Genomic DNA, 144,179 nt, shown 5'->3' with positions numbered 1-144,179 from the left:
CATTCCCACCAGCAGTGTAGGGGGGTTCCCCTTTCTCCACATCCTTGTCAGCATTTGTTGTTGTTTGTCTTATGGATGTTGGCCATCTTAACTGGTGTGAGGTGATATCTCATTGTGGTTGTAATTTGCATATCTCTGATGATTAGCGACGTGGAGTATGTTTTCATGTGCCTGTTGGCCATCTGAGTTTCCTCTTTGGAGAAGTGTCTGTTCAGCTCCTCTGCCCATTTTTTAATTGGCTTATTTGCTTTTTGTTGAGGTGTGTGAGCTCTTTATATAATTTGGATGTCAACCCCTTATCAGATATGTCATTTATAAGTATATTCTCCCATACTGTTGAATGTGTTTTTGTTCTTCTGATGGTGTGCTTTGCTGTACAGAAGTTTTATAGTTTGATATAGTCCCACTTGCTCGTTTTTGCTTTTGTTTCCCTTGCCCGGGGAGATATGTTGATGAAGAAGTTGCTCGTGTTTATGTCCAAGAGATTTTTGCCTATGTTTTCTTCTAAGGGTTTTATGGTTTCATAACTTACATTCCAGTCTTTGACCCATTTCAAATTTACTTTTGTGTATGGGGTTAGACAATGATCTACTTTCATTCTCTTACATGTAGCTGTCCAGTTTTGCCAACAGCAGCTGTTGAAGAGGCTGTCATTTCCCCATTGTGTATCCATGACTCCTTTATCGTATATTAATTGAGAATATATGTTTGGGTTAATATCTGGCCTCTCAATTCCATTCCACTGGTCTTTGGGTCTGTTCTTGTGCCAGTACCAAATTGTCTTGATTACTGTGGCTTTGTAGTAGAGCTTGAAGTTGGGAAGCAAGATCCCCACTGTTTTATTCTTCCTTCTCAGGATTGCTTTGGCTATTTGGGGGTCTTTGGTGGTTTCATATGAATTTTAGAACTATTAGTTCCAGTTCATTGAAGAATGCTTTTGGTATTTTGATAGGGATAGCATTGAATCTGTACATTGCTTTAGGCAGTATGGCCATTTTGACAATATTAATTCTTCCTATTCATAAGCACCATGCGTCTTTCCATTTATTGGTATCTTTAATTTCTCTAATGAGTGTCTTGTAGTTTCATGGTATATGTCTTTCACTTCCTTGGTTAGGCTTATTCCTAGGTATTTTATTCTTTTTGATTCAATTGTGAATGGAATTGATTTCCTGATTTCTTTCTCCTAATTCATCATTATTGTATATGAATTCAAGATTTCAATGTATTAATTTTGTCTCCTGCAACTTTGCTGAATTCAGATATTAGATCTCGTAGTTTTGTTGTGGATTCTTTTTGTATTTTTTATGTACCATATCATGTCATCTGCAAACAGTCAGAGTTTAACTTCTTCATTACCAGTCTGGATGCCTTTTATTTCTTTGTGTTGTCTGATTGCCATGGCTAGGAACTCCAGAACTATGTTGAATAAAAGGGGGAAGAGGGGGCATCCTTCTCTTATTCCCAATCTTAAAGGAAAAGCTTTCAGCTTCTCTCTGTTAAGTATGATGTTGGCTGTGTGTTTGTCATATATAGCCTTGATTATGTTGAGGTACTTGCCCTCTATACCCATTTTGTTGGGAGTTTTTATCACAAATGGATGTTAAATTTTGTTGAATAGTTTTTCAGCATCTATGGAGATGATCATGTGGTTTTTACCCTTTTTGTTGATGTGGTGGATGATGATGATAGGTTTTCAAATGTTGTACCCTCCTTGCAATTCTGAAATAAATCCTACTTGATCATGATGGATGATCTTTCTGATGTAGTTTTGTATTTGGTTTGGAGTATTTTGTTGAGTATTTTGCATCTATATTCATCAGGGATGTTGGACTGTGATTTTCCTTTTTTGTGGTGTCTTTGCCTGGTTTTGGCATTAGAGTGATGCTGGCCTCATAGAATGAGTGTAAGTCCCTCTTCTTCTAATTTTTGGAAAACTTTAAGCAGGATGGGTATTAGTTCTTCACTAAATGTTTGATAAAATTCAGCATTGAAGCCATGTGGTCCAGGGATTTTGTTCTTAGGTAGTTTGTTGATTACGAATTAAATTTCGTTGCTGGTAATTGGTCTGTTCAGATTTTCTGTTTCTCCCTGGGTCAGCCTTGCTAGGTTGTATTTTTATAGAAAGTTGTCCATTTCTTCTAGTGTATGCAGTTTGTTAGCATATAATTTTTCATAGTATTCTCTAATAATTTTTTTTCCTGTGGCATCTGTAGTGATTTCTCATTTCTCATTTCTGATTTTGTTTATGCGTGTAGACTCTCTTTTTCTTAATAAGTGTGGCTAGGGGTTTATTTATTTCAGTTTTTCAATGAACCAGCTCCTGCTTTCATAGATTTCTATTGTTTTATTTTTCTCGGTTTTACTTTATTCTGCTCAAATCTTTATTAGGTCCTTCCTCCTTCTGAGTTTGGGCCTCAATTAACCTTCTTTTCTAGTTTCATTAATTGTGAGTTCAGACTGTTCATATGGTATTGTTGTTCTTTCCTGAGATAGGCCTGTATTGCAATATACTTCCCTCTTAGCACGGCCTTTGCTGCACCCCACAGATATCGCAGTGTTGAATTATTGTTGTCATTTGTTTCCATATAATGCTTGTTCTCTGTTTTTATTTGGTCATTGATCCATTGGTTTTTTAGGAGCATGTTGTTAAGCCTCCATGTGTTTGTGGGGTTTTTCGTTTTCTTTGCATAATATATTTCTCATTTCATACCTTTGTGGTCTGAGGAGCTGGTTGGTACAATTTCCATCTTTTTTAATTTACTGAGGCTCTTTTTGTGGCCTAGTATATGATCTATTCTTGAAAATATTCCATGTGCACTTGAGAAGAATGTATATCCTGCCGTTTTGGGTATAGGATTCTGTAGATGTCTCTTAGGTCCATCTGTTCTAGGGTGTCATTCACGGCCTCTGTGTCCTTACTTATTTTCTGTCTGGTGGATTTGTCCTTTGAGTGGTGTGTTGAAGTCTCCTAAAATGAATGCATTGCATTCTATTTCCCCCTTTAATTCTGTTTGTATTTGTTTCACATATGTTGGTGCTCCTGTGTTGGGTGCATAGATATTTATAATGGTTATATCCTCTCTTTGGACTGACCCCTTTATCATTATGTTGTGTTCTTCTTTGTCTCTTGTTACTTTCTTTGTTTTTAAGTCTATTTTGTCTGATATAGGTACTGCAACACCTGTGTTTTTCTCCCTATTGTTTGCATGAAATATATTTTTCCATCCCTTCACTTTTGGTCTATGTATGTCTTTGGGTGTGAAGTTGAGTCTCTTGTAGGCAGCATATAGATGGGTCTTGCTTTTTCACCCACTGTATAATTCTGTGTCTTTTGGTTGGTGCATTCAGTCCATTTAGATTTAGGGTAATTATTGATAGATACGTACTTACTGCCATTGCAGGCTTTGGATTTGTGGTTACCAAAGGTTCAAGGGCAGGAGGGCCTGCTGCACATCCCTAGGGGGCGATGCGTGCGGCAAGCCACTCGGGCTTGCCGATCTGTGCGAAATTCCAAGCAGGCAGGCTGACGAGTTAGAAAACACATGAGGGTGTGGGGAGGCTCACGGGGCCCATCAGGCATGTCCCTTCGGCCAGTCAGCAGCTGCGGCAGGTGCCTGTGGGGGCGTACTTTCTCCCCTGCGCTGGGCGGGGAGAACAACGAAAGTGGCATCTCCTCAGCTGCAGCTGGACTCCTCGGGAGGCGCGGCGCGGCCTGGGTGGTCTTGCTGCAGGGCGGCTGAAGGTGGTCTGATGGGAATTGCCATGCTGACAACTTTGCCGTCTCCACCGTGTCCCTCGAAGCCCGCCGCCCCCTGTTAACAGGCCGTTCTGCGAGCGTTTGAAGGCCCTAGGCCTTGGGTAGGTGGCAGCCCCTCAGTATGGCCCATGGGGGTCCCTGCCCCGCCCTGAGCGGCAGCTGTGGTGGCTGCACTGCGGAACCCGCGCGGTGCCTGAGAGCCCCGGCAGGACATGGGGTGGCGCCGCAGGCGGCCGACTCCAAAGTTGAGGGCAGGCTGGCAGTGCAGGTAGTGGCCGCTCATGGCGGTCCAGCTGCACTTGCTCCAAGCACTGGTTCAAGGTAGGCGGGGTGTGAGTGCGGGGCCCCCTGAGGTGCAGGCCCCTGGGCTGTGTAGTGGGACGTGGCCCCCAGGCGGCAGGTTCTGTGACTCTGCTGCTGTTTTGTTCCTTCAGTTTTTCTTTGTTGTTATACTTCACAAATGAGGGAAATCATTTGGTACTTGTCTGTCTCTGCCTGGCTTGTTTCACTGAGCATAATACCATCTAGCTCCATCCATGTTGTCGCTAATGATAGGATTTGTTTATTTCTTATGGCTGAATAGTATTCCATTGTGTATATGTACCACCTCTTCTTTATCCATTCATCTCCTGATGGACACTTAGGTTGCTTCCATATCTCGGCTCCTGTAAATAGTGCTGCAGTACACACAGGGGTGCACGTCTTTTTGAATCTGAGAAGTTGTTTTCTTTGGGCAGATTCCTGGGAGTGGAATTCCCGGGTCAAATGGTATTTCTCTTTTGAGTTTTTTGAGGAACCTCCATACTGCTTTCCACAGTAGTTGAACTACTTTACATTCCCCCCAGCAGTGTAGGAGGGTTGCCTTTTCTCCGCATCCTCGCCAGCATTTGTTGTTCCTAGTCTTTTGGATGTTGATCATCCATCCTAACTGGTGTGAGGTGGTATCTCATTGTGGTTTTAATTTGAATTTCCCTGATAATTATAGACGTGGAGCATCTTTTCATATGCCTGTTGACCATCTGAATTTCTTCTTTGGAGAAGTGACTGTTCAGATACTGTGCCCAATTTTTAATTGGATAATTTGCTTTTTGTTTGTTGAGGTGCATGAGCTCTTCATATGTTTTGGATGTCAATCCCTCATCGGATATAAGTATATTCTCCCATACTGTAGGATGTCTTTTTGTTCTTCTGATGGTATCCTTTGCTGAACAGAAGCTTCTTAGTTTGATATAGTCCGACTTGTTCATTTTATCTTTTATTTCCTTTGCCTGGGGAGTTATGTTCATGAAGAAATTGCTCATATTTATGTCTAAGAGATTTTAGCCTGTGTTTTTTCGTGAGAGTTTTATGGTTTCTTGACTTACATTCAGGTCTTTTCTTAATCCATTTTGAATTTACTTTTGTATATGGGGTTAGACAAAAACCAGTTTCATTCTCTTACATGTAGCTCTCCCGTTTTGCCAACACCAGCTGTTGAAGAGGCTGTCATTTCCCCATTGTGTATCCATGGCTCCTTTATCATATATTAATTGACCATATATGCTTGGGTTAATATCTGGAATCTCAGTTCTGTGCCCCTGGTCTGTGGGTCTGTTCTTGTGCCAGTACTAAATTGTCTTGATTACTGAGGCTTTCTAGTAGAGCTTGAAGTTGGGAAGGGAGATTCCCCCCTGATTTTTTCATCCTTCTCAGGATTGCTTTGGCTAGTTTGGGTCTTTGTGGTTCCACATGAATTGTTGAACTATTTGTTCCAGTTCGTTAGGAATGCTGTTGGTATTTTGAAAGCGATTACATTGAATCTATAGATTGTTTCACTTGGGATGGCCATTTTGACAATATTAATTCTTCCTACCTGAGAGTGTGGGATGAGTTCCTATTTATTAGTGTCCTCTTTAATTTCTCTGAAGATGGTCTTGTAGTTTTCAGGGTACCAGTCTTTCACTTCCTTGGTTAGGTTTATTCGTAGGTGTTTTATTATTTTTCATGCAATTGTGAACAGAATTGTTTTCCTGATTTCTCTTTCTGTTAGTTCATCGTTAGTGTATAGGAAAGCAACAGATTTCTGTGTATTAATTTTGTCTCCTGCAACTTTGCTGAATTCAGATATTAGTTCTAGTAGTTTTGGAGTGGATACTTTAGGGTTTTTTATGTACAATCACATGTCATCTGTAAACAGGGAGAGTTTGACTTCTTACTTGCCAGTCTGGATGCTTTGTATTTCATTGTTTTGTCCGAATGCCGTGTCTAGGACCTCCATTATAGTATATTGCATAACAGTGGGGAGAATGGGCATCCCTGTCTTGTTCCTGATCTTAGAAGAAAGCTTTCAGCTTCTCACTGTTAAGTATGATGTTGGCTGTGGGTTTGTCATATATGGCCTTGATTATGTTGAGGTACTTGCCCTCTATACCCATTTTGTTGGGAGTTTTTATCACGAATGGATGTTGAATTTATTGAATGCTTTATCAGCATCTATTGAGATGATTGTGGGGTTTTTGTCCTTTTTGTTGATGTGGTGGATGGTGTTGATGGATTTTCAAATGTTGTACCATCCTTGCATCCCTGAGATGAATCTCACTTGATCATGGTGTATGATCCTCTTGATGTACTTCTGAATTCGGTTTCCTAATACATTCTTTTTTAATTTTTTTTTATTTTGGTATCATTAATCTACAATTACATGAAGAACATTATGTTTACTAAGCTCCCTCCTTCACCAAGTCCCCCCCCACATACCCCCTCACAGTCACTGTTCATCTGTGAAGTAAGATCCTGTAAAATCACTACTTGTCTTCTCTGTGTTGCACAGCCCACCCCCGTGCCCCCCCCACACACTATACATGCTAATCGTAATGCCCTCTTTCTTTTTCCCCGCCTTTATCCCTCCCTTCCCACCCATGCTCCCAAGTCCCTTTCCCTTTGGTAACTGTTAGTCCATTCTTGAGTTCTGTGATTCTGCTGCTGTTTTGTTCCTTCAGTTTACCTTTGTTCTTATACTCCACATATGAGTGAAATCATTTGCTACTTGTCTTTCTCCGCCTGGCTTATTTCACTGAGCATAATACCCTCTACCTCCATCCATGTTGTTGCGAATAGTAGGATCTGTTTTTTTCTTATGGATGAGTAATATTCCATTGTATATATGTACCACATCTTTATCCATTCATCTACTGATGGAAATTTAGGTTGCTTCCATATCTTGACTATTGTAAATAGTGCAGCAATAAACATAGGGGTGCATCTGTGTTTTTCAAACTGGAGTGCTGCATTCTTAGAGTAAATTCCTAGAAGTGGAATTCCTGGGTCAAATGGTATTTCTGTTTTGAGCATTTTGAGAAACCTCCATACTGTTCTCCACAGTGGTTGAACTCATTTACATACCCACCAGCAGTGTAGGAGGGTTCCCCTTTCCTCCACAACCTTGCCAACATTTGTTGTTGTTTGTCTTTTCGATGATGGCGATCCTTACTGGTGTGAGGTTCTCATTGTGGTTTTAATTTGCATTTCTCTGATGATTAGCGATGTGAAGCATCTTTTCATGTGTCTGTTGGCCATCTGAATTTCTTCTTTAGAGAACTGTCTATTCAGCTCCTCTGCCCATTTTTTAATTGGATTATTTGCTTTTTGTTTGTTGAGGTGTGTGAGCTCTTTATGTATTTTGGATGTCAATCTTTTATCGGATCTGTCATTTATGAATATATTCTCCCATACTGTAGGATGCCTTTTTGTTCTATTCATGGTGTCCTTTGCTGTACAGAAGCTTTTTAGCTTGATATAGTCCCACTTGTTCATTTTTGCCTTTGTTTCCCTTGCCCGGGGAGATATGTTCATGAAGAAGTCACTCATGTTTATGTCCATGGATTTTTGCCTATGTTTTTTTCTAAGAGTTTTACAGTTTCATGACTTACACTCAGGTCTTTGATCCATTTTGAATTTACTTCTGTGTATGGGGTTAGAGAATGATCCAGTTTTGCCAGCACCATCTGTTGAAGAGACTGTCATTTCCCCATTGTATGTCCATGGCTCCTTTATCATGTATTAATCATCCATATATGTTTGGGTGAATGTCTGGAGTCTCTATTCTGTTCCACTGGTCTGTGGCTCTGTTCTTGTGCCAGTACCAAATTGTCTTAATTACTGTGGCTTTGTAGTAGAGCTTGAAGTTGGGGAGTGAAATCCCCCCCACTTTGTTCTTCCTTCTCAGGATTGCTTTGGCTGTTCGGGGTCTTTGGCGGTTCCATATGAATTTTTGAACTATTTGTTCCAGTTCATTGAAGAATACTGTTAGTAATTTGATAGGGATTGCATCGAATCTGTATATTGCTTTGGGAAGGATGGCCATTTTGTCAATATTAATTCTTCCTAGCCAGGAGCATGGGATGAGTTTCCATTTGTTAGTCACCTCTTCAATTTCTCTTAAGAGTGTCTTGTAGTTTTCAGGAGATAGATCTTTCACTTCCTTGGTTAGGTTTATTCCTAGGTATTTTATGCTTTTTGATGCTATTGTGAATGGAATTGTTTTCCTGATTTCTCTTTCTATTAGTTCATTGTTAGTGTATAGGAAAACTACAGATTTCTGTGTGTTAATTTTGTATCCTGCAACTTTGCTGAATTCCGATATTAGTTCTAGTAGTTTTGCAGTGGAATCTTAGGGTTTTTTATGTACAATATCATGTCATCTGCAAATAGTGATAGTTTGACTTCTTTACCAATCTGGATTCCTTGTATTTCTTTGTTTTGTCTGATTGCTGTGGCTAGGACCTCCAGTACTGTGTTGAAAAACAGTGGGGAGAGTGGGCATCCCTGTCTTGTTCCCGATCTCAGAGGAAAAGCTTTCAGCCTCTCACTGTTCAGTATGATGTTAGCTGTGTGTTTACCATATATGGCCTTTATTATGTTGAGGTACTTGCACTCTATGCCCATTTTGTTGAGAGTTTTTATCATGAATGGATGTTGAATTTTATCGAATGCTTTTTCAGCATCTATGGAGATGATCATGTGGTTTCTGTCTTTCTTTTTGTTGATGTGGTGGATGATGTTGATGGATTTTCGAATGTTGTACCATCCTTGCATCCCTGAGATGAATCACACTTGATCATGGTGTATGATCCTCTTGATGTATTTTTGAATTTGTTTGCTAATATATTCTTGATTATTTTTGCATCTATGTTCGTCAGGGATATTGGTCTGTAGTTTTGTTTTTTTTGTGGGGTCTTTCCTGGTGTTGGTATTAGAGTGATGCTGGCCTCATAGAATGAGTTTGGAAGTATTCTGTCCTCTTCTGTTTTTTTGGACAGCTTTAAGTATAACGGATATTATGTCTTGTCTATATGTCTGTTAGAATTCAGCCTTCAATCCCTCTGGGCCAGGGATTTTGTTCTTGGGTAGTTTTTTGATTACCAATTCAATTTCGTTTGCCTGTAATTGGTCTGTTTAGGTTTTCTCTTTCTTCCTGGGTCAGTCTTGGAACATTGTATTTTTTTAGGAAGTTGTCCACTTCTTCTTGGTTATCCAGTTTATTAGCATATAGATTTTCATAATATTCTCTAATAATGCTTTGTATTTCTATGGGGTCCATCGTAATTTTTCTTTTATCATTTCTGATTCTGGTTATGTGTGTAGATTCTCTTTTTCTCGTATTAAGTCTGGCTAGGGATTTATCTATTTTGTTTGTTTTCACAAAGAACCAGCTCTCAGTTTCTTTTATTTTTTCCTGTTGTTTTATTCTTCTCAATCTTATTTATTTCTTCTGTAATCTTCACTGTGTCCCTCCTTGTGCTGACTTTGGGCCTCATTTGTTCTTCCTTTCCCAGTTTCAATAGTTGTGACTTTAGAGTATTCATTTGGGGTTGTTCTTCCTTCTTTAAATAGGCCTGGATTGCTTTATACTTTGCTTTTAGAACTGCCATCACTGTGCCCCACAGAAGTTGGGGCTTTGTGCTGTTGTTGTCATTTGTCTCCGTAGATTGCTTGATCTCTGTTTTAATTTGGTCATTGATCCACTGATTATTTAGCAGCATGTTGTTAAGCCTCCATGTGTATGTGAGCCTTTTTGTTTTCTTTGTACAATTTATTTCTCGTTTTATACCTTTGTAATCTGAGTAGTTGGTTGATAGAATTTCAGTCTTTTTGAATTTGCTGAGGCTCCTTTTGTGACCTAGTAATGTGGTCTGTTCTGGAAAATGTTTGGGGTGTACTTGAGAAGAATGTGTATCCTGCTGCTTTTGGGTGTAGAGTTCTGTAGATGTCTGTTAGGTCCATCTGTTCCCAGTGTGTTGTTCAGTGCCTCTGTGTCCTTACTTATTTTCTGTCTGGTTGATACGTCCTTTGGAGTGAGTGGTGTGTTGAAGTCTCCTATAATGAATGCACTGCATTCTATTTACTCCTTTAATTGTTAGTATTTGTTTCACATATGTTGTTGCTCCTGTGTTGGGAGCATATATATTTATAATGGTTATATCCTCTTGTTGGACTGCCTTGGTTACCATTCTGTAATGCCCTTCTTTATTTCTTGTTACTTTCTTTGTTTTGAAGTCTATTTTGTCTGATACAAGTACTGCAACACCTGATTTTTTCTCCCTGTTGTTTGCATGAGATATCTTTTTCCATCCCTTCACTGTTAGTCTGTGTGTGTCTTTGGGTTTGAGGTGAGTCTCTTGTAAGCAGCATGTAGATGGGTCTTGCTTTTTTATCCATTCTCTTACTCTGTGTCTTCTGGTTTGTGCATTCAGTCCATTTACATTTAGAGTGATTATCAAAAGATACGTGCTTATTGCCATTGCAGGCTTTGGATTCGTGGTTACCAAAGGTTCACGGGTAGCTTCCTTACTGTCTGGCTGTCTAACTTAACTCCCGTATTAGGCTATTATAAACGCAGTCTGATGATTCTTTATTTCTCTCCCTTCTTATTCTTCCTCCTCCATTCTTTATATGTTATGTGTTCTATTCTGTACCCCTTTGTGTTTCCTTTGACTGCTTTTGGGGATAGTTGATTTTATTTTTTTGCATTTAGTTAGTATTTGGTTGGTCTTCTTTCCTTGCTGTGATTTTATTTACTCTGGTGACATCTATTTAGTCTTAGACTTGCTTCCATCTATAGCAGTCCATTTAAAATATCCTTTAGGGGTTGTTTGTGGGAGGCAAATTCCCTCAACTTTTGCTTGTCTGGGAATTGTTTAATCCCTCCTTCAAATTTAAATGATAGTCGTGCTGGATACAGTATTCTTGAGTCAAGGCCCTTCTGTTTCATTGCATTAAATATATCATGCCATTCTCTTCTGGCCTGTAAGGTTTCTGCTGAGAAGTCTGATGATAGCCTGATGGGTTTTTGTTTGTACATGGTCTTATTTCTCTCTGTGGCTGCTTTTAATATTCTGTCCTCATTCCTTGATCTTTGCCATTTTAATTGTTATATGTCTTGGTGTTGTCCTCCTTGGGTCCCTTGTGTTGGGAGATATGTACACCTCCATGGCCTGAGAGACTCTCTCCTTCCCCAGATTGGGTTAGTGTTCAGCAATTACTTCCTCAGAGACACTTTCTATCCCTTTCTCTCTCTCTCCTTCTTCTGGCACCCCTGTAATACGAATATTGTTCCATTTGAATTGGTCACACAGTTCTCTCTGTATTCTTTCATTCCTAAAGATCCTTTTTTCTCTCTGTGCCTCAGCTTCTTTGTATTCCTCCTCCCTAGTTTCTATTTTCACTTATCGTCTCCTCCACCGAATCTAAACTGCTTTTAATACCCTCCATTGTGCTCTTCAGTGATTGGATCTCCGTCCTAAATTCTTTCCTGAGTTCTTGAATATTTTTCTGTACCTCCATGAGTATGTTTATGATTTTTATTTTGAAATCTCTTTCAGGAAGATTTATTAATTTAGTCTCATCCTTTCTCTGGTGTTGAGATTTTGCTTTGAACCAGGTTCCTTGGACGTTTCATACTTGTATCTGGCACCCTCTAGTGCCCAGAAGTTCTCCTCTCTGGAGCTGCTCAGCCACGGGAGCTATGTCCAGGTTCACAGGGGAGTGGTGCTGGTGCCCTGTTCCATGAGGTCTGCTCTTTTCTTCAGGTGTGTGCAGTCTGGTGCAGCCCTCTTTCCTGGTGGTCTTTCAGGACTAGTTGTGTTAACTGTATTTTCATATTATATGCGGTTTTAGGAGGGGGTCTCTGTCTCATCTCTCACGCCGCTGTCTTTAATCCAGTCTGAGTTGTTTTGATGCTCCACCCAGAACTTGGAGTTCTGACTTGTCAAATCTGTATGGCTCTGTTGGTTTCAGTTAATTTACTGTCAGGAGAGGAGCTACTGTGATATCTGGGATTTACCTTTCTGCTTCAGAATGAAGAAGTGGTAAGATTCTTAACTTATTCTTTAGCAGACAGACAATAACTCTGCCCACCTTGCGGACTGGACAGGCGGCCTTGTCTAATATGCTCCCCAACCAAGACACCAGTATCACAGGGAAAAATCAGAGCAGTAAATTTCATATGTTTAGTTAATTTTAAATATTCAGGGAGTACTTAAGAAGTCTGCACCATTAAGCCTTTATCCGGTACCCAAAAATCCTCAACTGCCTATAAAACCCCTAGAAAATGCACAAATATGGGCTCTCTTGTCCCCTCCTGGCATGGCGAGACAGGAGTTCTGTACTATCACTGTATGTCTCACTAAAAACCTCTCCTATCTTAGGTGTTTGCTAAGTTCATTCTTTGACTCCGCAGACAAGAAGAACCCCAGCATCATTTCGGGGGGCTTGTCCGGTATAACTTCGAAAGTGAGTATCAGCATACAAGCCTGCCTTTTCTTTTACTGTGCTTATAGAAGGAAGCCGTCTGTGGCACACAACATCGGGCACTTGTCAGCCACTTAAATGGGACTAGCCCAGCTGCTGATCTCAAAGTCTCGAGTGACAGGTTCCCCGGCGTCTCCCTCAGTGGATCCCCCTTCTCCCTTGGGAGCCGGAAAGTCACCTGAGTGGAGGCCAGGATTCCCCTTCAGAGGCATCTCCCTGGATGCGAGGGACTGAGGAGGGCTGTGGGCAACTGCGAGAGCCTAGGCTGAGGCTACACTTCAGCAGCTTCTCAAAGGCCCGCGTGTCTGGAATCAGACCCCGACAGCCCGACTGGGTATCCATGAGGAGTGTCTCTCTTTCTGTCTCTCTTTGACTTCCAGCCTGCTTCTTCAGGCCACCCTGGCCTCCGAGTGAGGCAGGCGGCGTCCCTCACTCTCTTCTAATTTCATCAACGTCACAGAACCCGATGCTCACCACCGCAAGGTAGGAGATGTATGCTTCGCTCTCATTCCTGACAAAATGCTGTACTTTTTATCTGATAAAAATGTGTCTGGTTCGTTGAAGAATGCTGTTGGTATTTTGATGGGGATTGCATTGAATCTGTAGATTGCTGTAGGCAGGATGGCCATTTTGACAATATTAATTCTTCCTAGCCAAGAGCATGAGATGAGTTTCCATTTGTTAGTGTCCTCTTTAATTTCTCTAAAGAGTGTCTTGTAGTTTTCAGGGGATAGTAGGTCTTTCACTTCCGTGGTTAGGTTTATTCCTAGGTATTTTATTCTTGTTGATGCAATTGTGAATATAATTGTTTTCCTGATTTCTCTTTCTGCTAGTTCATCGTTAGTGTATAGGAAAGCAACAGATTTCTGTGTATTAGTTTTGTCTCCTGCAGCTCTACTGAATGCAGATATTAGTTCTAGTGGTTATGGAGTGGAGTCCTTAGGGTGTTTTATGTACAATATCATGTCATCTGCAAATAGTGACAGTTTTACTTCTTCTTTACCAATCTGGATGCCTTGTATTTCTTTGTTTTGTCCGATTGCCGTAGCTAGGACCTCCAGTATCCTATGTTGCGTAACAGTGGGGAGAGTGGGCATCCCTGTCTTGTTCCTGATCTTAGAGGAAAAGCTTTCAGCTTCTCACTGTTAAGTATGATGTTGGCTGTGGGCTTGTCATATATGGCCTTTATTATGTTATATTCCAGGTTTCCTGATTCTCTCCATATCCACATCTTTTGAAAAACTGAATGGTATCATCCACTTTCCAAGTGTTGTGGCGAGTATTTTGACACACTTTTTCCCCCAGTGGTTGAGTTATATGCTTGCCAGGAGACAGTTGCATTTGCTCCCAAGTATGATTATGTCAGTTGTGCTTATGCTTGTAATTACATAATTTAATTAAATGTTACATGAGCTAATGAACTAAGAAAAAGAGAACTAAGACTCAAGTATGAGTCTGTTGCTTTTACATTGAATGCTTTGAAGACTTAACAAAGCAAGTCACTAAAAAATTAGTATGAACATACATGAGAGCATAATAACTATAAATGATTGCGAGAAGAATAGTTTTCCAACCTAGTTTCTTACCTGACATTAATGTGCAGTTCGCTTAAAGTTCTTAATTCAGTTCAAACTGGCAATCATGAACACATCAGTTGTTGTTTATGTGACTCAAGTTGAACTGCACTTTTTCTTTTAGCACAGAATCACTAATTTCTGTTTTATATGGTAAAGAGGCCTGTATTATACTTGGTATTCTGTCCTTAAGGCTATAGAGAACATTTGTATATCATTCATTCATTTATTTATTCAACCAACAAATATTGACCATATGGTGTGTTTTAGGATCTATCCTAGGCATGGAATTTAGGATCACTGCTCTTTAGTGCCTTATACCTAGCAGGGAGAGAAAGATAGTTAAATAGATGGTGGCAATATTGCTGTAGCTTTGCAGACATGTCTGATTTAGCCAGCTGAAATCACTATTTGAAAAGACAGAAAAACTAAATAATGCCCTGTTTCAGAGGACCACTTAGACTAGCAAAGCTAGAGTTAGCAAGGTTGGCCCTGGACATGTAGTTATGGGTCTATGTGCTGAACTCTGAAGTATTAACTTTATCCTGAAAGCTGTGAAGAGTTGCTGAAGGGTTTTCAACCAGAGTTATAAGACCAAATTCTGTTTTAAAATAATTACTCTAGCATCAGTTTAGTTTATTAAAGACAGTGAAAACCAGTTAGGAGGATATTGTCCGATAAAGAAATGATCAATATTGGAACATCATTTCTGAACTAAGACATTCTTAACAGTGAAGTTGTATTTGGGAGGAGAGGGAGAGGGAAAGAAACAGAGACAATATGAGTGATTGGTTCCATTTCTGAAGTTTCATCCCATCAGGGTTTAATTCAGACCAATTATAAGCTTGCTACTACATATATAACATAATATTGTTTTTTATTAAAATGCTCAACTGAGATTTGATTTTCAAGAACATTATACTTGGATTTTAGAATATTATGGTAAGGAACAATTAATAAGATTATTCCAGTAATATTTCTAATCAGTAAATTATAAACATAGCAATAGCACTTCAAATTTAGAGAACTGTTAGGGTCTTAAAATCTGTTTCTTCTGATTTGTTGCCCACTAGTCAGTAGTGTAACACATGTAGCCTTTGTAAATGAATAGTTTCCAACTTTGTTTTCCTTGCTAATACTTGAGAGTATCCAGAAGTGCCTTTACAAGTTGGTTTAATTGTGGGTGAGGCCTCCATATTTCCACATTATTCTAAACATGATACTACCTCAATTGAGAATGGATTTCTGTCGAGTGAAGCCCCAAATTGAATTTATTAGAAACTCTCAAAAGGTGGGCTTGAAAAGGACTATGTAAAAGCCAGTTTAAGCTTGAGGTCATTAGTCAACACTGTGGTTATGCTTAAATAGAGGAAGCCCCAGAATAAAACAAAAATGTATCTTTCCACCAAATTGAAAACATGATTTTCTGGTAAGTATTTGTATACACCCAATCAGTAAACCTGCTTAGCCTCGTCCCTATGATAGAGAAAACTCTGTTGTGCTGAAAACCCTATCACCAAAAGGCATTTTAAAACCAGGTAGCAGAATATATCATCATATGTTGAGCAGTTTCTGGGTCATTGTGTCAGCACTGATTTTCAATGGAAAATATAAAATCCTATTTCTGCTTTAAAGGCTGGTATTCAAGTTTACCTGGAAAAGAGTGTGGTTCAAGTATGAGTCTGGACAGTGCCTCCTCAGGCAACAGATATAAAAGCTCAACTCTTCATGTGTGCCAAGTCTGAAACTAGTGCCTTTACCCCTCTTTTCTTCTTACATAGTTACCTAAATGTATATCGCATAATTGAAAGCTTCAGCACGTCAACTAACAATGCCCTTTTCATTATTCAAAGCTTTAAAAATAATCTCCTTAATAATCTTGCAGTTGTGAAGATGAGTTTGTCATAAATGTCCAGCTACATAAGATCAGAATTAAGTCATTTGTAAGCAAAGTAGATTAGAAAATGGAAAAAAAAAACCCACCTCAGACTTCTTGTATTCTCCTCTATATTCACGACACTGCTACAGGTAATTTTGAGGTGGCAGCACTCCATTTATTGTACAATTATGTCATGTTATTTCCTATTGTCACAAAGCTGCCATGAAGCATGCTTCATATATGCCTGCAGAGTTTACTTTGTGTGAATATTTGCATTAAATAAATGAAAATTCACCTCTTTCTACAGGTATCATGCAGAGACACAAAAGTGTTCCCTGCTATTAGAAATGGGCTCATACAGACTATAAAAATTGTAAATGAATTTTTGGTTGATTTGTTCCATTTATATAAAGTAGATTGAACATGCAGCTTTATGAGAATGTGTTTATTTAACCAAAAACCACAAATATTTTCAAGAATACACTTTTCTATTTAGCTTTTAATTCCGAGAACTATTTTTATGAATGTTCATAGTGATTTTTATTGAACTGTAAGCTAAAATAAACGTACCAATGGAATTTTGTAGGTTTTTTTTCCTTCAACAAAGTGTTTATTTGGGCTGGAAAGTAAGTTTTAGAGTTATGATTGAAAGATGGTTGAAGTGAAAAGTCTGCAAAAGCAGAGAGAGCAGATTCAGGGTAACTTTATTCAGAATATCTTATAGTCCAAGTCTGTGTAAACTCTAGTGGACAATGGAAAATCCCCATAGTTATATATTCTTATTTATGATTAAAAACCTCATGACCATGCCTTTCTTTATTTGCAATCTCAACATGAAAAGGGTGAATCCTTTATTTATATAGTAATTACTTACTTTTCTGAAATGCTAGAAATGAAATCAGAATAGCAATCTCCATATCTCCATTGTGATCATTGTGCTTGTACTCTACTCTCCACAAAAAAACACACATATACACATATAGAGACATATAATATAATTATTACTGTTTCAAAATAGAAATTAAATAACAGCTGAAAAAAATTGCATCCAGAGAAATGAAGTCGGAGTACAAATGTATTTTGGTTATCCTGTTGGTAATTTGTGCTGGATAATCATGAGCTCAGCAGTTAACGACCTGTACTCTGATACATTAAGTTCAACCAAAGATAATGGTGTCCTGGGTAAATTAACAAACTCAGTGGTAAGCTTGCTTCCAGTTCAGCAGGAGACAGTGTGCAAATTAGCATTAGTCCTTAATAAGATCAGTGTCCTGCGATCCACAGTTCTACAGTGTTCGTAATGCTGTCTCTTTTCAGGAGAAAATTTTTTCTCCTGAGAAGCCTTGCGCAATACATTCTCATGACAGAGATTGTTGTCATCCTGATGAGTCCCCCACCTTAAAACTTTCTTCATTTTTCCCATTTTCATGCTGTGAAGGCTGCTGTGAGTTGTTGAGAATGGTTATTCATTTGTAAGCTTCTTTAATAACATTTTTGTTAGATGTTGAGGTTCCCAGCAGAGTCAACCAAGAATCTGATTTTATAATTATAACCATTCTGCAAATGTTATGGTTAGTGTATGGGTAGTCTTGGTGTCTTTTACTAATCACCACTTAACGTACCTTTTTCAAGCAGCATTAGTATTTTGTTAATATAAATGGAACACCCCATGGACAAGTAAGCACTCAGTTATTTTGTAGGACACTGGGTTTCTTAGGTGGCTGCTTCTGTCCTAGGTGTATTTGGAAATGGATGAGACCTGCAACAAGAGATGAAACTGATTTTAAAAATCAATTTTAAAGCCATGTTTTACTACATATAGGGTTTGGAAAATTATATATTTTTAAAGCAATTAATAAGAAAGAACCTGTGATACACATGATTTTGGTGCACATCTGCTATTTCATCTGAATTAGATATAATTGGCTTCTATAAGAGTACCTATTAAAAATGATATTAGGAGTGTTAGTGTTTCAAATAAATGACACATAAGTACCTGAGCAAATAAGGTGTGTGTTATGTGTGCATGTGTGCATACACACATGCAACCATGTATGTTTGTGTGCATGTATAAACTTGTGTCTGTGTGCATATAACCACCTATCTTAGAGTTGAAGGACATGATGATAGGAAGTCTGATGCATATTTCCATGGGTTTGGGATGTTTGGGATACAGCTTCCTCACACATTATCTGTCAAAAGTTTTGTAAGTAAAAAAAAAGGTTCAGTACACGGATCTTGTCGTCTGAAGAATCCTGTCACTGTAAAATGTTTACCTTTTGTGACACATGCTATTATTTCATGATTATGTTAAAATACTCTAAAAGAGTTTTACATGTTAACCAGCTACTACGAATGCCTTAATAGAGTACTAATTTTTGTTAGAGGTGTCTCGACAATTTGTATTTTATATGCATGCATTATATTTTCTTAAACTGGGAAAATTATGCATCTGAAGGAATCTGTGTAGAATAATGGGGTTCTATAGAGGTTACTTTAATCACGTTCTCCAGCAGTTATAACTGCTTTACATCTTATTTGCAACAAAAGGGAACTCTAATTATCTTCAAAAAGAGCACAAAAAGGTATGTCTTGCTGCTGATGTAATGTTGATGCCTGAATGCTGCTGATAGGAACTGACAACTAAATGCATGTCACACTTTTCAGAAATCAGCCGTAGTGACAGGATAACCACCTTTTGTGAGCTAGTTGCCCAAAGGAGTGTATATTTGCCTTTTAAGTAGAAACAATTTGTAATCTTTCTTTTTTTAAAATAAAAATACCTTTATCCCTGGGTCAGAAATAATTTATTTACTAATGTTAAAACTTGCTTGTGTGATTTAAATGTTAGAAGCCACCCACTACTGTAAATTATCCTAAGTATATTCAATCTCAGTTCAGCCATGGGAGAGGAGAGTAGCCTGAACCGCTGACCCCTCATTTCCTTGCATTCTTTTCTTTTTGGCTTACAGACATAGGTGGGTACATATTAATGCCTGGTACTGGAGTCCCGCATATATGATTAACACATGCTTGCAGTTTCAATTCCAACTCACACGATCTCATTTATAAATACAAATAGCATATATATTTGTATATGCATATAGAGATGCATATAGCCTATTACAAAATATTAAAATTAGAATTGAAAAGCAGATTGCATGTTTTAAGTCTGGCCGTGGTAGTCATGTTTTACAGTGTTTGTAAGATTGAACAGGTTGAGTCTGAGCCCCAGATATGAAATTAATCAATGCCGTTCTGTAACATACTGCAAATAACCAACCTATACCACAGGACTTGATTTAAGGTTCACATTGAGCAATGGTGAGCTGGTCGAGAAAAGAAGTCATACTCATCCATACATGGCATGTTCAAATGTACAGAACTCAACCTCAAAACTGAAGTTGAGCCTGTGTGAACAATGAAGTCCATACTTCATACTCAGATGGACGTTTATGCACAATAATGACATGACATCAGATTCTGTTGCCTCTATCTGTCTTTACTCTTCTCCTGTCTGGAGTGGAGACTCAAAAGCGGGGCCAGAGGTAAAGAGCAGATGAGACACTTCGCTGTATTACCTGCACAATTACACAACTACAGCTTTCTTATCACTGCTTAGACCAGAGCAAATTTTCAGTGAGCTCTGACTTTTGAATGCACATACACACTTACGGCTCACCTATTTACAGGGTGGGCTAATCTACTTTGGGAATTAAATTGGCATTCTCTTTCCCTTTGCCCAGGTAGCTTTCAAGTTTTCAATAATTCAACTGAATTATAAGGAGTAAGAGTAGGCAGACAGATGGACAGAGAAAAAGAGCAAGAGGGAGGGAAGCAGAGAGAGGTGGGAGAGTTATAAATCTGATAAAAATACAGATATGCTCAATTAATTATTTGCCTTTTACAATTGTGTGCACATTCTACTACAAGTACAGTATATCAGAAGTGGTTATAAAATAACTCTCCTGTTTGGGCAGGTGGTACAATTCAAATGAATTCCTCCATTCACCCATTCATTCAACAAAAATCATTTCAACATCTCTTTCTCCCCCAGCCCCGCTAGCTTTTTTGAGATGTATTTGACATATAACATTGTGTAAGTTTAGATAAACAGTGTAATGATTTGATATATGTATATGTTACAACATGATTACCACAGTTTGGTTAGTTAATATATCTGACACCATACACAGTTACAGTTTACTTCAACTGCTGATAAGGCCATGAGTACCCTAGGTGTTGAGGACATAGCAGTGAACAAGACAAATAAAAAAGGTGACATTGTAGTTGAGGAGATACAGGATACAATTAATAATTAAATTGCAATCATGATAAGGTAAAGGGGAAGTGCAGAGTACTTAGAGGTCAGGAAAGATATCCTTGAGGCAATGCCACAGGCTGCAGAGGTATTAATTTCAGGAACTGGGCAGAGAGAGAGGAGTGGGTAATGGCTGTGTATATTAGTAACAGTTGATGGTAGAATGTGGCAGAGTGAGTAATGTCCCTGGAATCAAGCCATCGATATATTCCATTGGTGGTGAGAGAAAGTAATACTCCTCTTTTCTTTGCTTCTGAGTTCAAGGAGAGTGTCTTGAGTGCTCTGTGATGATAGAAAACCAATTGCTCTTCTACTGTCCCAAACCCTTTTTGCTAACTCCAACTTGGAATTTCTAAACATGTAGCTCAGGGCAATTTACTTGGAGTCTTCATTTCCTCATTTGTAAAACAGAGATAACATCCACATTACTGTGTTATAGCAAGAGTAAAATACATACAGCATCATACCCAGTACACATCATACCAGGTACTTGGGAAAACACATTCCTTGTAAGTTGGGGTTAATAAAGAAAAGTTTTCCAGAAAATATTTGGAGATAAAATACAAGAAAATAAGAGCAAAGGCATGAAATGAAAGAAGGGATGACTCCCATGATATCTGCTACCTAAAAATCCTTCATGCAAGAATCATGTTTTCAGAGTTGGCTTCCAAGTCTGCACAGTTAAATAATCCATTAGGTTCCAGCCCCTGGAGTTTAAACCTTATTAATCCAGGTACCGTCATTCTGCCTTCATTTTTGCTGTATCCTCACTCTGCATGGTTTATATCAGAATTTCACCAAGCTTTTTCTCTGGGATATTAATACATGTCATACATGAACAAGAAAGCAAAAGCTTTCTTGGCCAAATAAATTTAGGAAACTCTAACTAGATGGAAAAAACACTTCTCAGAATCTTATACTAAACTAATGTGCATTGTTTATCCCTCTTCCCAGCCCCAGCCCCAGCAGGGGACATGGTGGAAATTGTTTCCAAAACGTTCCTAACATATCAGAGCTTCTAAGGAAATTCTCTCCCTCAGGAGGAAAGAAGCTCTCCTTGTTCCTCTTTGTAACCTTAATAAGGTGTCTCTCATTTTCTTTCTTTTTCTCACATACACTCACATTTTTCTTGTGAGAAAAACGGTTATTAAAAGTGGAAAGATTCTCAAGACAGTGTGGTACTGCATAAGGATAGAAATACAGATCAGTGGAATAGACTTGAGAGTCCAGAAATAAATCCTTGCATTTATGGTTAATTAATTTTTGACAAGTGTGCCCAGAACAATTCAGTGAAGGAAAGAATAGTCTTTTCAACAAATGACGGTGGGACAATTAAGTGTCCACATGTAGAAGAACAAAATTAGACCCATTCCTTATCCCATATACATTTAACTCAAAATAAATTTTAGACCTAAATGTAAGAGCTATAAAGCTATGAAACTGTTGGGAGAAAATGAAGATATCAATCTTTGTGATTTGGGGTTAGACAACAGTTTCTTAGCTAGTACACCAAAAGATTAGTAACAGAAGAAAAAAAATAAACTGGACATTATCAAAATTAAAAACTCTTGTGCTATAAACAATACCATGAACAAAGTGAAAAGATAACCCATAGAATGGGAGATGATATTTGCAAATTATTTATTTGTAAAGGGGCTTGTATCCAGAAAATATAAAGAATTCTTACTATTCAATAATAAAATCATGAATAGCCTAATTTAAAAATGGGCAAAGGATTTGAAAAATCTTTTTCTGATGAAGATGTACAAATAACTTAAAATCATGCAGAGATCTAAGCATCATTTTTACTAGGGAATGCAAATTAAATCCACAAGGAGACACCACATCACATCTACCAGGATGGCTAAAATAAAAAGACAAACACAGAAAAGTGTTAGCAAGAATGGGGAGGAACTGAAAACCTCACATATTGCTGATGGGAATGTAAAATGGCAAAACTCATTGGGACAGACATTATTTCTGTAATTTACTCCATAGTGTGTTCCATAATCTAGACTATCAAATAATATGTCCAAAATTTAAGATATATGTAAATGCAAATGAAAGAAAATATTTCATATTATTTTTGAGGGCTTTTCTAGGCATAGAACCTTTATAAACTACTGAGCAAAGAGTGATACCACTTTAAAGGAGAAATTTTGATTCAATCGCCTAACAGGTCTTTTTCAGCTGATTTTACATAATGAGTAAAGGGAAACCTATATTTAAAGTCAGTGAAGATTAGAAGCCACAGGGCATAAATCTGCAAAGAAGTAAAAAGTTAACGTTTTCAAAGAATATTGCTTCTTTCTCACTTACCAACTTTACATTTCCCTGTATGGCCCCGGAAGATGACTGGTTAGCCAGAGACGGGTAAGATTCCTCAAGAGAGGAACAACCTAAGACAGGCACAGTCGCAGAGGGCCATCGGGTGAGAAATTGGGGAATCAACAGAGGTGAGGCTTAGAACCTAACCCCACCTGTTTTGAGAGAAATCTTCTGCATCCGTGGATGTTTTGTTGCCCTTGTCTAGCTTGGATTAATACTTAGTCTATAGGCACACACCTGATCATCTGCATTTGTCCTCTTACAGCACTAAATTATGTTTTCTACCTTTATCTTGCATCTACCTACCACTTCAGCATTTTATTAAATAATAATAATAATAATAATAATACAGGAGAAATGTGGGATTCACATGTAAATCAAGTATAAAAATCAAATGAACAATCAAAAAAAATAAAAATAAAAAATAAAGTCAGTGAAGCTAATCCCTTTTTTCATGACTTTCAGGTAGATACAAGGAAGTTTTTTTTTTTTTTAAGAGTGAAGCCTAATTTGAGAGCCTTAGTATTGTTAGGATATTGTTTAATCCAGATGGTATTACACATATAGCAATCAAAATTTCCCCTCTAGAACCCTCTTACACTGTTGGTGAGAGTGTAAACTAGTCCAATTACTGTGGAAAACAATGTGGGGATTCCTCAAAACACTAAAAATAGAAATACCATATGACCCAGAAATTCCACTTCTGGGAATTTACCCAAAGGAAACAAAATCACTAATTTGAGAAGATAACATGCACGAACTATGTTCAAGATATATGTTCAACATATGACATTATTTGCAGTAGCCAAGATATAGGAGCAACTGAAGTGCCATAGATGAATGAATAAAGAAGATGTGCTACATATATACAATGGGATATTACTCAGCCATAGAAAAGAAGGAAATCTTACCATTTGTGACAACATGGGTAGACCTAGAGGAAATAAGTCAGACAGAGAATGACAAATACCATGTGATTTCACTTACATGTGGAATCTAAAAAACAAAACAAACAAAAAAGAAATAGACACATAAAGACTGATAACAGACTTGATTACCATAGGGAGGGAGGGAGTTTAAGGATGGGTAAAATAGGTGAAGGGGATAAAGAGATACAAACTTCAGATTAGAAAGTATATTAGTCATAGGAATGGGAGTACATCACAGAGAACATAACCGATATCTTGATATGGTAGCAGAGGGTAATCACACTTACTGTGGCAAGTATTTAGTTATGTATATCATCAAATCACTATGTTGTACACCTGAAACCAATAAAATATTGTATATCAACTATATTCCAATAAAAATAATTTTGTAAATAAAATAAAATTTGCCTTCCTAAAATTGAATTATTCTCATTTTCAGTTTAGGTAACTAATATTCCTGAAGTGATACAGGTGCAGACCTATGGAAGCAGGAAAAACAGATAAACTGGCATAAAAGAACTGAGTTTGCATTTCCCTAATAGAAAATGATGTCAAACAACTTTGCATGTATTTATTTGCCATCTGTCTGTCTTCTTGGATGAACTGATTTTTCTTTTACCTATTTCCTAATGGGATTGTTTGTTTAATGTAGAGTTTTGAAAGTTTTACTTATTCTAGATACTAGTCCTTTGGAAGATATGCGGTTTGCAAATATATACCCCCAATCTGTAGATTGTATTTGTATTCTCTTAATAAGTTTTCTTACGGAGCAAAACTTTTTAATTTTGATGAAGTTTAATATATAAATTTTTTCTTTCAGAGATTATATTTTTGGTGTCGCCTAAGAACTCTTTGGTCAGCCCTAGATCCTGAAGACTTTTTTTCTGAAAGTTTTATGGTTTTATATTTTAAATTTAAGTCCATGACCCATTTTGAGTTAATTTTTGTAGCAGATCTAAGACACATTGTGGTTTGTTTTATGGACTTTAGATGTCCAATTTCCCCAACACTATTTATTGAAAAGGCTATTTTTACTCCATTAAATTGCTTTTGCATTTTTATTGAAAATCAGTGAGGCATCTTTCTGTGTGTCTGTTCCTGGATTCTATATTCTGTTCCTTTAATCAATGTGTCTTGATAACTACAGCTTTATAAAAAATTTTGAAACTGAGTAGACAGATCCCTACCACCTTATTCTTCTTTTTCAAAATTAGATTAGCTTTGCCTTTCCAAATAAATTTCAGAATAATCTTGTATATATTACAAAAAATGTTACTAGAAATTTGATAGGAATTGCATTAAATCTGCGTATCAGTTTGGGAGAATTGGCATTTTTTTCTCTATTGAGTCATTCAATCCATGAATATGCTGTGTCTCCACTTATTTAGATATTTTATTTTTTTCATCACCCTTTTGTAGTTTTCTGCCTATAAGTCCTGTATGGCTTTGTTAGATTTACACTTCTGTTTCTTTTATCTTTTTTTTGAGTGATTGTGAATAGTGTTGTATTAGTAATTTCAGTGTCCATGCATTCATTGTTAGTATATAGAAATACTGATGACATTTCATATACTTATCTTATGTCCTGCAACCTTGCTGAACTGACATTAATTCTAGATGTTTTTGGTTTTTATTTTTTAGATTCCTTATAGTTTCTGTATAAAAACATGTCATATGAAGTGGGGAGAGTTTTATTTTTTCCTTTGTGATTTGTATGCCTTTTACTTTTCTTGCATTGTTGCACTAGCCAGAACTTCAGCAGTATGTTGAGTAGGAGTGGTGAAAGTAAATATTTTTGGCTTCTTTCTGATTTTAAGGAGAAAGTATTCACTCTTTCACCATTAAATATAATGTTAGTTATAGGTTATATGTAAGTGTGCTTTTTCAAATTGAGGAATTCCATTCTACTTTTATTTGCTAACATTTGTTAGGGGTGCTGTATCAATATTCATGAGGAATATTAGTCTAATTTTCCTCTTTTGTACTGTCTTTGCCTAGTTTTATCTCAGGGTAAATTAATTGGGGATTAATCCCTCTTCTGTTTTTCTGGAAAACACAGTGTAGAAATGTTAACCTTTAAGTGTTTGCTTGATCTCTCCAGTAAAACAATCTGGGCCTAAATATTTCCTTTTCTTAAATTACAAATTATATTTCCTTAATAGCTATAGGGCTATTGAAGTTATGGATTTCATAGTGAGTAATTTGTGGTAGTTTGGGTTTTTCCCGGAATTGGTCCATTTTATCTAAGTGCCAAACATATGTGTGTGGAGTTGTTCGTAGTATTCACTTATTATCCTTCAGCGTCTGCAGGGTCTATAGTGATATCCTGTTTCATTTATGATATTGGTGGTTAGTATTTTCCCCATTTTGCTTTGTCAGTGTTGTTAGAGTTCTGTTAATTTCATAGATATTTTCAAAAAAACAGACTTTTTTTCACTGATTTTTCTCTATTGTTTTCCTACATTCAATTTCATTGATTTATGTTCTTGTCCTTACTATTTTCTTCCTTCTGCCTGCCTTGGAATTCATTTATTATTCTAGTTCCTGAGGTGGGAACTAAGATTATTGAGACTTTCCCTCTCTTTTTTAGTATATGCACTTAGTGGTATAAATTTCTTATCTCAGTATTGCTTTATCTTGTCCCACAAGCTTTGATATGTTTATTTTAATTTCATTCAACTCAATGTATTTTTTATTTCCTTGAAACATCCTCTTTGGCCCACAGATTATTTAGAAATGTATTGTTGAGTTTACAACTGTTTGAAAATTTTCTTGCTATCTTTCTGTTATTACTTTCCAGTTTGATTTCACTGTGGTCAGAGAACACACCCTATATTATTTCAGTTCTTTATATTTTTTAGGTTTAATTATGGACCAGGATATCATCATCTTAGTATGTATTCTGTGGACACTTGAGTATATGCTGCTGTTTTGAGGTGGAGTGTTCTATAAAAGTTGATTAGAGACTGTTGGTTGATGACAGTGTTGTATATCATTGCTGATTTTCTGCCTAGTAGTTCTATCAATTTTGAGAGTGTTTATGTCTCTAGCCATATTTTTGGGTTTCTTTATTTCTTTCAGTTCTTTCCATTCTTGCTTCATATATTTTTCAGCTATATTGTTTAGCATATATGCTTTTAGTATTGCTCTCTCTTCTTAGTAGATTAACCCTTTTATTATTATAGAATAAACCTGGCACTCTGGTTTTTGTTGTTTGCTCTCTGTATTTTCCATTGCTATTTTTTATTTTAACTGCCTTCCTATGAATTATTTCAATATATTTTATAATTATATTTTCAACTTTTACAGTGTTTGGCTGTATCTATGGCTTTTTTAATAGTTGCTTTGGGTAGTACATTACATGTAGATGTAGATATAGATATGGATATACAGACCAATTGATTAACCAATCATCTCAGTTTACTGGTATCATTTTACCAGTTAAAATTAAATGTAAAAGTCTTCCCCCCTTTATTTTCCACCATTTATATCATAATAGCCTTTAATATTTCATCTACCCAAATTAGAACTACATCAGACATTGTTATGACTTGCTTCAACTGTCCAACATAATTTAGATGTCTCAAGAGAAGGAAAGTCTATAGTATTTACCCATATTTTTGCTGATTCTGTTTATTCTTTCTGATAGTCCAAGATCCCTTCCTTTATTGTTCCTTTTAGAGAACTTCCTTAGCCATACTTTTAGGTATTATTTGTCAAAAATTTCTCTTAGATTTCCTTAGCCAGAAAATATCTTGATTTCCCTGTCATTCCTGAGGGATATTCTTGCTGGTAAAGGATGCTGTATTGACAACATTTTTTTTTTTTTTTAGCACTTGAAACATGTGCTACTTTTTTTGGGCATTTTTAGTTTCTGATGACAAGTTCACTCTAATTCTATTATTTTCCCCTCAAAGGTAATCTGTCTTTTCCCTGTCATTGCTTCAAGATATTTTCTTTTTCTTTAGTTTTCACAAGTTTATCATGACTCTTGATGTGAATTTCCATGGCTATATCCTGTTTTGAATTCATTGAGGTTCTTGATTATATAGATTGATGCCTTCTGCTAAATTTGGGGAACTACAGCTATTAATTTTTGAGCACTTTTTCAGCCTTGCCTTCTCTCCCCATTACTCCCAAGACACTGATTACATAGATATTAGATCTCTTGCTGGGACAGTTCCCTGAGGATTTGTTCTTTTTTTTTTTTTCAGTCTATATTCTCTTTGCTCAAATTTGATAATTTTTATTATTCTATCTTAAAATTAATTGATTCCTGTGTCTCCTCCATTCTGCTGTTGAATCTAACCAGTGATTGTTTTTTTAGTTCAGTTATTGTATTTTTCATTTCTAAAATTTGTTTGCTTCCTCTCTATATTTTCTATTTCTTTGGTGAAATGATTTTCTCATTTGTTTCAAGTGTGCTCATAATTGTTTACTTAAATACTTTTATGATGATTGCTTTAAAATCTTTGTTGGATAATACTAACATCTCTGTTATCATCTGTAATTGTCATTTTTCATTCAGTTTGAAATCTTCCTGGTTTTTGGTATAGGAAATGGTTTTCCACTGAAACCTTCACATTTTGGATATTATGTTGTGAGGCCCTGAATCTTATTTAATCTTTCTTTTAAGTGGCATCTTCTTACCACTCAGGCAGAGAAAGGAGGAGCATTGTTTTGTTACTTTCAGGTGGGAATAGAAGTCCAGGGTTCTTCCTTGGTTTCTATTGTCACCTGAAATGGGGCTCTTCATTAACTGAGTGAGGGTGAGAATTGTGACTCCCCACAATGCCCCTTCTCTGACTTGGAGAAGTAGGCATACCTTCTTTTGTTCCCAAAATGACCTTCACTGACCACCTAAAATGGGTGGCCTCGTTAGCACTGGGCAGTGGTGAAAGTCCCCATTCTCTGTTAGGCCTCCTCTGACATTATCCCAGCAGGGCTGGAGATGGGAGGGGGGAGCATCTCACTGTGGTGGTAGGAAATAAAAGTCCAGCCTCCCCACCACCTGCTCTCTACTGACACTGGGGAAGAGTGGTGGCTCATTAGCACCTCACAAGGATGGAAGTGCTGACAAACTACTTGGATTTCTCCCACACTCTCCCAGTCCAGTGGGGAGCATTAGATACCTCATTACAGCCTGGGTAGATTTGAAATCTAGGCTCCCCACTCAGCCTTTGCTAATACAGGTGAGGGTGTGGCTACAGTTTCCTCTGTAGTGTTTGGCTACAGGAGAGAAGTTATTTTCTAAAAGTTTTCATTCTTATGAGGTGACTCCTTTCCTGGGCCTTTGACTAGAGATAGTTAGGCTTCATTGGTTCTTTTTCTGTTTGTGCCCATTGGTTTTTCTGGTATTGCCTACTTCTCCAGCAAAAGAACGTCTGGTATATGTGAAGCAAAAAGAAAAGCAGAAAACTCACAACCATGTCGTGCCTTGCATCCCAAAGTCTCCAGCATGTCTGCCTTCTCTTTGTCTCTCAGAGACCTTGAATGTTTTATGTTGTGCCCAGGGGTTTTACTTGCACGTAGTGAGAGGAATAAGGAAAAGTATGTCTACTTCATCTTCCTGGAAGTCAAAGTCTCCTTGTTTAGTTTTTTAAGAAACTGGAAAACTATTTTCCAGGGTGGCCAACTTTCCCATTTACATTCTTAACTGCAATGTATGAGAGATCCAGTTTCTCTACATCTTCTCCAGTATTAGTGGTGCCATTATTGTTTATTGCAGGTGTTCTAATAGATGTGTAGCAATCTTTCTTCATGGCCTTAATTTGCATTTCCTTGATGACAAGTGATGTTGAACATCTTTTAATATGCTTATTTGCATCTATGTATGTTTTTTGGCAAAATGTCTCTTTATGTCTTTTGCCCATTTTTTATCTAATTTCAGTTTAACTTACTCATATTCTCAGATTATCTTAACTCTTCTTGTTTACTAACTAAACTTGATAATTTTTGCTCCTCTTTAAGAGTCCCCATTTGAATTTCTCTCTGGTCAGTACTGCCCATGTAGTATTATTTACACAAAAGAAAGGCCAGAATATAACCTAATCACTCCTAAATGAAGTCAAGGACATCTCAATGTGATGACAAGAAATCTTATTGTTTTCTGAAATAGGAAAAAATAAACATGGAAATGTGAACTGTTTATGAGAAGTATACTAGAAATTAAAATCCAAGAGAAACAAGTATTTAAGCAAAAGAACTTGCCTAGTGAACAAGAAGATCTTGACAGGGTGACCCTATTTCATTCATAAAATGGACAGATAGGTCTAATATGATAATGTGTATCTTTGCTATACAACATTCCTTAATGTGGTCATGGAGCACAAGGGACAAAAAATGATTATGCTAGGTTTCATTATTCTAATTGTCTTAAATGCAGTACTTAGCAGAACCAAGGATGTTAAATTATAATAATGGCCTCTCTTTTTCCTTTTCATTTCTAGAATTGGTTGAGTAAATGTGTCACCTTTTGCTAAAAACTCAGCCCTGGGATCATAGGACTATGCCTTTCTAAAGATACTTCAATTAGAGTTAACTCACTCTGTGCTAATGTTCTTCACTTTCTTCATTTTAGAGTTGTAGTACAGAAGGTATTGATGTGATGTGATTCAACTATTTATCTATTATCAATTTTGAATTTTTGAAAAGATGTATCTCTGATCATTTCTAAATTTTTCTTTTGAATTTCAATACTCCAATATTTCCCTAAGTAAAGGGTATCTGAAACTTAGTTGTCATTACTTTTGTGAAAACTACAGAAATCAAAGGAATATTTTGCCAGCCTAAATTTTATCAGTTGTTGGAATGTTTGCAGTTAGTAGTACAGATAAAATTTAGATAACCTTTCGAAGAGCCTGACTTAACTTTTTTGAAGGTGGTTGATTTCACATTGGAAGTGAGTGAAAGGTGAATTCAGCTCTTCCATATAAATTATTGCATATTGGTGAGTCACATGGGTGTTGGGAATTTGACAAGTTGTAAGGTTTTTTTCAACATGTGACAGCAGAATATATGACACCCAAAAACCTACTTTGAAGATTTGTTTTCTCAAAACATCTTACAACTTAAGATATGCTCCATTTCAGCATGCTTCAAATTGTTTTAAAAAGCATCAGTTTTTAATTAATGCCAGCTTTTGAATTTGAGGCTTAGTCATGTCTCCTGCTCTTACTATTTCTTTTGGTTACTAAGCTTTTGTTTATGACTCTGCTTCTTAGCACATCCAGTTGGAAGAGAAATTTTAGAAAGTAGGAAATTTGTGCTAATCCATTATATTACTTTCTAATATCCCTAGACAGTTCAGGTTAGGAGATAGTATAGCCTAAGGAACAAGGTACTGATTTTTAATGCATGTTAATTTTATATTACACTATACATGACATGGAATCAACAAAAGTGAACTAAACCAATGTACATGTATGTGCTTTTGTAATATTTTCCTTTCATTTGCTTAGCAGCATTAGGAAAATGAATGATTAAGGATAGCATTAACTAAAGCATAGGTTTATTAGGCTCTGAAAAACAGGAGTTAAGAATATAAATTTTTAGAAATATAAAGTTGCACCCTATACAACAGAGGACTAGCCCTCTATTGAAATCGAGTTATTAAATGTATTAAAATGTGTGTGTGTGCAGGAAAATAATCTTTTTTAAGGTTAAAATTATACCTGGCATATATGGTTCACATATGCCTCTGTGTACACGTGTCTATATCTGTATGTACCTAAATCTTATATTTCTATTGAAAATACAATTTTTTAATTGTGAAAAATTAAAAATCATGTATCTAAGCCAAAAATTAAAATAAAAATCACTTTGTGTTATATAAGAGAAAAGGAATCAGTCGCTTGAACTTTCTTCTTGGGGGAAGTAAGTAAAAAATCAAAAGTTGAATTTTAAAGAACTTAGAGAGCCCCTTAAAGCATCAATTCATTTTAAAAAATGCTTTAGAATATTTTCTGTGGCCATAATATAGAGAAGGAAGCTGAAAACTTCCAACTAAGACTAAATTCGGTCATTAATATCGTTGATACATTTACTTAAATCTAAAAGTTAATGCTTATATATATTTACACAGATACTTCGCAGTTTCTTACCCTATTGCTTCCTGCATCCTGTTTCTTCCTTTGGGTTTAATTTTTTTTTCTTATATGAATCATTTAGTTTTTTATCAAGAGTCTTTGTATCACCAACTATCTTAGTCCTTATTTTAAAATATTTTGAATAGGATTTTTGTTTAAAATGATAGTAAAATGGATATTGAATTCTGTTGACAGTTATTTTCCCTCGCATTTACATAAGTTCTATCTGGTTTCTTTAAGCAACTTCTTTTATCTTTAGTTCTATTTTTTTCTTTCACTGTGCTATTTCCTCTTACATATTTTCAATCATTTAAAGCATAGTTATTTTGTGATTTAATTATTATTACCTTAAGTCCTTGGAGGCAAATCTTCTAGTTTATTGTGTCTGTTGATTCTGCTTCATGGTGAATCATTTCCTTTTGTGCTTTTTAATTTTGGAATGTTAGCCTATATTTAGAGAGGACCATTATTTCCTAGGAGATTAATGCCCCTGAGTTGTTGAAAACTGGCTACAATTACTTTTCCTAGATGACTTCCAGATTTCACCAGTCCAAGAAGTTGTTTTACCTTTTGTCCATATAAAATCAAATTCCACAGTTCCATATAGTGAAAGCCTAGAGTTGGGTTTCTTAAAGAAAGCCTTCTTATCTTATCCTACCTTGAACCTGAGGAAAAGGCAAGTTTTGGTGTTACTTTCCTGAGCTGGAAAGTAGGGTATTTATAATCCTTCTTTCCGTGAGAGCCCAGCATATACATACAGAGTCTGAGTTCCATGCAGACACCTCTGTTCTACCTCAGAGCCCTACCTGGGACCCAAATCATGCTCTTCAGTCTGAGTGGATGTTAAAAACTCAAAGCCATGCAATCAGTGTTTATATCAGTCTGCCATCGTTCTGAGGCTGTAGCGTTATCCACTCATAAATTTACTACCTAAGTATAGCTTTGTTTCTTCTTCCTTTCCACCCCTGAATATTTCATCTTTCATGTGCAGTTATATCTTCTAAGTTTTTTCATTATATTTTATTGTTCATATTCTCCTTGAATTTAACATGTTAATTACACATCTTTGACACTTCTGCTTGGGGATACCAATGTTCTTGGGGTAAAAGGGTTTATACCCAGCTTTATTCTCCTATGAAATGTATGTTTGAATTACTGAGATATAATATGTATTATTACTTTTAATAATTTTTAAATTACATAGAAACCCAGAACATATAACTCCCACTTACCGTGCTCTGACCTTTTGCATTGTTGTCATGCATTTTATTTCTCCCTATATTTTAAACTCCAAGAGACATTTCTATCAATATCTTTTAAATATACATTTTTACATTTTTTGTATTTACTCACTTATTTGTATTTTCCAGTATTCATTTCCTACATTTCCATATTTACATTTGGGAACATTTTCCTTTGATTTGAAGAACTCTTTCAGGGCATATTATTGCAGGCCTTTTATAAACCAATTGCTTTAAAGTTCCTTCTTTTGAAAACACCTTTATTTCACCCTCATTGTTGAACGATATTTTTGTTTGATATAGAATTTTAGACTGGCAATTATTTTCTCTCAGTGCTTTAAAGATTTCTTTCCATTGTCTTCTGGTGTATATCATTTCTTTTGAAATGTCAGCTGGTCTTGCCTGAGATTTTTAGCCCCAGGCAAGTTCACTATGGATTCAGAGAGACCAAAAAGTGACAATGGAACGTTCTTGGGGTAAAAGGGTTTATACCCAGCTTTATTCTCCTGGCAGTAGGTCAAGCACTAGAATCACGTCTGCATCCAGCAGACTGCAGGTCTGTAATCCACCTCTGTCTCTGCCTCTGCCCAGAGCACTGGGCAGAGCTCTGTATAGTGACTCAGTAGGGGTAACACAACAATATTTCCAGAATCTCACTCTGGACCTTAGTCCATCTGCATATCAACAGGTGTTTACAAGGGATGGGTGGAGAGACAAGCATACACTGGGACAGAAGGGGTTTTTGGTCTCACCAGTGAAATGGGAGAGAAACGGGCAAGAGGCGAGTGGCTACCAGAGAGAGAGAGGGAGAGAGAGAGACAAATGAAGCCAAGCTTCTAGTGAGCAATTAAGGCTTTCTCCCCATCTAGTTTTTCCCTTGACTGATTTCATGGGTTTATTTGCCCTGGGCTGGGAACATGCTTCCCACCCACCTCCCATCCTGCCTGCCCCAGAGTTACACTCAGTCAATAATAGCTTATTGCCTACTGGTGTGGAAGCATTAGGCTAACAGTAGGCCAATGACTCCAACTGCAGCAATATTTTCATCCTTTGATTTGATGATTATTTAGCAAAGCCTCTCAAGGACTTCTCCAGAGAAGAGGCAAAGACAAGCCAATCGTACGGAGGAGGACTCTACAGACCCAGGCCCTTCAGGGTGGGCCTGTGGCTGCAAGGCCTTCATGTCAACATACGAGCTGGCCTTGACAGCTGGTCTAGGGGATGTGGGGGTGGTAAGGCGGAAACAGAAGTAGAATCAGGCCAAGAAACATGTCTCAGCTCTGATTTTATGTTGACATGGCCCCTTGGCAGTGGGTCACATATGTCACTTCTTGGGCCTTCCATTTCTCCCCCTGTGCCAGCGAGCACAACTAGATGACCCTGATGTCCCCTCCAACTCCAAGATTCCATGAAAGGAAAAGCCATCCCCTCTCAGTAACAGTACACATGGCAAGAGATACAATTGCAGGTCAAAGTATTCCGACAGTGTAAAGTTGTTCTTCATAATTAAGATAGGAGTGCCCAAGAATGTGCTGAATTACCGATTCATAGCCTTAATGTGATTAACTTAAGAACAGAAATAATCATTCTGCAAAGAAAAGTTGGGAGAGTAAAACCTAAATTAAAGTTATAGCCTCATCATATTTTCTGTCAAGAAACTCTAGGAAAATGTAAAGTACTGAATGGTAGTGTCTGGTGCAGGGGTGGGCAAACATTTTCTGTAAAGAGTATCTTAGGTTTTTCAGGCCATTTGGTCTCAGCTGCAACTGCTCACCTCTGCTATTGCTACGCAAAGCAGCTATAGATGACATATAAGCGAACCGGCATGGTTGTGTTCCAACAAAACTTCATGGATATTGAAATTTGAATCTCACATATTTTTTACATGTCACAAAATGTTCCTCTTTTGATTTTTTTCAACCAGTGAAAACTCATTCTCAGCTCAGGAGCCCATACAAAAATAGGTAGTAGAGCGTATGTGCCCAACAAGCTATAATTTGCAGGGCCTCAGGTATAAGGGAAGGCATAAGGCTTCAGCTTACAAAATCCAATAAAGGACTGCTTCAAATCTTCTCAGTGTAATAATTTCTCTCGTAGGGTACAGAGATAAGGTGGGGGGACCGTGGAGGAGAATGATCTGATGGAGAAAAGCTGAGACTAGACTCTAGCACCATCACCTTTGTACACTGAGGCCACTGAGATTTCTGACTTTAATATACCTGAACAGGAAAGCAAATGTTTGTCAGTCCTTACCTCCCTTTAGCAGTAACAGTAGCAATTATTTATAAAGTATTTAATATGTGCTAGACAGTGTTCTAAGCACTTTGTATACATCAACTCACTTGATCTTCACACAACTACATAGGGTAGGCACTATGATTAACATCACTGCCATGTCACAGATGAGGACTCTGAGGCAAAAGAGTTTAAGTAATTCACCTAAAGTTACACATTAGATGGCAGAGCTGGGGCTGAACCCTAGGCAGTGCAACACCTTTAACACAACTGTGTATCACTTCCAGCGGTATGTGAGTACTGCAGAAATAACTTGGACTACACTTCTTACTGGATGGGTTTTTTCATACAGCCACTTAAGATCTAGTCTTCTCATTACTCATTCACAGGTGAAATGTTCAGGCCTAACTGAAATGTAAATAATAATGAACATCCTCAAGCTGTTCTCCACAATATAATTAAATGTATGTCCAATCAAGAACACCATTCTGTTAAGATATTATCTAAAACCCTATCAAATTCTCACAATTCCATATGAGAATGGTTCCCTGACTCAACATAACCATCTCTATTTTTGACATCAGCTTTTTCTTTATTATTCATTACTTTCCTTTTTTTCTCTCTCACTCCCGACAGAAATTTCACTTACTTCTACATTTCTTGTAAAATTACTCCTCTGTGCAGTTCTGGGGTACACTTGTTTTCTAGATAGCATATGTTCAGAATATGAAATCCTTCAGTTGTCAACTTGATTAATTTGAATATGAAAGCTATCTACTGCCAGTGAACAAACAAATCAAATAGATGGACAAACAAATCAGGTTCAAAACACTATTGAGCTAAGCTGGTATAAATTCAAATTAAGAATATTATAATTTCAGGATGTTAAATGTAATCCCCAAGGATTGAACCACAAAGAAAAGAGCTATAAAATATACACAAAAGGAATATTTCACTATAAAAAGTCACCTAAACACACAAAAAAAGACAGTAATATAGGGAATGGGGTGACTAAAACATGAGGCATATATAGAAAACAAAGCAAAATGACAAAAACAAGAACCTCTTTATCATTAATTACTTTAAATATAAATGGACTAAACTCTCCAATCAAAAGACAGATTAAAACATATTTTTTAAAAAGGCAGAATAAAATCATGACCCAACTATATGCTGCCTACAAAAGAAAAAAAAAAAAGACTCACTTGAGAGTCAACATAAATGGGTTGAAAGCAAAAGGGTGGAAAAAGGTAGTCCCTGCAAACAGTCACCAGGAGTGAGTGGGGGTGGCTATACTACCAGAATGGAAGAAAATATTTGCAAATCATTTATCTGACGAGGGATCAATAACCAGGATACATACAGCTCCAAAAGTCCACAATGAAAAAGAACTTTATTCAAAAATGGGCAGGAGAAAAGTGTATGATAGTGTGCATCAAACTTTCCCAGAAGTAAACCTGGAAAAGGAAGTACAACATTGATGGACAGGGGGAAAAAATGACTTTTTCTTTACACAGCTCGGTATTCTTTGGCTTTACTGCAGGAAACATATATTTCTCATATAATATAACTAGTACTATTAATAAAGGGGGAATTTTTGCCACCATTAAAAAAAATAAAATAAAAATAATGACCAAAGCCAACAAGGATTCCATAATATATGCCCATTTCTCTGTCCACTTCAAGGATTATGACAGACATCTATACAAGTAGCTAAGGGCTCTAGAATACTGTGAATTTGTCCTGGTTAACTGGGTGAAGATAGTGGCTTCTGGAATTAACTGTCTCCCTATGGAGAGATATAGCCAAGAACCATGAGCCTTAATAGAGTGGGAAGTGATTGGCCTTAGTTCAGCCTTCCTTAAAGTATAGTCTAAGGGGACCCAATAATGATGAAATACCCACCCTTTTCCAACTATTCATCTGTGTGAGGGTAGATTTTCCTCATGAATTCCAACCAAAATGACATATCACAACAGAATGAATGCCAAAGCATATAGGAGAATCCATGCTTTCTATTAACAGACATTTACAAAGACTTGCAAAAGAATAAAGCAATGCTATTCTTTTCACTAATTTGTTTTGCTTTGAAAAATAGTTACCTTCCACATAAAAATATGTGAACATGTAATAGTTTGTAATTTTAAATGAATTAACAAATTATTTTAATTCTCATATTTCTAATATGACAAAATATCAATGGATGAAACTCATAAAGAAAAACTCCTTGGAGTCTTTAGTCCTTAAGTATGCAAAGGGTCCTGAGATCAAAGTTCAATTATGTTCATTTCTCTCATCAGAGACTAGTTTAAGAATAGGCCTGCAACAGTATTTCCAGCTAATGGCAAGAGCCTTTTGCAGGGCCCCTGGAAAGTTTTTCTTTGCTCAAAAAAAAAATTATGAGCAGAAACTTCGCTCCCCCTGAGTAGGGCTGTCTGGAGCTGCTGCCTCTCTCTCAGAGCAAGGGCCGCCAGCAGACAGACCAAGCAACATGCTGAGAATGGCAGAATCCAGGTCTCTGAGGACATCAGTGAACCACTGCTTAACCAACCCTGGGACTGCCCCATCTCACACCCCTTGTTCATCAGAAATGAATATTCTTTATTATTTGAGGCATTGTTAGTATGGTTTTGTGGCTTATACGTTCTGGTATAAGCATTCTTATGGATTCAGTATTTGTTTGCTTTTTTACGAAATATAAAGGAGTAAAGAACCAAACTAACAGAATAAGCAGAGAAAGTTACTTCCTATGTTTGTGTTTTATTTATTTATGAAACCCAGTTTCACTATCTCCATGCTGTGAATATTGCATTAACAACATGGCTGATCAGCTCAGACCTTCCCACTGTCAAAACCCTTCCATGGGCTACATATGTCCACTCTGCTCCAACAACACCCTGGGTGAGGCATGATAACTGGAGCAGCACAGATCTGTCACCATTCCAAGAAAAAATGTAGGGCACACATCCCAAAAATAAGGACGCAGTACTCTCCCTGTGTGGATGGGGGCACTTGTGTTTTAAGTCCACTCAAAATGTGAGGAAGGGAACCAAAATAGTTGACAAATCTACTATCTCACTTTACAGATAAGGAAATTGAGGACAGAAAGGTCATGTCACATGCTCAGCTCAGCCCAGCAGAAGAGGTGTCTTTACACCAAGCATGTTAATTATCTATCAGCACTGAGGGACCACAAGAATGGGTTTCATCAAAAATGAGACTCCAACTGCAGTTTCTTGACTGTCAATTTAGGGAGGGTAAATGTTATTAAGTAAATAATAACTTCCCCCTGAATATTAATCAGTTTGATATCCAAACTGTAAATTAAAAAGAGAGGAAAAGCTTCAAAGAGCTTAATACCTGGTGCATTAACCAGAGCTTGAAAAGTACTTGTTAAAAGTAAACAGACTTTATAACGAAGTAGGATTTTTTTCTAATCCAAACACACACTTTCCCAGTTACCTCATCTCTCTTAGGAGGCTTTAGGCTACACTTGGAGATGTCACAGTCTGTGGAGCCACACGCAGTCTCCTCACAGGACGTCTGCTCCCGGGTTCATGCAAGCTTACGTTTCTATGCATTCATTTACTTGGGGTGAGAGTGTGGAGGGGACAGAAGGGTGCTAGGAGTAAAGGAAGAGACCAAAAGGGCAATGTAGCTTTAAGCCTCAAAATCATGGGGAAAATGTAAGCATAGTCTAACACACACACACACACACACACACACACACATACACACACACACACACACACACACACACACACATACACACATCCACATGCACTGAACCCAAAATTAAAGCCCCAGAGAGGATATTGCTCATGGGTCCTCTGCCACACACACACACACACACACACACACACACACAAATCCACATGCACTGAACCCAAAATTAAAGCCCCAGAGAGGATATTGCTCATGGGTCCTCTGCCGTTTGGCCAGGGAGTCCTCATCGCTGATGCTGGCCATCAGGTACTTGAGGCCTGTGATCCAGGTGTGGGCCTCCTCAGGGCTGGAGGTGATGAGGTCCAGGGACTCCATGTGGTTGCCATGGTAGATGGTGAAGCAGCAGCTGGGATCAAAGCTCCCCTTGGCTTGTCTGTGGAATATTTCAGACTGCCGGCCCTCGGTGACTTTGTAAATGGAGCCAATAAGTACTGTGAGGGAAGTGAACCACACAGTTACATGGCAGGTGAAGGTACATGTATGGATTAAGAAAAAAGAAAAGCAGAAGCATCTTAAAAAGAAGTGTGAACAAATTCTGTGAGTTGTGGTAGTAAGTCCAAATGTGAGAGACAAGCCCTATCATTTCCTGCAAGGAGCCTTCACCACATACCACTTTACGTTCCTAGACGGCCTGGGCGGTATCCTCCCAGACACTGAGTCAAGATAGGTTAAAATGTATGATAGGAATATAGATATGCCCATCAGGGCATGAAGGACGGTAGAAAGAGGGCTATGAATACGTTAAATATATACTTTACATAGTTACACAGGGAAAACAAAGGCTTAGAGCCAACTTTAGCGTTTTACAATGTGCGTAAGATGACAGCTGAAAATTGAAAGGAAAAACATTTGGTGTAAATTGAATAGCATAGTTAAATTAAATGTGGCTGGTGTTTACAGAGAGAATGCTGTCATGATGAAGGTAAGGCAGCACTCAGCGAGGCGGAGAGGAACAAGGGGAAGCCGGGGGAAAGGGGCACACAGATGCGGAGACCTAAGGCCCACCCCGGGGGCACTGAGCAGACTGTTTATGCTGGGCTGGAAAGCTCAAGCGCAGGCAAAGGGACCCAGAGCCAGAGCGCTAGGCAGAGGCTGGGGAGAGCCTGGGGTGACAGACCACAGGGGGGTGCCCCTCAGATGGTGGAGCGACGGTGCAAGTTTGGATCAGAGAAGCCCTGGCAGGGATGGTTACTTTATACTAAAATGGTATGTGTTGTCTGTCTGCTTGTCTGTTTTTAAGCATGAATTAGAAGTGCTGCAACCTGACTGACTGCCTGTAATCACCATCCACTCTGAGTTACTGGCAGGGTCTGATTTTCTTCCCGTATCCTCATTCCTACATGTCTCACAGGAAGATGAGCATCTGCCCAGCTCCAGGGCAAGGTCTGGCAGGTCTAAGCCATTGGTGTGGCCCATTCCTATTTTTTAAATTGAGTTAGATGTGGAAATGTAACCCAGTTCAAACCAGCTAGACAGGGGGCAGTCCACTTTGAGGGAAGGATCTGCACAGGAGCCCTACCCTAAAAAGGAAGCACCAGAAGTGCAGGCCCCTGTCTGTGTCCTCACTGTCCCGTCAGCTGTGAGGCTGAGAACAGCTAAAGCCTCTGAGCTGCCTTGACTACACCACCAACACACAGGGACAGAGCCAGGAGCACCCAGCCAGACAGGACTGCAGAGTCAGCGTGCCCAGCCTCGGGCTACCATCTCTGAGTTTCTTGGTAGTGAAATAGAAATCTGTTTATCATGTAAGCCTCATGTAGTAGGGCCTTCTGTTACTTGAAGAGGAAGCATCTTAACTGATAAAAGCAGAGAGACTATCAAAATGAAGATTGGTTAGGGGACTTCCCAATGGGCCATCAGAAAGGTGAAGAGACCCTGGACCAAGTAGGCTCCTGTGAAAACAGGAAGAAAGGAGATAGAAGACCCAACATGGACCCGGTGCTGTGTATAAACGTTGTGGGAGAGAGGCTCTAAGGAGGAGTTCCATCAAACCTTGATATTAAATCAAATTTTGTCAGCTCACTAATCAATTAACTGTGTTCAGAATATGGCAATACATCTTAAAGTCCACTGAATGTATGATATCCTTCACCTTTTATATGAAAATAAAGGGAGTCAGGCTATAAAGCCTCTATTTCAACAACAACAAAAAACCATGTCTCCAACACAGGGGAAATTACAGAATTCATTATGGAATTAATGGACAAGAAAACTTTTATGGATTTAAATTTCCCAAAGAAATTAAAAAGTGACATGGTCATCATTTATTCAATCTCTGCACATTTATTAACAACTGATTCCAAAACTTGCAAAATTATGAAAGTTCCACAGATCTGAAGCTCCCACAGAGCCAACTCAATATAACCCATGTGTTGCTATGTCAAGACAAGCAAAGAATTCAAAGGTTGGTCTTACTTTTTGCCTTCTCGCTCTTCCTAGAGGGTCTCCGTCACAGGCGGGTCCTGTGCTCATCCAGGTAATAGAGCTGCCCTTTGGTAACACGTTTCAGTTTGATCATCTGCATCCCGCACTGCATTACACTCATGCATCTTTCAACTGCAAAAGAGATTAGAGCACATTCAGCTCTCATACAATGTACGCGCTGACTGGTGTTCAGAAACTTTACTGTCTGATAAAACCTCTGACTCTAAGGACCAGAGACAAATTTAGTAAAGGTAACCTGGGAAGAGAGTTGCTAAGGCATTAAGTCATCAGACAAAGCCAGTAAACAAATCACTGGTTGATACAAAATTCTACTTCCAGGTAATCAATGCATAACTGTTGCACCACCTTTTGTTCCAACTGGTAATTTATTTTTTGGTATGAGAAAAATGATCATTTGATACTTTGATTTAAGTGCCTTAGGAGTACATGAGAACACATCGGTAAACCTCTGTCACTCACGGGTGTAGTTCCCTGCACAGGCTGGCCCCGTGGTGGTCGTCTGGCCCCATGGTGCTACCTTGACTGGGCTCTGCCATAGTGGTCTTGGCGCCTTGCTTATCATCCATTTTGGCCACCTCTGTGATAGGCCCCTCCAACAGACACCAGCTCCTAGAGGAAGAGGACAAGACATTCTCCACCTCCTAGAACTGGTAGAGACTCAGAAAATAAATCGATTCAGTAAATGCTGAGAGTCTCTTAGTTTCATTGTTAGGATATGGGATACAGTGTGAATAATATTTTGTTCATAGAAATGTATAGTTATCTAGGACATTAAACATGTAGCAACTGTAAGACAGTGGGTTAATTAAAAGAATTAAGTGCAATGGGAATATAGAGGAGAGACTGAGGAAGGCCTCACTGAGGAGACAGCATCTGGGCTAGGTGGTGAGAGGATTTCACTAAAATGAGGAAAGGACAGCCCAGGTATCAGGAAATGTACAAAAGGCACAGAGCTTGAACATGTGCCATGGAGAGGCAGCCTCTGCTGGGTGAGGGGGTAGTGTGAAAGGGCAAGGAATTCGTACGTTCACTTCCAACAAATATTTATGTGATACCTGCTAAGTTGAAGGCACTGTTCTGGGAAGTAGGAGCAGAGGACAGTTCTTGCTCCTCCATCCTCTGCATTCTAGCCGGGGAGAGAGAATGAAGTGAGTACATGGAATGTCATGACGATAAGTGCTTTGGAGAGCACCGAACAGAATGGAGAGGGGAGGGAGTGTGCTGGGTGGTCAGGGAAGGCGTATGAAGGTGTTGTTTGAGCCCAGCCTAAAAGGAAATGAGGAACCCAGCCACTGGGTATTAGAGGGGTGGTGGGAAAGTGTCCTAAAGTACAGGGAATAGTGGTACAAAGCCTCTGAGGCACGACTATGCTCAGCATGTTTGAGGACTAGTAAGGAAGTCAGTGTGGCTGGAGTAGGGAGGGAGCACTGAGTTTGGAGCAGTAGAAAATGAGATTAGAGAGGCTGGCAGGGGGCAGGAGGGAGGTGGGTCATGCGGGACCTTGTAAGTCATAGTTTGGATCATTGTGGAATTATAGGTCAGTTGGAGACACAGATTGATATCTGTTTATAAAGAGTTCTAAATGCTATGCTCAGAGTATGGGCATTACTATATGTTAAATGAAGATTTTTAAGCAATGGAGTAACCCAACCAAGTTTGCATTTAGGAAAGATAACATCTTCCATATGGAGGAGCAATTAAAATAGTAGTGATTAGAAGTAGGGAGGTAGTAATCCAGACAGGAAAGAACAAGTCCTTTCTTACGAGACTTGTGCTAGTCACAGACCTATGCTTTGCAGGCATAAATTAAAAACTACAGTTTTAAAATTTAATTTCTATATAATGGTTTTAAATGATGGCCAAAGAAATACTGTGGCATACTTGGAGAAATCTTAGACTTGATTCTAGACTTTGTTCTGTTTGCCTGCTGCATAGCTTAGACTTACATATTTCCAAGTCTTGCTTTTTCATCATAAAATAGGGGCAGAGCTGTTCATCTGAGTACTTGCCAGGACACAGGGGCCTGTGGCTTGCGGGGAGCAGACAGTGAGAGGAGGAGCGGAAGCACCTTGGGGCCTTGAAGGGAGTGCTACAGGAGCTGTTCTTTTTAATAACTCAGCATTAAAAGTGAATGACTCCCATTTGTGTCACTCAAAACCAAATTTCATTCTTCTTCTAGCCTGTTTTTTTTTTTCCACTCCATTTTCCTGTACTTAAATCAATGACTGAGGGGCACTCTCTATGAGGACAGATGGGTTTATCTCAATATGGTTTAGCTGTTCAGACCTGACCAGGCCTTCTCCATCTATACCCTTGCGTCTAACTGGGGGCTCTTCACAGTTTCCCAGAGACAGTGAATTTTCACTTGGTATTAGATAATTCTTTATAGTATGTTCCTAAACACAAAATCACATTCCTCTTCAGAGTTACTCCTTCTCGGGGTAGTGGTAGTGTTCTGTGACTAAGGAATGTCACTCTCCAGAAAGGCGCATCACTTGTTGGTAGTGTGTCAACGTGACTTTAACTCTATTCCCTGTTGGACAGACAAACTTATTGGCATCCACTCTGCCCATGGTGTAAACAGGACTGGCTACCTCATCTGCAGGTGAGTTGCCAACGTCGAGAGGCAGACCCTGTTCCAGTTGTTTGGTTTACAATAGTCGTGTAAGCTGGTTGCAGAAAATCAGTGTAGAAACTTATGAAGGAGAAAGGAGTCTTACCCCCACCCAGAGATACCACCGGCAATGGTTGAACCTGTTTTTTCAGACTTTAAAAATGCAGGCAGAAGAATATACATGTACTTTAATGGTATGATATTTATTTACTTATTTATTCTGAGAAGGGATTTTATTTTTTATTTTTATTTAAAAATTTTTCATTGACCACAGGGCATAGATCTCCAAAGAAGTAAAAAGCTAACCTTTTCAAACAATATGGCTTCTCTCTCACTTACCAACTTTACATCTCCCTGTATGGCCCCAGAAGATGACTGGTTAGGCAGAGACGGGTAAGATTCCTCAAGGGAGGAACAACCTAAGACAGGCACAGTTGCAGGGGGGCCATCAGGTGAGAAATTGGGGATCAATAGTGGTGAAGCTTAGAACCTCACCCCCCCTGTTTTGAGAGAAATCTTCTGCATCTGTGGATGTTTTAATGCCCTTGTCTAGCTTGGATTAACACATAGTCTACAGGCACACACCTGATCATCTACAATTGCTCTCTTACTACACTAAACTATGTTTTCTACCTTTATCTTGCATCTACCTTCCATTTCAGCATTTTATTAAAAATAAAAATTATAATAATAGTAAAGGGAGAAATGTGGGATCTACATATAAATCAAGTATAAAAATCAAATATTCATATTTGACCTGATTGTTTATACTTCATAATGCATGATCAAAACCGAAAGTTTCTGTGATGACTGCCCTTGTACTGTTCACCATGTAAGAACTTATTCACTATGTAAGAACTCGTTCACCATGTAAGAACTTGTTCGTTATGCTTCAGAAGATTGGAGACTGATGAGAATTAGGCTTGAGATGGATTAATGATTATGCATTGAGCATTGACTCCCCTATACAGAATTTTATTGTTGTTAATAACCATTTGATCAATAAAATATGAGAGATGCCCTCTCAAAAAAAAATTTTTTTTCATTGAACTATAGTTGACATACTAATTTCAGGTTAATGGTATAATATTTAGACATCCTATTTTATAATTTAGTGTATGGCAGATGCCTTCCTATAAAAGTCTTTGGAGACCTCATTCTTTTTTAAGGTTGCATTGCTTCTTCACTTACTGATGAACATAAGAAATTCACAAGTTGTTCATATTATAAAATATTGAAATAATGAATATTCTTGTATGAACATCTGTGAATATATATATATATATATATATACTCTGTTCTCAGAGACAGTTTCACTCAGAATGGAATTTCTGAATCAGAGCAACCCTTGTGTTTTTGTGGACGTTGCTGCACTGTGCCAATTTATGTTTATTGAGAAAATATGTATTAGGCATCTTTGTGTAAGCACTGTGCTGGGTGCTGCGAAAAAGACTTGTGAGACTTTGTGGGCAGAGAGACTTGACCAGCCTTCTCTGAATCCTACCAGTCTAGGGAGGGAATAGATACTCAAGAATCACATAGTTGCCTGTAGAATTATAACTCAAACAAGTGTGGACAGGTATATCTACATGTGAAAACTTATATCTACATGTGGAAACTTATATCTGTCTGTCTGCATGTGGAAACATATCTGTCTATCTACATGTGGAAACTTATATCTATCTATCTACATGTGGAAAAATATCTATCTACGTGTGGAAACTTATCTATCTATATCTATCTATTTATGTATGGAAACTTTTATCTGTCTATCCTCGTGTGGAAACATATCTATTTATCTACAGCTGGTAACCAAAGTGGCACCAACAATCCTATCAGCTCTTACATTATTATATAGCCATAGGAGTCAGCAATTTCCTTTTCCTTTTCCCTTTCAATGGAAAGCTGTATTTTCCCCAAGGAGGTGTACTTGGCAGCATTCTCACGCTCTTGTTGAGCCTGTCTCTTCATAGCTTCCCGCTGTGGCCTCTGCTCTTCTGTGATCGGCTCTGATACTTCTGGCCCAAGAATATTAGATATCCTCCATGGATGTGGTATGAAGTAGTAGACTTCTTGGTTTACATACGGGCTTTTAGGCTTGGGTTGAGGCTGGTTCTGGGGCACAGCAGTGGGAATGGGCTCCTGCCAGAGAGAAGTGCAAGGTGATGCTCTGTAGGGTACAGGTCTAGAAGCAGTGGACTGGGTGACACTAGGCTGGGTAGACTTGGTCAGGTCTGATTGGGTTGAGTTGGTCGAGACTGGACCCAGAGATGAGCAGGCAGGATCTGTTAAAGATGCAGGAGCTTGCTGGGATGAATCGACTGCAGTTGTAGAGCCAGGCTGGGTAGAGGAAGCCAAAGCTGGCTATTCTGAGGCCAGAGACCGTCGCCTATGAGGAACTCGGTGAACTGGAGACCTGTCTTCCGTCAGAAAAGGCAAAGGCACCAAGTTGAGCTCCCCAGGAGGTAGCAGTTCATTCTGAGATGGAGATGGACACTCTTTTTCGACACTGCTATCTGGTTTCTGGGCTTTGACATGAAATTTCTGAGGACTTTTACTCTCACATAGAATATTCAGCCGTGGTTTGGTGGCTGGGGGTGGCTGGGGGTCTTTGGGGTTCCTTGAATTTCCCAAGTCCTGGGAAGAAGAGAATTCAGGTCACTTTTTTTTTTCCCTTCATGAGACCATTTTATGAACAATATTTGAAAGCCTTACTAACTTTTAAAAGAATATTGCACTTTGCTGTTCACAAACGATGAAACTATCCATGCAATTTTTTATTACAAAATTTAGTCTGGCCTTACAGAAAGATTTGTATTGATGTTTGTGGAAACCAAATCAATAAAAATTTCCAAATGAGCTTCTATAAAGTATGTTATAGAGAAGCATCTGGAACAAGTCTACTTGGTATGCATATATGCAGATAAGGATAGATATGTATCTCATTCCAAAAAGACTTAAGAGGGTTCATAAAATTGCTTGAAATGAAGCAAGATAATAATGCATTTCAAATAGGAAAAGGGTGAAAATAGAAAATAAGAGTACAAAAAGGATACAGCTAGGAGTGAGGACAGTATAAACATCATGTTTATGAAGACTTGCATAGCAGTTATCTGAGAATCCAGGTTTCTTATCAGTCTTCTTCCCCAGTGCATGAAAAACCTGAATGAACTCCAGCATGTGCATGCCTAGAGTGCTTAGAGGTCTTTTTAAAGTTCTCTTGGCTGAGCTCAGGTTCATTTTTCTTCCTCTTCATCCTGGGAATGGGTGGCTTTTCTTCTGCTGTGACTTTGTTTCCAGACTGCTCACCCTCTTCAGCTTTCTTGGAGTTCCTTTTTCTGGTTCTTGTGGTCTTCTGTTCACAGCTCCTAGTTTTTCTGGTTCTGCTTGATGCAGTTATTGGAGATTTGTGTCTAGAACGCTTGGGCTTGTTCACTGGAGCCTCATCACCATCCACAAGATTGCAGATACTCACATCTCCCTCTGGTGCCTCGGGAGCACCACTGAGAGGCCCAGAGGCTCCATGTTTGTTCTCCCTTGCTTGTCCAGAAGACCTCTTTTTGGCACATGACCTTTCTTGTACCTGGTTTAATTCGGTGGCTCTGGTATCTTCGATTTTGATCACCTTGGGACCTTTGGACTGAATAAGGTTTTTTGAGGAACTGAAGAGCTGAGGAAGGTGACAGTCTCCCGCCTGGGCAGCAATGTTTGCAAAACTGCTGCTCGATTCTTTCTCGTTTCCAAGTGTGCTTTGGTCCTCAAGGCTCAGGCTGTTCTTCCCCAGATCAATGTTTTCAGAACGAGGCTGCTTCTCTTGGTTGAAGGGATCAGTGCAGGCCTGGAGATGGTGAGTATCAGGGATGTGTATAGGGAGCAGTACATCATCTTGGTTTTCTACTGGGATCTGGGAGGCATCCAGAGGCTTCAAAAGCTTGTTTTTACTATCCTCCAAATTGTTATTCTCTGTTAGTTCCTCATTTTTAGCTGGAGGAAGTGCCAAGGGATTACCAGAACTCTGCACTGAAGCTCTCACTGAAATGCCCCCAACCTCAGGTGGTGGGTTACTCTCAAGTGTCTGGCTGTGTGGAGGTTGTGGCAGACAAAATGTCTGGCTTGGAGGCTGCGAAGTCCGGGACGTCTGCGTCACTACAAAGGAACAAGGAAGAAGTCAGTCTTTGGTAAGTGAGATGCTTCTAGATGCAACACAGAAACCATGCACTGCTCAACATGGACAAGACTTTTCTACTAGTTCTTAAGAGTCATGGGTAGCACCCTGTGCTAGGAGATAGAGGAGGCAGCTGTTCTAGTTCTTACTGCTGATCATTTGATGACACTTTTGCTTGGTTTCCTTTGTACTCCATAGGATTTTTGTAAGTCAAATAAAAGGTAAAAGTGATTTTTAAAATATGAAATGTTTTACAAGGCCTAGCAGTCTTCTATGTAGTCTTCAATAATCCTGTCTGCTTTCCTGAGAACTTAAGAACACCTCACCCCATAGACTAAGAGAGAGAATGGAGTTCTTCCTGATGAAATATTTAAGCAAGGACAGATTCATAGCCTGCTTGTTTGGGACAAGATCCTAGAACAAAAGGTCTTAAATCCTGGTGTCCATTAAGGACGTGAGGGAAAGTTAAACTGGTCCCAGCACAAAAAGTGAGATGGCTTCCAAAAATCAGGACTAGATCAGGAAACAGGAGTTCCTTGCAGTATGGGAGTGTGCAGGGGGACCGAAGAGCCAGGGCCGTGAAAAGCATGGTATCCCTTGGCGCGCCCTGTGTGGATGTGGCATAGATGGCCGTCACAGTGTCCTGCCTTCCCACCTCCATTAGGTCTGGAAATGAAGATCACTGAGAGAGAGTGGTGGTTATTAACGTCTCAGGACTTGAACTCTACGTATCTGACCTTTCTTTTGAATGCTGACCTTATTCCTCTCCATACTTGCCGTTTGCACTCACCTTGAAAATGTGTTTCTGTGATGGTTTGAGAGGACACGTAGTAGTAGATTCCAGATGTGGAGACTGGTGGTTGGGTACCTGTGGGCTGAATCTCCTGCCGCACCATCGTCATTTCTGGTCGAGGGGCAGAGGCCCTACTTCCTGTATTTGTCACAGAGCCATTGGATTGCAGACAGGGAACAAGTTCTCCAGATCGCAGAGTCCCCATTGTGCCTTGATTGTAATAATATATCTGGCTCCCTTGCTGGTAATGAAGTGACAGACTATGTCCCTGATTTAGAATCTGGGATGGTGTTGCCTGAACAAGCCTGCCAGGAAGTGATGGATATGCAGGGACCATGTAATTGGCATACAAAGTCTGAGCATACTGAGTTGCCATACACATTGCTGTGTTCTGGTTAGTGACAGTCATAGTGAACTCTCCAACTGAAGTGGAGATCTGGCGCTGGCTGGTAACTGCAGACCACATAGTTGTGCTGGAGTGTTGGTAAAGGTAGGCAGTCCCTATGAGTGGCTGGAAAGAGGTGCCAGAGGCTGATGGCGGCAGCCATGTCGAACTGGCAATGGGAGCAGAGACTCTGGAGAAATTGCAGACTCTTCCTGTTAAGGAAGAAGCTGCATGGCTCACCACAGCAACAGAGAACTGCAGAGAATTTGAAGTTCCAAGTATAAATGGAGTTTGGAAATTTTCTGTAGGGAAAAAAAATCAGTGAGGTTGAAAATTGTCTGTCAGAGTAGCAGCATTACCTTAAAGTTGCTGCTGTCAGGAAGAGTGTAATACCAACTCACTGGAGATAACAAGAATCAGTCCGTTTCTGATGGTTCTCAGTGCTGGAGCAGTTTGGTATCCTTCAGTACTCACTGCACGTGCTCCCAGCTTGGGCAGATGTGCAGAAGACCCAGGAGAGGGGTTCCTCATCATTCTCTAGGCTAGAAGCAACCTTCTCCCTGCCCTTCTTCCCTGTGAGCCTGCATTAGTATCTTCTCCTGTGCTATTTCCTAGAATTAAAGCATTTTAGAACTGGGGAGTCCCTCAAGAACTTCTAATACTCTTGTTTTACAAGTGAGGAAACTGAGGCTTAGAGAGGTGAGATGGGCTTGTTCGAGTTCTTCCATTATGTTAGTGTCATTACCAGGTTACAGGACCCTAAGTATGCTGACTTCCTTGCCAGGACTCTGCTCTGAGCATTACACTGCCCCAAACCAGGAGAAATAGAACTTTTCATATGGGCCCCCTCCTTTTTTGGTCCATTGGAAAAATAGCACAGCTGCTCCCATTGTAATCCTCAGTGTCTCATTTTGCTTGTGCAGTTCACATGCTCTTACCCAGAGTTCATGTATAGCTTGGTCCAGTTGGTAAATTTAAGGGGTCATTCTTACCCTCTTCAAGCCAGATTTCTGATCCTCCCTCAAAATGACTACCTGAGAGTGAATTTCTCAAAAAGTGCTTTTTGAGAGAAAAAAGTCATTTAAATTCTGTGAGCTTTAGGTTTTTCATCTATGAAGTGGTTATAATAGTAAGAATAATGACAGTAATAATTCATACATGGATAAAAGTGATATTACATATGATTTATATAGAGGAAAATAGAAGTTCTGGAAAGATAAAGAGAAAAATTATGAAAAACGTAGCACAAAACTAAAAAAGAAATATGGAGATACTAATGAAAACTGGGGTATGTAGGGAGCAAGCATAAGTTTACTATTAAATGGAGTTCTCCATCATATGTGCAAAACTATGGAAGTGAATATTGCCTACTGTATGTTAGTGAGTACTACTAACCAAAAAACAGCCCACAGTAGAAGGTGATTTTGAATGAATTCCTAGACAGTACATTCAGTCAGAGAAGATAATATCAGTAAAAAGTTGCATAAACAGCAGCAAAGTGCAATAAATGTGCAAGTACCGGTAGCTACTTTTTTGTAGGAAAATATTTCAGTAAAAACTGAGGCAAAGCAGAGAGCAAGATCCTAAGTATAAAGGAATTCCATTATTGTGCTCTTTCATAGCTGTCTGAGTATTAGCCAGCAAGTAACAGATATGAAGCCTAGTAGAAATATGTATATTTCAATTAATATAATCACATAAGAGAAAAGAACACTTAACAAGTATCATGAAGGTTTTTATATTTATCTCAAAACCTACATCATAATCTTCAACATCCAGGAAAATATCATCCCCAAAGCCCAGAAAAACCATCATGGCTAGAATTAAATTTAATTTTTATAGTTTAGGAATTCCCAAAGGACTCCACAAAATTTTATTAGATAAATGTGGAATAAAAGTTGTGGGGCTTGATTTTTCCTTCTTATAATAGCTAATATCTAAAAGGAGATAATGGGTGTTTATTAGTGTGCTCTCTGTATTAGGAAGAAAATAACTAAAGATAAAAAGCAGTCTTGACTTGGAACTTACTTATCACAAAAGCAGTTAGTCCTGATTCAAGTTAGGGAATAAAATTTTTTAAAAAGACTTAATTTTATTTTTAATAGGCAAAATATCTACAAAGTCTTAAAATCAGAATGACATAAAGTAATGAAAATTCTGTTTCCTTCACTCTCCTAGGTAACCATTTTAGTTTCTTGTTTATAGGAAGCATGATTTCTAAAACATACTTCTGAAATGTTTATACGCAGAAGTGTAAGGTGTCATCTGTGTTTCAGAGAGGCAACAGGAAAAAAACAATTGCGTATGCCTGCTGACAAGCTCGTTGTTTCTGATGTGTGATACCCTATCTGGCCTTGCTTTCCTTCTTAGTCCACTCATGGAAGCATTTGCTTAAATCAACTGTGTTCTGCCCTGCTCTGAGCAGATTTCACTCTGTGTTTCTGCTTTAATTTAAAATCTTTGATTCCTTCAACATTCCACTCAAACTGCTCCTTTTTCTTGAGAGCTGCTCCATGCTTGCCTTCATTCTTATATTTTCTCTTCCCTCTTGGTTCCTGTTGGCCTGTGCTGATGAAAACAATCTTCAACTTCCTTCCTTTTGAACAGCCCAGTACTCTCTGTCCTCTCTCCTTACTTTCTCTTTTCACCTAGTTTAGATAGAACACTCCAAAATGTGTGGATAGTACTTTTTGAACGTCATTAAATTAAAAATAGTTAATTTGAAACATTAGTGGAGGGAGCCCACTACAGATGATACATCTCAACATATTCTGCCAGTTTCCTACGTTACCTTGTTTTCTCTGTTTCTATTGAAGCACTTTCGAGATACCTCTGATTTCAGTTTCTATGTGGGTGCCCTTTAAAACTCAATATTGGAAAAGAAAGGGACCAGAGAGAAGTAATCTGCCATCCTAATGTAACAGATGAGCAAAAACCAGATTTTCTTGGAGAGTTAATGACTTGTCCAAAGTCACACAGCTAGTAAATGTCAAAGTCAAAACTGAAATTAGGTCTCCAGATTTCTAGTTTGACACATTGCCCCATTATTTCATACTATTTTAAATCTGTACTACATTTAGGGGCAAAAAATTCTAATGAAAATCTTTAAAAGGTTTCTTTCCTTACCAGACATGGTCAGAGAAGAAGAGGAAACAACAACTGTAGGTACGAGAGATGAGGATAATACACTAGATGATGTCTCAGTGGCTGAAGCCAAAGAGCAGGTGTGTCCAGGATGAAGATCACTGGTCACTGGTGGCTTGAGATGATCCAGGTTTATTTATAAGCAGCTCCATGGAAACCCCAAGATTCCAGCAGTTTGGTAGGTTGGTGGGAGAATGATGTCACAAAGCAGGCAGTTTAACAGTATGAGGTAGCCAATATGGAGGTCAGATTCCCAACTAGAAGGCAGGATTTGATGGAGGGAGTAGTAGCAGAACTACAACAACACCTAAATGGCTGAGTTTGTGAAGGTGGAATCCTACAAGACAGGTGTGATAGCGTCATTTCCCCCCAGGATCTTATGTTAGAGAAATCATCTCAACATTTCTTATAAATGTTCATTACTATAAAAATCTAATTATTTATAATATATTTTATAACATAGGGCACGTTTTAAATTATATGTACTGTTCATTAATATCCTTAGGAAGGAGCAACATTTAGGTTGAACAGTTACACTTGTTCTGAAATCATATCAGTTGATCTGTTTAATGAACTTGCCCAGGAGGGGATTTAGGAGCTCTTTCTGTAACTTGGTTCAAGAATTGGATGAGTTTGTTGAGTGCACCTTGTGAGGAAAGATGTGGTCCAAGGATCTTTCCTTTTAGTTTCCTCTCCTTGAATCTGATCTTCCTTGGGCTGTGCTGGGGAAAGCCAGGTTGCACTTGCACCTCTATTCTGCTTTCCTCTTTTTCTTCATTATAGGCATTGTTTCTAGGACAAGCCTTGATCTGGCATTCTCACGCTCATGGATGTTACTTTCTGTCAGTTTCCAGTAGCAGGGGTGCTGTTTCTAAGTGCCTGATCCTTCCCAAAATGAGCTCTGCCCATTAGATGCAAACACCAGAGAGCTAGAAGACATCACTGATTGCAAACCTTTCATCTTCCAGCCTCTGGTTGCAGTTCTTTTGCCCATAATTTGTTATCTCTGGCTTCTTAGGCTGCACAGTTATCCTGCCATCCCACTCTTTTATACACAAGAGGCATTGCTGATATTTTCCCTTTTCCTTCTCACATAGCATACCCAGTGTGGCAGTTAGAGTAGCCTCCTCCCCACTTGCACACAGGGAGAGTCTTGGAACCCTAGGATTCCCTGCCTGCCATGCTTGGGCGCAATGCAGGCAAGCTGAGGAGGAGAATAGTTAGAGAAAGAGGACATTCCTGGAGAACAGGGAACAGGCAAGGTGAACAGATACAGGAAGAGAGACTCGTGTGGATTTTTCAGTTTCTGTGAGAATCAAGTTGACACATTTTTAGCCTCATATTAACAGAACAGACAGTTCAATATATATTACATATATTTTAGATAGCTTGATAGTGCAGCAATTGCTATGAATTCTGTACCCTGAAGAGAATAATCTTAAATATATTTTCCCACCTAGTTTGATGTCAAAGTACCTTCTTTCCTCACTCACTGGTATGTTTGTACACTATAGATGGTTTCTAAAAAGCTCTGGTTTTGTCTATATGGTTTCTCCTCCCATTTTTAAGGAATCCAACATTGTAGGACATACTGCATGTTTTCCTCTTGATGATTGTTTATTTTGAAGCATCATGAGCTAACCTGACTTGATGGATTTAGTGGAGAGATTTAAAAAGGAGTCTGTGAAACGGTCATTTTGGTGAGTCACACTGTGCATGCAAACCTAAGGACAGATGCCTGCCCTCAGTGGCTGGATTGCTTCTGTTTTTGCTCCCTGTTTAGTGGAACTCAGTCAGGGCTCTGTGACTGTGATAAAGTGAGTTAGGGCTGAGTACCTAGTGATCTATGTGGTGGAAGCTGGTTTGGTGGAGAAAATCGATGGGTCTGTTCCTAGGTGGTACGCCTTTAGAGGTGCCTAGACTGATCTATCTAGGGACTTTCCCAGTGTGAGGAGCAGGAGGTATGTGATATGAGATGCCGAAAACCCACATGAAGATATAGCATAGATGGGACTTCTTTTTCATTTATAGGTCACATATTCATTTGTAGACACATATTTCACTTATAGGCTTACTTTTCCTATTAGGAGATACGAGTCTTTTCAGTGATGGGGTGTGATGCTTATCTGAGAAGAGATTGTGAAGGGTATTGAAGTGTAGAGAGAGAACTTAAGCTTAGAAAACTTTTTCCAAGATTTTCTCCCTAAGCTTCATATCTCTGATAGCCTCCTTCCATGATATTAGTATGTAACGTGAGGCTAATGACATATGGTAAATACTTGCAAGCCACACCAGTCTGCCTTTTCTCCGCTTCCATGGGAATCAAGGTCATTGAAAGGTAAGGCAGGTTAGTTTGGTGGTGTAAGATTGGGGTAAGTGTGGTAAGACAAATTCTGGTAGCAGTACAATGTTTACATATTAAAGTATTCAGTTCCAACATTCAATTCTATTTAGGCAAATCCTTAATTAGGCCTTTCCCAGTTCCCAGCCGTTGTAACTATTTTCTTTCTATAGATCCAGCTTTTTGTTGTTAGCTGCAGGCTCAACATGTCTTAAGCTCTACAAGAATCTTAAATGTAGGAGGAAGAACCTAAAGAGCTTTGGACTAACACTCTGGAACTTAGCATTAAGCCCTACACTGACCTAAAGTCTAATTTATTTATTTTTTTCTGTTAAATTTTATTATCATTAATCTACAATTACATGAAGGACATTGTGTTTACTAGGCTCCCCCCTTCACCAAGTCCCCCCCACATCCCCGTTCACAGTCACAGTGTAAGATACTGTAAAATCACTACTTGTCTTCTCTGTGTTGCACAGCCCTCCCCGTGCTCCCCCCATACTATACATGTTAATCCTAATGCCCCCTTTCTGTCTTTCCCGCCCTTATCCCTCCCTTCCCATCCGTCCTCCCCAGTCCCTTTCCCTTTGGTAACTGTTAGTCCATTCTTGGGTTCTCTGCTTCTGCTGCTGTTTTGTTCCTTCAGTTTTCTTTTGTTCTTAAACTCCACATATGAGTGAAATCATTTGGTACTTGTCTTTCTCCGCCTGGCTTATTTCACTGAGCATAATACCCTCTAGCTCCATCCATGTTGTGGCAAATGGTAGGATTTGATTTTTTCTTATGGCGGAGTAATATTCCATTGTGTATATGTACCACATCTTCTACTGATGAACATTTAGGTTGCTTCCATATCTTGGCTATTGTAAATAGTGCAGCGATAAACATAGGGGTGCATCTGTCTTTTTCAAACTGGAATGCTGCATTCTTGGGGTAAATTCCTAGAAGTGGAATTCCTGGGTAAAATGGTATTTCTATTTTGAACATTTTGAGGAACCTCCATACTGCTTTCCACAATGGTTGAATTAATTTATATTCCCACCAGCAGTGTAGGAGGGTTCCCCTTTCTCCACAACCTTGCCAACATTTGTTGTTGTTTGTCTTTTAGACGGTAGCCATCCTTTCTGGTGTGAGATGATATCTCATTGTGGTTTTAATTTGCATTTCTCTGATGACAAGCGATGTGGAGCATCTTTTCATGTGTCTGTTGGCCATCTGAATTTCTTCTTTAGAGAACTGTCTATTCAGCTCCTCTGCCCATTTTTGAATTGGATTATTTGCTTTTTGTTTGTTGAGGTGTGTGAGCTCTTTATGTATTTTGGATGTCAACCCTTTATCGGATCTGTCATTTACGAATATATTCTCCCTTACTGTAGGATACCTTTTTGTTCTATTCATGGTGTCCTTTGCTGTACAGAGCTTTTCAGCTTGATATAGTCCCACTTGTTTATTTTTGTGTTTGTTTCCCTGGCCTGGGGAGATATGTTCAAGAGGTCACTCATGTTTATGTCTAAGAGATTTTTGCCTATGTTTTTTTCTAAGAGTTTTATGGTTTCATGACTTACATTCAAGTCTTTGATCCATTTCAAATTTACTTTTGCGTATGGGGTTAGACAGTGAGCCAGTTTCATTCGCTTATATGTAGCTGTCCAGTTTTGCCAGCACCATCTGTTGAAGAGACTGTCATTTCGCCATTGTATGTCCATGGCTACTTTATCAAATATTAATTGACCATTTATGTTGGGTTAATGTCTGGAGTCTCTAATCTGTTCCACTGGTCTGTGGCTCTGTTCCTTAGCCAGTACCAAATTGTCTTTATTAGTATAGCTTTGTAGTAGAGCTTCAAGTTGGGGAGTGAGATTCCCCCCCACTTTATTCTTCCTTCTCAGGATTGCTTTAGGTATTCGGGGTCTTTGGCGGTTCCATATGGATTGTTGAACTATTTATTCCAGTTCATTGAAGAATGCTGTTGTTTGTTTGATAGGGATTGCATTGAATCTATATATTGCTTTGGGCAGGATGGCCATTTTGACGATATTAATTCTTCTCAGCCAGGAGCATGGGATGAGTTTCCATTTGTTAGTCACCTCTTTAATTTCTCCTAAGAGTGTCTTGTACTTTTCAGGGTATAGCTCTTTCACTTCCTTGATTAGGTTTATTCCTAGGTATTTTATTCTTTTTGATGGTATTGTGAATGGATTTGTCTTCCTGATTTCTCTTTCTGTTAGGTTATTGTTAGTGTATAGGAAAGCCACAGATTTCTGTGTGTTAGTTTTGTATCCTGCAACTTTGCTGAATTCCAATATTAGCTCTAGTAGTTTCGGAGTGGCGTCTTTATGGTTTTTTTGTACAATATCATGTCATCTGCAAATAGTGACAGTTTAACTTCTTCTTTACCAATCTGGATGCCTTGTATTTCTTTGTATTGTCTAATTGCCTTGGCTAGGGCCTCCAGTACTATGTTGAATAACAGTGGGGAGAGTGGGCATCCCTGTCTTGTTCCCGATCACAGAGGAAAAGCTTTCAGCTTCTCGCTGTTCAGTATGATGTTGGCTGTGAATTTATCATATATGGCCTTTATTATGTTGAGGTACTTGCCCTCTATACCCATTTTGTTGAGAGTTTTTATCATGAATGGATGTTGAATTTTATCAAATGCTTTTTCAGCATCTATGGAGATGATCATGTGGTTTTTGTCTTTCTTTTTGTTGATGTGGTGGATGATGTTGATGGATTTTCGAATGTTGTACCGTCCTTGCATCCCTGGGTTGAATCCCACTTGGTCCTGGTGTATGATCCTTTTGATGTATTTTTGAATTTGGTTTGCTAATATTTTGTTGAGTATTTTTGCATCTATGTTCATCAGGGATATTGGTCTGTAGTTTTCATTTTTGGTGGGGTCTTGTGCCTGGTTTTGGTATTAGGGTGATGTTGGCTTCATAGAATGAGTTTGGGAGTATTCCCTCCTCTTCTATTTTTTGGAATACTTTAAGGAGAATGGGTATTATGTCTTCTCTGTATGTCTGATAAAATTCCGAGGTAAATCGATGTGGCCCAGGGATTTTGTTCTTTGGTAGTTTTTTGATTACCACTTCAATTTTGTTGCTGGTAATTGGTCTGTTTAGATTTTCTGTTTCTTTCTGGGTCTGTCCTGGAAGGTTGTATTTTTCTAGGAAGCTGTCCATTTCTCCTAGGTTTCCCAGCTTGTTTGCATATAGGTTTTCATAGTACTCTCTAATAATTCTTTGTATTTCTGTGGGGTCCATCGTGATTTATCCTTTCTCATTTCTGATTCTGTTGATATGTGTTGACTCTCTTTTCCTCTTAATAAGTCTGGCTAGGGGCTTATATATTTTGTTTATTTTCTCAAAGAACCAGCTCTTGGTTTCATTTATTTTTTCTAATGTTTTATTATTCTCAATTTTGTTTATTTCTTCTCTGATCTTTATTATGTCCCTCTTTCTGCTGACCTTAGGCCTCATTTGTTCTTCTTTTTCCAATTTCGATAATTGTGACATTAGGCCATTCATTTGGGATTGTTATTCCTTCTTTAAATATGCCTGAATTGCTATATACTTTCCTCTTAAGACTGCTTTTGCTGTATCCCACAGTAGTTGGGGCTTTGTGTTGTTGTTGTCGTTTGTTTCCATATATTGCTGAATCTCCATTTTAATTTGGTCATTGATCCATTGATTATTTAGGAGCGTGTTGTTAAGCCTCCATGTGTTTGTGAGCCTTTTTGCTTTCTTTGTACAATTTATTTCTAGTTTTATGCCTTTGTGGTCTGAAAAGTTGTTGGTAGGATTTCAATCTTTTGGAATTTACTGAGGCTCTTTTTGTGGCCTAGAATGTGGTCTATTCTGGAGAATGTTCCATGTGCACTTGAGAAGAATGTGTATCCTGTTGCTTTTGGATGTAGAGTTCTGTAGATGTCTATTAGGTCCATCTGTTTTAGTGTGTTGTTCAGTGCCTCTGTGTCCTTAACTTATTTTCTGTCTGATGAATCTGTCCTTTGGAGTGAATGGTGGGTTGAAGTCTCCTAAAATGAATGCATTGCATTCTATTTCCTCCTTTAATTCTGTTAGTATTTGTTTTACATATGTTGGTGCTCCTGTATTGGGTGCATATATATTTATAATGGTTATATCCTCTTGTTGGACTGAGCCCTTTATCATTATGTAATGTCCTTCTTTATCTTTTGTTACTTTATTTTGAAGTCTATTTTGTCTGATAGTAGTATTGCAACACCTGCTTTTTTCTCTCTGTTGTTTGCATGAAATATCTTTCTCCATCCCTTGACTTTAAGTCTTTGCATGTCTTTGGGTTTGAGGTGAGTTTCTTGTAAGCAGCATATGGATGGGTCTTGCTTTTTTATCCATTCTATTACTCTGTCTTTTGATTGGTGCATTCAGTCCATTTACATTTAGGGTGATTATTGAAAGGTATGTACTTATTGCCATTGCAGGCTTTAAGTTTGTGGTTACCAAATTTCAAGGCTCATGCCATTCTCATCAGCCACCACCAGACCTTCACTACACACACCGCCAACCTGCCTTTCTTCAATGAGGGGACAGCACAGCACAGTTCCAGCGGTGGGGTCCCTGTCCCTTTAAGACTTTCAAAAAGCACTAGCTTTTCTTTGTCACAGGGGTGCTGGCTTCGGGACCCCCTCAAAGGTCTTACTGTCCTGTTTCCCTAGTGTCCTTGACCTCACTGTGTGTGCGCTCTGCTCCAGATGGCTGGGGCTATGTGTTTAGCAGTCCTGGGCTTCCTCTCCCTCCCCGCTCCGACTCCTGTCCTCCTGCCGGGAGCTGGGGTGAGGGGCGCTCGGGTCCCGCCGGGCCGGGGCTTGTATCTCACCCCTTTCACCAGGTGCTGGGTTCTTGCAGGTGTGGATGTAGTCTGTCTGTTGTCCTGTGTCTTCTGGTCTCTCTTTAGGATTAGTTGTATTTGTTGTATTTTCAAAAATATATATGTTTTTGGGAGGAGATTCCCTCTTCTACTCACACCACCATCTTGGCTCTGCCTCCTTCTGTCCTACTTTTATAACTAGCATGTATTATGAATTGCACACTCAATAAATTTACACCTTAAATTGGTATGTACAAAATGTGAATCTGTTGAAATCAGATACAGAGAATGAGTATAGTCCTTTGGCAGATGAGTAAAGTAGAAATGCATAGGAACAGACCAATTACTTGTGAGAAAATCAAGTTCATGTCCCACTGACAGTGGATCAGGACTGGTGTATTCGTACAAAAGAAAAAACTTTTATAAAGAGAGAAAAATACAGTACATTTTACAGTGCAAATACAAAGACAGATTTTAATATATCGAATACTTTTTTTATAGCACTATTTCCAATTACTAATTCTCAAATTCTATTAAAACATCTATAACTAATATGTTGAGAATAATTACAATAAAATAATTTAGAAAAAGAATATTCTTAAGAAGAATATTTCAGCATTTTGAAAAGTTTTTATTTTACCAATAAAGGAAGAACTCGTACAAATACGAAGTGAAGCCGAAGTGATATATGGTGATGGTCCAAGTGGGGACGCGATGCTCCAGGTGCCTCAGCAGCTGCAGCCCCTCCAGCTTCCATTCCCAGGCCCCTGACAAAGGATGAGAGCGCTTTAGCTTTTAACCATCTCTGCGGTGTCTTATGATAATCAGTAGGAATGGGCGAGTATGTTTACATTTTTTAAAGTTACCTAAAGCTTCTTAACTTACACAGCTAAGACAAATTTAGTCCCTGAGATATAACTAAAAAAAAAATCTCAAATTCAATTCAGAAAGTAAAGCTCAAAAATTCCATTTTGTAATTACAAGGAGCAAAGCGCTGTCCTGAGTTTCATTCACATCCTACAAAGGAAACAAACTGCATAGGTTCCTTCCAATCTAAAAGTCCGACTCTACTTGAGGAGCACACAAATTAGGTGTTCCTGTTTGTTTGTTTGTTTATGTGAACGTTACAGATGTTCCCAAGACTTTTGTTTGTTGAATTATGTCTCTGGGTTGCTGGCTTCAAAGATAATTACAACAACAAACACATCTGTACCTTATAATACAAGGGTAAACAAATTTTTATAAGGAGTAAAACTGGCAAATGCCAAATCTCCATTTATTTATTCTCACTTTATGTTCTGCCTCAAAAGCTACTGTAGACCAAGATCTCAATGACTTCCTAAAGAAAATGAATTTCATAGAAAGTTAATCCACATCTACTTCCACTTCTCTAGTGAACACCGTAAGACTAGGAAGGCACAAGCTGGTGTTCTCTTGTCAGTAGCCAGGGTTAGAGGCAGTCAAGTAGATGTGAGTACTAAGAACAGGGAGGGTGTATAAAGTTGTGAAAAGCAGGATGTATTTAGGGAGCTGGCTTTAATGGTAGACAGCCCTGAAGGACAACAGAACAGCTTACTCCTGTGTGACATGGCCCCCTGCCCCAGGACTCAAGTTCCTCCTGTTGCTTCCCCAGGTCTCTAACTTGCCCAGAGGCGGTGCCTCACAGCTAAACTGAATTCAGTTTCTCCACAGCACCACCCTGGATGGCATTCCACTATAAAGCATTGATTCTGGCCGTTTGATCACAAGCTACTGAGCATATCGCTGAAATAGACAAGATACTGATGGGGTAGATCTCTCTGGAGCCTACCGAGGATGTGAGGACATAGTCCCAGGCAAAGGATGTCCGTGTCCACTGTATGGATGCATCCTATGTGGGTGAGGTCAGGGGCGCTCAGGTGCCAGCCTGGAAACAGAACACAGAAAGACCACCGGAAATAATTGAATAATTGGTTATTTCTTAATGTAGAAAAAATAGCCTAGTATTAATATTGAAACACCTATAGATTAGTCATGAAATTCATTATCTAATAAATTATAAAAATGTAGCATAGATTTAATGATTAATAAGTCAAGAAATCCTAACCCCACAAATTCTCACTGCTCATTTCTTACAATACCTCCAATTCAGATGTATCCAAGGAAAAAGACAATTTGAATGTTTTGTTATATACCTTCTTTACAGCAGATATTTTAAGTAAAATAATAGGAATTTGAATGGAAATAAAATTTTTAAAATTAAACACCTCAGCAAATGCTATAGGAGCAAGTAAGATATATCTATAAACATGTAAGGCAGGAAAATGGAAGTATCTTATTTTGCTTTACTTTTATATTGTAACATTCAGCCATTTTAAAAGATAAATCTTTTAAGAGAAAAAAATGTTAACCTTGTGCATTTATTTCAAACACATGCAAGAAGAGGTTCCACATCTGGAAACTGATATTAGCTCCATTCACACTCTTTATTCTGTATTCCAGCTTAATATATTTTCTCTTTCTAGAGTCAGTCAAATTTACAAATATAAGCACAGTTCTGAACAGAGTACCTCAAGAAAGAGTTCCAGTGATGCATCTTTATACTCCAATTCTTATTTCCTATTAGCTTCTAACACATTTTCAGATTTTGTGTGTTTAATCTTTTTTTTATTAAGATATCATTAATAGACAGTTTTATGCTCAGGTTTCATATGAGCACCACTGTGGTTACTACTGCATGTTTAATCTTAACAATTTAGAACAGGTAATCTTGTAGATACTGGAAAATATTAATGTTACATTGGCAACTTTCTATATAAAGGGTTACTATATTACAATGGCAACAACAACCAGAGATTCTGGATATAATCATAAATTATACAACTAAAGGAAGAAGTCACAGAAGTGGTAGATCATTAATTATTTCAAGAGATTTGCAAACATTTCTGTAAGGGCCAAATACTTCCCTATAGGCCATACTCAACTAGGTCTTACTAAGTAGTTACTAAGTCTTTGTAATACTCAAGTTAGTCTTTGTAATGTGAAAGAAGGCACAGATGCCACAGACGAAATCAAGCACATGAAGATGCTGCGGGATTGGTGCAGGTGTACTGGCTAAACACATAAATGAACAAGGGTAGCCATTTTCCTGTAGAATTGTATTTACAAAAACAAGCAGGCAGAATATGAAGAACAGAATTTGCTGCCCTAAAGTAGAAAACCAGATACTTAATTTTCAAAGAAAAAGCAAAAAGTTCAGTTAGTCGTCCCATGTTATGGTAATACCATAATATTTAAGTTAATAAATAAACTAAGTTAAAAAGACATTGAAAAAAGAAGAGCTGAAAAATGCTAATACTCTTCTTCCGTCTGGCTGGTAACATATAAGAAGTCAAAGTAAATATTTGAGTACTATATCTTGTTTCTCAAGATCATCAATTTTAACATTAACCTTTACTATGGAAATTGAAAAAAGAAACAAGAGACTGTTTTGCAAAAATAAATGACCCTTTGTTGCATCCTGAAAATGGTTTGGTTTCGTTAAATAAATTTGTTTTGTCAACACCTACAACTCAGGGTAAGACAGAGGAAGATTTTGGTTAGTAAAGAATAACCTAGTGAACTGGTGGTTTAGTATACTTAAATTGCTTCTACTGATTTTATAGTGTTATAAACCAATGGGAATAGAAGGAAAAGGAATAATGTGTGATTATCTTTTTAAAAACGTGAAACATACATTGGATGCTGCATCATTCTCCTTTGATCTTCCATCGTCTGCATAACTTGGCGACGATGCATTCTCTGTCCTGGAGGTGCAGTGCCTGGAATGTAATACGGAATTGGCTGGTTTGTGGCATGAAGATGCTGCGGGATTGGTGCAGCTGTGCCGTCTAAATTAGTAGGGGGTGGGGGTGCATGACAAGACATGTTAGAATGGGACGCATGCACAGGGTGAGGAATAACAGGTGGAGACTGAGCCTGAGCAGGCGTGTTTCCATAGGAGTTTGGGCCGGCAGAGGCTTCATGATGCGGTCTTGTCAAAGCAGCATCTGTAAGGAAAACAGAGGCACCATGCAGTTGAGCGTAATTGCTAGTATAGATTCCTACTGTATTTTAGAAACGTATTAGCGTATGTTTAATTTTTTATGTATACTTTAGCAATGCTTGAGTCTTCTCTGTTCTATTTGCAACCTATTTTCTTCTTTGAATAATCTTAGATATCTTCCCATGTCAATGTACAGTTTTACTTCATTCTCAGCTTCACAGCACTTTACTATAGGAATGTACCAAAATTTATCAAAGAAATTTCCATTGATAAAAATGGAAACAATCCGAATGCTCCAATAAATATCTATCTGTATGATCCCTCTCATGCTAGTCTTCTTTTGTACATGCACGTGCACGATTGCGCACGCGCACACACACATCATTCATGGACAGTGTTTGTAGCATCAATTTCCTGTAAGTAGTTCTGAGTCTCAAAAAATAATTTAAACTCAGATACCAGTTGACAAAAGACCCTACCCAAAAGGTTACCATAATTAATAGACCTGTCACCAGTACACAGGAGTCCCTGAGGACCCCCACTGTCACTCAGTCCTCACATGCCAATCTGAGAAAAATCTTGTATTTATTAGCCACTTACATTTCTTCCCAGAATTACCTATTCACCTTCATAGCCTATTCACCTTTTTCTTGCTGATTTATAAGTAGTTCATATACAATGGAAGCTTTTGTCATTATAAGTGTAAACATATTTCCAAACTGTCTTTTGTTAATTTTATTTTGCCATACACAGGTTTCTTGGCTTCTGTGTAGTCAGCTGTATTAATGACACATTTGTAAGCATATAAACCTTGCTTTCCTTTATAATTTCCCAGTTAAGAGCAGTATAGAGAAGAAAGGAACTTGCAGTCCTTCTGGGCAAGACTGTGGAGACGTCCTTTTCTTGCTGCTCCTCTCCCCCCGCCCCAGGCCGTTTTCCCCACACTTCATTAATACGATGACAGGAGCATGTCTGCCAGGAACCGGCCGTGGACATCAGCCCTTCACACAGATGCCTTCCCCCCATTTCTTCATTCTGAATCTTAATGTTTCAAAGTAACTGTTGGAAGATCCTCTGCGGAATATGCATCCCTCTTACTCTACAAAACATGCATCTATTTGAGGTAAAAATTATGTTTATAGATTTCAGTCCGAATTTCATTTGATTTGGAAGAATTTCTTGGTAGTCTGGTGTAGGCTATGGGCAGTCTCGAGTTTCATTACAGAAGGATTTCCTTCAATTTGTAATTCTTTGATTCATTCAGCTGGGGTAAAAGGTAGGTAACCATGAAAACATTCAGCCATATTTTCAAAGGAAACCTTGCTATCAAGTATCTTAAAGAAACTTTCACTAAGCTCAATAAGTTGTGAGAAAAGTTTTAAACATTTTCTAAAAGTTATGTTTTCAAATCAGTGCTTTACTCCAAGCAAGATATCACAAAGCTCAGTATTTCTTGGGAGTCATAAAATGATCACAAAAATGAAGTCTCTGTTTTACCACAGTTAACTATCCTTCCTCAAATTCACAGCATTTTTCCCAGTTTCACTTAAAATTTTTCTATTTCTATAATCATTATGCAAGAAGTAATATTCCCAAGTATAAAATTTTAAAGTTTCGTTCCAGGATGAATCAATTTATTTAACTCTTCAACAATCATTTCACTTTCTTCAGCTTTATTGAGGTATAATGAACAAAATGTTGCTGTGTAAAAAGTAGTTTTCCATAAATAAGTAAACAAACAATGAAAACATGTTTAGTAAATTCAAATCTCTGTAAATAAGAATGTGATAGTGCCACATTCTTAACATATATATCATATAATTTCAGGCAGCAGTCTTCATTGAGATTTTCCTGAAAGCCTGAATTCTTTAGGAGGCTCATATTTACCATGACATTTAAATATGGCAGTAGATCATCTTCTCCTGGGCCATAACAAATGATTTTATTTTAATTGCATTAAAAATTTTTTTAATCTCAAATGAGTCCTTCTATTATATGCAATAAAGCGAAATTCTCCTGAACTCCAGGAACCCCTAATACCACAAATCATTCCTAAATAGTGCAGACTATCTGTTAAAAATCTTACCTTCTGAAGATATAACCACTAAACCAGAGCCTGTCTGGCTGTGGCACTAACCTCCAACGTCTCTTCCTTCCTATGGTCTCTAAACTCAGACCCAACAGAATATAAGAAGTAAAATTCTAATGTGCGTAGAATTAATGGTGTCGTAATAACCTGATTTTTGATTTCCCAAGTCCCCTCGATCAGTAATAATTTGGAACGTTCAGACAATCCTAGAGATTTAATGAAAAAAATATCGCAGGCCATTAAATTAGACCATCTTTGCAAGGGCAGTAAGATAAATAACTTATTTGTTACATATAATATGTCTGAACTAGTGAATTAGTGCTGAGCAGTGGGAAGAAAGCATGGAGTCAAATGGGCCTGAGTGTGAATCGTGAGCCTGTCTAATCCCGAGCAGTGTGACCTTAGGCAAGTCATTTAACCTTTCTCACCTATTAAGTGGAGCAGTCACTGCCCTTCATAGCTGTTGTTAGTTAGAGAAGATGATAATCTGTTAGGTATGAAATACACGAGTCCTGATTATGCTCTCTGCCCCATGCCCAGAGTTATTTTGGACGTATGCCCTTCCCTGCCAGGAGACATGAAAATGTGCCCCCAGAAGGCCTAGCACAGTGTTTCAAACTCATCTAAAAGACAGCATCCTTTCCTCAAACTATCATGTGGAAACCAGGTAAAAATGTAGATGAAATTTTTTACTTAAAAAACAAACATAGGAAGAGTGGAGCGCCCACAGGCCTCTCCTCCCCACTCCGTGTGCCCCCTGAGGCCTCCCCGCAGAGCCCTCAGGGTTCTAGAGCACCACCGCTCCAGTCTGATCTCTAGACTAGCCAATACCAGAGTTAACCTGCTCCTGTTTGACTCGTAGGACTCACCTAATCTCTTCTGGGCCAAGGTACCAATCAGGAATCTCATGGTTACTTACACATAATAGAAAAATCCAGTCAAAACTGGCCCAAACAGTGAAGGGAGTTAATGGGGTCACAGAAAAGAATCTGGGTGGAGGTGCTTAGGGCTCTGGTTGAGAGATCTGATGGCAGGCGGGACACCTCCCTGTCATTCTCCTGGGCTGCCTTCCCATACACGACCTCTCTTGTCTTTGCTGATTGTCTCCTGGGGAAGGTCTGTGATCTAAATTCTGCTATGGAGTGTCTCTATTCTAAATCTCTGTATATTGGTTTTCTCCAAGCTTCTGGGTCTGGCCTATTTGGGCTAATCTCATGAACCCAAATAAAGGTAATCTGAGGACTAGATTTAGGAGTGAGTGGACTTGGATAAAAAAAATTATTACCAGTTTTTCCTCATCTCTAATTGCCTCCTGGCATTCATACCACCTTGTTAGCATCAGTTGAGAGGTTAAATATTACAAGTGATTTGTATCAAAAAACATGGAAAATAAGTTGTTTACTTTTAAAACATAAATTATAGCGGATTCAAAGTCAGGTATAATTCTGTAACTCAGTATATAATTCTATCGTTTTCATTCACTTGCATTCCAAATTTTTTAAATAACTTGGGCAAAGTTACAGCTAGCATATGAGGAGATGACCATCACCAACAGCCTGTAAAGAACTATTTTCTGTATGTTGTGATATATGTACAATGATTTATTACTACAGTAGTTTTGTTTCCTGCAAATTTTAAGGACTTTATCTCAGCCCCCATGTCAAGATGGTGTACAAGTGTATGTCATTTAGGGTGAAATGACTTCAGAAAACAGATTGAAAACCTTTGGGATGAAATCCAGTCAGTGGGTGGACTGAACGACCTTTATGGTTGCTTCCAACTTGGATGCTTTAATTTTACAGATCCAGGTATTTGAGGATTCTGGGCAACCCTAAGACTCAGGAGATGAATTTGTAAGCACAGCAAGAGCGCTGCAGACTGCCACGGCCATGACGGAAGTGAGAGAGATGAACCTTACCTGTTCAGAGAGAACTTGCCCTCATTGTCTTCAAATATCTCAAATACAAAACTAAGAGTGAGAGAATAGGAAGCACAGTGACTGTAATACATACAACGCCAAACGCATATTTAAGGGGTCAGATCATTAGTGGGTACAGTTTTCACTCCCAGTTACATTAAGCCTATTTTCCTATAGTCCAGAACCTCTCTGTTGGTCAAACAGGGTAGCAACCCAATGCACAGACAGCTGGATCTCCTGTTGTTCACTGCCATAAATTAGAGGTGAAATACAAAGATATCTGATAAAGTAAATACAACACTTCCTTTGAATTAATATTTAGTGCCCAGTGTCCACTAAAAATGAGGCAATAGGAAACCTGGGCCAGAGAAATTAACTTCACAGCTCAGTGACATGAAGCTTGTTAAAGTACTTTCAGTTCCTTAGGAGGATTACAGAGATGGACCGATGCATTTGTTCATTCATTTGGCAAGTCTTGCAAATAGTAATGGCATGCATGGTAAAGGATCTAAAAAAGGCACTGGAAAATGCAACGGTTAAAAATAAAAGTCCTGACCTTTAAACCTTTAAAATAATTACGATGCAGTCTGCCTTTGGTGTCTTATCTCAACTAGCAACATGCCTGCACAATGTAAGGTGGCTCAATAAGCACTTTTAAATTTAAGTTAACCCCCCAAGTTTAAAGAGGCATGCGTGCCTGCAGTTAAGTGCTAAGAAGAGAAAGATTTGATCTTTAGTCCTTGAGGAGCTCATCATCAAGTATAGAGATGATTTAAAATGTTAATCAACCAGTATTAGAAGCACTGGGTCCTAGTAAAATATAAAGCAATGTTGCCCCCGGGGAACATCTGGCAACACCTGGGGACATTTGTGGTTGTCACACTGGAGGGGAGGTGCTGATGCTTGACTTCAGTGGGCAGAGGCCAAGCATGCTGGTACATAGCCGACAAAGCACAGGACTGTCCCCCACCCAAAGAACTGTCCAGCCCGGAGAGAACAGCCAAGGGCGCGAAATCCTGGCATAAAGGAAGAGTACTGTCTCCAAGCTAGACTTCCTAGGTTTGAATTCTTGCTCCACTGTCACATACCCTTGGGCAAGTTACTTCATCTGCACAATGAGGAGAGTAATAAAATCTGCCTCATAGGTTACTATGAAAATCAGAGTTAATAAAAATACGTCACTGACCAATATTATGAGTGCAAAAGATGTTGGTTATTATCCACTAGAATACTAGCTCTCTTAGGGCAGAAAATTAATGTTCTGTTACCAGTGCCTACCTAAGTCCTTGATACCTAGTATACAGTCAATTCGTTCATAAATATCTGTTAAATAAATGAATATATAAGATTCCACATGTGCATAAAACAAGGAGCACATGGAGAAGTCAGATGAATGGACTGGGGCTTGCGGAGTCTGGCAACTGCAAACTGGCCCAGAGCGGGTGTCTGAGCGTGAGCTGGGCATGAATGTTTAACAAGGAGAGGGCTCTGGAAGCAACAGTGGGAGGTCGTGAGTGTACTGGTGCTGAGGGAGACACCTGTGGTTGTGAGATGGGCCAGTGAGAAGGGATGAAAACAGAGTTCGAGGAAAAAACAGAGATGAGAAGACGATGGCCAGATGTTTTCAACACCATGTTTGTTTTGAAAGGCGTCAGAAGCAAGTTAGAGGAAGGAGTTTAAGATGAGGACAGTCCAGGGAAGTGCACCCAGACTTCACATAAATGTGTGTGTGCGTGTACTTAGGGAATGGGACCAACCCAGCTGCTGGAGATGCAGGATGATGATTGGTGACAGCCCCCGATCTCTTTCGGTTGTGCTATGATAGTTCGGTAACATACAGCACCTTAAATGTGAAATCTTAGTCTAATAGAGACGACTTTGCTCACATACGATGTTCACTCTAAGATTACACTTTTGCTAACATAGCTAAAATCCTTAAAACAGTACTTTTTCTGACAAAAGTGATGAAAAATTTCCTCTCCCCAGCCCGTTTTTTAAAACGTACCTCCTATAGAAGTACCAGTCATTCTATTCCTTGTACGAGGAGCTGACGTCTCTGACCCTGTGGAGATCTTGCTGCTATGGACAGTTGCATCACTATCAGAGGCCTGCTACGAGGCAGATGACTCGTAATTAAACAATAATTAAAACAAACTTTAAAACTATTAACTCTCTAATAAGTACAATATATAGTTTTAAAAAAGCTTTCATAAAGCTAAACTGCAATATTAAAATGATGTCACTAAAATGTGATTACTGCATTTTAAAAATCCAACACATATACATATGCCAATAATTCAGGTTTTTAAAATAGTTTTTTGGGTAACCACTATGGAAGTTTTGTGATCTACTACCAAGCAGAAAAGAGGAAAAGGAAAGAAAAAGTGACCTAAGGATATGAGAAATGATATGTTCATATAATTGTCACAGGCTGTAACAGGGTTAGAAACTGTCCTTTCTTTGGTACAGCATGGATTCTAGAGTCAGACTGCTTGAAAAGGAATTTTAATTTCACCACTAACAGTATATGGTCATGGATAAGTTATCAAAGCACTCTCACACTTTTTTTTCATGGCTTTTAGTTTATTTTTTTTAATGCAAATATTAATTCCATTAGTGTTTTATAATAAAAGTTAAAATTTCTGTAGTAGGAAGTAAATTTGAGGCAGATGTTAACTTACCAATGAGCTATATTTTAGACTCTGATTATAAAATGGCTGTTTCAAAATTGAGAATAATAGAAATAAATCTGTCCAAAGCATAGTCACAACGATTTGGTTCAAAAAGAAGGGATTATCTTAACATGTTACAGATCAAGAATACAATCTATTCTATACAGTGCAGAGCGGTAGGCTGATTTCTGAAATGCGAACAGTACCTGTTGCCTTAGACGGGAAACTACTCTGGATGCTTAAACATATTTGCTACATGTAAAAAGGGGAGGGAGGAACCTCTGTTTATTTGCAAATGGCTTATCTCAGTTTCTCAACCTTGGCAGTATCGACACTTTTGGCTGTATAATTGTGTGTTGGGGAAGGAAGTGGGGATACAGGGTGGGCCATCCTGTGGATTGTGGGGTGATTCATAGCATCCCTGGCCTCTACCTCTTAGGTGATGGCCGCACTCTACCCCAAAAGTGAGACCTGAAAGTGTCTGCAGACATTGCCAGATGCCTTCAGGAGACTAAATGGCTGCCAGTGAGGAACCAGGGGGCCCAGACACTTAAGCTTTGGATTTATTTTTAATAGGTTAGGAGCTTTCCACTGAGAGAAATCAGTGGGGAGAAGGGGGCGTCTACTTTTCACTGGCATTCTTTTAACCTAGTAAAAGTATTCTGCCTGAACTAATTCCAGTGGGTTAGAAGGCTATTCTGTCACCTTCTCCTACTTGCTGGTAGGTGTCAAATGGGAAAACACACAAGAAGTTTCCAAAACAGTTGTCATATATTTAATTAACTGAGCAATCTTGAATTCCTATTTTATTTACCTCTCTCTTACAGACAATTTGTGGTGCTTCAGAATAAAAAGCAAGACACTGTTGAATGAAATGCAGATGGTGGAAATAAATGATCTTTTCATATACATAATCCCATATCTCTGGTGCTCTGAGAGTCATGGTCACCCAGACTGCAGAGCATCTGTGGGAGCCGAGTGCACATGGCCTCTGACGCTTCCTCCCTCCCTAATGGATCCTTTCCCCAATTGATAGCTAACTCCCAAAGCTAACAAATTCACATAGGACTTGCCTTCATCCTTTAAGAAAATTATGACTGACTGACCATTTCCTTCAAAGATGTAACTGATAATTCCTGAAGATAATTATCAATATGTGGGAAATCTTACGGAGTACTCACGTAGTCATACGTGCCACCACTTTCCCTCGCCTGTTTCCAATTCCAGTTTGTTTCCTCAGTTACTGGAGGGCAGTTTTCAGTCAAAACAAAACAGTAAAGCTGAGAAGCACAGAAGGGAAGAGCAATATTACATTAAAGGGTAGCAACTTTTAAAAGTAAGTTAGTTTGCTGCTATTTTGTTCCTTCAGTTCTGCTTCCTTACTCCAAGAAGGGACTAACGGTAACCAAAAGGGAGGGGTTGGAGAGGGCAGGTGGAGAGGGAGGGAGAAGGGCATTGTGGGTTATCATGACTTGTGCACATGGTGTGTATGGGGTCACGGGGAAGACAGTGCAGTTCAGAGAAGACAAATAGGGACTCTGTGGCATCTTACTACGCTGATGGACAGTGACTGCAAGGAGGTATTGGGGGAGACTCGATAATAAGGGTGAATGTGATAACCACATTGTTTTTCTTGTGAAACCTCCATAGGAGTGTATATCAATGATAACTTTAAAAGAAAATAATTAGTTATTTCAAATAAACAGTATCAACCATTTAAGTCAGTCATACTAGCTTTCTGTTGTCTGTACTTAAAAAGTGCCATTTCAGTTCTTCATAGCAAAGTTAAAGTATGACAATAATATTACAAATAAAATTAACAGGAAAGTATGAGGATCGATTAAACTATCACTTGTCAAAATAGTTTTTGTCCAAGAAGATAACAGCCAAGTAATGAAACAATAACCAGAGAGCATTTTAGGTACAATTTGCAAACCTCAGTGTATGTATCAATTTATGGTATCAATTAAAAAATAAGATTAGGACATTTGACAACTTCCTTGTAGTCTAATAATATACTACCAGTAAGCAAGAGTAGGAGTTTGTAAAATATTAAGATATTTCATTTTATCAAATTCTCCTCATAGTTGTGCACTGCTGCTACTCCAGCTTACCATCCTCATCATCGTCGGCAGTGAGGTCCACAACCTCTGCTGGATTCGGCCTGAAGCGCTGCATCACAGTGGAAGCCCTGCTGCAGGTGCTTGGCTCCTGTGGCCGACTAGTCTGGGGGCTAGGACTTTGGCTCCAGGGGTATCTGGAGTGTCCAAGGGTTGAAGGAAACCTTAAATGACATCAATATTAAATTAGTAAATATGAAAAACAACAAAAATTTTAGTTACCAAAGAAATCATAGGTCTTTCTTTCAAAATACACTGTGAAGTCCTTCATGCAAAGTATCTCTATAGAAATAATGTAATGAAATTATGACTAGCACAATGCCCAGCACTCAATAAGCATGCTGAATGAAATGTTCTAAGGATATGAGAAATGATATGCCAGACCAATCACTGGTGTAAAATACAGGGTTCTGGTTCAAGAATGCTGCTCTCTTTTCAATGGTTATTTTGAGTATACATCTGGGGTTATAATCAAATGTTCAGATTTTATGTTAGTACCTGAAAGTATGCACCACACGTAAAGTAACAAAACTATCAACACCCTAAATATTTAATAACATCTGCATGATCTTGTATGTTTAGTCCAGATTGAATTTGTGAAACACAGCTTTGGGAGTTCTAAACCAAGCTATGTTTCTGGTGCTGCCCTAAAAGAGAGTCAAGGCACAGAGAAATTTCCTGGGATCAGCAGAGGTGAGGAGAGCTGCAGCTCGTTGACTGGTTTGGGTGCCATAACAAAACTTGCTTGCGTTGAACATTTTTATCATCTTTTTATGATGTGTATGTATTGTATTGTTACTTACTGCATGTTTCTTTTTTTTTTTAAGGGATTATAATGATGTAGACTGAGGGTATGGAGGAAGAGCATGTAGAATACACAGTCCTAAAGCTCCCAGAGAAAAATAAATATTTTAGAAAGGTGCGGCTTATCAAAATGTCTTTTTCTCTCTTTTCCAAACTGAATGTGAAACTGACTGTGAGTTTATCGTCAGCTTGTGTGGAAAGGGCGGGCCAGACCGGTTCACATGCCGTCATGAGGGGCACAAGCTCAACCCCTCAGGAAAGAACCCCAACGTTCAAACTGGGCTGTAGATGGCCTCAGCAAGTGTAAAGCCTAAGAGTTTATAAAGAAGTTCAAACTCTAAAATGAAATTCTCGAGTATCAGGAGTGAAGAAGATTGATTCCTTAGACAGTAAAGAAACGACAGCCCATCCCGGCAAGGACAGTACAGGCTGAGGCATGAGAGTAAACAAATGTCTCAGGATAACAATGGCTTTGAAGGAGGACAGAGGTCACCGTGTAAAATCTTTGAGAAACCAAGAGTCTGTGATGAGAAGTCTGTCATTCATGAAAAGCTGTTAATAGCTGCCAAAAGTTCCACGTCCATTTTGTAGTACTTTTGTGAAAGCTTCATAGGAAGCCCTAACTCCAATTTAGTGACATCTGTCAAGTCCTGACATCAAAGAATCTGAAATGCAGATGCAGTCTCTCTAGGGGCCAGCTAAACAGCGACAAAGTTAGTACCCCCAGTAACAATAAGGCAAAATATGGGTCAAGGGCACTATCCAGTTACTATGGTAATTGTATCTGCTTAAATATTAAGCAGCTCCATGGCAAGAAAGATACCCAGTTCCACAAAGAAAAGGAGATCCTTAATTTCAGCATTTCTTGTAGCTCATAAAAACGGAGTCACTGTTATACCAAGCACTATGCAAAGTCACAGGATAATGGGGCACAAACTGGGGAATATCAGTTTTTCTTAGTCTGGGAAAATCCTTTAAAACTTAAACCAGGAATATATTCTAGAGCGCTCTCTTCCAGGCCATGAGTAGCAGCACTTCAGTGGGACAGTGGCAAGTGGAGAAGCACATACTCTAGGTGTGTTTTGACATATTCCAAAATAAGGTCTGTTTTTACAGTCTATAACAACACAACTTAAAACATCATCAGCAAGTGCATTTCTAAATTCATTCCAACACAAAAATTGAGATTAATCCAGAGCTTAGTATGATGAATGAAACGAAACAGAGGGACAATGGAACAGTGGGACTCTTACCAATATTTGTAATCATCTAAAGCACAAGATGAATGCAGTGTTAGGGTTTAGTTTAGTTTAGTTTAGTTTCTTGACGGGGGTGTCAAAATGATTCCCAAAAGGCAATGTCATTTCCAGTTATTTATCAAAGCAAATGAGGGTTTTCATTCATTTTTTTGGCACAGGGGTTTGATGAAATTACTGAGTGAGGGGCAAAAGAATGTTTCATGCTCTGCTGCCCTAACATAATAGCACAGACTTCCCTGGTAGCACTGCGATCTTGGGATGAAACAAATCAGAACAAAAAGTAATACTTCAGCATCAATACTCCTTTAAAGTTTTCTTCACTTTTAATTTTAGCCCATACCCCATATTCATGCATTATGAACATATAAACTTCAAAGGAACTCATGAATTCCCTTAATCAGAAAGCAAATTGAATTTTACTTAGTAAAACACTAAGTAAAATTACCATTTATCTAGAGCAAAGACTCTTAACTCTAACTGTACACTATTTTAAAAAATAGTGACCCCTAAGATTCTGGCACAACTGGTGGGGGATACAATCCAGGCAACAATGTATCTTTATTTTATAATCTTTCCGGGGGAGTCTACAGTAATCTGGTTTGAAAACCACTAAAGTTGCTTATCTGGTTTATAAATACACAAACTAGATCTCAATAAAATAAAATAAAGGAAATTTCTGCAGCATAAAGATGTTTAAGTTTACATTTAAAACTTCAAATGTTTAAATTCTTTCAATCTTACTGATTGCTTTCTCCATCTGTCACAGTCTCCACTTCACTGTCACTCAAGGTGACATCAGTCTCTGCATAGTCACTGTCGGTCAAGGTAACAACAATTTCTGCATGGGCAGTGACCTGGGGAGTGGAGGAAGGTTCTGAAACCATATCTTCCTCAATTTCATCGATATGTGCTAGAAACAAAAGGAAAAAACTTTTAAAGTGTATCTGCTTGTCAACTAATTGATAGACAAAATGTTTTACTCACTTTGAAGGCTATGAAATTCATTACAAACATAAAAATCCTATCTGTCTAAATGAAAATTTCTAAAAAACAGAGCTCAACGCATATAGTGAAAGCAATACTTACTCTCTTAATTGGTACATCTTCATATATTTCATCTTGTATGATTTTTGTTTACAAATTTATTTCCATAAGAATTTGTATGATCCTGTATACTGATATCAATCCTGCAATTTCTAAAGGTGTTAAGATCTTATACATTCATATTCTTTAAGATATTAACCCTTTACTTCTAAAATAAAGATATTACATTTGTTCTGTATTTTCTCCAGTTATTTTTTACAAAATGAGATGTAATTCTTCTAAGAAATACACAAGAGCCTTTCAGTTTTATGCTATGAAATCTGTAACATCTGGGGGATGTATTCTTTTCCAAATTATTGTAAGTTTGGAAAGTGTTTCCTTATTTGAACGATGGATACATATTATGTTTGGTTTGGTATGTTTCCTCAATTATCTACTTCATCTAGAACTAATTTTTGTTTTATGGTATCAGATAAGATTATAAATAGAATCCAGTCTTGTCCCTCCATGGTTAACTGGCTATCACCAAACCACTTAATGAAAACCCTTTCTTTTCCCTCATTAGGTTTTGGTACCTCCCCTTAAATATTCTTGCATGTTTTAGATTACATTTGGAAGCCATCTATTCATCTCCTCCGATGTAGAATGTGTCAGGATGATTCTTTTTTTTTACATAGCTTTTCTGAGGTATAACTTTCTACTTTAAAATTCACATTTTTTTTTGTCTTATAGAGATATTTCCACACTCATGCTCTTGGCCAAGAGATCAGAGCAACCCAAATGCCCTTCAATGGATAAATGATGTTTTAAAATATGGTATATACACACAATGGAATTTACCCAAAGAAAACAACTTCTCAGACATATGCACCCCTATGTTTATTGCAGCACTAGTTACAATAGCCAACATATGGAAACAACCTAAGTGTCCATCAGTAGATGAACGGATACAGAAGATGTGGTACATATACACAATGGAATACTACTCAGCCATAAGAAAGAAATCAGTCCTACCATTTACAACAACATGGATGGAGCTAGAGGGTATTATGCTTAGTGAAATAACTCAGCCAGAGAAAGACAAAGCAAATTATTTCCCTCGTTTCTGGAGTATAACAATGAAGCAAAACTGAAGGAACAAAATAGCAGCAGACTGAGAGACTCCAAGAAGGGACTAGTGGTTACCAAAGGGAAGGGGTGTGGGAGGGCAGGTGGGGAGGGAGGGAGAAGGGGATTTTAGGGAATCATGATTAATGCACTTGGTGTGTATGGGGTCACAGAGAAGACAAATAGGGACTCTGTGGCATCTTACTACACTGACGGACAGTGACTGCAATGGGGTATGGGCGGGGACTCGATAATAAGGGTGAATGTAATAATCACATTGTTTTGTGGAACCTTCATAAGAGTGTATATCAATGATAACTTTAAAAAAATAAATCAGTTATTTCAAAAAAACAATATTTACCATTTAAGTCAGTCATACTGGCTTTCTGTTGTCGGTACTTAAAAAAATGCCATTTTATGCAAATTAAAACTACAGTGAGGTATTACCTCACACCAGTAAGGATGGCTGCCATCCAAAAGACAAACAACAACAAATGATGGCGAGGCTGTGGAGAAAGGGGAACCCTCCTACACTGCTGGTGGGAATTAGTTCAACCATTGTGGAAAGCAGTATGGAGGTTCATCAAAATGCTCAAAACAGACTTACCATTTGACCCAGGAATTCCATTCCTAGGAATTTACCCTAAGAACGCAGCAATCAAGTTTGAGAAAGACAGATGCACCCCCATGTTTATTGCAGCACTATTTACAATAGCCAAGAATTGGAAGCAACCTAAATGTCCATCGGTAGATGAATGGATAAAGAAGATGTGGTACATATACACAATGGAATACTACTTAGCCACAAGAAGAGGGCAAATCCTACCATTTGCAGCAATATGGTTGGAGCTGGAGGGTATTATGCTCAGTGAAATAAGCCAAGCGGTGAAAGAGAAATACCAAATGATTTCACTCATCTGTGGAGTATAAGAACAAAGGAAAAACTGAAGAAACAAAACAGCAGCGGAATCACAGAACCCAAGAATGGACTAACAGATACCAAAGGGAAAGGGACTGGGGAGGATGGGTGGGTAGGGAGGGATAAGGGGAGGAGAAGAAGGGGGGTATTAAGATTAACATGCATGGGGGGGGAGGGTGAAAGGGGAGGGCTGTACAACACAGAGAAGACAAGTAGTGATGCTACAACATTTTGCTATGCTGATGGACAGTGACTATAAAGTGGTTTATAGGGGGGACCTGGTATAGGGGAGAGCCTAGTAAACATAATATTCTTCATGTAAGTGTAGATTAATGATAAAAAAAAAAAGAAAGAAAGAAAAGGGGGATTACTCCCTGATAGGATAAAACTAACTGTAAATCAACAATTATTGCATGCTTTAAATAGCCTTAATTTTGATCACTTAAAGGGTGTCAGATGATCGGCTATGGAGGTACATTTTTCTGATAATATTCCTTTCTCTTAAAAAAAAAAAGCAGTTCCTGTGTGGTGACCTCCAATGAGTTCTACTGGTATAAAGATAAAGGGCATATCAAAGTGTGGGCAAAGGGTCTGTTTGTGTTTATACAGAGGATCAAATCCTAATTTGACTACCCAGAAAATGAACTAAGATACGATATGAAGAAGAACTTCCAACATCAGCACTCTCTGGAAGAGTCATACCAGAAGATGATCATCAAAAAAACCTCAACAAAGATCCAGGCAATGCTGCAGTTGTAGCTGCATTTATCCCACCAGTTCCTGGACTTGCCATTGGAATGAAGAAGGAGATATCTAAGCTGGCCTGTGCATACAGTAAAACAACAAATTTGACTGGATCTATACTGTTGGAACTCAACCAAGAATTAGGAGAAGTACAAGTTTGACTGGATCTATACTGTTGGAACTCAACCAAGAATTAGGAGAAGTAGCACTCCAAAATCTTATGACTACAGACTATCTACTGTTAAAAGAACATATGGGATGTGAAGAGTCCCCAGGAATGTTTTGTTTTAATTTTTCTTATTTCTCTCAGACTGTTCAAGTTCAGGTGGACAATATCCACCATATCATAGATAAGTTTTCACAAATGCCTAGGGTGCCTAACTGGTTTTCTTGGTTTCACTGGGGATGGCTGGTAATTATAGGTCTGCTTTGGTTATGTAACTGTATTCCTATTATGTTAATGTGTGTATGCAATTTAATTAGTAGTTTAAAACATATACATGCTTAAGTTACTCTACAAGAAGATATGTCAAAGAAATAATCAATCTTCCCATGTTATCTTCCATCTGCTACTCCTATAGCTTCTCTTCTTCCTTCCTAATTACAACCCTTAAATAGAATTCGTGCCTCATATCGAATTTACCAAGTATCATAATTCTTCCAAGTGGTAAAGATACCTCAAGACAAATACTGGGCATAAAAGCCACAGGGCATAAATCTGCAAAGAAATAAAAAGCTAACCTTTTCAAACAGTATCACCTCTCTGTCACTTACCAACTTTACATTTCCCTGTATGGCCCCGGAAGATGACTGGTTAGCCAGAGACGGGTAAGATTCCTCAAGGGAGGAACAACCTAAGACAGGCACAGTCGCAGGGGGGCCATCAGGTGAGAAATTGGGGATCAACAGAGGTGAGGCTTAGAACCTTACACCCCCTGTTTTGAGAGAAATCTTCTGCATCCGTGGATGTTTTATTGCCCTTGTCTAGCTTGGATTAACACTTAGTCTACGGGCACACACCTGATTATCTAAATTTGCTCTCTTACAGCACTAAACTATGTTTTCTACCTTTATCTTGCATCTACCTACCACTTCAGCATTTTATTAAAAATAATAATAATAACAATAATAATAATAATAATAAGGGAGAAATGTGGGATTCACATATAAATCAATTACAAAAATCAAACGAATATTCATATTCGACCTGGTTGTTTATAGTTCATAATGTGTGATCAAAACCGAAAGTTTCTGTGATGACTGCCCTTGTACTGTTCACCATGTAAGAACTTATTCACTATTTAAGAACTCGTTCACCATGTAAGAACTTGTTCGTTATGCTTCAGAAGATTGGAGACTGACGAGAATTAGGCTTTGGGTGGATTAATGATTGTACATTTAGCATTGAGTCCCCTATACAGAATTTTATTGTTGTTAACAACCATTTGATCAATAAATATGAGAGATGCCCTCTCAAAAAAAATGCCATTTTAGTTCTTTATAGCAAAGTTAAAGTATGACAATAATATTACAAATAAAATTAACAGGAAAGTATGAGGATTGATTAAACTACCCCTTGTCAAAATATTTGACAAAATATTGAAGATAACGGCCAAGTGGTGAAACAATAACCAGAAGGCATTTTAGGCACAATTTGCAAACCTCAGTTTATGTATCAATTAAAAAATGAGATTAGGATATTTGACAACTTCCTTGTAGTCTAATAATATACTACCAGTAAGCAAGAGTAGGAGTTTCTAACATATTAAGATATTTCATTTTATCAAATTCTCCTCATAGTTGTGCACTGCTGCTACTCCAGTTTACCATCCTCATCATCGTCGGCAGTGAGGTCCACAACCTCTGCTGGATTCAGCCTGAAACGCTGCATCGCAGTGGAAGCCCTGCTGCGGGTGCTTGGCTCCTGTGGCCGACTATTCTGGGGGCTTGGACTTTGGCTCCAGGGGTATCTGGAGTGTCCAAGCGTTGAAGGAGACCTTAAATGACATCAATATTAAATTAGTAAATATAAAAAACAACAAAAATTTTAGTTACCAAAGAAATCATAGGTCTTTCTTTCAAAATACACTGTGAAGTCCTTCATGCAAGGTATCTCCATAGAAATAATGTAACGATTCAAAATTATGACTAGCACAATGCCCAGCACTCAATAAACATGCTCTCCCTACTTTACTAGTAATCATCTCAGCTCCTGCAGGAACCCTTCTGGCTGCCCCGGTGGGCCTGGGTGCACAAGGGTCCCTTTCAGGCTCTCCTGTGTCTTTGGGCATCAGGAGGAATCTCCCTCTTCACATCCACTGATAAGGTATAGGGTTTGTTATATTCAGGAGTCCATTGAGACGTGGGAAGCTTTAACAAAGGCCTAGAAGACATAATTGGATATTTATAAGATTGTCTGTATTTTTATCACACTACTTCACTGAAGAGTTCTCAGATTCCACTGACAACATCCCTATAATAGGGCAAAATGGCCTTTTCCACATCAGGATATTAAATTACTATAATGAGTCATTTTACTGTTCTTTCAAAACATTTTTCTCTACCCATATACCAGATTTTTACAAACATAGCAAAGATCACAGAACATAAGCCTACTTGAAAACTTGTATAAACCAATACTGGTCTTACTGTATTATCTTCCTACCTTCAGCAACATATTTGATAAAAATCAAATAATTTCTTCAAAACCTACTATGGTGAAAATAGATAAAAGGATTAGAATTTGAAAGGCTTTTATTCATCAACAGTGTTTTTTCTCCTGGTATCATATTTTTTTTTTGAGAGGGCATCTCTCATATTTATTGATCAAATGGTTGTTAACAACAATAAAATTCTGTATAGAGGACTCAATGCACAATCATTAATCAACCCTAAGCCTAATTCTCAACAGTCTCCAATCTTCTGAAGCATAACAAACAAGTTCTTACATGGTGAACAAGTTCTTACATAGTGAATAAGTTCTTACATGGTGAACAGTGCAAGGGCAGTCATCACAGAAACTTTCAGTTTTGATCACGCATCATGAACTATAAACAAGTCAGATATGATTATTCATTTGATTTTTATACTTGATTTATATGTGACTCCCACATTTCATTCCTTATTATTATTATTTTAATAAAACGCTGAAGTGGTAGGTAGATGCAAGATAAAGGTAGAAAACATAATTTAGTGCTGTAAGAGGGCAAATGTAGATGATCAGGTCTGTGCCTATAGACTAAGTATTAATCCAAGCTAGACAAGGGCAAAAAAACATTCATGGATGCAGAAGATTTCTCTCAGAACGTGGAGGTGGGGAGTGAGGTTCTAAGCCTCACCTCTGTTGATCCCCAATTTCTCACCTGATGGCCCCCCTGTGACTGTGCCTGTCTTAGGTTGTTCCTCCCTTGAGGAATCTTACCCGTCCCTGGCTAACCAGTCATCTTCTGGGGCCATATAGGGAAATGTAAAGTTGGTAAATGAGAGAGAAGCAGTATTCTTTGAAAAGGTTAGCTTTTTACTTCTTTGCAGATTTATCCCCTGTGGCTTCTATGCCCAGCATTTGTCTTGAGGTATCTTTACCACTTGGAAGAATTATGATACTCAGTAATTTTCCATATGTGGCACGAATTCTACTAAAGGGTTGTAATTAGGAAGGAAGAAGAAAAGCTACAGAAGTAGCAGACAGAAGAAAACATGGGAAGATTATTTTATTCTTGCAGTTTTTATTGCAAATATGCAAAATAAGATGTAAATTTCTCTAAATTCATAAGAATAATAAAATAAAAAATTTAAATGTATAAGATACCTGAAAAATATGAAACGATATTTGTAATACACAAAGAGCTTCTTCAAACTGATATGAAGGGAAATACAGGTGACTTCTGTATAATACATATGCTTTATTTTTATTCTTTATTTTCTGAGAAATTTATAGTTAAATAAGCAAATGGGGGAAAAAAGAGATTCAGGTTTGTTACTTAAAATCTTTGGTTCCTAGTGGGTGCCAATCCTAAAACCTAAGGCTAAATATAAGTTGGAGGACCAAAGCTGAAATACAGCATTATTAAAAGGTAAGAAATTGGTAACTTCACAAATGATGGGACTGTGGAGGTATCCCTGTGGAAGGACAGTGAATGTCCACTGCTGGCCTTCCCACATGAAGGCAAACTGTTCCTGACTTTCCTCTGCTATGTCAACAGAGAAGAAAGCATTAGCGAGGTCTACTACATAATGATACATTCTCAGTTCATGGCTGAGGGTGTCCAGAACGTCTGCTATAGAGGGGACTGCAGCATGCAAAGAGGGTGTGGCTTTATTCAGTTCCCTGTAGTCTACAGTCATACGCCAGGAGCCATCTGGCTTTCTCACTGGCCACACTGGGGAATTAAAAGGACTATGAGTGGGCTCTATGATGCCCACCCTCTCCAACTCTTGTAGAGTTCCTCCAATTTTCTTGTGTCCCCCTGGCAATTTATATTGCTTAATATTTGTCACCTGCTGGGGTACAGGCAGAGCTACAGGTGGGTGCTTAGCATGTCTCTTCATATATCCTTTGTTGCTATTGTAGAATCTGGTTACAGTTCTCCAGCTTTCTCACACAGGGACCATTGCGGAAGATAGAAAGCGTGTAGATAGTAAGGCGAGAATCCTGGAGGGGGCCGCTACATTGAAGGCTGCAGGGGGCTCCAGTAAGAAAAAGGCTCATCCTGGAAAGGCGGTTGGGGTGGGATGGAGGCCAGCTAGGAGTGCGTTGAGATGAAGTAGACTTTCTTAGGAAAAATGGCTTTGAATGGAAGGCAAGGGAGGAGGTGGGTGGAGTGGGGGCACCAGTGGATCCTCTGGTTACTGCAAAAGTTAACATTTGCCAAAATATCTTTAAAAATCTTTGGGCTCATTCACTTTACTTTCATCCATAACTGATCTGAAGCAGGACTGTTACTTTCTAGGTAGAAAATATGGTGCCTAAAATGTCCCCTAGCCTAGTAGGCCAGCTATGGATACCATATGCAGAAGTTTAAATGTGTAAGTAACCTTAAATTATGTTGATAGCTATAAAACTCTACTATTGGAAACAAACCAAACTCCCATCAATAGAAGAATGCTTTAAAACTGAGGTACATTCTCACAATTCTCTGCCGCTGCATCCTGGGGCATATTCCCTGTTTACAAGAGTTTATACATAAAAACTTAATTCTGCTTTCAGATGAAATGGCTGCAATCAATGTCCTCCTGCCCTAGCAAAGTGCAAGACGCTCCCTGTCTTTACAGAGCAAGAGAATGGGCTTTGCCATCAGACGAACCTGGTGCTAACCTTATCTTCACCGTTTCCTCAGTTTCCTACTCTAAAATAATGATTAACAATCCCCACCTTTGTCTATTATCAAAATAAAAGGCTTTGTCTTACTCCATGCCATGCGCTGTGCTAAGCCTCTCCAAATATTAACTCATTCAGTCCTCCCATCCACCACTCCTATGAGTTAGATACTGTTTTCTTCGTTGCCCAATGAAGGGTACTGGCACACAGAGAGGTTAAGTAATTTGGTGGGGTCACATAGCTGGTGATTGGAGGCACGTATTGAGCCGGGATCTGAACGCCCACCTTATGGCGGCAGAACCTGCCCCACCATCTGGACACAAGCCCACCCGGACCTGACACACGGCGGTGAGGACTGTACACACGGCGGCTGCAGGACGTGCCGCATTTGAGTGGAACCGGGTCTTTGAGGAGCCTCGGCTTCTCGGCGGCGTGAGCTGCCAGGACGTCCCCGGGATAGGGACAGCACCCAAGCGGTCGGAAATTTGGGCCCGCTCCAAGCGTCGGCCGCAGGGGGGCGCTGCCGCCTCGTCGGCCGCCGCGCTCAGCTGGTGGTCCCCGGGGCCGCGCGCGCCGCCTGCAAGATGCCTGTGCGCCGTGGCCGGCGGCCGGCGCGACCCGGGGCCCGCCTCTCCTGGCTGCTGTGCTGCAGCGCGCTGCTGTCCCCGGCCGCGGGATACGTGATCGTGAGCTCCGTGTCCTGGGCCGTCACCAACGAGGTGGACGAGGACCTGGACAGCGCCTCCACCGAGGAGGCGCTGCCCGCGCTGCTGGAGGACGCGGGCGGCATCTGGCAGCAGAGCTTCCCGGACTCGGCGCACAAGGAGGCCGCACACCCGCCGCCCCCAGCGGGTGCTGCCCGCGCCAGGCCGCGTCCCACGCCGCCGGGGATGTTCTCCCACCTGTGCGACAGCGGCCTGTGGCTGCGCCCCGGCACCGCCCGCTTCCTGGCCCACGCCAGCGCCTGGGGCTGTCTGGCCCCCGTGTCCGCCCACGAGAAGGTAAGCGCCCCATCTGGGAGCCGGGCGCAGGTGCACGCCTGGCGGTGGCCTCGCGGTGGCCTGACGCGCCCCGAGGACAGGGAGAGGCTAGCGACCACCTACTCGTACTCGGATGCAGATCTCACATACGTGCGCGGTGGGCTGGATTGGCTGTGGACACCGGGTAAGAACGGAGCCAGATTGTGCCTCAGTTAGCTGGCAAAGTGTTGGAGCGTGGGGGCTGACAACCAGGCTTCCTGCCAGGTAGATACATGAGTCCCGAAGCGCAGTCTTCAGATGATCAAAGGGACGTTCGGATAACCTGCGCCTTTCCAGAGATCTGGACCAAAGCCCGGGCCACCTTTGGCATCACAGAGTGGGTGCGAGCAACCCCTTCCGGCCCCCCCACTGCCCAGAGACCGGAGCTTCCTGGGCACCTATTGACGCTGAGTTCAGGCCAGGACCGGAGAAAGATGCCGCTAGGACTTTGGTGGAAATCTACATTTAAGAAAATGGAACTGAGGAGTTTTTCTGCAAAAGAGGCTTACTGTGCAAAGTGTGGAACGAGCTGTTACCAGCTGCAGTTTTTATCGTTCAGTTCACAAATGTTTCACACCTGTTAGACATGATTCCACCTTAAGCCGAAATGACATAAGTAATTGGGAAGATGTAACATCCATAAGTATATGCACGCTAGCGAGACTTTAGGGCTGTTAAGATCAATGTGAGAGTTTTGTTACAAAGCAATCATTTGATTTTCTATTTAATTCATGCAAAATAATTATAGTATTTTATGGAATGTATAGGTCATTGGCCAGGGGGCAGCTTCACACCCCAGTTGTGAGTCTCAGTGGCTCCAAGACTGGCCCTCACTGGGTTCTCCACTTGTTTTCCTCAACTATGAAATTAAATGGTTGACTAGGTAGTTCTGAAGGTCTTTTTTTTTTGCTTAAAAAATGATCTACATGACAACTTTATTCTGATTATGGCAATGATCTTAACCTCTTTCACAGCATCCAAATGGTTTCTCAGTTATATATTATCTTCCTAAGACACACCTTAAGATGTGAAGCTTAAATATGAAGCCAATCTTGGCATAAAACACAGGTCATCCCAAGCAATTGAAAGTCTAGTGCTAGTGTACTAAAGATATTTTGACTTTTGATATCTCTCTGTTAGGAGTTCTCCTTTCCAATATTAACAATCCAAATTCAATAAATTCAGAGAACATTTATCACATGCACATCATGTGTGCAGAGCATGACTCGGGGCTGTTTATGACAAGCTGACAATCTGCGACCGAACTTATATTGCTTTTTGGAGTACTCCTTAGCATTGTGTTTTCTTAAAAGATTAAAGCCTTCCCTTATTACCATTCTACACACCATTGTCATGCAATACTTAAAAGACACGCAGAGTTCTGAGTTCATTAATAATGCAGAAAGTGTGAAGGTTAAAGCTCATGGAGGCTGGGGCTGGACCCAGCCGGACTTGGGAAAACCCAAGAAATATTTGTGTAAATGTCTGAGAATTCCATCTGCTCTTCCAGATAATCATGAGCAAAAATTAGTATAGCATGTCTCTATGACTTCCTTTAAGCTAAAAGAGGGTAAGAAGCCAGTTTCCCATAAGTTTCTGAATTATATATAATGAAATATTGATTGCAGTTAAAAATGTGACTAATGATTGAGAAAGTAGTGTGGCTCTAAAAGAAACAGTAATAGAAAGTTTCTGGAATCCCAAGACCATGAAGATATTTAAGACTTAAAGTCTATTCCCAAGGTTTCTAAAAACTTGAGAGAGTCAGTAAAGGCAGAAGGGCTCCCAGAAGCAGTGTGTAGGAAATATTTTAGCACCTCTTGCCAAAGTAATATTAAATTTAACAAAATGGGTGTTTTCTGTGTAAATGCAGCTTTAAGAGTAATTCCCCAACCATCAATTCCAAGTAAAATGCCACTGCTTAGTTCCTCTATAGAAATTCCAGAGCCAACCATGGATGAATGGGGTCAGTTGGGGACCACTGTGCCTTGATTTACTACCTCTCAAAACCATGGTGACGCCATGCTTCCTTCATTTCTGTATTTCCTGGCCAGAAACACAAGCTCAGCTGCAGCTCAGGTCAATCCACAGCATTGAAAAAGCCTTTTCGTTGTTTGTTAGATCCCCAGGCTGCCATTTGGGAACTGCCTGCCCATCAGTGATGGCCCCTTGAACACAGCATGGGGATTCCTTTCTTCTGCATCACACCCAAAGACCCTGCAGTGGCTGACCTCATGAAGAACCCCATGGCCTCACTCCTGCTGCCAGAATCAGGAGAGTTCTGCAGGTGGGCAAGGGTTTGGTGTGACCCACTCAGGTCCTCTGCATAAAGCAGAGAGGTGATGGGATGGGGGCGTCCCTGGGCCTGTGACTTTAACAGAGTGCTGAGGTGCAAAGGGATGTCTTCACCAACCTGAAGTGGAAACAGATAGATAGAATTCCACCATTCACAAAGCTCTGTGATTTGGGGAAAGTTACTTAACCATTGAGAGCCTTAGTTTCCTCATCGGTAAAATGGGAATAATAATTGCTACCTCATATGGTTACTGGGAAAGGGAAATATTTGCAGTGTCTTGTAAAATATGGGGTGGACAAATCGCAGTTATGGGAAAGGACAGGGGGTGCAGGGGAGGCTGGTGAAGGAAGAGCCAGCAGTTTGTCTGCATGGCAAACACAGCCTAGAGTCTATTGTTTTTCAAATTGATTTCTTCCCCCACCCCTGCAGAGATGTTTGCAATAAAGATCCAAAATCCTTTAATACAGTGTCTCAAAAACTCTCTAAAGAAAAGATACTTAAACACAAATGGGACATTGATCCATCACTTCTGTCTGAATTTAAAATATAAAGCTTGAATTTACAAATCCTGCCAGGGAGATGTTTGTGCTAAGCTTGTGTGGGGCTGCATGAGAGGGACACCCCCGGGGAATAGCAAATGCATAGGTGGCCTGGGGTGAGTCCCTAACCCCCAGGGACTGGCTCAATTCACCCAGTGGTGCTTTAGGAACTTGGCTAAGATTTATCCTGGTTCCAAACTTATATTGTTCTTTATACAAAGCATGAAAAACATATTAAGCAAACAAATTTATTGGTACTTTGGAGGGGTGGGGTGGTGATAAAGCAAGAATTTGCTGTAAATGCAGCCTGGATAAGACCCTGTTACTTACCCTTAGGATGCTGACAGTGAGAGGTTCCACTGGGCTGGAGACAGTCCAGCTGACCCAGTTCCCTATCAGGTATGGCAAGAAGCCAGGAAAAGGAATGTTTCCTTTTTCATGGAATAGTCTGGGCCAGTCAAGCTTGCTGTTACTAGAAACATATTCCCAAGTTACCTTTCTAAACGTCTGAGGTGTTCTGAATTCTAGCACCTGAAAAGCAGTTGTTGTGCTGAAGCATGTGGATCCCAGAACTCAGAGCACACCTGTTCTTGGAGACACAGACAGAATGGTGGGCAGTGATCCAAGCTGCTCAGCACTCGGCATGTGGAGGGAATTGCCTACTGGAAGGTCCCAGGCAGATGCCAGCAGGAGCTGAAAGCTTGGAGGGAGGGATGGGAAATCCAGCTTAGAGGGGTCATCACTCGGCTGGGGGCATGGAGAGGTCCTGATCATGGGAACTGGCCACGTTTACCTGCTCAGCCTGGAGCCCTGTGTGTGACCTGTCTTCATGGCAGGCCACATGGAGGAGGTGCAGCTCTCTGGGCAGCGTGCCAGGGTGAGTTGATGAGGCAGATTTTGGCCAAAGGTGACCCCAGGCCCCACACACCACCCCAGGGCTGAGGGCATGGGTATCTTGGCACACCTGTAGAGGCACACCTGGAAGAGGAGGAATGGGCCACCGCCCACAGGTACACCCATGTCCAACTCCTCATGTGACTCTGCCACTCAGAACTGCTCTCCTTCACATTGTTTAAACTTCCAAAGCATTAAAATATAACTTAAATACCTACAAAATTAAAGTTAGCCTTAGTAAGCATCAAAGCACAAAGGTTACCAGTCGCTGAAGGTAGCTAAAGGTAACAGGGCTTGTTTCCTCCCCATGGGCTACTAGTTCCCAGGAGCAGCTTAAGCCCAGGTGATTCATCTGTGTCAGGTTCACATTCCAAGTTCAGCATTACATTTTAAGTTTTGCCTCCAGAATCTCGGTAATGTTGAGCACAGAGACTTGTTGTCAAAGATAGGCAAACACCAGAACCCTAAACAAACCAGGCAGGAGCTCCTTGGGCCATCAGAGCCCAGCAAGGCATCAAATGGAAATGCCTGTGGCTAAGAACCACCTGGACAAGCACCTGTGTGAAGTTCAAGGACAGCCTGGCCAGGCAACAACAAGCTGAGCCCTGGAGAGATGGGCAGTGAGACCAGGGCATATTGTCAAGCACTTCAAAGCATGGTCTGCAGAGCAGGGGGACTCAGAAAAATGCCCATGTTTCATGATGATGATGATAAACAAGGCCATCTGCTTCTTTCACCTTCGGAAGGCAGCACATACTCAGGAAAATGAAAATTTCCTTCATTCTATGAAACAGCTATCCTCGCAAATTGAAAACCTGTGACAGCATTTTACTGTCACATTTGGTGGATTGTGTGTGCTTTAATTCCTCTGCTGGTCTGTGCAAATTGTGAAGGTGTGGATTTGCCCTGTTTCTTCTTACTTGGGAAGACAAAGCCAGAACTAGTGCTTTCTGCTGATGCATCCCAGGCTCCTGTGGGCCTCGCAGGCCATGTCAGGGCAGAGGAGCCCTCAGAAACTGCACCGTAAACCAAGGTCAGACAGGGAGAAGCAGCGTCACCGCTGATGCTGGAGAGAAGCAAAGGGGTGCCTTCCCAGCTGTTTCCCATATGGCCGCGGGCACTTGAGCTACTAGTGCACTTGTGCCCTCATCAGGGTTAGCCTGATTCCTGCAGGGTCTGGAGTGGGACAGGCTAGTGAGCAGCTTACCCACCAGAAGGACACAGCCCAAGAAGGAAGCTGTCCACCACAAGGGCCAAACACAATTCCTGCCTGAGGGTGGGAAGAAGGTAAGTCTGACTGTACCACGAGGGCAGGCTGAGCTGGCCCTCTGTGCTGCTAGAGCTCCTTTGGGGTACAAGACAACTGCATGTATAATGTGCACATATTTAATAGGTAGATTATAGTCTGATAGTTATATATGTGTGTGTGTGTATACTTCCACATATTCAATTAATATTTATTCTGAGAACAAGTGGTCTCCCTAGTCCACTCTCATTCACCTTGAATTTATCCTCAATCCAGCAGTTGAAGTAATCTTTCAAAACCCAAATTAAATTCTGAGACCCCCCTGCCTAAACTCTTTCATAAGGAAAAATAATGAAATCCTTAATATGACCTAGGAGACCCTCCACAACTGGGCACCCGCCTCCCTCTCAGAATAGATAATAGTGCCTGATCGTTTGCTAATTGACTTAATATTTGACTTATACCCTAGTTTTATTAAGTTGAGAGGTTTAAGCTGAAAGCTTACATGATCAAAGGCTGATGTATGTGTTTGGCATGTAGCTAAGAAATGCTCTTTTTGGTTGCTATATAATTGACATATAACAATATGTAAATCTGAGGTGTCAACTTGTGGGTTTGATACATTTATATATTGCAATGTGATTACCACCAGAGTGTTAGAGTGTTAGGCAACACTCCTGTCATGTCATGTAATTATCATTCCTTCTGTGGTGAGAACATTTAAGATCTAGTCTCTAAACAGTTTTGACATATATAATACAGCATTGTTGACTATAATCATTATGCCACACATTAAATCTCTAGAATTTACTCATCTTGTAACCACAGGTTTGTACCCTCTAACCAGCACCTTCCCAATTCCCCTGCCCCCAGGCTCTGGTGATCACCATCCTACTCTTTGTTTCTATGAGTTTGGCTTTTTTAGATTCCACATATAAGGGAGCTCACACAGTGTTTGTCTTTCTGTTACTTATCTCACTTAACATAATGCCCTCTAGGCCCATCCGTGTTGTCACAAATGGCAGGATGTCCTTTCTCATGGCTGTATAATATTCCATGGTATACATAAGAAATACTTTTTGCTCAGTAGCCCTCAAATGTGTCCTGGCACATATCATGCTTCCCAAAAATTATTCTTAGGTCAATGAACTGGCCTGTGTATTAAAAGTGAAATTAGGTCTGAACTAATATGGGCAAATGACATTGAATAACCGAAAATTGCAGGAACTTTAATGGTGAAGAAAATACACAGCAGATGTCATTTCCTCAGCTGAAGTGGGGAGAGGCCAATATCTTGACAGTAATGGAAGGAGCAAATATTTCTTCCTATCTTATAGGTTTATAGGGACCTTAAAGAATTTTTAGATGAATCAGCCTGTGATACTCCATCTCATCTTGTAATGGATTTTTCCCAAACTTTTCATCACCCTGATCTTCTTGTGCCTGAAGTTTCCCTAAAACGTCACAGCAGAGTTACTAGACTTGATTGGACACAGTTGTCTTGCCTCCCACCCCAGGGCATATTGGACTGGGTGCTATTACCCTACCCTTTTTCCTGGAGGAGATCATTTGGAAGATGAATCTGAGCAGATAATAAGTAGAAAGTGACTTTCAGTCCTGAAAAAAGGCTAGATTGGTGGTTTCCATGGGACAGAGTAGCCAAGAAAAGTTTCTGGAGTAGAATGAAGTCTTATCCAGCTGGCACATCTGAGGGCCACCTAAGGGCCTCTAGCTCCGAGTTTAAGAGGAGGCGGGACACGCCAAGAGTGGTGAAGACAGAACAGGTGAGAACAGCACACCTGGACTGCTAAGCAAGGTCATAAGGCGCAAGCTCCCACACATCGGGAACAGCAGAGTGAGAGGGACATGTCATAGTGACCTGGACAGCCGGGCCCCTCCTGCAGCACAAGGTTGACAACCTGCTAGGGGACAATGGTTCATGGTCTCAAGAAGCTCCAGGGTGATTCTGCCACTACTTTAGGATAAATAAGACATTGAGTGGGTCTTACATGCATTTCCTGGGTTTCTGATAAGAGCCTGCTGAGAACTGTCATCTAGGCCCAGGATGACCCCTGCCATCTGTAAAATGAAGTCAAGAGTACAGTCTGAGAACCCTGGAAAAGGATGTGGTTTTTTCACCGTCAGACATTACATCCATCCAAACCAGAACCTGCAAACGCATCTTGCCTAATTACTGTTCATGTGTTAAAGTCTGTTTTATTCAGTTGTTCTGTTTACTCCTTGGTGCAGTGTTTTCTTCATTAATTAGATGAGTTAAGGATACAAGTCTGTTTCCTAGCCAAGGTTAAGATGACAAATTGAGAATAAGATTCCTATTTACAAGACTCCCTAGCAATCAGCAGTCCCTTGCCCTTCCACCCACAGAAATGGACAGATGCTTCTGTAACTAAGTGAATTTATGTTCATACCAGAGACCCACTTGCATGGAAATTCAGCAAATATTGATTAACAGAGAAAGTCCACCGAGACATCTCTCCTCCTCTGAAACCGTTTTTCCTCGTGTGCCTGCAGGCTTGAACACAGTGGGGTTTAGGTTTTGCACCTTCGTGGTGAGCCAGCAAAGCAAGGCCTCTGGAACCATGAGGGCTCTTCTGAGGAATGACATTCTGCTCATTGGCATTAGATTAACTTCTCTTTTGAAGGTCTAGAAATATATGAAACCAAAAGTGTTTTATCGTGTGCTTTCCCTGAAATGAACAAATTTCAACCCAAAGTTTGGACAAATGCTAGGTTTCTAGATAGACTGAGTTGATTCTCAAGAAAGGAGGATCTGAAAATATTTTTTCTCTCTTCCCCAAAAGGCTTTTAATGAAAGATTTCCCCGGCCATTGCCATGGGTCCCAGCCCCTTTCCCCCAGGCTGGGCCCCCTGTCCAAACAGTGGACAGCCGCTCTTGTTAGAGTCCTTTAACTGATGAGGCCTCCATGCAGTTGGGCACCAAAGTTGATGCTAAGATTCTGGTTTGCAAAGAAAGCTAGTTTCTGAAGGGAGGTGCCACACCAGAATGGGCTGAAGTGCAGTGGGTGTGTAGAATAATGCTTCCTCAGAATGACTTGCTTAGAGGGTACCTAGTGCAGAGACAATTCAACACCGAAGATAACACATCAAAAAACTATTGCTCACACTAGAGATTTGGGACAATGGACTTGGACCTAGAGGCCTGCCCTATCCTGGGAGCAGCCCCTCAATTTTATAGGCACATTGACAGGAAGAGAAACTCCCTTGGTGAAACAAGATAGCTAAGGGGAGGGTGGAGGAGTTGGTTTGCCTTGATGTCAGTATAGGATAAGTGCTTCTTGGACACAAGCAACTACATTAGTATGTGCTGAGTTTAATCACTGCATCTCTGGAAAATAAAAGAGATTCAGAAATAATGAGTGCCCCTTTGCCATTCATCTCCCCATCTCCATCTTTGGAACTTTTCTTGTAAGAAGAAAAGATAATATTGAATGGTAGCGGAAAACCTCAGCCCGGCCTAATTCCCAGCACAGGCTCTGGGATTTGCTCCCCCAGAACTGTTGTGTGGAAGGCACGCCATGCAACCGTCTCTAGATGAGCTTAGTCAAGTGAGCACATGGAATAGGCATGTGCTTGCCGCAGCTTGCTTACTAATAGCCAGGATGTATCTCTGTCTGCAGTCTGTCCACCTAAGACGTGATGTGCATGTCAAAGTACAGGGTCCAGCTCTAATCAGATAAAGAAGCCAATTTAATTTCTCTTCACTGAATTTTGTTCCTTCCCATTGAAAGCAACATATAAATCTTCTTTAAAAATTGCTCCCTGTCCAGATTCATGTTACCTCTTCTCCTTGGCCTGCACATTCCTGTAATTCTGAAGCTAGCATTAACCTCAGTAGCTTTTAAAACACCTGCCTGAGAAGAGTCAGAGAACTCTGCAGAGAGGAAGCTCAATAAGCAGATGTTAGAAAATTCTCTCCTGTCTTCCACTCATTTCTATGGCAGCTCTCACAGAATGTTGCAGACACTTCTGTCTCCCTGGTTTTGTTTGAGCTCCATGGAGTTAGTCCCCATGGTTCCCAGGGGAGCTGTTCTATGAATCCACAGGTGATCCCAGTTCTGTCCGTATGCGGCCCCTTTTGCCTGCCTCTCTCCATCCAGTTCACAGATGATTTACTTACCTGTTGGCATGATTCCACCTTGAGCTGATGTGACATGAATTAGTGATAAAGATATAATTCTCATAAATACACACCTTCCAGCAAGCTTTTAAGGTGTTAAGATACAGGTAAGGGTTTTATTACAAGGCCCTTAGCCTCTAGCAATCACTAATCTGTCTTATGTGTTAGTGGATTTAACTCTTCTGGACATTTCATATAAATGGAATTGTACAATATGCTGCTTTTGTGACTGGTTTCCTTCATTTAGCAGTGTTTTCAGGGTTCTTTATGTTGTAGCATGTGTCAATACTTTTCATTCCTTTTTATGGCCGAATACTCTTCCATTGTATAAATATACCACATTTTATTTATCCATTTTTGTTGATCCATTCATCAGTTGATGGACATTTGCTTCCATGATTTTGCTACTATGAATAGTGCTGCTGTGGATATTTTTGTATGAGTCTTTGTATGGATATGTTTTTCAATTCTTTTTGGTATAAACGTGGGAGAGGTCTTGCTGGGTCATATGGTACTACATGTTTAACTTTTTGAGGACCTATCTGTTTTCTTCAGTGGCTGCACCATTGTACATTCCCATCAGCAGTGTATGAGGGTTGCAGTTCTTCCACGTCCTCACCCACACTGGTTACTGTCTGCCTTTTTTATTATAGCTGTCCTAGTGCGTATGAAGTGGTATCACCTTGTGGTCTTGCTATGCATTTCCCTAATGACTAATGATGTTGAGCATCTTTCATATGCTTGATGGTTGCCTGTATACCTTCTTTGGAGAGCTGTCTCCTCAATGCCTTAACCCATTTTTAATTGGGTTGTTTCTCCTTTTGTCACTGAGTTCCCAGAGTTCTTTATATATTCCGGATATGATCCTTATCAGACATATAATTTGCAAATATTTTCCTAATGCATGTTTATCTAATTTCCTTTTGTTGTCATTGGAGAAAACAGAAAAACTAAGGATTTAGTAGTAGCATCCCAGTTGTATATATTCTTGGTCAGTGTCCTTCCGCTTTTCTGACCTGGCCCTTCATCATCTGAAAAGCACATAAGTGAAGTAACTTTCCTGAGATGACACAGAAGTGTACCTAAATTATCTAGTGTGTAGAAATGGTAAGCAAATGTCTGACCAAGAAAAAAGATTTTTTAATTAATTGGACTGCAAAGGAATTTGGGCAGGGGGGGATCTTATTCTAATAATGTAAAGACAAGGTGGAGAGAGAATCATAATTTGATTAAACATTAGTTGAATTAAGCATACTGTGTGCAAAGGAACATACTAAATATTGTAATGAAAAGAAGAATTAATTTCCCTTCAAATGGTATTTATTGAGCACTCACTACATGCTAGGTATGCATAATCAGACTTAAAGAACAGGCTCTTCTCCACTTACTTGTTACCAGTCATTTGAACCAAGACAGTGAGATCCAACCATCCCCATGTATGTGAAGGGCCCCCAAGTGTTAAAACCATGCATCTCCACAGTCAGAGATGCGCAAAATTCCACACTGCAGCTGATTTCCACTGTCCTGACATCCTCTCTTCCATCTCATCCAGCGCACCCTGACCTGTCCTTCAAAACAAGACACTGACCTCTGAGATTCCTTCCTTTCTTTACCTTTCTTCCTGTCTTAGAGCTGTGTTCAAATTTTCTAGTCCTAGTAATTACCAATTTGTTCCCCAGGAAGCATTTCATTTTCTGCCTGACTGTTTCTTTTCATTCATGAGGACAGCCTAGGTCTCAGACCCTTGGGACTGCCCTGTCCCATGCTCCTGCCCCTGAGAGGCGTACTTGTCCCACCTGGTCTGCCAGTACATGAGGTGTCTGCATCCTTCCCCACTTGCTGATCTGGTTCATGTGCCACTTCCTTTCTGCCCTTTTCTCCGAGGTCTGTACAGATCACACGGAGCCGGAGCTGAGGCTAACTGGGCAGCAGGCACATGTGATCCAAGAGGCAGCAGAGCTTTCTCTGTAAGATTCAGCAAGACTTCAGTGTGCTTATAGTCTGGAAGGGCCTTGGCTGTCCGTGCCACCTTCCATTTTACAGATTAGGAAACTGAGGGGGTGGTAACTGGAAGGCAGATAAATTAAGTCTCACACCCATGCCCTCCCCACTGCACACGGCGCCTCTCCCAACTCAGCCTCGCTCCCTCTGGCTGCTGCTCTCCCTGTAGCCACCTTCTTGCCTTCCAAGTGAGTGAAGCATTGGAGCACAGGCAGCTTCCCTTTTTAAATTCACTGTTTGATGCACATCTCTAAGCAAGATACACAACAGGAGTTTGGAAGGGACACCCAAATACCCAATGTAATGAAGAAAGGATTCCGTCAGAGAATGATGTGTTACATAGTGGAGCAGACAGAGCAGCAACTCCCAGACCCATTGACGCAGCAGGAAGGGAAGGGCAAAGCACGCTTCAGTGGACATATGCCTCTGCAGGGAGCGGCTGTCCTATTTCTGATGAGTATCATCCAGGCGGAGGCAGGGTGGGCCATGTGGCCCTAAGAGGCGTAGCATCAGTCAGAGCAGCAAGCCCTGGCCGCCCAGGCAGGTCCAGAGGGGTGGCAGAGGGGGCTTGCATGTGGCTCCAGGGAAGCAGCCCATCAGAGGCCAGTGCTGCAGGTGAGGCACTGCAGGGAGGCCCAGCCCCCAGCCCACCCCCACCCAGATCACCAGATCACCGGATGGCGGGCACTGGGAGGCAGCACGGCCTCTAGAACAACCCGACAGCCCCAGAACCCCAATCCAGCTGCTAGCTCCAGGCCTGGGAACATGGCCAGGTTTGACTCCTGAACCCTCTGGTGGGCTGCAGGGTAATGAAGCCATGTCCAGGGAGCAGCCCGAGACCAGCAGCGCCACCAGATTTGCTTGTAAAATCAGACTCCTGGGCTCTAACAGTCTCTGAAGATGGGAGTTGTAGAATTTGTATGATTAAGGAACACTGGGAATTCTTAAAACATACATAATTTGGGAACTACTACATTAGAAGAAAGAGCTCTGATTTGTGGTTGATTGACTTTAATCCTAAACCCACCAAGTAATACCAGCCTGGCCTTTAGCAACTTGCTTAATCTGCCTGAGCCTCAGTTTCTTTATCCCTAAAATGGGACTGACGGTACTCACAAGCGTGTGTGGGAATGAAGAAATATGGCCGTGTGGGTAAAGTTTCCAGCACATGGTCAGTATCAACAATGGTGGTGATTGTCATTGGCAGTTGTGCCCTCTTCGCAGAATTGGGGGTGGCGGAGACAGGAAAGGATGGTAGAAACTGGTGACCTCCTGTGTACACTGTGTACCTCATAAGTATGGCAGCAATCACTTCTCTAACACGGTTCTGGGCCAGGCAGCACTCTAAGCAAGTGATGTAAATAGCCCACGTGACCCCTACAAGCATCTCAGGAGAGGCGTACCATTGCTAGCCCCTTTCTGCAGGTGAGGAAACTGAGACACAGGGGACACAAGGAACTTGCATAAGGACCCACAGTTCACCTTTGAATGGGGCTCAGCCCATCTTTACCCCTGCACTCCCTGCCTCCCCAACACATAGTGTCAGGTGGGAATGTCCCCACAGCCTTTTGTGAAGAACTGGTACAGAAGCAGTCACACCTACAAAGTTCAGAAGTATTTTAAGGTGTCTTAAGTTGTTTGAGTATAATCTCCATCATTTGAGTAGCACTGCAATAGAGGCAACACGTGGAACTTTATTAAATAGATAAGGACAAGCTGTTGCAGTAAAACACTCCAACAGGTATTTATTTACTGAGCAACTGCTATGCAATGAACCATGCTCAGCACTGCCCGGATAAGGATGAAAGACAGTGGCATCCAGCTTTGAGAGGAGGAGAAGGATGTGAGGCCCATGGAAATACTCCTGAAAGAAGCAGAGCATCCTAACCCCGCAGGAGACATTGGCCTGGAGATGGATGGTGGGGAGAGAGAGACTCTCATGAATGATCCTGTGCCCCTCCTCACCCTGCGTGCTCTCCCTGCTGCTGTCCCACCCACCCACCCCCAGATACCACCCACACATGCCAGGGGCCCCAAAACTGTATACAGAGCCAGCTGGAACCTCTCATCTGAGCTTCAGACCCAAACTCTAGCTGCTTCCTAGACATCTCCTCCTGGACATCTCAAGGACACCTGGGCTCAGCCTCTCCCCTCCCCAGAGGGCTTCTTTCCTGGGCCTTTAGGAGCAGACCCTTGGGTAGCACCTTGCCTCCTACACCCTCTTACACCACCAGGCAGCAAGCTTCAACTTGTCTTCCTCCCAAACTTTCTCCAGCTGACACCTCTCTCCTGCTTGCTTCTCTCTACCACCTGGCCCCAGTGTGGCGGCCCTGTCCCCCATGCTTGCTCACCTGTGTCTCCCTGGGTCCCTGCATGCCCCTTCCCCACCCACTCTCCATCCCAAAGCTAGAGGTATCTTTGCAAAATGCACATCTCCTCATTCCACTGCCCTGCTTCAACTCTTCAATGCTTTCCCATTGCTCTTAGGATGAAATGTAACAGTCCTAACATGGCCAGTGAGATCTCCATGGTTCACCCCTGAGTGGCTCCAGTCTCCCTGCCTGTGTCCTGATTCCAGCCATCTTTGTTTTTTCCCTGCCTGGGAACCCTAGCCCTTGTTGTTCTGTCTGTCTGGGATGCTTTCTCTGCTGCCTCTTTATTTTAACTCCACTAATTTCCACATTTCAGCCTTCCATGGCCCTCAGAACACAGACAGGTTTCCATGTCATATGATCAAATGAATATAGCACTAAGGGTATAGCCAGCTGTCTGCCTCACCTGCCAGAGGGCATGCTCTGGGTGAGCCGGGCTGTGTTCTGGGTCTCTACCAGCCCTGGCAACTAGCACGGGGCCTTGAACATTGAATGGGGCTACATATTTATCAGTGATTGGATGGAATATTTGAGTTGAGCCTTGATGTATATTAATTTCTCATGGCTGCTGGAACAAATTGCTACAGACTTAGTGGCTTACAACAGCACAGATGTATTCTCTTCCAGTTCTCAAGGTCAGATGTCTAAAATGAGTCTTTTTTTTTGGTATCATTAATGTACAATTACATGAGCAACACTGTGTTTACTAGACTCCCCCATTATGAAGTCCCCTCCACATACCCCATTACAGTCACTGTCCATCAGCATAGTAAGATGCTGTAGAATCACCACTTGTATTCTCTGTGTAGTACTGCCTTCCCCTTGCCCTCCCACACACATTATGTGTGCTAATCATAATGCCCCTTTTTCCCCCTTACCCCTCCCTTCCCACCCACCCTCCCCAGTCCCTTTCCCTTTGGTAACTACTGTCCATTCTTGGGTTCTGTTGAGTCTGCTGCTGCTTTGTTCCTTCAGTTTTTTCTTTGTTGTTATACTCCACAGATGAGTGGAATCATTTGATACTTGTCTTTTCCGGCCCGGCTTATTTCACTGAGCAAATACCTTCTAGTTCCATCCACATTGTTGCAAATGGTAGGATTTGTGTACTTCTTATGGCTGAATAATATTCCATTGTGTATATGAACCACATCTTCTTTATCCATTCATCAATTGATGGACACTTAGGTTGCTTCCATTCCTTGGTTATTGTAGATAGTGCTGCGATCAACATAAGGGTGCATCTGTCTTTTTTATTTTCAACTCTTTCAGGCAGGTTGGTGAGTTCAGTTTCATTTGGGCCTTTTTCTGGGGTTTGTGAGATTTTGGTGTGAACCATGTTGTTTTGACATGTCATATTTCTTGAGGTGCCCACTAGTGCCCAGAAGCTCCAGTCTCTGGAGCTGCTCAGCCCGAAGAGTGAGGTTGGGGGCAATAGGGGAGTGGAGCTGGTGCCTGGGGGGAGGAGAGATCTGTTTGCTGATTCCTGTCTGCACTGCCTGTCTCCCATGTCAGAGCCAGTGGGCGGAGCACACAGGTGTAAGCCTCTTTGCTCGGCATCTCTAGCTGTGGTGGGCGGGGCCTCCCTCTGGCTGGCCTGCCGCCAGCACAGTGACTGCCAACTGGCGCCTGCCGGCTGGGAGGGAGGCACCAGCAGGCTGCGTGTCACAGTGGGGGGCCTCGGAGCTGAGCAGGCAACCAGGGGGATGGAGCGCCTGAAGCTCCCCAAAGTTCGCAACCTACTGGGCAGCCCGAGCAGACAAACTCGTCCAGCTCACCCCTCCCCCGCGCAGCAAGCTCCACACAAACCCTGCCCCTTCAGCAGCAGTCTAGCTGCAAGAAAGCCTCTCGGACCGCCTGCCTTTCCCTGACCCACAGCGGCCGGGTGTGGATCCCGTCCTCCACAAACGGCCGGAATGTCAGGTCTCTCAAGGACTCCGCCTGTCGGAGCTGCCCATCCTCCAGAGCACCACACAAGGTAGGTTTCTGCTCGCAAAGCAGAGCCCCGGGGCCAGGTGTTCAGCAGTGCCAGGCCTCCACCCCCTCCCTCCCCCCATTTCTCTCCCCACCTCCTCCCTCCCCGCCGGTGAGCTGGGGCGGGGGAAGGGCTCGGGTCCCCCGGATCAAGGCCTTCGTTCGTTTCCCTGTTGGGTGAGACAGCTCTGTTCGTGAAGTCTGCGTGCAGTCTGGTGCAGCTCCCTTTCCTGTTGCTGTTTTAGGGTTAGTTGTATCAATTAACTACATTCTCATGCTATTTGTGGTTTGCGGAGGAATTCTCTGTCTCACCTCTCACGCTGCCATCTTGAATCTAGACTCCCCTACTGGTTTTTATTCATAGGCTTTTAATTGTGTAGCTTCTCATAGGTGTCTGGAGGTACACTTCCAGAGCTCCTATTTTTGTAGCAGTTTTATTTGTTCTCCCAGTTCCTTTTGATAACTCTTCCAAACGTCAGTTTCTCAGTTTGCATGCATTTTGGCATGTGCGTTAACTTCCAAGTCACTGCTTCAAAGACTTCATGCCCTCAGAGGTGGCACTGCCCCCTTGTTGTCTCTACAGGTAAGAAAGTAATGTGGGTTTTATTTTAAATAGAATGTCCTCCCTTACATTTATTGTTTAATGCAAATTATGGACTTGACTTTTCTTTTCCAGGTTATCCAGACTGTAAACACTCAGATTTTATGAAAGAGAAAATGATGCCAAGAGAGAAAGTGACTTCTCTAGAGGCATTCAAGGGGTTCCAGAAGAGTGACTAAAAACTAGACTAATTGCCCTCTATTAAACCAGACAGGTTCCTTTCATGCCTTCCCCTCCCCGCACTCCCAATAAAGAGTATAACAGTGCCAGCTTTTGGAAAAAGTACTCATAGGGACAGTCAGCTTGGCTAATGAGGAAAGAGATGTAAGTGATACAAAAATTTACAGTAGTAGTTTTTCACTGTCATCAGCAAACCTTCCTCAGGGTGGGCTACGAGGCAGGCAGGGCCCAGGTCCTAGTGTGCTAGCCTTCTGTGTAGTCTTGAGTAAGCTCTGTTCTCTCTGGGCTTCTTTTTCCTTCTCTGTCAAGTAGGCAGATTTCTCTGTGATCTTATGTCTCCTCCAGATCTTACATCTCTGTATTTCTGCCTTATACGTAGCCCTCAGTCTGTCATTTGATGGCCAGGCAGCAGATGAGAGGTGCACTCAAGTCTGACTGAGCATCACTGATGATGATTAAGAATTTTGAATGATGACTGTACAGTTTAAATTTCTAAAATATAATGATTAATTGATATAAGTATCATTTTTATTCTGCTTTAGTATAGCTAATTTTTTAAAAGGAAGTAGGGTTTATTTATTAGGCTGATTTATGACTTGAGGGCAAGGCTGTGTTCCAGTAAAACTGTTTTTAAGAAAACAGGTAGTTGGCAGGATTTAGCCCATGTGCCATAGTTGGCTGACCATAATAACATTCCCATCACCTTCAAATTTCCATCACATCCCCTTCTGGTCAGAGAAGTAACAACTTTGCTGACTTATTGTAGTTTACTTTTACCTGCTAACATTTGTTCTCTTTTATGTATGTGTTTTATTTCACAATGTAAACTCCTGTTTAATAGAAACAATTACAGTAGAACCATCTTACAGCCAGTCAGAAATATCATTCAGTGTCATGTCCCCCAGTAGATGGAGGGGATGGAAGAATTGGGGTAGAGGGAGAGGCAAGTTTTGTAGGTGGCTGAGCTCAGACTTCATAGACTCTTTCCCCTGAGATGGGTGTGGCTGCTCAAATCCCAGTTCACTTCTTCCAAGATTTTCCCGTAATCTCTGGCTTTCAGCATGTGAACTATGCTATGTCTCAACTGTAATTCAACATTTGGAATATGGACCTATTTGCATTTTTAGTCCTTTGACTTTGCTGAGCTTCTTGAATGTGTGTTTTTAGATCAATGTATTACATCAAATTTGGGGAACTTTTCAGCCATTAATTCTTAAAATGGCTTTTCTGTCTCTTCTCTTCTGGGGCTACCACTCTGTGTGTGTTGGTGTGAATGACATCTCACATTTCTCTGGGGCTCTGTTATGATTTTTCTTCATTCTTTTGTTCTGTTTGCAAATTTCATAATTTCTACTGATCTATCTTCAAGTTTACCGATTTGTTTTCTTCTCCCAACTTGAATCTACTAGAGACCCTCCAATGAATTTTTCATTTTAGTTACTGTACTTTTCAACTCCAGAATTTCTATTGGATTCCTTTTTTATAGTGTTGGTATTCTGGTAATTATTGGTATCAGTGTTTGATGAGTAATTGTTAAAATACACGTTTCTTTAATTTAAACAAGGTTCCTTTAGTTCTTGGAACATGTTCATAATACACATCTGGCCAGAGTTTGGTCAGAGGTTCTACTTAAGCACCTTAAGCTAGTAAGAACTGTGCTCTTTGCTGATGACCTGGGTGTGACTTGGGGAGTATTCTCAAGTCTGGTCCACATCCCACTGATTGCTCCTGAGCAGCTGCCACCCAGTCCACGCCCGCAGCTCACTGGCCCCTGGAGGGTGAGTAGGCTTCCAGGAGGTATCTTCTCAGCCATCTCTTTCCTGGTTCTGTTAATCTGGCTGGTCTGCCATTTTGGTTGACGCTGCTAGTATGGAGCTACCCGCCCCCTCTGAACTGCTCACCACCAAGATCTCTATTGCTTTCAACAATCCTCTTAGTCTATCCTTGATCTCAAATAAAGTCAGATCCTCGTGCAGAGCTGTTGAACTGTTCAGAGCCTGCCTCTTCCCCATGGGGGCCGGACAGTGTCCAGCTTCTCCAGCAGTTACACTCCTCTACAGGTAGGTGCTGGGAGAAAAGGACTGAGAGCCCCTGCCCCTCTCAGATGCCAATTTTAAAGTTCCACCCTATGAGCAGGCTGGAGCAGGAGCAACCGAAGCCCCAGGATTCTCGAACCGTCACACCTGGGGCAGAACCCTAGACCAGTGAGGGCCCTTGCCTTTTGGGTTGTGCTTGCCCAGGTAGGTCAGTAGGAGTACAGCTGCTGTCCCATGAAGTGGGAGCAGGGGTGAGATGGGATCAGGCTGGGGCTCAAATGCCACAGACTCTCTCTGTTTTTAACATGTAGTTGACTTTACTGAATGAATGTTTCTCTATTTGCTGTATGCTTTACACACACACACACACACACACACACACACACGTATGTTTCACTGCGAAGAGACTCAGTGGAGCTCTGCACTCTGCCTTCCAAAAGTCTCATGCAATCAATTCTTTGGGCCTTAGCTGGGCTGCTTGGAGACTGGTCCACACATCTGTGGTTCAGTTGTTGGCCACTGAGATTGGTAGGGATTTCATACAAAGAGCTTGGGTTTCTCTTTTCTAGAATTTCCTCTCTTTCCACAGGCTCTTTAATCCCAAACTATGGCCTCTCGTTCTTCAGTAGGACTGCAGGTTTCTCAACAGTTTTAGTTACTCTGTTGGCTTGTCCTTGGATAAAAGCCATAAAAATGGGACATGTACCCTGTTCTCTCTTCAGGCTTCCACTCCCCTCCAAAGTCTTCCTGCTTTGGGTCATGTTCCAGTATTTTCAAAGTTAAAAAAAATATTTTTTCCAGAGTGGCTGTTATTTGAGGGAGGACGAGTCTAAAATAGCTATTTACTAGAAGTGAAACTACCCTAACCATAAATTTTTAAGTTGGGTAACTTACAGTTGGAAACAGCTAGTGAATCTATAGTTTTAATGAGGAACGGGTAAGATGTTCCACAATGAAATTGAAAACGCTTTTTCCTGTTTTGAGTAGGAAGGAATTTTGCAATTTTTATTTCAAAAAGCACATTTGCAAGAATGCTCTCACTTTTATATTATGAAGTAAGTGGAAGGCAGTAGAACCACTAACAAGGGGTGGAATTACTCTTTTTAAGTAAAGCCTCAAGCTGACTTTAAGGCCACAAGGCCTGTCTCAGACACTATCAAACGTTTCTCACAGACACTAACACTCAGATTATGAACCTGACTTCTTGCCCAGCCATGTATGCCCAGCAAAGTGGCATACATGGGACTTGATTTCTGCCAACTTTTTCTGTTGCCTAGAGTGTCATTTTATCATATTACATTGTCTTAGAAAACTAAGGACAATTATCCTTTGTTCATTCTAAAAAGAGAAAATTGCAGAGCCCTACCTCATCTGTCACTCAGTGCCTTCCAGCTGTAAACTCTTCTCAGAGATGATTCCCAGGCCACTGTCGACTGGCAGTTCAGAGGGTCACCTCATAGCACTGAATGTCTCTCTTTACTTTCTTTCTTTACTTTTCGGAAATGCTCACTGAAGGCTTTCCGTAAACCCTAAATTGCTGGGGTGTTATGAATATACAAATGGACAGATGTCATCTCTGGCCTTGAGATGCATCTGTCCTGCAACCCTTCACTTTGTGGGCGAGAAGGTAGGTTAGTGTAAGACACAGATCCACTGACCACAGAGAAGCCCTGAGCTCTGGCAAGGAAGGCTCCCCAAGCCCCTCCACTCTCATGCGCTAATGTCCTGCAGCTTATGTGATGGCATCAAGTGCAGAGCATTAAATTCCAAGAGGAAGAGTCTGGGACAGGACAACAAAGAGCAGGTGCTGACTGAGGCTCCCTTTGGAATAAAAGGCCTGATGCAGTCTCAGTTACCATTCTGACCAGTCAGAGCCTGCTCTTCACACCGTGACCCGTGGCCCATGCAACAGCATGTTTTTTATGTGGTAATGTTTAACCATTAACCATTACATCACACACAGCACTTCTCAGAGGGCTTGTTCTGGATAACTTTATTATAAGCCATATAATCTTGCTTGAGGCCTTACATGACTGGAAGTTACACAGCTGTAAATACCAACTCTTCATTACTTTATGTGGCTCGGAAGACTTTGAAGTTCGTGACATGCTAACTGCCCTGAACAATTAAATAGGCCGTGAGGGAAAGTATATTTATGAAGATATCATTCAAAAGGGCTTTTACCCTTGGATTTGCCTGCCTTGATTACAAAAATTCAAAACTACCTTTCCCGCTGGGGTTACATGAGGGTTTTCTCCTTCCCTAGGGCTGCACTCGCGCAGGGGACTGGAAGGGCACATTCACTAACCAGCCTGTCTCGAGAAGCCCTGGGGAGCCTCCGCCAGGGTGTGGGGAGGCTGAGGCCTCACTGAGGAAGCGAATCCAGCAGCTGCAGGGCCCTCAGATGTCCTCACCGCAGTCGGGGCACAGGATGTCACCCCTCTCTGTGAGGAAACCACGCCCCACCAGCGACAGGGAGCACTTGGTGCAGTTGAAGCAGTGCTTGTGCCACTGACGCTCCTCGAAAGAGATGTACTTGGTACCGCCGAGGCCTGTCAACAGGAGTGGCAAGCGGTGAGCAGAGTGCGGTGGGGCTGGGTGGGTCAGGCACCCTGCAAGGTTCTGGTCCAGAGCGTTGGGGGCTGCGTCCCCCGGGCGGGGTGTGGCCTTGGCTGCAGGTGGTGGGGCCCAGGCCTGATCCAACACCAGACAGAGCCCCGCCCTCATCTCACCCCGTGCAGAGCCCCGTGCCCATCACCCGTCCCCATCGGACACTGTGCAGGGCCTCGCGGAGCTCACGGGGCACAGAACATACCAAGCTGGCTCCAACCCCGAATGACAAAGGCTGTAGAGCCTACATGTACATCTGTTTGCCCCACTAGAACCGAACTCTGTGAGACAGGGAGCTGATTTCTCTTATTCCTCATGTCTGGGGCTCAGATTTTCTGTGATTTAGTTAAGGAAGCACCAAAGGGGGCTTAGAAGATGGAAATGCTAACATTCTCTGGACTGGCCAGGAAAAGCATCACAAATGAAACGAGACACAGGTGGGGGAGGAGGGGATGGGTATTCCTGCAGAGGGAACATCAGGATTAGGTACAGAGGCTACAAGTGCTGAGAATTGGCTGAGAGAGGCCCATCGAGGCCGCTGGCAGGTGGGGACTGTAGGCGGGAGAGAAAGCCAGCTTACACGCCGGCGGGTAGCGGCGCCCACTCCCTGGGGAGCTCGATGAGGCACTCACCACTGATGGGGTGTGTGCACCCAGCACACCTTTTGGCGTACAGGTCGCAGAAGCAGTTCAGGCAGTAGGCTAGCTCCTCTCGGGATGTGAAACGCTGCCCGGACAGTGGTTGTTTGCAGGCCGTGCACACGAAGCACTCCCGGTGCCAGGGCTGCTCCCGGTAGGTGACCCCCCCGGCGGTGATGGGCTGCAGAAAGCGAGAGGAGCAGGGTCAGGTCCCGAGGCAGAGCCACCTGCCCGGCACACGCCCTCAGGCTCAACTATTGCCCCTGGAATGCTGCAAAATGCTCATCCAGAAAACACTCACTTTTTGTTAAAAGTCACTGGGAAACTGCTTCCTAGGCTGCAGTCACCTCTTTATTACCCTTCCACATGCTTTCAGTCCCTAGCGGTGACCCTGGCATCTGGTTCGTGTCAGGTCCTAGGATGCCTGCCCTCTGCCCTAGGTGCATCTTAAGTGGAAGCACTTCTGGCAGCGTCAGCTTTCCGAGACAGGGAGGACGAGGGCAAAGTTCGGAGGCTCAGGTTTGAATCCTAACCTCAGTCCTTTCCGGCCCTGTGCCTGTGGGCAGGTCACCTGTAAAGATCTCTCCATACCTTTGGTGGTAACCCTGCACCGCCTATAACTGCCATGCAGTTTCCTGTGGCACAGAAGGAAGAGGCTTAAGGACACCCTCGGGGGCTGGGCCGGCTGAGCTGCTGTGCAGCAGGGTGGTGTGGGGAGAGTGGGCCCACAGCCTGCCCTCTCACCGAGCCTTGCAGTCCTAGAGCATTGGTGAGCAGCCAGATGGAGAGCTGGCCATCAGTATTGTTTTGCCTAGCATTTTTCTTCTCCAGCTGTTGCTTTTCATAGTCATTTAAATAAATGAATAAGGGGCAGAAGTGAGCAGGCTCTCAGAGGAGTCTGGAGGGGTCCCAGCCTGACTGTGGCCGTGGAGGATGGAGGGGGCAGCACCACTATTCCTGTTATTGTGTCTTAGCTGCTGTATCATCCAGTGTCCCCTTCAACCCTTACATAATTTCCATTTTACAGGTGAGTAAGCTGAGACCCAGGGAAATGAAGTGAGCTGCCTAAGAGGTCGGTCGTACCCAGTAAATGACACAGCAAGACTGGAGTTCAGCACTTCCTCCAGGCCTGTGTTCTTTTCATTAAACTATAAACCACGAATGATGTTTCTGTAGATTCCCTCCCCTAGGAACGGAATTATGCAAAATACGTTGGGTCACAAGGTATCTGCGTGGACGTAGCAGGCGTGTATATGAAAGCTGCTTCCTCTGGAATGTACTCCTTGGTCCTCCCTCCATCTGGAGACCCCGTCCCCCACCCCACCCCACATCACCCGGCTAACTCAGTTGTGTGTCCGCATGTATGCTCCTTTATAAGAGAATCCTCCCCTACCGCCTCCCTCTCCCACACCCCAGACCAGCTCACGGCCTCACAGTGGACGCTGTTAAGGCTCTGCTCTCCAAAGCACACTTGTAGATAAGCACTCGAATGTTTGGCACTGGAGTGTCTTTTCCACCATGGCACCCTGGGGTGCCTAATCACGGTGGGAGGAATGGAAGTTTCTGGCATGAATGCTTTCATGGGTACGAATGAAACCCACAAAGATGTGCTTCCTAGTAGGATGCTTTCACTGCTGCAACTGAATAGGACCAGAAGAAGGGGAAGGAGACAGAAGAATCTTGTATCTTGATAAGAAAAACGGAGTGAACAGAGAAGAAGGATCCTGATATAAACCCAGGAATGAGAGCTCTGAGTACCAAGGGACATATCATAGGTAAACGGCATAATCATAAGAGGGGAAATAGGAAGACATGGAATTTTAAATAGTAAAGAAAAGTAATGAAAACAAGGCAGAAGGAAAAGAGAGAAGGGCTTATGGGGAATTAGCGATACTCTGCCCTTTGGAAGGGTATAGGCAAAGCAGGGCATTCTAGCCAAGGCCTCAGGTCCAGGGAGCAGCAGCAGGCTCCCACAGGTGACACAGGAGCCAGCATGAGGCAGGGGACAGCCTGAAGTGAGCTAGTCCACTGGCACTGCCCAAAGTGAGCCAGGGAAGGTGCCGTCCAAGAGGCTGGCACAGGCCCAGTGGCACCGAGACCTGTGAGTGAGAGGGCCTGCACTGCCGGGGTGGCGGGGTAGGCTGGGGGCCTCTCCTTTCTCTAACCTGAGAGACGCACATCACCCTCTGGACAGGTGTAACGAATGATCTGCCCCCTCCGCAGGGGCAGACTTTTCCCTTTACGCTTCTCCCTCCCTCGTCTTTCCCATCTGCCCCCCGTGGCTTTAGGTTAGTGCAGGTTTTTTGCCCCCTCAAGGAGAGCACCGTAACAGAGGCAGCTCTGGAGTAGTGCTTCCTCCTCCTCTTTAATGTGGAGTCATCAACATGACAGGTACTTGGAAATGGTTAGGATAATGGAGTTCTATCTCAGATCACAGCTGTGCTCTGCAGAGGAGGGGAGCACAGGTCTGGTGGATGAAGAAGAACATGAGGTTACGGAATGCGAGGGAGAGCTGGCATTCATGGCCATGGAGGTGACCCACCAGGATGTGCGGGCCCACAGGGCAGGGAGGTACCTTTTTACACTGGACGCACTGCAGGGCGTACTGTTTCTCATAGCAGGGCACACAGAAATTCTGGTTGTCCTTAGGGATGAAGCTCTTGGTCCCAATTGGCTGCTGGCAGCGATGGCAGACGAAGCAGGTCTCATGCCAGCTGCTGCCTTTATACTCCATCTTGCGGGTGCCTGTCGTGAGGGTTGAGGAGGAAAAGAAGAAAAGAACAGAGTGTTGCAAAAGCCTGGCTTGGGCTCCTAGCAATCTGCACTGAGAACTTGCTGCCATCTAGTGTTGTGCCTGGATCAGGTCACGTTAGTCCCCAGAGGCTCACCTCTAAACGGGAGCATTTTTATTTTGGAGAGGACAGAGTTGTCTTTTGGTTCACTGCTATACACCCAGCTCCAAGAACAATTTCAGTATATATTCAGTATTTATTCGTTGAACAGGGGGTTTTGAATATTAAGTGAAAATGCATTTGATTTTCTTCCTCAGCCTTCCAAAAATTCCAGAGAAATCTGGCATAGCTCAGACTGATCTTTATGGAGTGTAAATCTGGGGGTATGGGCACATGTTAATAAACACCCCTGTGCTTCTCAGTGGGAGAGAAATGGGCCTGGTGTAAGTGAACCTAGAGTCTGAAGCCTGATTCACCACTCTATGAACTAGCTATAAACCAAGCCGCCACACCCTTACAGGTTTTCTGCACTGCACTGAGTGCTATTGTTAAAATCCATGTTATCAGTACACCCCATTTAGTAAGTTTCCCGTTTCCTCTTAAATAACTATTATCATTTGCAGTATTTACACCATTTCTTCAAATAGAGTGAGAGGTCCTAGAAAAATTAAATATTTTTGGGTTCAACCCTGAACCACCACCACCAAGCTTGATTCATAGCAAATGTTCAATATGTGTTGATTGGTGTTTTCCATACTTTACCAAAAAAAATTGTGTGTATTTATAGAAAGACGGTTCCAGATGGGTATTATGCAGGTACCCTCTGTATGCAGCAGAAGTAAAGGATGTGGGGGAAAAGGGGGTCAATGGGTGAAGAGATAGAAAGTGTTTCCAAATGCAGGGCCAGCCCAGAGGCAGCGTGTACATACGACCCCCCAGGCCAAATTGGGACTGCTGCCTGTTTCATGGCTTAAGTTTTATTGGAGCTCAGCCACACCCTTTCATTGGCTTCCATTACCTGTGACCTCTTTTGCACTGCAACAGCCAAACTGGGGAGTGGTGAAAGAGGCTTGAGGGCTGCAAAGACCAAAATGTTTATCTGGCTCTTTCTGGAAATATTTTGCCAACCCCTGGGCTCACTCAAAGGATGGGCACTGAGGATGGACACACAGGGTATGAAGGTGAATTAGGGGGAGGGCAGGGACCGCGGTGGCAGCTGAAGTGATGTAGGCAGCATACTGTAGGCATCTACCGACTCGTCCTCAGCTGTGAGTCCAATGACACGGTCGAAGTGACAGGCTAAGTGACCAGCTTAGCTGATTGGAAGATTGGTAGGGACATGACCCTCTCAAGAAATTAGGATACGTGTACAGAATCATTACATGATTATCTTACTAGATGCCATTTTGGGGTTACTTTCTGCTGTACTCCAAGATGGGACACTGGGGCACCCCCTCCCGTAGCATGTATAAAGTCCTCAGGGTGTGTGTGTACATGTGAGGTGTGTGTAGATGTAGGGTGTGTGAGGGGGTGATTCATGGGGAGGCACACAGTGACCTTCAAGGTTGTGGAACTCAACCTCGGGGTGATGAGCCCTAAAACAAAGGCAACACCACTAAGCAACTGAATTTCGGGCGAAAATGGGGAAGCATTTTGGTGTAGTTCTAAATGGTTTTCTTGGTCTCCAGGGGTTTATTTTCCCACGTACACCTTTGTCAGTGGCTTTTTAAATATCTGACCTTCCCGCTGATCAAGCAGCCCAGACACCAAACGGTTTTGTCAATGAAAATAGGGCAAATGTGATTATCAGTGAAGATCACAGAAGTGCATTCTAGTGTTCTGAAGTAAGTCTTATATCAAACCCAGTGCTCAGGATTCCTACAGGAATCCCCTGGCACTTCCAGACCAAGGCGGGTGGTGGGTACACATCTGAGAAGCACCAGGTACTGCAGTGGCGTCCCCATAGCCCTGTGTGCTGCAGTCATTGTGAAACATTGCCAGCAGGTGACAGCCAAGTCCCTTCTAACAATCGGCTGCCTAGAACAATTCTCCAGCAGACAGGAACTACGAGAGGGTACTTTTCCTGATTCAAATAATAAAGGAGGGACCAGAACCCTGGTGAAGGATTAGTGACAGCGTGAGCCTGTGAAGAGGATGCAGTGTGTCTGCAGGAACGTCTGCAGACAGGGCTCGGCATCTGGTAGGTCATATCCAGTGAAACTAGCCGATGGTTTGTGGTAGCTCTAGTTCCCTGGCTGCCTGCAGAAATTGACATTTGTAGGGTAGGAGCCAATGGCTAAGTTTCCATTTACTGTATGTCTCTTGTCCTATATAGCTAAAGTCACTGCTGATCTGTACTCCTCTTCAGCTGATTTGGTTGTAGCACTTTAAAAACCAGCAAAGCAGAGCAGTAGGTGCCATCCATGATCGGTGTTCACCTTCTTCTTTTGCACACGCCAAACTTTCTCCAGATGCTTTGCCTCTGGTGCCCAGTCTATCTCCTCTACGGAAGTGCCATCTCCTGACTTCCCTGTCCACTGAAACTCAGCTCCTCCTTCAAGACTGCTCACGTGTGATACCCGCAAAGTCCCTTTCCTAAGTCCTCTGCTCTGGGCTCCTACCTCCCTCACAACAGGTATCAGCCAGGTTCTAAAAACCCTAACAACAGATGGCAGGGAGATGCACATCAGAGGGCAGAGGAAGGTGCACTTTCAGAGACTGCTCCATGCCCACCTCCCCAGCCCATTAAAATCATGGAGTGTTCTGGAAATCTCAAATATTTTGAGAAAATTTCACATCCTGGTCTAAGATCTATTGTCTCCACCTAAATGCCAGGTATTTAACATTTTGCTTCCCAGTCCTGCTTCTCCTTGTTTCCCGTGTACCTGGCCTACTGCTTGCTGGCAGGACAGCATCAGCTAGGTGTTCCTGTGGCTGATGGGTTCCTGGAGGGCTGGGTCCAAATCTGCTCATTGCTCCAGACCTTGGGTGTGGAGCTTGACTCTCTGCTGCCTCTTCACATGCTCAGTACCTCCCTAGCTTGCGCATCACCGTCAGAAGCCGCTGCCCCAGAGAGGCCAGTCTGAAGTGACCCCCTGCATCCTCAGTCCCTGCACCTTGCTCCTCTGTTCGCCAGTGTGGCTCTGGCTGCTGTCCTTTTGTGAGAGCTTCTGGGAGCTTCCCAGCGCATGTCGTCCCCACTGGTGGCGGGGAACAAGGAATGAAGCAAATACCTGCCGGCTTGTGGAGTGGAAGTAAACGTTGAGCCACGCTGTTTCCTGAACCCATGGACAATAGCAAGTGAGACTTCCTCAGTGCAGGGGAGGCCCTCACCACTCCCTGCCTGTGTCCCCCAACTCCACGGGGGCCACAGAGGAAGGGGTGGTCACTGCCCCCGTCAGAGTCCTCCTCAGGCCCTGCCAGGGGCTCAGCGTGCCTCTGGCCACTATTGGCTGCAGTTTTGGCATCTGCAAAACAGGTGTCAGGCCCTCAAGTCGGGGGTGTGCAGGATAAACAGGGTCCTGTAGGCAGCAGAGGGCCCACACATGCATCTGCTTAGAGGGCAGTGATTGTGGTTGTGTTGTTCAGATTATTATGCAACACTTTTCACCATGGAGCACGAAATCTAAAACATTGTACCACCACTGCCCCTATGGTCTGATGGATGAGACTGCTGAACAGTGCTCAAATGCTCAGCGCAGCTCAGCTGACGTGTTCAATTGTTACTTGTTATCTAATCACAAGTTTCTTTCTCTTCCCAGTGAACAACATGAGAAACGGACAGTGTGCTGGTTAAACTTTATGTGTCAGCTTGTCTAGGCAGTGGCACCCAGCTGTCTGTCTGGCTGTCAGTCTAACATTGCTGTGAAGGTATTTTATAGATATGATTCACAGTTCAACCTGTAGACGTAGTATAGCAGATTACCCTCCACAGTATGGAGGTCCCGTGTAATTGGCTGAAGGTCTTAAGAGCAAAGACTGAGGTTTCCCCAGGTGGAAGGAATTCTTCTGACTACAACCGAAGTCCATCCAGTTTCCAGCCTGCTGCCCTGTGGACTTCAGACTCCAGATGATATAAACTCTGCCCTGAGTCTCCAGCCTGCAGATCTGCCTGTGGGTTTCAGACTGGCGGGACTGCTCCCCCGGCCCAGTCACCAGAGCCAATTCTATAAAATAAATCTCCACCCTATATGTATATCCTATTGATTTTTTTCCTGGAGAGCCCTGATTAACACAGAAGGTCAAGCCAGATGGAAAATTCAAGGCCCAGGAAACATGTCTGCATCCTTTATCATGGTTGGTGCTTAGGGTTAAAGCCTTGAACCAGTCCTGGACTGAGACTGCAAAATGATTTCCCAGAATCACTGCCAGACAAGCATCAGAGACTTGGGTCTTGTCCTCGACCTCATTGGTGGGGGTGGGGGTGGGGGTGGAAATGAAGTCTCACGAGGGGCAACAGCCAAAGGAAAGTCAGAGCACAAACAGCAAGGCCATAAATGAACACCTGCGTCTCTAACTTTCCCTGAGAACATGGAGTTCAGGGAAGGAGGGCAGGACAGACTGGCAGGGGGAGGTGGGGCAAATCAGAGTGGCCACAGTCACGCAGCACGGCCACCCCAGGCCTGGCCCTGCACCCAGCACTTGCCCTTCACCATGCCATTTCACTGGAGCTGCTCCCACACCGCTAGTTTGCACGCCTACCCGTGAGGTTGTGAATGCCCAGGATCACGAAGGTTATCCCCAGGGTTCCCTGCTGTCCCTCTTCAGAACCAACCACCATTACTGAGGTGGAGGGGAGGCAGGGATCGTTTACTCCCCGTCCCATCCACTTTTCTCTCTGTCCAGCCAAGACGGCAGTTCCAGGCCCCACAGGAAGAGCACCAGCAGGGACCCAATCCTGGGAGAAGTGGCAGGGCTGCTGGGTTTGCTTACACGAGGGCCAAGCCCTGCTGAGAAAGAACCAGCCAGCCAACAAACTGCCAACAGGTGACCACAGAGGACAGAAAGAAGGTCCCGAGGCCCCCTGGGCTGCAGGAGAAGCTGGGGTGAACCTGAAAGTCCAGAAAGAGGACTTGAGGAAGTCTGCTGAGAGTCTGGAATGGACCCTGCCTTGGGCTCTTGTCATGGAAACATACTAAAGATGTCACGTGTGTCTTTCAGTTAATTGTGGTTCTCATGGTTCCAGGGCTGCTGACGTGTATCTGGGTGTGACTCCTGGGGGGAGAGGCCTGCGGCTCAGCCCGGCTTCCCCAGGCTTTAATGTTCAGCCCCACTGTCTCCACCTCTGGGGACCTCATCAGGTGTCAGCAGCCTTCACCTAGTGGTGTAAGAGGCTCCCTGCCTGAAGTTACCACCCCGTGGTGCCCACAGTGCAGCAGCTCCGCCTGCCTTAACCCATCCCAGCAGAGCCGTGGTGACGTGGGCTTGGGCATCTGACCTGCGTCATAGGGTGTGAAAGTTATTTTTAAGATGTACTAATCAGAAAAATGTAGCAGCAATAAGAAACCATCTTACTGAAGGCCTAACTATCCCCTTGCCTTCTTAAAAATTATTTCTGATCCAAAATATCTTCCTAAAATAACACTTCCCGCATGTCAGTTTCTTGCTTAAAACTCCAAAGTATCTCTCCATTGCTTAAAACAAAGAAACCCAGAAATAATACAAAAACTCTGGAGCCTGGCAATCAGTCTTCCACTAAATAGCCAAGAATGTGACTCAGAATTATCTCTGTAGATTTCATTCTTTTTATATGTCAATGTGAATCCAGCTACTGTACAAGAAGTCCAGCAGGCAACTGGCTTTTAAAAATTAACATTCCATCTATTGTAACAAACTCAAAACCCTCAACTTAAGTTCATCTCACCCATAAATACTATGGCATTCATGACTATAGTGAATTTTAAAAATCACTTTTAAGGGGCCTTTGTGTTTGGCTCCGTTTACAGTGGCCTGACCTTTGAAACTATAGTTGAAAATTTCATACCTTTGACATACCTTTGGTCAACTAACCAAAGCTCAAGTTAAGTGACTGTTGCTGAAGTAAGTTAAACTTATAAATATGAAGAATCATTAGATATCATAAATGTCAAAACATTTTGTGAATTAAAAGCATTTCAATTTAAAATCCCAAGTGTAAATCACATATTTAGTTGCACGCTTTCAGTAAGAATCATAAGATTAATTTTCTCTACAGACCAATTCTTTTTAAGGTTCACACATACTTCATCAGATCATTTAACAGCATTGTCACTATGGGTTAGATCCCTTTACTATTCCCACCCTTGGTTCTGAACCTTCCTGGGATGGAAGGGGGCCCACCTAACGGAGCCATCTCCCAAGCAGTCTGAGGGCTCCCACCCAGCTGTCTTGTTTTCTTGGTGGCTAGAAGCCCCACCTGGCCTGCTCCTCCTGTGCCCTGCCTGGCTTCCAGTGCCTCTGGTGGGAGGCCTCAGAGTCCTGGGCCCTAGTTTCCAGTTACATTTCTTGAGCCCCCATCCACCCCCTGGTAAGGCAGTCTGTATAGCCAGCTGGTTAGCTGACCCACTGACTGGCTTCCAGAGTCTGGTTACTGCTTCATCCCATCCTTCTGTCCGTGGGATGAAGGATGCTGCTCGCTAAAGATGCTCCTTGGACAGAGTTCTCTCCTGTTAACGTGCATCTCTCGTAGGGATGCCAGATACAGTCTCCAGTGGGACTGACCCTAAAACATTACCTGGAACTCAGATTTAACTGGGGCTCCACATGTTTATTTGCTAAATCTGGCAAACCTGTCCCCCTTTACTGGCGTGGAGGATAACAGCTGACAAGATGCTTGTGAACGAGCCACAGGTCACATCTATGCCTTTCTCAGCTGGGTAGGGTTCAAATATTAGGCTCTTGCTCCCATTTCTGTGTGTGTCTAACAAGATTTATTTTTTAAATTCTGTATTTCAAAATTCCACGTGCTTTTGTTCACTGATTTTTTTAAATAAAAGACTCTTCTTTCTCAGAAAAAAAAAAAACAAACCAAAGTAATCTCCCCAAAAAATGAGGGACACAGTGTCCTGCACCCCCACCAACAGATATGTTGCCTTATTACTCTCCTTAGCTGTTGAGCCATGGTGGTCCCGTCTGGGTCTGTTTAGAACATGATGTTGGTTTGTTTGGGACATAACCTCCATGAGGACAGCAGACTGGGCTGCCTCTGGGCCCACGGCTCTAGGAGCAGCAGGGTCTTAGCCCAACACCTGGTCCACGGGAGGGCATAGGCATTGTTTGCTGAAAAACCAGAATGAGCACAAATTCAGCAAGTAAAAGGGAAGAAAGCAGAAGGCAGGAGACCGTACGTTCCTAACCTGGCATGATGGTCTTCATGCATTCCTGGCACTTGGATGAGTACTCGTGGGAGTAGCAGTCCGTGCAGAGCAGGTGGTCCTCCTTGGCGGCGAAGGGCTTGTCCACCAGCGAGCTCTTGCACTGTGAGCAGTGGAAACAGGCCTCATGCCAGTGTCGGTCCTTGTAGGACAAGTCCTGCAGACCCAGAGCACATTAGACAGTGAGAGGAGGGTGGGAGGGGCCATGGGGCTCTGCCTGAGTCGTAGCAGAAGGGGCGTGGTGCAGATCTGGGTGGCAGACAGGGAGCAAGGTGGCTGAGGCCAGCAAGGTTCTTGTGCCAGGGCCACCTGGCCTCCCGTGGACCAGGTGCTGGGCTAAGACCCTGCTGCTCCTAGAGCCATGGGCCCAGAGGCAGCCCAGTCTGCTGTCCTCATCCACCTGGCAGGAGCAATAAGGGGAGGCTACTTTTCTCTTGCTGCATTTTAGAGCAACTGTTTGGTGAGAGATGTGTGTGCGTGTATGAGAAACATGACTTGAAAAACAAATGGATTTATTTCCATTAGGTATTGTCTGCAAGAAAGAACAGCAAACAAAAACCTGCAATTCCTCAATAGGTCTTTGGCATATGGTAAGAGACAACAGACTGCACAGTGCCTAGGTTATGGACTGCTTAGCAACACAATCCTGCAGGGCAGCAGGACCACAGGGCTCACTGGCCGGAGGCGGAAGCTCTGGGCATGGGGAAATTCGGAGGAGCCCAGAGGCCAGGCCTTGGTTTGACCTGGTGGACGGTGAGTGGGTTGGGAGAACTGCTCCCGGAGGTACCAGCAGTGTGCGAAGACGCGTGGACAGCAGTGGGCTGGGCAGGGGGTTGGAGGGGGAATTCTGGGCAGAGAAAGAGCATGAGCACAGACAAGGTGTGAGACAGATGGAGTATTGGGCTCAAGGGACCAGTCAGGGCTGGAGGCCACACCAGGAGGGTTCTTCCATGTCTGCATGGAGTTTAAGTTTAATCTAAAGGCAGTGGAGGCAGATGGTCTATATTTATGGGGAGCAAAATGCCAAGACTGTGTGTGACAAGTGGCTAAGCACATGGTGGGGGCCGTCTGCTGGACACACCAACAGGGCACAGATGGGAGAGGCATTAAGGCAAAACCCACACTTTTTAGCAAAGGGTGAAAAAGAGAAACAAACTCCGGAGAGAAAACTGTGCTGACAATAAGCTACCCTTGACACCGCCTGAGGATTAACAAGCAATCTTTCTACACTTGCCTTTTTAAATAGCATAGGGCAGTTTGAAAGTGCCAACTCCAACTTGAAATGACTTCTTTATATCCAGTTTTATCTTAGATGGAATTATTTTTCTATTGCTATTTGTATTCCCAGCTCTGACCTGAAACCATCACCCATTTATTAATTAGGCAGAAACAGAATTTGGGGCCCTACACAGCTTCCTGTGCCGGCTTCCAGATCTTAGGTATTCTGAGCACCTGGCTGCTGTGTAGATGGCTCTCAGAATGGCCTACCAAAATGTTCCTTTACCGACACCCAGGTCACAGCTGGAGTGATGCTGAGTGTCAGTAATGAACGTGCACATCTTGGACTTGATCAGCAAGTCCTAAACACTAAGTTCAGAACCCAAATGATAGCAAACAGTTCCGTTTTGCTGACATACTGTGGTATGTGTATGTTTCCCAGAACCTAGAGCCCAGCTAAACCTTGATTTGGTGATATATCTGCACACTGTTTTAGTCCAAGGAATTAAAACAAGAATTGGTGTAGAATCCCATGGGAAGCAGCTGCATGAAACTGTGAAGGGCATGCCTCTTGCTGTGACCTCTCCCTCCATCCTGCTTAGAAGCTGGCTCCCTAGGACGCCTGGGAAAAGAATTACAGCTGACACAAGAGGATAAGGAAGGAAGGGGAGAAGAGCATGGAATTTTCCCGGTGTGGAACTGAATGGACTTGTCTCTGCACCCCAGCACCCCGGGGAGCTGTGGGTGTTCTGGGCTGCCCACTGTCTTGCCTGGAACCACAGAGGCAGCTCATGGAAATGCTGCTCCCTCTATCCTTTGTGGGCCCCACCCGAGGACTGTGTGTCCCAAGGGCAGACAACTCTACTGTCCCTTGCGTTCAAGCCTCAAGTATGTTCAGAAATTTTGGGGAAAAAATCACCTGTGCTTTATTGGTTATTTTGACAATTGAAATAAAATACAGACTGCTTTAATTTGAGCTAATAACTACACAAATTTTATAAACTGCAATGCCCATACTCTGCACACTCCCCTTCTTCTTGAAGAAATCATTAGTCTTTCTGGGATACCAGTGATGTTGTGAGTTCGAGGCTGTGCACAGCCCTGCAATGTAAATACTATTCCTGAAGCTCAGAGAGGTTCTGAACTTGCCCATGGTCACAGAGCTGGTATGTAGATGAGCCAGAGTTCAAGCTCAAGTCCTTCTGATTCAAAAACTATTTGCAGTGAACCATACCAGGTACAATCCTGGTAGGGTTTGTGTTACTCTTTGCTTCCAAAAGCTGTACCTTTGATGAGATCTGTGTATATCCATTCAATAAATTCAGTAACAATGCTGAACTTTGTACCAATGAATGCAATTCAACATTGCCTTTGTTTAAACTGTGAATAAAGTCACACAAACCATTTAAAGCCTTGTCCAGTAAGAAGAGTAATCAGCCTAATTCAAGAAAAGGTGGGTTTTTGAGGATGCTGTAACGCTGACTATAGGATAAATGCATTTAGACTTTTTTGTATGGAAAACACTACGGCAGTTCCTTAAAAAATCAAAAATACAATGACCCTATGATTCAGCAAGTCCACTGCTTGGCATATGCCCCCAAAAATTGAAAGCAGGAATTTGTAGACCTACATTCATGGTTCCATTATTCATACTGGCCAAAAGGTGGAAGCAACCCAAGTGTCCATTGACAGAAGAGTGGACAAGCAAAATGTAGTCCATCCACACACTGGAATAATATTCAGTCTTAAAAAGAGAGGAAATTCTGATGCATGCTACAACACGGACAAACTCTGAGGACATTAGGCTAGATGAAATAAGTCAGTTACAAAAAGACAAATACTGTGCAATTCCACTCACATGAATTCCCTAGAGTAGTCAGATTTGTAGAAATGGCAAGTAGGATGGCAGTTTGTAGGAGCTGAGTGGGTAGGGAATTTTATGGGGACCAAGGTTCAGTTTTGCAAGATGAAGACTTCTGGAGCTTGTTGCACAATGTGAATGTATATAGCTCTACTGAACTGCCCACTGAAAAAGGCTTAAGATGGAACAGTTTATGTGTATTTTACCACAATTAAAAATATAAGTTTTGATTATTTTCAAACAGGGGAAACACTTTTGCAGAAGTAGGTGTGTTCCCTCTGTGCTGCAAAACATTTTCCACACTCATGAATCACTGCCTGGCTGAGATGGGCACCCCAGGAAGAAGGTCAGTGGCCTGCTCCCCAGAAGGTGGGCTAGTGCCGCATGGGGGCCTCTCTGCCCAGGAGTCAGCATTGCATGGACAGGGGCTTGCACAGGTTGCTAGTGAACAAGGAGGAAAGGAAATGTGAGATCAAGGAAATTGGCCTTTGGGGCTGATCTTCAAGAAAACAGAAAGCAAGCTCCTCAGACAACACTATGGGAGCAAAGCCACCAAATGTTCACCACGGTCTCTACCCTGGTTAGAGAGTTCCCAAAGGAGAGGTTAACCTGGCTTGACACTCACAGAAAAGCTCCTTTAAAATGATCGCGGGGATCAAAAGCCCTCTAGAAATACATGTTTCCTACAGTCAACATTTCTGGCACGAGAGTTTAATAGCCACAGTTTAAGACTGATATTGACAGATGCTGACTCTAGAAAATGTTCCTCTAAATTTGGGTACTGTTAACACATCGTTACTAGGCTGTAAGTATCAACAGAAACGTCAAGACCTTCAAAGTTCCAGCTCCTGCCGCCACCCTCCTGTGGTCACCCGGTATCCTGCCTTCCAGGGGTTGCTGCGTTCCTCAGCATGATCTAACCTACTCCACCTGCGTGGAGGACAGCCACTCCACCTTGGCTTCTGCCTGAAGAGCTGACTCGACCCTCCAGGCTGCAGTGGAGCAGGAGCCTGCAGGCGCTTCTCCTCCTGCCCTCCTTCAGGGGAGCTGGGCAGGGGCCCTTGCACAAGACACCTTGTCAGCCACCAGGGTTGAGTTACTTAGCATTCCTCTCTTGGGGTCACCGTAAACCACCTGTACAATTTCTCTCTCCATCTACCCTTGCCTTGCATGCACATGTGCACACACATTTCTTTGCGTCAATATGCAAGTTTCCGAATTGTTTATCCAAAGTTGTTTGATAACTCTCAAAAAACAGAAGATATTTTACCTGAAGATAAATATCAACCTACGAATATGCGCTTAGATTTGATGATGTGCAATCAATAATGAAAGCTTGTTTCATGATGTGCAATCAATGCACATCATGAAACAAGCTTATACCACCCTGTAGGGTGGCTCAGTGGGAATATAATGGGCCACTCCCACAGCTGCAGACTGTGGTGAATGTCCAGGGTGCATGCAGGCAGCAAAGGAGAAGGGTCTCCATGAGTGCCTGGGGGAGGCATGGGCCTGAATCACCTGAAATACTTAATCCTAGTGGTGAAACTCAAGGGCTGTAGGTTCAAATCGTGGCTGTGCCATTTACTAGCTACAGACTGTGAGCAAGCTATTTCACCCCTCTCAGCCTCAGACTCCTCTCCTGTAAAAGAGGAATAATAGTGCCTACCATTACCTCTGAATACTGAATAAGTTACTACATGCAACAATTTACAACAGTCCTTGGTATACTGTAACCCCTCAATTAATGTTACTATTAGTTATTATTCACATCATTACTAAGGAAGAAAAGAGTTGCCTCAAAGCATCACTTGCTGAAATTACATTTACTTGTGAAGACAGTAATATTGTTGGCATTTCCCTTGCCCAAAAGCTTCCATGCTAGTAACTCTACCACTCGACTTTGTAGTGTTTCTAATTTCCTCCCTGCCTTTACATCTAAAATGCGTTTTTAAAATCCCTTCTTACCTATTTTGAGCCAGATAACAACCCTATGAAATAAGGTTTTATTCTTTTATAGACGATCAAGCTTAACCTAAGCTCTGACCTCTGTTTCCTTTAGCATCCCCGTGGCCTTTCAGCCTCCTATGACTGCATGGAACACACATGCCTACTTTGTTCACATACTTTACCTGGCACAGCAGCTTCTTTACAGGTTGGTCCCAACACACTTGCCAGCTCTGCCTGAAACTCCAGGGCCCCCGCCCCACATGCACACCCTGGCCCATGCTGTCCCTCACCTTGGCGGGCCCCCCCTTTCTCTCTAGCAGATGAGACCCACTCAGCTGAAGGTCCTGCTCAGTACACTGCTCTGTGATGCTTCCCCGGCCATAGGTGACACTGGCTGTAGTGCAGCCATATGCCACCCCAGCTAATGCAGCACATTAAGGGCCTATGTCATACATCTTTCTCATAACCCTATATAGAAACTCTTCCCGTAATTCTTTTTCTCAGGAGCCCAGTGTGTGTTCTCTTTAGAAGTCCAAATGAAGTTAATAAATTCAGGTCACAGCTTCCTCCTGGACACACTTCTTAAGAAAGCCCACAATACATAGGAAGTGAGAAAGGTTTTATGGCAAGAGGTAGGTAACTCAATCCTGCCAGCTTTGCTTTTTAGGACTCTCAGAGGCTTTGGGCCAAGATGACAGTCCCTGCTGAGTCTCACTGTGAGGCAGGGTTTTAGGCACAGAATTCTCTGGGTAATTCCTTAGAGGTAGACTGGAAAATGCCACCAAAAGGCCAAGAAGCTGGATTATAATGATCACACCTGAACCTGAGCTCCACAACGTGCTCTGAATATTTACCTGTAAAGGCCAGGTGCCTTGTGGCCTTTTCATCTCCAGCGCTCTAAGCTCCAAAGAGACTTTTAGTTTCAGCTCTTAGTGCCCAGCTGGTCTCATTCAGCTTAATTCTGATGGGTGACAACTTTACCATGTAGTTCCTCAAAAGATACCATTTAGATGCTGGAAGTACAGGGTTAAGTGGTGTGGACTCACTGACCAGCTTTCAAGAACTTTAAAATGTCCTAGAATACCCTGGTTTTAAAGTCCTCTTGAGAGGCAGTGAAGAAAAAAAAATGTTTACATGTCCCTGGAAAAAAATACCAAGGCTAAACTTGCACTCACAAAAATGTCATAAACTACAGCAAAATGTTGATAAACAATTTAAGATTAGGACCGAACACTTCCTTTCAGATTTTATTATTTTTCTGTTTCAGAAACATTCCTAATATGGGAAATGCCTGTTGTTTGGCTCCAAATGTGCCCTTATGGAGACCTCCATGACTTACTCCAAGGAAGTGGCCAGAGGGGCCCCAGGCCCTCAGTTAACTGAAGGTGGCTCCAGGCAGCAGGCTCCCTCCAGCCCGAAGCTAGGGCTGGCGTGCACCCCTCCACTCCACCTGGCCTGGGGGAAGTTCAGCTGCTGACATCTCAAACCAACCAAATCGAAGAGACTTTGCTTTGTAAATGGATTCACAGTGTCATTCACGCTCAGCTCTCTGAAAAGACGTTCTGTGCTTTGAGGTTGTTTGGGGTCATGTCTCCCACTGTGCATTCTTTCAAATCCTTAAAAACAAGTCCTGAAGAACAAACAGCAACAGAAATGACAGCACTCACTGTCTCACTGTGCGCAGCCCTGCTACAGGTCAGGGCTGCAGGTGTCCGCCATGTCAACAGTTTCGTTCTCCGACAGTCCTGTGGATAGGCTGCCTCATCTTCGTAGGCAGCGTAACTTGCCACGTCGCACAGCTGGATGAGGGCGGACGCGGACAAGCCTGGCCTGAGCTGCACCCAGGTGGGCGCAGGGGATTGCTGTATGTTGTGTGCCTCTGCTGGCGTGCCCTGCAGGGGACCCCTCGGCTTTCACAGACTGAGAGGGCTTTCCTGTGTTACCTGTCTGGTTGGCGCTGTTCCCACTTCTGAGGAGCCTGCTTTACTCAATTTCCTTCAGAAACAGATCTTTCTTTTAAAGGAGAAAGTCCAAATAAAGACACATTTTCAGTGCTCATTATGAAGTCTGTGGACAAGTTACAGAGAAACTCTAAAAGGTTAATAAGCACATAAAAATCACCTCAGCAAACAAAAAGGTGCTGTGAAGAGTTGGACCATGAGAATGTGCCCCCAGTAGTGCCTCTTCCCAGAAAAATGGCCCAGCAGGAGAGGCCCGTATCTTGCTCGAGGGAAGGAAGAACGTGTTTTTCCAATCTGACCCCTGAGGTTTTCCAGCCTGGCCCCCTGAAGTAGCCTTGGTGGGGAACCTGCTATAAGTACAATAGGAGAAGCTGGATATGTAAAAACCTTAGTTTCCTACTTCAGATCAAAAGACCCCAGAAGTTTTCTGTCCTTTAAGAACTTTCCAAAATTAACTAAGAACCTTTCACAATTTGATGGGTAGACTTAGGCCAAACTGATCATTGATTCAGTATTTCCTGCTTAACTAAGAAGCTAGAGTGTTGTAGAAACAAACTGAATGTCGTTACTGTGGCAGGTCATTGCCATCTGCAGGGGTCCAGGAGAAAGGCAGGAACCTTTCGTTGAGTTCACTGGATGGCAGTCAGGCAGGTGGCTCTTACTGATAATGACCACTGGACTAATCCACATCTGACCTGAAGGTCATGGATACAGTGTCCCACCCAGGGCCACACTGGGCAGGCAGCTTCGCACAACAGTTAGAAATCAGCTCATCTGGGTTCACCTATCTCTGTCTCTCCTAACCCTGCAACCCTGGGTAGCATCCCCAGCCTCTCCAAGCCTCAGTGGCTTCTCCATAATATGGAACGAAGTTCCTCTCTGTGGGGTGTTATGAAGACTTTAGATCAAGCAGTTAAGGCATTTTTCAGTACCTGGGGCAAAGTGATGGCTCAGTGTGTGGCAGCTTTCATGAGGACGACTCGGAAAGCTGACACTGAACGCTGGTGTTTAGATCTACGGATAGTTCTTAGGCCATCACTATTTCTTCCTCTTTGCAGTGCCCTCTAGGGCACATGGCTGGGTGTGGTAGCTTATCGGACTCGGGCACTGCTCACAGAGACATGGAAAATTCAGTCAGCACTAAACATATGGCTAGGATCTGTTGGAAGTCATGGATTTGTTAAACACATGGTACTAGAAGCCGGCTATGGAGTTACTGGCCCATTCCGTGTTTTCCTTAGTTTCTCGAATCTTTGAAGTCCTGAACTTAGACAGATCTATCCAAGAAAAATCTATAATCAGGCTAAAAAAATATTTTGCTAATACCCAGAGGTGTCCAAGAAAAATTTCAGCAACAGTGGATCATGAAATCTTATTATATTACCTGTTCTTGAATATGCCACTGACCATAGAGTGAGTGATATTTACCCTTTGAGATCACAGTATTTCCTCACAGTAGCTAAACAGAAATAAAAATGTAATTGAGACTGCGTAGAGATGATACTCAAACATAGGTAAGTTAACTATGGAAACAGCTCCTCAAGTTTTGTCAGTCTCATTTTAAAGTCAGCCAATACCCACAGAAATGGCCTAATTTCATAGGCTTGCCAATATTTAAAAATTTTAAACATACACACGTCCTTCAGAGGGACAGCGAAGAGGGGTCCATGGTGCCTAAGCTATTTTAAGAAAACAGAATGGCCACTGGGCCCGTGAGCTCAGTGGCTCTATCGAGCGCCCTGCCTGCTGGGACTTCTGGCTTTACATCCTGAAATAACAGAACTTTTTTCTGTTACTGCTTCCTCCACAAAGTTGACTGCATAATTACTTCTGAGAGTCAAGAAAAACATTCCAAATATTCAGAAGCTCCAAATGGCAAAAGGTCTAACAAGTCCACGTCTTTTTCTTCTGAAATGTAGAAAATCACATGGCCCAGCTCCACACGCAGCGAAACCATTAATCTGGGTTGAGAAGTTCAGCATGATTAACTCCTGACCTTGCGGCGGTCTTGTTGGTCTGGGCCCCATTTAGGGGATTCTTGTTTATTTGCTCATGAAGTATGTGCCCGGGGATAACGAGCTTTATGGGTCTTTCCACTAAATCATTTATTACAGCAATAAGTGATTTTTGTTCTGCTTTTAGGTTAGCCACCACTCAAGGACAACTAGCCCCAAATATCCATAATGTTTCCTCTAAATGAGAGTTGATCTTTGTCAGAATTACATCTGAGCCTCTCACCTGTTTAAGTCTTTCCCAGATAAAGCTTTTACATTATTACCGTAAAATAAATTTCTTCTCTGCCTGTTAGTTGTCCCTCATGCTGGATACTTCCACTGCTATTTCTCTAATTAAAATTGATAAAATGAGAGGGTAAAGCTCCCAAGAGGTGTATGGAGTTTGTTGCAGCAAGAATACAGAAGTGCTGAGAAGACAAGTGCAAGTTTAGAGTTATCAGTACCATCAGCTGCTCTTTCAAGGGCTGAGGGCTTTGTAGGTACACACCATAGGACCATAAGAAATTGGCACCTTTGTATTATCTCCATTTTATAAACATGAAGGCAGGCACAGAGGAGTCAAGGAATCGGCCCAAGTTCACACAGCCAGTGAGTCACACGGCCGGGACGGGCACGGGATGGGGGTGTCTGAGCACTTGGCCTCATCAGTAAGCGGAGAGGCACTGAACACCCAGCAGACACAGTGAGACCTATGTCAGAGCCCGAGACAGGAAAGCATGCCACTTTTGGACTAGCAAGAGTGGCTACTTCTGCTCATGGCAGCCCAACCTCAGGGCCTTTTAAAGTTTACTCTGCCGAGTTGTGCTGCTCTTACACTTGACGCATGGTTCCTGTTCTGAGGCCAAAGGGCCCATGGCTGCGGCTTGGTCTCCAGATGCCCATGAGGCCCATGGTTCTCTTCTGCTACCTGGCAGCAGAAACTGCTGGTGCAGCGGCCGCTCACTGCCTCTTCCGGGACTGATGTGCTAAGGAGGTATAGGAAATGCGCTGGATTGTCTTAACTGTCCCACAGCAGACATAACCTCACCCATCTGTCGGCAGTTACTATAGATGTTTATAGCCATGGGGAAGAAGGGCAAGACTTCCTACAGAGTGCGAGAGCGCAAAGGGAGGAGAGCAGAAAAGAGACAGTGAAATGCCATGATAGTGCCTGGAGCCATGGAGCCACAGATTTCTTTAGAGTTTCTCAGGTGACCAGCTTTGTACTAATTCTGTGGCTCTCAGGAGAACAGTCTCTTAGGGGCTTGCCAGTGTGTTTCTGCGGTAAAGGTATGAGAGACCTTGGATATATGGCTGGACCCCTGGGATGCCCTTCTCTGGGATATGCCGAGAAGCACCGGCCAGAAAGGAAACAGCACAAACCCTGATCTTCTCCCATCAACAAGAGGAGAGTCCCCAGTGTGAATGAACTTAGTGGTTTATGTGCCATTTATCTTGGGAACCAGCTTTAGTTCACTCACATGCACAGTCATTTATCAAATATTTACTGGGCAGTACCTGCTACTGGTGGGTCAAAGGAAAGAGCATAACCCTCAAGAAAGCTGCAGCCCTGGGAGGCGGGTGGGCAGTGAGATGGGGATACTAATAGCTGGAATGTGGTTAGTGTACTTAGGGCACAGCACACAGGCCCTGGAAAAGCACTGGCGAAGTGCTAGGGAATTAGGAGTGGTCTCACAAGATGGAATTTCAACAGGAAGTAAGGATTAGGACTTCAGGACAAAGCACGCTGAGGAGCCCATGGTTCCTGGGGGGCCTTCAGACTGCTGGCCAGAATTGGGGTACCTTGCAGTCGCAGCCGATGGGCTTCCCACACTCCTCGCAGGTGCTGGCATACAGGTCCTCAAAGCACGGCACGCAGTAGGGGCTCTCCTCCCTCAGGATGTACTTCTTGCCAAAGAGAGACTCTTGGCAATGGTGGCAGTCAAAGCGCTCAGTCATTTTGGCACTCGGCTGTTCAGCAACCTACCAGAAAGAAAATACAGGACCCCATGAGGGCACTCGGGGAGCTGCCCTGCTGTCTGTTAGCATCGTCTGTAGCCAGGCACGGATGGCTTCTCTGGGTGAATAATCGAAACTCACCTTTAAAGGGTCATCATTTTCATTGATACTTAAAAACAAAAAAAATTAGTTGGGGGCAGTTTCGTATTTGAATGCATTCGCTTTAAGAGCCCCAATTATTGCTGAGTATGCCCGAAAAAGCACCCTCACCTTTGGGAAAGGAAGAGTCCGTGTCGGCACCCCACCCCCAAGGGCTGTGTGTGTGCTCAAATGTGTGATGGAGCCTCACATCTCCCCTGTCTCCCTGCCAGGACAGAAACAAGATGTTCATTTCTATAAAAACGTTTTCCATGAGCTCCCCTTTATGATTCATAAATTTGGACAGTAAGAAACCACAGTGGCCAAAGGGGTAAGTGTTGGAGTTGGTAAACCCGAGATTGGATGCCCAGAAAACGCTCCCCTTGACACTGACATGGCTTGGGAAGCCGCACCTGCCCTTACACAATCAAAGCTGCCCCATGTCCCTCGGGGCAAGCCATTTCTCTCAGAAGAAAAGATTATCCTGCTGCTGCCCAAGTATTCAAAGAACAGGTTAACGGGAAAGGCTGACTTCCAAGCACGTGGATTATCACACGGTGGGAAACGAGCGCATGCAACTAATGGCCATTCCGGGCAGCATCTTGCACCTTTCAAGGAGGAAGACAAATGCATTTCTGTGCCAGTCACCATTTTTCCAGGGTGAGCACAGAGTGTGCATGAACAAAAAGGGGCAAGGGGAGGATGGGGGGAACCCCTTTGGGGTTTGCCTCTCCACATCCTCCTACTTCCAGTCCCCCACAAGCATGTCAGAACTCTCCCAGAAAGAAGGGGTTTACTGTGTGTGTGCTTCGTGTGCAGAAATGCCTCCAAGGCGTTAAAAGCAGTGGATCTTCTTCAGGAAGTGGTAATATTCAATGTGCTAAAAGTGAAAAGCTTTATAAATTGTTAAATATGTAGACTGGATGGAACTCTGAGCAGTGCTTCATAAACTTGGTTTCATTTGCAGTCATTTCAAGCCACTTCAGAGTGAAATTTTAATTTATTCTGGATACAAATAAGATATTGCTGCCTGGTTTATGATTACAGCAAATTTGATAGTGTTTATTAATTTTGCACTCTTGTGTATACAAGATCCTGACAACTGTAAGCAAAGAAATGAACATCTTTCAAACACTCATACTTGGTTATTTTTATGTTTATAGAACAATTTTTTTCCAAAAGTATGGACACATGTGCCAAGGTCTGTCCTTCTAAATCACTCTTCCTTGAGTTAAAGAAAACATTGTCTGGACATTTTTGTGATAACATCACAGGGAGAGGTTCTTACACATTTGAATTATTATCCTGAAACCCAATGTTTAGATATCCTTTGTACAAAGGCCTTCTCAGTTGAAATTGGTTATTCTTTATTTCATCACAATTGAGAGCTGTCCTTCCAAAGCATACATATTTTTCCAATAAAGGGGGACATCTACTTGTGGGACCACAGGCTTATTATACCTGTTCTGTTCACACAAATTTAAGAATAATGATTTAAGAAATTGAACTAAGAACGAAAAGGAGACAGAACTCAAAATCATAGAATTTTAAAAGCTGGAAACAACTCCTGAGATTATCTATGACAACGACCTCATTTTAGGGATAGAAAAACTGGAGCCCAGGAATATTAGTGGTAAAAAGAGGATTCGTATGAGCTTTCCCAAACAGCCATCTCAATTAGAAAAAACAGACTCCAGATCTAAATCAAAAGGTGGGTTTGGATAAGCACAGACTCTGCTGGGGAAATGACAGAGAGGGCGCCCACGATCTCTACAGAGCACCATTTCCACGTTCTCAAGCCAGTCACCTTTTTTCCAAGATAATGATCACTCTGATGCTCAGGTACCTGGGGTATGTGTTTTCTACCTCCTCCAGTTTCACAGGGCTGGGACAGAAATAAGTTCTTGGAGTAAACTCCGAGAACAAGTAGGGATCCACATCTACTCAAAGTATGACTGGGCCTCCCAGAGACAAATGCTTCCACCTGCTCTGAGGGTCCCTGTGGGAAGAGCACATGGGATGTGGCCCTCTGGTTGGTCTCCCATTTCTACAGAATTGATTCTGATGATGAATCTCTCTTTCACCTCATTTCTACATTCTCTAGGGAGGCATTACAATGTTAATAATTAGGAGAGCACTTAAACCAACAGGTTAGGGTGTCCAATGAGCACCCGTTGCTACTTAAGAACAGAGCAGGCCGCACTTTATCTGAGAAGGTCCTCTTACAGATTTCCAGAGATCTGCGAGGCACAAACCCTGAAAGTTAAAGTAAGTAGCCCATCAGCTAATGGGAAGACCAAGAGCTTCCCTTCCATCACAAAGCAGTTAATTCCAATTCTCCCTTAATTAAATGCAACCAAATGGAATATTCTGTAAAAAAAAAAAAAATTGTGTATTTAAAATTATACTGTCAATCTTAAGCTGTTTCTTAATGGAAAAAAATGTACCTACAGTCCCATATTAGAAGCCCTCCCATAACTCTGCTTATTTTAATCATATAAAATACCTTTTCACTCATTCACTCAAGAAGCATCAGTTGGGCTGGAATTGCATGTAAGATGTGGTGCAAAGTGCTGGAGATGCAACGATGAATAAGATGCAGGCCTTCCTGAGGCACCTGTAGTCTAGTGAGGAAAACAGATACAGATAGTAAGTCGCCATGCTCAGGGTGGCAATGGAGACACATGCAGGGAACCCAGAGTATGTAAGGAGCCTCTGAGCCATGCTCCCAGGGAGGCAAGGCAGACTTCCAGAAGGAGATGGCACCTGTGCTGGGGAAGGGTTAACAGGTGACACTGAAGCCAAGGAGCAGAGAGCAGAGGCATGGCAACCAGGGGCAGGGTGGTGAGTGGACACCCCAGGAGGGCAGAAGTGGCTGGGATCCCTTCCAGAGAAGCAAAGATGAAGCTGAACAGGGAGGTGAAGCCCAAAGGAAGGAGGGCCTGTGGCCTTGATCGTGCCCTTGGATGTGTCCAGGAGGATGCGGGCTTCAGCAGGTTACCTCCCGCCGCCAGCAGCCCAGAGAGGAACAGGACAGCCCCGCTGGAAGGTGATGGAATGAAACCTGACTTTGCCATGTAGGGCCGAGGGGCACAAAACTGATGGGCAGTGACTCTTTAAAAGTGTTTCCAGGGCATCGAGTACCACTGCTGAAACACTCCTATAAATGAGGATAGGGCATCTTGGTTCTGTATTGGGTTTAATTTTTAATTTTAATTTCTTTCCTGCTTTAAATATTTTTTAATTGAGGTATCATTGATATACACTCTTATGAAGGTTTCACAAGAAAAACAATGTGGTTACTACATTCACCCTTATTATTGAGTCACCCCCCAATACCCCATTGCAGTCACTGTCCGTCAGTATGGTTCTGTGCTGGTTATTTTACCCTAACTGTACACTCACTCACCTCCTCTGAACCCCTGGTTCCCTCCTGGCAAGTTCCAGGTAATTCCTGCCCATTACCTGGTGCACAGAGCTGCCCAAAGGATCAAACAGCAGGCAGGAGACACCTGAACGCAAGGTGTGGCTGCTGACTTATTTCATTGAATCAACTCCAAACTGCCGTTGGTGTTCCAGAGTTCTCAGCTCCTGCCAGGGTGAAATCATTCTCTGATGTCATTCCCCCTGCAGCTCTGAACAACCACGCTATTTGCACAGGGTGTATCTCTGAGTGCAGGCTTGGCTCCAGGCCAGGCTGGCTGTACTGGGTGGGGTGCAAGTGTGGCCCACAGGCTGTGGTGGTGGGGAGAGCACTTTGGTCTGGAGCCTCATCAGCCCAGCTTTCAGGAAGTGAGGATAAAAGTTCAGAGAGCCACAGAGCACAGGGCTCACCTGGGAAAGAATGGCTGTTTCGAAAGTCCACAGGCTGATAAATGTGGGCTATTTTTATCTTCTCAGATTTGAAAGCTATTATTAATACAAACTTTGTGAGGGTGAAGCCTCAGAGGCAGGAGAAGGGAGGAGGCACATGTGAGAACGGGAGAAGGCAAATGAGGCGAGACTGAAGGCAGGGAGAGAAGCGGTAAGCGGGAGGAGAGAGGAGGTGGGCAAGGGGGAACAGAGACAGGCATTCAGGGCCAGGAAGCTCACTCTCCAGATTTTTAACCAGAAAGGCTTCTCAAGAATAAAGGGAGAGGGCTGGCATGCGGGTCTGCCAGGCAGGCTGGCCCGGCCTCTGAGCTCCAGGTGTAGGACCGTCCTTCCCAATCCGGAGGCTGTGGGCCATGCGCGCCCTGCCTGACAAGGCCAGATCTGCCATGTCAAGCCTCCTGTGCAGGATTTTCAATGTTCCCTTTATCACACTACCTACTCTGATCTGACCCCAAAGGTGCCGATTCCCTCCTTCCCCTTGAAGCCGAAGTGTTTTTCTGTACCGAGCCTGCTTTCTGAGACTCCTCTAACAGTTCATTCCTAAGGAAATCTGCCAATATTCCCTAACACGTCCCGCCACATGAGACGCAGCTACACTAAGTCAGTCCCTGACAAAGCCACATGAATCTGAAGTGCCACCAGGGACCCAGGTGGGAAATTCCACTGGTTATCAACAATCAACCAGAGCTTTTTGGAGAGAATTAAGAAAATTGGCCTATTGCTTGTGGGCTCTTTTTAAAATGCAATGCTTTCACGACACATTACATGAGACCACCCAAGTCCCTTTGCCAGCACCATGAGCTGGCTCTATGTACTGCCACGGCCTCAGCGGTAGACGACAAACAGGCGCTCATGCTACTTGTGGAATGAATGAAATGGATGGACAGTGGATGGATACAGAGAGCCCAGAGTGCAAACATGTGGGTAAAAAATAAAGAATGAAAATGAGGAATGTCTTACGTGAACAATACACTTTTGCACAGCAAGTCCAAAATCTAATGGGGTTTGACATCTGACGCGTTAAAATCTCCAACTGAATAGATCCTGAGCTTCCTTCTTTCTCCTCTGTCTCTGGCCTCCTCTCCCCTTCCAGATAAACTGCTGCTTCCACAGTGGGTAGTGTTTTCTTATTTTGTGTTTGGACTCTACACACGTGTGAACATACAGCTGCAGAGTCCAGGATGAGGTCTGGTCAGGGCAAGAAGCAAAAAGCCGGCCAGGAGACACTTCTGAGCATCTATGTGAAGAACGTGCTCCATCCCCTGACACCAGCCCGACCTCAGTGAGAGGCCCTGGCTCTTCTTTGCAAACACAGCACACCTATCAATCAACTGGGGCACCAATTCAAGGGACATTTCCATTTTAAGAAATATAATAATGGATTTAGAATCAATTTTCACATGATTTTTAAGGTATAAGATTGACCATGCCTACTGCTATAGGACATATGTATGGATTAATTTAATGAGCCTTTGCTGAATATGTGGGCACGGGTCAGGGATGTATTATAATTAGGAATGTAAACTAGTAGTTTTTAAAAACCTTTAAAAAATCTTAATTTGTCTCTAATAGTTTTAACAAATGTTTTGTGTGAAGACAATGCTTGAATAAGGTAACTGCTGTCTTTCCAATTATCTTTTGAATATTGAACAATGAAAACAAATGGGGAGATAATAAATATAAAATTTCTGACCTTAACTCCATACATGCAAGAATAGTGATACTTGTTTTGATGTTCATGGACTTTTTAATCCAGTCAATAAGAATGTAGTAAGTAACCAATATTCTCCACGTGCTATCTTAGGCACTGGGAGACACATAAAATGTGCCATCTCTGAAAGAGTTCTAGTCTAGTTTTGGCTCCAAAGAATTTAAATCACCTTTGAGATACTATCTTGTACTTTAATGGCAAAACATGTCAGTTTGTGTTAACAACACAAGCATAATTATTCAGGCTAGAATGGTGGGCTGCCTAGGGCTCATAAATCATCCCAGTACTGGGGGGGAGACCCCAGCCTATTTGCTCTACCACTGCCTTCCTGCAGATGTGTGAGCAAGTTTTTTATGCTTTGTTTCTACACCAACAGAATGAAAACCACTCACTGCCTTTCATCAGACTCCAAAGGACAGCTCGTGGCGTTTACTTTCTGTCTGCCTGGGCTTCCATCTGCAATGACCCCTACCTAGCCTCTTCCTTTGGCAGCCCCCAACTTCCACTAAAGCCTGGCCTCCTCCTTCTGCTAGTTCTACTCCTTCATTTTGTGTGTGTAGCACACTGCATCAGAGCCGGTTGTGATAGGCTAATGTGTCACCTGCTACTTTGTTCACTCACCAGCTAACTCTTATTTGCTCCAAAAGTTGTATCACCAAACATAGCTCTGTTTCTTTTTGACTAAAAACCTAAATATTTAGACTTCTTTTGGCATTTGTTTCATTTACACATAAACACATAGCAGCCACTTCTCTTATTGGCACAGAAATCACTTGTCTCACTTAGCACCTAAGCCTACGGGAGATCTGTCAATCACAGACTAACTCAGGGTGGTAAGGGTGTGGATTATGAAGGCTAAGGCTGGGCATGATGACATGTTACGTCCAAGTTCAGATGAGTGGGATCACCCATGAGAATGGGGCTAATGATGGAGGTATAAGATGCTGCTCCAGACCTCTCATTAAATCTCCAGGAGGGCAACCACATTCCACAGCAAAAGGAAAATGAAGTTCACCACTAGCAAGAAGTGATGTAATCTTAAGCAAGACTGTGAGCTGGTGGAAGAATTTTTAAGCTGTTACTGGGTTGCTGAGGAGCTGTACTAGGGTTCTCTAGAGACAACTAACAGGACTTACATCCTTTATATGTGTACATTCAAAGGTTCACTGTAAGGACTCACACTATCGTGCAGGTGAGAAGCCCAAGATCTGCAGAAGGCCTGAGACCCAGAGGAGCTAATGCTGCAGCTGTGGCTGAAGAGCTGGCAGCCTCAAGACCCAAGGGGAGCTGATGTTTCAGTTTGGGTCCAAGGACTGAAAAGGACCAATCCCGGCTCAACAGTCAGGCGGAAGCAATTCCCACTTGCTCAGTGTGTTTGTCTGTTCAGGTCTTCATCATATGTGATGAGGCCCACCCACTGGGAAGGGCAATCTGCTTTACCCTGTCTACAGATCAAATATTAACTTCATCCAGGAACACCCTCACAGATAGACCTAGAAATAGTGTTTGACCAAATGTCTGGGCACTCTGCAGCCTGGTCAGGTTGATAGAGAACTAACTAACCATCATGGGAGCTAAGGTCAAACTCCACAATTCAGGACAATAGAGGCAATTCACTTGACTCACCCCAAAGTCACCATGCCAGGTGGGTCTCTGGAAGGCCAAGCTCTCAGTCGCTAGATAAGAGCTCCCACATTTTGTTCAAGGAGGTCATCTTGAGGAAGTGACTGTAGTATAATTCCACATGATAAATGGACTTGGGTGAAATTCTCATAATAAACCAACACAGGAAGTATCTAATATCTCTTTTTGTTCACCCAAGCTCAAGGGACTTTGTATCCTATGGTACCTGAGTCAGAAAGAAGCTTACCTCCTCCAGCCACCTTGTTGACAAACGAAGCACCTGAGGCTGCGTAATCAAGACAACAGCGCAAGGCAGGAACAGGACCCAGGCCTCCTGACACCCAGCCTGATTTTCTTCAATACCCTACTGGGTGTTTTTTTTTATGACACAGATTTCTGTCAGTATTGTAAGTAGTGTAACGCTTAAGTATGAAGCATAGGCCTTATTGATATTCACATGCAGCCTCTAGTTTAGTGATCTGAACTCAGGCTTTCCAGTTAGGCTGTCTGGGATCGGGTCTCATGTTTCAGTTTGGGTTCAAGGGCTGAAAAGGACCAATCCCAGCTCAACAGTCAGGCGGAAGCAATTACCACTTGCTCAGGGTGTCTGTCTATTCAGGTCTTCATCAGATGTGATGAGGCCCACCCACACTGGGAAGGGCAATCTGTTTTACCCTGTCTACAGATCAAATGTTAACTGCATCCAGGAACACCTTCACAGATAGACCCAGAAATAGTGTTTGACCAAATGTCTGGGCACTCTGTGGCCCGGTCAGGTTGATAGAGAACTAACTAACCATAGTGGGAGCTAAGGCTGGAAAACCTTGAGAAAAAGTGACTTTGACCTTATTGTACTTAAGTTTATCTGTGATGAGGATAATACCAAACATGTATGCCCTGCTCATGATGTACAGGCTTGATAACAGCCCTCTGAGTAAGCCACTATCGTATCTGTTCTCCAGGGCAGGAAACAGGTATGGAGAGATTAGGTGACTTGACCAAGCTCCTGGGTGAAGGACGTGATCTCAGGCAGCCAAGATGCCCACTGGCCTATCACACCTGCCTTGTGGCACATCTATAAGGGTTAAATGAGTCTGAACATTAAGGGCCTAGAATAGAGCCTGGTCCACAGGAAGCCGATTTAGCCCTTCTCAGTATGTTGCATATAAAGCATTTCTAGAGTATGCCAAGACAGTAAGCACCGTGGAAACCCAATTCTATATATTAGTTCATAACCCTTAAAAATTCAGGATAGGCTAAATCTGAAAAATACTGCAAAAATTTTTTACAGAAAAGCACAATTTAATGTTCTTCCTTGAGTTTGGTTTTATGGAAATTTAATTGTCAGATTAGGAATTCTGTACTTAGAAGAAGTTAAAACTCTAAAGTTTTTTGGTCTAAATCACCTTTGGGATTCCACAGCCTCGTCACTGTAACATATCAAAACACAGGTGAAGCAGGGTTAGTGCCAATGGTACAAGAGGTTTTTGGATGTGTTTTGAACATATCTCTCCTGATCATAAACCTGAGCTGTGATTTATTGCCTCGCGAGTAAGTGCGAGGGAGCGTGCCCTGTAAGTGCATATGCCATGGAAGACAGCTGTATACATTTCATTGAACCTAGGTTAGACTGGTTTCAGTGGGGACCCAAACTGGGATTTGAAAGTGTGACTGATTCTTCATTTAAACTAGGAAACAACGTTTAACACTTTCTTCCGGAAATTTCAGATATGCTAAGACATCACACGAATTAAAAACTTAATAAGATTCTAAGTTTTTTCATCAAGCCCATTTTTTACAAATGGTAGTTAAGTTTTTAAATTTCTGCGTCAGTGATGCGTGAGGCCACCCGCCAAGCTCTGCGTCTTTCTACTGAAGGGAAGTGCCTCGCCTCGGCGCCCCGAGACACCCGCGGGGCGGTGGCGGCCGGCGTGCCTGCCTAGCGCGCCTGCTCTAGGGTCACCGCGCGGCGGCCAGCCTGCGCCCGGGCTCGCCCGTGGTGGCACAGCCCCTGCTCGCCCTCGGCGGTGACCCACCGGCCAGGACTGGGCTGCCTGCCGCTGCCCCTCCAGGGCTGGGCGGCGGCGGGTCCCTCCGGCCTACCGCGTGCCAGGCCTCCCCAACGTGGCTCAGCTTCCCTCCCCTGGGGTCTCCCTTCCGCTCCGCCCTCCTCCACCGGGTGCCCCCTCTGCCCAGGTCCCGTCTCCTCGGGTCTCCCCTCTGCCGGTGTCCCCATTGTTCGGTTCCCTTCTCCCCGGTGTCCCCCCAGCTGCCCTCTCCCAGGGACCCCCTCCAGATGTGTCCTCTGCGCGGCTGCCCTCTCCGGGTCCCCCCTCTGCCGGTGTCCCCACTGCTCGGCTCCCTCTCCCGGGGTCTCCCCGCTCCCCGGTGTCCCGGCCCGCCCCCGGGGGCTCGGGCAGGAGGACACTCACCGCGCGGCAGGCCGGCTCTGCGCGGCCGGCTGTCCCGGGCAGCTCCTGGTTGCGCCTCCGCCGCGGGCGGAGCGGAGCGCGGCGCTCCCGCCCCAGCACCCCGCGTGTCGTTTGACCATATAAGGAGACGCGCGTCTCCCAGGCGCCGCCGCGCGGGCTCGGCGCGCTGGCACCCGGCGTGGCGCGCGGGGACGGCTGCCCCTCGGACCCTCGTCGCTGCGCTACCGCCGCAGGCCAAGGCGCTTGCGGACCCTCACTCTCTGTTTGCTTTGGCCTTTTCCTTCCTTCCCTCTGGTTCTTTAGCGCACGGCGGTGACCGGGACCTTCGCCCCAGGCGTCGGCTCACAGGGGCGAGTGTGGGGCAAGGGTCGCGGGCAGCCTCTGCTGCCTTCCAGGACCGGCCGTGGCGTGAGGGCAGGCAGGGTACTGACCACGCTCCGACTCTCCGCCGGTAATCGGAACGCCGGGACTGCAGGATGGACCTGGCCACTTACCGGCCTTGCAGGAAGAGGAAGCCCGCGCAGGGCATGTATCTGCACGGGACGTGGGGCTTTTCCCGCCTTGCCCTGCAGACTCCTCTCCTTCACGAAATGAACCTAGCAGAGGGCCAAGAAGAACGGATAATGCCCGGTTCTTTGTTCCAGTGGGGAGGAGACAAGGGAAGGCCCAGCCCCCAACGCTCCAGGGAAGAGAGGGAGGCTCGGACATTCTCTGGTCCCTTTCACAGCAGGAAAAGAAAAGGGAATTGGGCAAGGTGCCTCCCACACTCACAGTCCAGGTCTGAAGCACACACTTGGCAGGGACGGATGACATCGTTCAGCCTGCAGGATGGAAGGCCCAGGCTGAGTCCCATGCTGGTGAAGGCGTCATGGGGTAGACATGTTTGTTCTTGAGTAGGTGGCCAGCCTCAAGCAGACGGATAGATCGGCTGATGGAGGACAGCAAGGAGGTAGTAGGGATTTGCCTGCAGGCCTGTTATGTTTCACATTCCGTGTGGCTCAGAGAAGGAAGAGCCATGTGGTTTTCTCTTGGCTGGCACTCAATGCCCAGTGTATTTTAGAGGTACTCCATGGATCTGCACCATTGAATCACAGAACTTGAGAGTCATCATCTTAGCTACCACTTACTGAACAGTAGCTCCATCTGGTATCTCATTTGATTCTTTACCCCTTTAAGGTAAGGATTAATACACCAGTTTTACGGTGAGGAAATTTCAGCTAAGAGATCTGCCCAAGGATGACTGAACAATAATTATGCCAGCTGAGATTTGAACTGGAGTCGCTCAGATGGCAAAACTGCAGATATCTCACAGGCCAGGAAATGCCCCTCATCCCATATGTCACTCCAGTGCCATCCAGAAGGCTGAGACTTGCCACAGAAGTGAGCCCAGGTAGAATTGGATGTGGAGAATCCAGTCTTTCCTCCCCCATTCCTCCCTGAACCTGTAGCTTCTGTGGACTTTGGACCTGAATTCCCACTGAGAGTTAAGGCAGGCCAGTATCTTCAGCAAAGTGTGTGTAGAAAAAAGCCTTTCTCCCTCTGAATGTTATCTAGATCTGCTGTATGTATAGTTGCAAATTACAAAATGATCTTCTGGTTCTCAAATGAGTCTAAGCTTCAGTTTATAAAAACAAGTTTACGAAATATGAAACATTAATTTCTGCATTTATATTTTTTCTATCTTCTTTTGTCTTACAGGATTTTATTTTATTTAGCTTTCTGAGTTGTATGTTTAATTTGTTTAATGTTCTCTTTTATTGATATAGTCATTTGGATGGTTAAATTTTCTTCTAATAACTGCTTTAACTGTTTTTTCTTTATTATTATTTAAAGAAATTCTACACAATGTAGTTTTGTATTTCCCCTTTGACCTAAAGGATAGAAGAACACATTAGATGACCCTGTGGAGATTTCATCAGCAAAATCTAGATTCTGGAAGCAAATTTACTCAGTTTCTACAATAATGTTCCAAAAAGAAAAAAAGAAGATGAAAGAGAGGTGAAGAAACCAACAGATCAAAAAATGACTTAACCACCTGCAATGAATGGATGGACCTTAATTAGATTCTTAATCAAAGAACAAACTATTTTAAAAATAAATTTTCATGAGACAATCTGGGGAAATGTGACACTAACAAGATATTTGATAACATTAACAAATGATTAATTTATTTTAGATGTTATAATGAAATCACATACATACACATGTTTTGGGGGCTCTTACTTTTCAGAGATAATGCCAAAATATTTACCAATGAAATAACATAAAGTCCGGGGTTGACTCAAAACAATTTGGGGTAGGGGGAATGAACAGGGCCTATATATGAAGTAGTATCACCTATGGATTAATGGTAACCATAGAAACTGGGTGATGGGTATGTGGGGGTTTATTAGTCTTTTTCTTTTGAAATGCTTGAAAAATTCTTTAATGAAAACTTTTAAAATTACAAATGTTCATACCATTTGCCCTTAACCCAGCATTTCCCCTTATAGGAAATTATCTTATAGTTAGAATTGATCATGTGTAAAGTGATATACATATAAGAGTAATCACTGTAGAATTGTTTGTAACAGCAAAATACTGGACCATGTTATATGCTCACCAGCAGGGCCTATTTAAATATTGTACAGTACACTTTAGAATTCTTTCTATATGCAGCTGTTAAAAAGTCATATTCATTGACTTATGATCTCCAGCGGAGGGCACAATAAAGAACACTTTAGATAGCAACAAGCTATTTGTATTAATAAAGAAAGGAAGAGAGAAAGACAGTAGGTACATAAAACTGGTTGCCTCTGGGGAGACGGGGGTGGCTGGGAGTCAGGAACAGAAGGGAGATTAATTTTTACTATGTACCCTTTATAAAATTTGAGCTATATAAATGAATTATCTATTCAAAAAATATTTAAAAATTAAAGCTACACATGCTCTTTAAGAAAAATGGGAAACAAATTTGTTAAACTCAATTAATAGAAAGATAAAGGGAGTTTGCTGGAAACAGGAAGGAGGGATGCAGTTCTGGGCTTAATGACATATATACTTTCCTGAAGAGTTTTAATCAAAGCACAAACTTAAAAAATTAATTTCACAAAATATTCTGGTAAAACGTATTTTGAAAAGTTCTATCTTGTATAGCATTTGTTCCCAGGGCCTCATTATAGTGCATGGCACATATAAATGCTTAATAAATATAGACATTGAATGGATGGATCACAGAAAGATTAATGTGTGACAACAGGTCTTTCATTTTGGAATTGATTTTTATAGTACAACAGATAGAAGAGTATAGAAAATATAATGCTATCTATGACAATATAGCTTGATCTCTGGAGTCGGGCCTCTGTTTGAATCCCTGTACTACCTATGACCTACCGAGGTTCTGTGGCCTCAGGCAGCCACAAAATTTCCCTGACTCTCGGTCTTATATATACAGCAGGCTGATAACATAGGCTTTGCAAACTTGTTGGGAAGATCCTTTTGAAATGACTCATACAAACTGCTGGCAGTTTATATGAGTTAGTATAGATCTGGGTACATAGCAGGCCCTCAGTAAACATTAGCTTTTATTTCATGGTATTTTATTTGATGGTAAAGGGGAGACAAATCCAGAATATAAAGGAAATGTGAAGGGGGTCAAAGGTACAAGCTTCGAGTTGTAAGTTAAGTCAGTCCCGGGGATGTAATGGATCCCATGTACTTAATAATGCTGTATTGTGTATTTGAAAGTTGCTAAGACAGCAGATCTTCAAAGTTCTCATAAGAAAAAAAATTATTAATTACGTGAGGTAATGGATGTTAACTAGACTTACTGTGGTGACCATTTCACAATATTTGTAAGTATCAAATCATGTTATATACCTGAAGCTATCATAATGTTATATGTCAGTTATATCTCAAAAAAAAGAAAAGAGGAATAAGGAAATGGGCTTAATTCTCATCAGAAGAAAGGATTAAAGTTTAAGTTCTTTCTAAAGATGAAAGATAGTCTCTTTGAGAGAAAAATTCTCTGCTATAGATAAAAGGCTACTGGTGGGAGAAAAAAATTAAAAAGTTATATTTCTTGAGAAAGGGATCAAGTGGCAACTCTGATCAGTTATTCAAGTTCTTCTCTTATTTAGTTCAATTCTCCTGTAATTCCTTCCTCTTTTGTTGGGGGGAGGGTAGGGAGTTGGGGGATTGGTTGGGGTGGGGGTTCAGACAGAGGCATAAGAACCAGAAGAAAGGAATGGCTTTGTGGTTCAGGCCAGTGGTTCTCAAAGTGTGGTCCTGGGCCAGCAGCAGCAGGATTGGGAAAACTTGTTGGAAGTAAACATTCAGGCCTGTTCTGTGCTTTCACTCTCCCTCCAGGTAAGTCTGAGGATTAACAGTGCTTTGAGGTAAAATATTCCCTATGACTTCCACTGCGGACTCAGTAATTTACCAGAAACCCAGAAGTAGTTTCCACGGGGGTGGGACAGGGGGGACAGAAACAGACCAACTACAGACCAGGCCCTGGCATTCCAGCCCTGATGCCAGTATGACTCCCTGGGCGTCCATGGGAGGGAGCCACCAGGTAAGAACTCTTACCCGCAGTAAGTTCCAGCCCACATCTCAGTGATGCAAATGCTGACGCCTAAGTCCTCCCTCCGAGGGGCCCTGAGGAGGCACAGCTTCTAGGATGCCACTCCCCACTGCAGACCCGTGATGGGGTGGGCTGTGGGCTAGGGCGCGGGCCCCGACTGCCTCCTGACCGTGGCCTCCGCTGGGGCCCACGGACCTCAATACCACCAGGAAAGAAGGGGAAGCATGAAAATGAGAGCCAAGGTCAGCCAGCCTCCCTAAGCTCGTTAGGACCATTTCAATAAAGATGTCAGAGCACTTTTATCCTACTTGAGAAATGAATTCTTTTGAGCAGTTTCACCCACTCAAACCCTGGTGGGAAGGTGGTGGATGATTGCCCTTGATTCAGAGGTAATCATTCTTAATTGTCTCAGATGGTTGGAGGGTGAATAAGTGTCTAAGATCTCAAAAGCTGACACTGAGAAGTAAGGAGGTGAGTTCTCACTGAGCCCCAGGGAGGGAGGGGAGCGGGTCAGGAGGCAGGACACAGCAACAGACCCCAGTGGGGTGGCTGAGGCCCCTGAGCTCCTTTTTCCTAAAAGAGCAATTTGCTTGGGTCAACTTCTATCAAAAATGACCCTGCAAACAGGGTGCTCCCCTGGCATGGGCCTTTGAGCTTGGTGCAAATGTTCCCCCCACCCCAGCAAAGAGAAGGAACTTGATCAGGTTACAGCCACGTTCTTCAGGGACCTAGCATTGTTTCTGTGCTCATTGAGACTTACATGAAAAGCTCAGCCCTCCACCAAAGGCAAACTCTTCCTTCTCCTAAAAGGGAAAATGCTTGGCTCTTTCTTAAGATGCCGTTTCCATATACCATTTCATTGTTCTCTCTTTTGCACAAAATGATTGAACAGATGCAAATAGTTGGTGTTTAAAGACTCAAAACAAGTCTGATTTTGAGCCAAATCCACTAACAACTCCATGATTCTGAGTTTGCCATCATTGGTTAAAGCTTATTTGGAGCATTTGATACAAATTTCCATTCTGGCTTGATAACTCGTTAAGAAAGTTTCTATTTGGTGAGTTAATGACCAAAAAAATGCAACCATTCATGCGGCTGGTCAGGCTTGGAGGGCAGCTGTGGGTCAGGAAATGTTGCTGGACTGTGTCAGCTGAAAACTATTCCTAATGTGGACCCTGAAAATGTTTCCTTCCTGTGTGATCCTCTTGTCTCCAGTTTAAATCATTTCCTGCAGTAATCCATCAAGTCTCCGCTTGCCAGCAGTTTTACTCTTTCCGTCCTCGGTTAGCGGTTCCAAAACCTATTTAAAAGAACCTGCATGTCCAAGGTCTGTTCAAACCTGGCAAAGTCCTATTTTGGAAGAACTGTGTTTGCTTCCCTGAAATACCTGAAGCGCTTGTTCCTGGAAAATCTGACATTCTTCCTGGCATCTCTGAAATGGGAGTGTCTCATGCCTCAGTGTTTCTCAGAATGTTGATTTCAACCCTAACTGAAATTGCTGTGATTCTTTGAGAATTAACTTATGATCAACACTGCAACTTTAAAATCCCCAACTCTCTCTTCTCTGCAACCAAAGTCCCTTACACCATTTCTTTGACTGGGGTCATTAACAGATTCACTGGTCTAGCTGGGAGAGCCTGGCTGCCAGGCCCTAGGAGGGACAGGTCGAGCCCCGGGGCAGCATCTCCCGTGGAGATGTGTGTGTGCCAATGTGACAGACACTATAACCTTGTGTGTCCTCGTACCTTACCTATGAAACGGAGGATGTATGACCACTCTTCTTCCTGTAAAGGACTATTTAAAACCATCTAGTGTTTATTCAAGTCATTTTTATGGCTGACCAACAATTGAAAAGTTTCTAAAACACCTCCTGTCATAGAAATGATTCTGCACCAGGGTGTAGATTTATCTGTGATGGAAAGCTGTGTTTTATCGTGTTTTTGTCCTTCTAAAAACATGTTAAGGAATATCCACAACCAATTTCAGAAAGTGCTTTAACATTGGACCTGAGAGTCCTGACAGAGCTTTCTGGAACAGCCAGGCTTTGTTCTACATCATTGCGATGTCACTTGACTGTTGAAATATCAGAAAAAGATTTTCTAAAATGTCCAACCTTCAGCATATCCTGGCAGGATTATTTGCCCTCCCAAAAAATCTTTAAAAATTCTGGGACATCTTAACTCCACAAATATTTTTGGAAACTTCTGCACAGTTAGAGATGCTGAGCAATTATTCTATAAGAGTACCAGATTAGTCACTGCCTCCGCAGAGGAATGGAGAGGGCTCTGGCGGCGAATTGCTATCGCATGTCCAAAGTGTTCATTAGCTGTCCTTAATTCAAGATGTTTTTGACTTTCTCTGTCTTCTTCCTTCCTTTCCCTTTCTCTTTCCTTCCTTTTCTACCCCTTCCTTCCCCTGCTTCCTCTTTTGGTCTTTCATTTTCCTTTCAGCAATTTGAAGTTATATTTTCACCTTGCCCGATCCTGTTAACATTTTATGGACTCAGTTCTCTGATCCACTCTATTTGTGTGGAGTATCTGTTTCCCTATATCACTGTTGGTTCCTTGAGTTTTCAGGTCATGCTAAAAGCAGGTGAAGTAAACCCTTGGGAGGCTTTTCTTTTCTAAGAA

At 42.1% G+C, this 144,179-nt stretch overlaps 2 protein-coding genes and 2 pseudogenes across 9 annotated transcripts; 1 reads left to right on the top strand and 3 right to left on the bottom strand.

Moving 5' to 3' along the window:
- Nucleotides 1-43,372: 43,372 nt before the first annotated feature.
- LOC118966918 (uncharacterized protein C2orf78-like) lies at nt 43,373-48,091 on the bottom strand (annotated as a pseudogene).
- A 197-nt stretch (nt 48,092-48,288) lies between these two features.
- Nucleotides 48,289-51,081, bottom strand: LOC140843039 (uncharacterized protein C2orf78-like). Its single transcript, XM_073214691.1, has 2 exons — nt 51,024-51,081; nt 48,289-49,571 (listed from the first exon to the last, which is right to left on the bottom strand). The coding sequence occupies exons 1-2, from the start codon at nt 51,079-51,081 to the stop codon at nt 48,802-48,804; spliced, it is 828 nt and encodes a 275-aa protein (XP_073070792.1). The 3' UTR covers nt 48,289-48,801.
- Nucleotides 51,082-60,231: 9,150 nt separating this feature from the next.
- FHL2 (four and a half LIM domains 2) lies at nt 60,232-137,599 on the bottom strand. 8 transcript variants are annotated; one of them, XR_012132326.1, is made up of 12 exons: nt 137,483-137,505; nt 129,856-129,973; nt 127,056-127,235; nt 116,251-116,425; nt 108,760-108,929; nt 106,179-106,365; nt 75,233-75,401; nt 72,423-72,592; nt 71,490-71,588; nt 63,321-63,633; nt 61,416-61,511; nt 60,233-60,372 (listed from the first exon to the last, which is right to left on the bottom strand). XR_012132326.1 is itself a non-coding variant. In XM_073238891.1 (7 exons), exons 2-7 carry the CDS (start codon nt 127,209-127,211, stop codon nt 72,409-72,411), a joined length of 1,041 nt encoding a protein of 346 aa, XP_073094992.1. In that variant the 5' UTR covers nt 127,212-127,235; nt 137,483-137,584. The 8 variants fall into 8 exon arrangements, 2 of the variants coding, with proteins under 2 accessions (XP_073094992.1, XP_017525042.1); XR_012132324.1 differs by lacking the exon at nt 137,483-137,505 and adding an exon at nt 136,989-137,431; XR_012132325.1 differs by lacking the exon at nt 137,483-137,505 and adding an exon at nt 130,815-130,918.
- LOC118971896 (protein CREG2-like) lies at nt 72,414-107,291 on the top strand (annotated as a pseudogene).
- Nucleotides 137,600-144,179: the final 6,580 nt, after the last annotated feature.

This window comes from Manis javanica, chromosome 1, assembly GCF_040802235.1.
Source record: "Manis javanica isolate MJ-LG chromosome 1, MJ_LKY, whole genome shotgun sequence".
NCBI lineage: Eukaryota > Metazoa > Chordata > Mammalia > Pholidota > Manidae > Manis > Manis javanica.
The sequence above is the reverse complement of the archived record's forward strand: the minus strand, read 5'-3'. Positions and strand labels throughout refer to the sequence as shown.

Coding starts and splice junctions, on each gene's coding strand:
- FHL2 (XM_073238891.1), bottom strand. CDS start 127,211: ATGACTGAGCGCTTTGACTGCCACCATTGCCAAGAGTCTCTCTTTGGC. Junction 106,366..108,759: donor AGTGCGTCCAGTGTAAAAAG/GTACCTCCCTGC, acceptor CGCTTTCTGCAG/CCCATCACCGCCGGGGGGGT. Junction 75,402..106,178: donor GTGCACACACCCCATCAGTG/GTGAGTGCCTCA, acceptor TTTTGTTTCTAG/CACATATCGATGAAATTGAG.
- LOC140843039 (XM_073214691.1), bottom strand. CDS start 51,081: ATGGTTTTTCTGGGCTTTGGGGATGATATTTTCCTGGATGTTGAAGAT. Junction 49,572..51,023: donor TGTTGAAGATTATGATGTAG/GTTTTGAGATAA, acceptor TTTTCCCTACAG/AAAATTTCCAAACTCCATTT.